The sequence below is a fragment of the Lepus europaeus genome, chromosome 5 (assembly GCF_033115175.1).
Source record: "Lepus europaeus isolate LE1 chromosome 5, mLepTim1.pri, whole genome shotgun sequence".
In the NCBI taxonomy this organism is placed as follows: Eukaryota; Metazoa; Chordata; class Mammalia; order Lagomorpha; family Leporidae; genus Lepus; species Lepus europaeus.
The window spans coordinates 93,193,143-93,337,321 of NC_084831.1; the positions used below are offsets into that span (position 1 = coordinate 93,193,143).

A 144,179-nucleotide genomic window follows, 5' to 3' on the forward strand; every position below is an offset into this window, starting at 1 on the left:
TGTGGCAAATTGAAATCTACTCCTGAAGGGACTGTGTACCTGGTAAAAAAATTCATTGACACTCTATTGGATTTCTTTTACACGTGCTTGTTACAGATATTGTCTGACTTCCTAGTTTTTAATAAGAAAGATCTTATTGGAAATACAAACCGTCATTCTTGAAACTTTCCAACTGTGCTTTATTCATCACTGTAGCTATTTTACTATGTCCAAAGCTCCAATTATAATGATTTATGTTCTAAGGTGACAGTTTTTGCAGTTAGCAACTCCTTAAAAATGCTTAAGTATGCTAAAGAAACAAGTCATTTATTTGGCATTGGGTTTTATAACTGTGATGGCGTTTTTCCAAATCATGTCCATTGCTTCACAGAGAGCTGCTCTTGAAGAAGCAGCCTATAGCTCTCAATCAATGAGCACGTAATGATAGTAAATATTCCATTTATGCCAGTGCCATGGAACTCTGCAGAAAGAACTGTCCTCACTTTAGTCATAAGAGAACATAGTGATGTCCTTGAAGAGGTTATTTTAATAATAGTTTCATTATGGACCAAATAACACAACTCGTCTTCTGCAAAATAGGTAAGTAAGGTTACTTACTTCATTCTCAAACTTTCTAAAATAGTTTCGCTATTGTAACCTTCCATATTTTACAGATAATAATAACAATTAACATCCATATAGTGTTTTTCAGCTTACTAGGTGCTTTCAGTGTCTTTTTCCCATTGACATCTGAACGGGCACTGATCATCTTCTCAGATTTGCTGATGAAGGCACTAGAACTCCAGAAAGCCACTCATTTGGCAAGCTCACAAGTGTTTATCCTTGGCACCACTCTTATAGGAATACCATCATCTCCCATAAGAATTCTTTAAAGGATCAAAGAAATAATTTAAGTATAGTTTAGATAAATTAGCATTTGTTCAGAACTCTTCACTTAGGCAGATGTGATCTGAAACTCCAATCATTATCCCAGTGACCAGTGATGAGATTGGATAATTATTCAAGTGTGAATGCCACATCTGGAAAAGGTGAATTCTTAGGCAGAATTCCTCATTTATAGTCAACCATTGCTGCTCCAATCTCAGTGCTTTTATACTACCTATACTATATATTGATACTGTATGAATATATAAAATGTATTTAAGTATAAATATATAGTATAAATATATTAGTTACTATATCTACTACTTATAAATAGTATATTTATTATTTATGATTTATATTATTTATAAATAGTATAAGAAAAATCTATAGCAATCTACAAAGATGTGGCTATGACAAACTAAAACATTGGCTTGGAATCATAGCTAACATAGCCTTTATGTAAAACATTTAACTTAACATTTGTTCACTCTAGGGGTAGATATGTTTGCTTTCAAAGAAGGCTGTGTTAGGTAAGATGATGGTTAGAACATGGGTGTACATTCTGAACTGCAGTACCGGGCACTTGAAAGATGCAGACATGAATAAGATAGGATTCCTGGACTGTTACTAGGACCAAGAGAGAACATATGTAAAATACATATATTACTCTATAAATACTAAATAAACCCTTGTTAAACATGCTCCCTCCCATCACCAAATTTATAATCCCTAGTCAAGCAAAATGTTATATTACTGTTATTAGTAATTCATGTCAATACCATATTATTTATTTGTAACAGTGGTATTTATGACAATAGCTTTTAACTAATATTCAAACTAATATTCTCTCTTATGAGTAAGAAAAAGTCAAATAATAAGGGGGTAACTAATAAAATACAATCTACAAGATATGATTTTATCTTTCCAGCATATTATTCTAGGCCTTGAAGCTAGATCTACAAAAATTGACTTTTTTTATTCAAAAAATTTATATTTTGCTGCAGGCTCTACAAATAACTTCAGTCATTTTTTGAAAAGGTGAATTTACTTATTTGAGATTCAGAATCACAGAGAGGGGGAGAGACACATAAAGAGAGAGAGAGAGAGAGAGAGAGAGAGAGAGAGAGAGATATCTTCCATCTGCTGGTTCACAACAGCCAGGACCGATCCAGGCAAAACCAGGGGCTTCATCTGGGTGTCTCTTGTGGATACCAGGGCCCAAGCACTCAGGCCATTTTCCCAGGTCATTAGCAGGGGGCTGGATTGGAAGTGGAACAGCTGGGACACGAACTAACACTCATAGGATGCTGACATTGCAGGCTGCAGCTTTACCCACTGGGCCACAATGTCAGCTTCTACATTTAATCATTTCACTAATATATTTATAAAGTGTATTTTATAGACCTTAACATATGTTTTATTTCTAGACTATTATTTGGCTGTAAAAGAATTTTTTCAACTGCTGTTGTCCTCTGCTTTGGTAACATTAGTTGGGAGACACTTAGTGGGGATCAGTGTGAAAGCAGTGGGAACATGGGTGGGAGGTGGGAGTGAGCTTTCAGCCTTGGTTAGAAAATGTGCTTGTGTCTGACAGCAGGGGCAAGGATTAGGCTGAATGTAACTGCACTAGGGAGCTGGAGATACGCAAAAGCGAGAATTGTCAAGTAAACTGAGAAAACAGCAGTGGTGTCTCCCCAGTGTGACTATCAGGTCCAGAAAGCAGAAACATTCATCCCACTGGTTATCATGCTTCTGAGACTGTTTTCACTGAATGGCCCTGATCACAACTTCGCCACAGGCCCGGTCCTGTGGCAAGCAGTTGTATAGGCATAGCTCCAGCTCTGAAGTTACACACAATCTGCATCTACACATGAGCTGCTAAAGAGAACCACATCAGTCTGTGTGGGCAGAGTGTGGGCAGGGAGGGAACAGAGAGCAAATGATAAAGACTCCAGCAGATGGAGAGCCACAGCCATTCACAGAACACACGAATGTACTTTTGCTTACAACTCCAGGTACCTTCAAATTACTTTAAAAATAGTACTTATATGAAAGGTGAAGAGACACAGAGATCTTCCATCCACTGGTTCACATCCCCAATACCTACAGCAGCCACGGCTGGGCCAGACCAAAGCCAGGACCCTGGAGCTCCACCTGGGCCTCCCATGTGGGTGGTGGGGATTCAAGTAATTGAGCCAGTATCTGTTGCCTGCCCAGGTGTGCATAAGCAGAAGCTGGAATCAGAGGTGGAGCCAGGACTTGAGTACAGATGCTGCTGTTTGAACTGATGAACCAAATACCTACCCCCTAAAATGCTTTAAAGCTTCAATCACCCCTGTCTTATTTAGTGTTCTTCACTAAAAATGTATCTCCGTTTTAATCGTACTCTATAACCAAAGCAGAGAAGGCTGGGATTCACTCTTCCCACAAGACACTCAGTGTCAGCCTTCTAATAAGCCAGCTGTCACCCATCTACACAGTACACACAAATGCATATACATACAAACACATATACACACACAAACACATCCACATATACAAACACACACACACACACTCACACACTTAGGCTTTAGTAAGGAGAAGTCTCAGGATCTCCTCTCTCCCTTGGCTGCTGTTTCGAGAGTGGCAACCAGACATGCCTCCTCTTCACATCAGCTCTAAGGATTCTCCTCCCACCTTTTCTCACATAGCCACAGCTCATGGATGTCTTCCCAATCTGGAATTCATCCTGAATATGTATCCAACTCAGCCTGAGCTTGACTGATATTCATGTAAGTTCTTACTTTCTGTTACTTGTCCTGAATTTCCTTTGACTTCTTGAAAAACACAAATACACACTCCACAATTTACACTCATCCACCAAGCAAAGTCTCCAAGTTTGAAACACTGGGCTTGTTTTTATGTGATGAATGTATTCTTGGCCCTCTTGATCTAAATGTGACCCATTGGAAATGCTGGCCAATTTTACAGCTCTGTTGAGTCACATTTTCAGGCTCATTACTGGGTCTAAAATGATTTGCAGCACCTCCCACTCCGAAATATAAGCTTTTTAAAAATAAAGCCCTGCTATAAATAGAGCAGCTCTGAAATTACATGTGGCATATAATTAAGTGGTACACATGGAAGCGCTCAGCTGTTTCATAATTCTCCAGGACCTGATGCTGCTGCACTGAAATCAGACAGCACACTGCCCTTGTTCTGGGCACTGCGAACCAGGAGAGGGGTGGCTAGAGAGAGAGTTTTTCAGGATGGGGTGTGAATATGCAACATTTGGGAGCAAAGGTCCCACCCTAAATGAGTTTTGTTTCTCTATCAGAAACAATGAGAGACATCAGCATCTAGAAACTGGACTGCACAGTCGCCTCTCCTGATGCACAGTGGCTGACCTTCCCTCCTGCTGTCAGACAAGGCTTTGCACCTTCTATAAACGTCCAGAACATTTACTGCTCATGGGGAAGTGGAGCTTCTTTCTGAGCAGTAAATCTATTGACCGGCTCATGAGCTTTTCTGTCCTTGGCAAGCTCGAGGTCCTGGGACTATAGAAGAGCAGTAACAGATAGACGGCAAAGATGCCCGAAGTCTCTTACCTGCTATGGAACCTGCAGCTCCCCTTGCCTCTGCAGAGTGCCAGCCACAGTTACATTAGCAGGCTGCTAGTGTGATCTCATTAATATTTAAAGGGAGAAAAAGGACATGAAAGGTAGGGGTGATGAGGGAGGGAGGCCTGAGAAGTATCTCCTTCCCTCCTCTAATGACTCATGACTTCTGAGCCTTAGAACTGACTAGCAAGGCCTACAGCATACTTTCTCTGGGCAAGACAAGAATGCAAAAACGAGGGGGAATCCGTAGGGGGAGAGGAAGAAAGGAAAGAAGAGGAAAAAGCAAAGAGAGTAAGAAGAGGAAAGAAGGAAGCAGAGGAAATGGGCATATGGCAAGAAAAAGAGAACAAAGCAAGGGAGAAAAGAAAGGGGAGGATTTATGATAAAATGAAAACGGGAAAGCAGAACAGACAAAGAAAATTGTACCAACCTGAGCATAATCAAGTGGTCTTGGTGGAAGATGTTTTCCCTTTCCTAACAAGAGGAAACTGCAGATCTGAATGATAGTTTTCCTTTGTAAACAGTGTAGAATGATGCAGTGTCATGGAAGTTCTTTTGTCTGCTTTGGTCAAGAAACAGAGGGTCACATGTATAATGCTTTTTTTTAAGATTTATTTATTTTAAAGATAGAGGTTCAGACAGAGAGAGGGAGAGACAGAGAGAAAGGTCTTCCATCTGCTGGTTCACCTCCCAAATGGCCGCAACGACCGGAGCTTAGCTGATCTGAAGCAAGGAGCCAGGAGGTTCTTCTGGGTCTCCCATGCTGGTGCAGGGGCCCAAGCACTTAGGCCATCTTCTGCTGCTTTCCCAGGCCATAGCAGAGAGTGGATCTTAAGAAGAGCAGCTGAGACTCGAACTGGTGCCTATATATGATGCCAGCAGCTCAGATGGAGGCTTAACCTATTATGCCACAGTGCAGGTCCCAGATGCATATTATTTTATGCATATTGCTTATTATTTTATACTGAAAGGAAATTAGAGATTGTTTAATTCAATTTTTCATTAATACATGATTTCTGTACAATTTTTCAGATAAACAACTCTCCATCATTTTCATGCACATCCATTTCAGATAATGCTCAGATTTAGAAAGTTCTTCCTTTTCTGTGCAGAAAACTGCTTCTTCCTTAAATTTTCCTCCAATGATGGCATCTTTGTACAAAGAGATAAAATAGTGGAAAGGATGGTAGATCATATGACAATTAAAATAATGCATAAAGAAAAACGACTAAATATTTAAAGGGGATGGAAAATTGTGATTCTGAAGAAAGAGGAAAAGGATACAAGAAGATAATCTCCATATGATGCAAAGAAAGAAACAGGGAAGAATTTTTTGTCAATTACTTTTACTTTTTTCCCAGTTTTTAGTTAATTAATTAATTTTGTATATAAAGAGAACAGATTTAGTGTAGTTCATTTTCTTTAGCCATTCATGTGATGATAGGCACCTTGGTTGATTCCAAATTTTGGCTATGGTGAACAGTGATACAATAAACATGGTGATGAAGGTATCTCTTTGATATAATGTGTTCATGTATTTTGGGTATATACTCAGTAGTGCCAGTAGTGGAATAGCCAGATCATATGAAAAATATATTTCTAGTTTGTTTTTAAGATTTATTTATTTATTTGAAAAGTAGAGTTAACAGAGAGAGAGAGAGAGAGAGAGAGAGGAAACAAAGAAAGAGAAAATCTTCTATCTTCCTGTTCACTTGCAAATGGTCCTGGGCCAGTCTGAAGCCAGGAGCCAAGAGCTACTTATGGGTCTCCTGAATGGGTAGAGAGGCACAAGTACTTCAGCTATCTTTCACTGCTTTCCTCGGCACATTAGCAGTGAGCTGGATAAGAAGTGGAGCAGCTGAGACCCAAACTGGCACCCATATATGTTGCCAGCTTTGCAGGCAGGTAGAGGCTTTATCTACTATGCCAGAATTCTAACCCTTATTTCTAGTTTTTTTTTAAGAAGTTTCCATGCTATTTTCCACAGTGGATGCACTGATTTACATTCTCACCACAATCTTTAATGTTCTGCTTTCTCCAAATTCACATCAGCATTTGCTACTCTCTGTCTTTTGGATAATAGCCATTTGGACAGGGGTGAAGTGATATTTCATTGTGGTTTTGATTTATATTTTTCTGATAGCTATTGATATTGAGCATTTTTTCATATACTTGCTGGCCATTTGTATTTTGTCTTTTGACAAAATTTATTCAAATCCTTTGCCATTTCTTAGCTGTGTTCCTTGTTTCGTTGCTCATGTTTTTTGAGTCACTGATGTATTATGGCTATCGGTCTTTTGTTGGATAAGTAGCTTACAAATATTTTTCTCATTCTGTTAGTTGTCGCTTAACTCTATTGATTGTTTTCTTTGATGTGCAGAAACTTCTGAGTTTGATATAATCCCATTTGTCTAATTTCACTTTTGTTGCCTGTGCTTTGGGCATCTTATCCAGGAAGTCATCACCTAAACCAATGGCTTGAAGGGTTTTCCCTACATTTTGTTCTACCATTTTCATAATTTCAGGTCTGAAATTTGGGCCTTCAATCCATCTTGAGTTGATATTTGAGAGGAAAATATCTAATATCATTCTTCTATATAAATACATCCAGTTTTGCCAGAACCATTTATTGAAAAGATTATCCTTGCTCCAGTGTGTGGTCTGGGCACATTTGCAACTTTATTGTACTGAGAAATAATGCTAGCAGCTTGATTTTCTTTTTTTATGTTGTAATTTTGAAAGTGTTGTTTTTCTCTAATTTTCCAAATGTAGTCATAACCTCCACAATCTAGCTTCTGATTTAAGAATGATGAAGTTAAATTTGTGATTCTCCTTATCTACCATGGTCATTACACGGTTGGAAATACAGTAATTGCTTTTTGTTTTTCAAGTGTTGGCGATTTCTGTACTATAAATAAACTGGATGTTCCCTAGTTGCTCATAAACAACTTCCATCTGGGGCCCAAAATTATAATGGTTTTGGCTTGATACATATTTATGTGTTGCCAGCATCTGAAATCTATTAAAAGTAGAGGATGTTATCTACAATTGGCTTGTCCTGAGCGACAAGTTCCTGAATTTACCAAATAATTCAAAATTCCTCATTTATTTCTGTCTAGAGTAGATACAACCTTATAAAACAATATTAATGTTTCATATATTTCCCAGCCATAAAAATACCACAACACATATTATTATTGTGAAAGAAATCTCTTCAAGTATAATTTTGGGTTAAAAGAATTTTGCAGCAATAACTGTGTGAAGGAGATGGTTTCCCACTTGTAGGGCTTTGTCAAAGTTTGTTTCCCATCTGTTTATCATAAATCTTTGAGTTAAGGAAACATTTTGGAGTCAATATTATCGGTGTAAAAAGGAATATACTGAAAATTGCTATTCAGAATAAATGCTTTAAGTTATGAAATAGCTGCAAATTCTACATAAAATACTAATTAGCTTGAATAGACTATGAAGCATAAAAACTACACAGAAAGCTTCATATGAATGTGTCACTTACATATTGCCTTTGAAGTAAAAAAAATCTATCTTGTGGTATTTTGAATTTAAATTTTTTCATCATTGGCTTTTTAAAAAAAAGATTTATTTATTTATTTGAAAGGCAGAGGTACAGACAGGCAGAGGCAGAGAGAGAGAGAGAAGTCCTCCATCTGCTCACTCACTCCCCATCTGGCTGCAACAGCCAGAGCTGTGCCGAACCGAAGCCAGAAGCCAGGAACCAGGAGCCAGGAGCTTCTTCTGGGTCTTCCAGGTGGAAGCAGGGGCCCAAGGACTTGGGCCAATCTCCACTGCATTCCTAGGCAATAGCAGAGAGCTGGATCAGATGTGGGCAGCCAGGACTCAAACCAGCACCCATAGGGGATGCTGGAAGTGCAGGCGGCGGCTTTTCCTGCTATGCCACAGTGCCAACCCAGTCATTGGCTTTTAATTTTATAGGTATTCTAATTGACAAATCAAGAAAAAATGTTTTCTCCAGTGTTAAGAGGACAGGAGTGCAGGTAGGCAATGTGGCACAACAGATTAAGCCACTGCTTTTAACACTTGCATTCCACTTCAGAGTGTCAGTTCAAGTGCCAGCTGCACCACTTCCAATTCAGTTTCCTGCTAATGCATACTTGGGGACAACAGATGATGGCTTCAGTGTGGGTCACTGCTAACCACATGGGTGACCTGGATGGAGTTCTGGGCTCCTGGCTTCAGCCTGGTCCAGCCAAGTCCTAGCTGTTATGGGCATTTGGGAGAGTGTGCTAGTGGATAGAAGATCTCTCCATCTCTCTCTGTACTTTGTCTTTTAAATACATGAAAATAAATAAACATTAAAAGGAATAAAAAGCAGGAAGATGAAAACATTTTAACTACAGTAAAATAAGCATCAATGAAATTTCCTTGTTTCAAGAGGTATAAGTCAGTCACATGAACACTAATAATAAAGGAGTCATCAGATAAAGAACTGTCCATGAGCTCCAATCATTTTTTGAGATAGCTCCTAAGACCTTATTGGGTTAACAAATATCTCTACTGCTGTTCAGTAACAAGATCTAGAGTGAGTAAAACTCATATTCTCCTACCTAGGGACTCAATCTGTTTTGTCACTTCATACATTTATATTTCTTCTGATACCCCCAAATAAGATAATTTATGAAATGCATGCTGATTACTATAGGAATTAGATTAATCAGAATAAACATAGGTATTTTGGATTTGTTTTCTTCTTCTCGTGTGTTTTTTCTTTGAGAAGAGAGTTGAGTTTAAGAACAGACCTTGCTCTCTATTTAATTTTCTGCCTATAAATAACCTCCTTATTTTACAAAATACTTTCTGCAGCCTTACTTTTGTTGTTTTTTTTCTGCTCACCCTGTGTTCTGTCTGGCTTTTCTTATCTTCAAAAGAGACTCTGCTAATGTTATACATTAGGCCAGGAGAGTCAAGGTCCACTTGTTGAGCTTTTGTCATGTATCTTAAACTCAGAAGTACATTCATAATTACTGACTCATTCTTTAAAAGTTTAGAAATAACAAATTATATATCTGTAAAAAATTTCCAGGGTGGATGGACTATTGGGAAAGGGAGGAAGAGATAAAGGATGGCTAAATATTCTTGGTAAAAAGATTAGGCTGGGGGTAGACTTTTGGTTTAGCAGTTAAGATGCTGGTGGGGTATATCTGTATCCTATATTAGAGTGCCTGGGTTCAAGTCTTGGCTCTGCTTATAATCGAGATTCCTGCTAATGTGTACCCGGGGAGGCAGCAAATGATACTTTAAGTAATTAGATTTCTTGTCATCCATATGGGGGACATGGACCCTGTTGCTGATTTCATTGTGAAGCAGCTCTGGCTGTTGGGGTATTAGGGGTGTGAAGCTACAAATGGAAGATCTCTTTCTCACAACTAATAAATATATAAATAAATTTATAAGAGATTAAGTTGATCTATGTTTATAGTAATGTGATTTTTGCAAAGATTTTAAAATGAATAGTTTTATTAAAGTGTGTCATGATGTCTATTTCCTTAAAGTCAAATAAAAACTATTAAAAGGGAAAACAATTACTACTACAACAGAAATCATTTATTTTTCTAATAGCAAATAATCTAACAAAAGGAAAAGAAGTTATCTTTTTTTAATGGCAGTGCTATAGATAGGAAAGAACTTATAAGTTCTAAATCATTTAAGAGAAGGAATTTATTGAATCCTTCTTATATACTACATGCTTCTCTACGAGAAGGTAAAATGACACTGAATAAAACAGAGTTCTTAGAAAAGATCAGAGATTTTCCAGCTATGAAATAAAGATATGAAGCACAACACAGCCAGTGGATGGTAAATTACAAAAGGTGTGCACTGTTTTGGGTACTCCTACACCATCAAGTAAAATATACAATTCTAAAGTCATTAGAAGCAGAATTGGGGGATCCAAAATGGCTGAATAGGGTATGGGCAGATAACCTCAGCTGCTCTTGGATTTGCAAAGAAAAAGACAAGACCCATTTCCAGGGGTCTGACTGATGGAAATTTTCAGCAAAAAAGTGAAAAAACAGCAAAGACTCTGTGGGACAAGGAGGGAGAAGACAGAGACACTGCTGCAGCAAGCCGCATGGCACAGCCAGCCACCTGCTGTGAGACACCATCTTACTATGTCAAGGTAGGAAGGATTTGCTGCATGCCCTGCCACTCACAATTCTAGCTGAGAGGGAATTCCATGCTCACCCACTGACTTTTACTTTAGCCTGATCTAGGTCTGAGAAACTGCTGAGCTTGGAGCGGGGAAGTTGCATTGCTTCCCTTGCATCCCTTACTCCCACAGCTTGCCATTCTGGGCAGCTAAAAGTAGTGCAACAAGCCTCTAGTCATCTCCTACCAGCATCAGAGTCAGAGTCAAGGCAAAGCGTGGGGCAAAGACAGACCCCCTGTATCCTGCAACTGTGGGAGTTTTGGAGCATTAGCCCCAGAGCTATGTTCACACTCTCAATGTGAGCCAGAGTGGGCTTCTGGGGGCTAACACCAGAAACAGCTCTTGAAGATATTTGCTACAACTCAGGGAGATTTGGATAAGGACATCACTCTACCCTGCCACACCAGGAGAGTAACAGTTAGTTCTAAATTCCTCAATGGCACTGGAATCTACCCAGTGGGCTTAGGGAAGAACCTACCTGCATTCCACCTCTTTGGACTCACCCTCCAGAGCAAAATCTCCTGTTACCTTGTAGTCAACCTGTGGGATTACAGTAGGGTTCCATTAACATCTCCAGGTCCTAGGACTAGGACTGTTGGTATCATGATCCACAGCACCAATTGGACTCTCCTGGTAGGATCTGTGAAAAGGTCCATCCACATCATATAGCCCTGGAGCCACAGAAATCGGTTCCACAAGTCCCAGCATCACTCAGGCTTGTCTGTAGGACAAGAGGACAGCCATGCTTGTCTCCCATAACACCAAAAACAAGGTCCTGGCTACCACAATCACCAGGAAGACCAACACTGAGCTAACTCCATGTGGACCAAAAATACACACTCTAGAAAAATCCATATTCATCTTAAAGCTACACTAACTCCCTTTGAATTGTAGCAGACTAGACCACTGTGACACTTATAGACACAATTGATACTGATTAAAACAAAAGAAATCACTTAGAGACTACACACCTGGGTTCACCTACAACTGAAACCAAAGCAACAATCCAAGTTATATCCTTCATTCTAGCTAAACCAAAAACTCTTTTCTAATAAAACCCATTCGATAAATAAGAAGGGACAATTATACCTTATGTGAAGACATTAATATAGGGATACAGGAGACATAAAGAAGCAAGGTAGCATGAGGTTTCCAAAAGAACCCAATAATGCTCCAGAATTAGATCCTGAACTGAAGGAAATCTATGAAATGACAGATACAGAATTCAAAATAATGATCATAAGGAAATTAAAGTGATAAGCGACATGAAAACATTACCAAGGAGATAGTACTCATAAGGAAAACCAAATCAAAATTTTGGAGATGAAATTTTCAATCAGTAAAGTTAAAAAAAAAAAAAAGATTGAGAGCTTTAAAAGTAGACTAGACCAAGTAGAAGAAAGAATTTCTGACATCACGGACAAGAATTTTGAAATTACTCAATCAGGCAAAAATAAAGAGAAAAAAATTAAAAAGGATGAAGAAAACCTACACAAAACAGAGGTACAATTAAATGACCAAATATTCATATTGTTAAAAGTTAAAGAAAAGGAAGAATCCTAAAGACAGTAAGAAAAAAACATTATTTAAATATAAAGGAAAACCAACTAGATTAATATCAGACTTCTTAGTGGAACCCTGCAAGCCAGTAGAGTGGATGCTGTTTTCTTAATAGAAAAAAAAAAAAAACAACTTTCAACCAAGGATATTATATCCAATAAGGTATATTCCAGATAAGCAAAAACAGAATTCACCACCAACATTCCAGTTCTATAAGAATTCTGAAGGATGTCCTGCATTAGAAGTAAACATGTAAACATATTTCACCACCAACTTCACTAAAAGAGCAGATAGAATCAGTATCCAACCAACAAAATTACAAGTTAATTCTTATATATTAATAATAACCTTGAAAGTAAGTGGGTTAAATTCCCCAACTAAAAGACAAGGGTTGGCTAAATGGATAAAAAGGCATGACACCACTATATACTGCCTACAAGAAACTCATTTGACAAGCAAAGATTCACACAGACTGAAAGTAAATGGATGGAAAAAAGATGTATCAGGCAAATGGAAACCAAAAACAAGCAGGAGTAGCTAACATTATATCAGATAAAACAAACTTTAAATCAAAAACTATAAAAAGAGATAAAGAAGGACATTATATTTGATAAAAGTTTCAATTCAGCAAGAAGACATAAAAATCATAAATATATATCCAACCAACACAAGACCACTCAGATATAAAGATCAAATGCTCTTAGACCTAAATAGAAAAATAACCCCCAATACAATATTAGTGGGTAATTTCAATACCCACTTTCATCAATGGACTGATCATTCAGATGGGTAATCAATAAAGATACATCAGAGTTGAAACATGCTATCAAGTAAATGGACCTAACAGACATTTACAGGACATTTCATCAAACAGCTACAAAATACAGAGTCTTATCATCAGCACATGGAACATTTTCTAGAACAGATTATATATTGGGCCACATATCAAGTCTAATAAATCTAAAAAGATTGAAATCATACCATGTACCTTCACAGACCATAAAGGAATAAAACCTGGAATTAACAGCAAGAGGAACAATAAAACATTCCTAAATATGTAAAAATGAAAAAACATGCACTGAATGATTGATTTATAATTGAAGAAAAGAAAAAAAGAAATAAAACTTTCTTGAAATAAGTGAAAATGAAAAGACAACATATCATGACCTGTGGGATAGCAAGAGCAGTATTAAGAGGTAAGTTCATAGCATTAAGTGCTTACGTTATAAAGAGAGATGTCTCAAAGATCTATTGGGACCAGCATTGTGACATAGAGGGCAAAGCCTCTACCTGCCATGCTGGCATCCCATATGGGTGCTAGTTTGAGACCTGGCTGCTCCACTTTCTATCCAGCTCTCTGCTAGGGTCTGAGAAAGCAGTAGGAGATGGCCCAAGTGTTTGGGCCCCTGCACCCGAATGGGAGACCCGTAAGAAGCTCCTGGCTCCTGGCTCCTGGCTCCTGGCTCCGGGCTCTGGATCAGTGCAGCTCTAGCCATTGTGACCAACTGGGGAGTGAACCAGTGGATGGAAGACCTCACTCTCTCTCTGCCTCTCCTTCTATCTCTGTGTAATTTTGACCTTCAAATAAATAAATCTTTTTAAAAAATCTAATGATGCATGTCAAAAACTTAGAAAAAAGAAAAGACAAAACAACAGTCTGTATCATATTGAATGGGGAAAGGCTGAAAGCATTTCTTCCTCAGATCTGAAACAAGACAAGGGTGTCAACTTTTGCCACTCTTATTCAATATAGCACTGGAAGTTTTAGTAAGGGCAATTAGGGAGGAGAAAAAAATAAAAGGCATCAAAATTGGAAGAGATAGTCAAATTATCCATGTTTGCAGATGACATAATGTTGTGCATGGAAAAATATAAACACTACCAAAAAGCAATTAAAGTTGGTAAACCAATTCAATAAAGTTACAGTATACAAACTAGACATACAAAACCAGTGGCTTTTTTATCTGTTAATGATGAACTCACTGAACTTGAGAAAGAAATCCCATTCACAATAGCCACAAAAAATTAAATATTTAGGAATAAATATAACCAAAAAATGAAAGATCTCTGCAAGGAAATCAAATATTGATGAAATAAATCATCAAGGACACAAAAACATGCAAAGATATTCCTTGCTCATGAATTAGAAGAATCAATATCATTAAAATGTCTACACTACCTAAAGCAATTTATAGATTCAATGCAATCTCTATCAAATAAATACAAAGGACATTATTTACAGAATTAGAAAAAAATAATCCTAGAATTCATCTGAAATCACAGAAAACCCCAAATAGCCAAAGTGATCCTGAGCAAGAAAAATCAAACTGAAGGCATCACAATGCCACATGTCAAAGCATACTACATAGCTATAGTAATTAAAATAGCATAATACTGTCAGAAAAACTATATATCAATCAATGGAACAGAATAGAATGCCCAGAAGTTAATCGACATCTATCCAGGAAACTGATTCTTGACAAAAGTGCTCATACCATACAGTGAAGTAAAGATAATCTCTTCAACAAGTGGTGCTGACAAAACTGTGTTTGAGTGTGTGTGTGTGTGTGTGTAGAGAGAGAGAGAGAAAGCGAGAAAGAGAAATTTGATCCATACTTCTCACCATATACAAAAATCAATTCAAGATGATCAGAGACATAAATTTAAGATCTGAGATTTTGAGGTTGCTGGAAGAAAAAAATGTAGGGGAAACACCACAGACATTGGAATAGGCAACAAAAGCAAAACTAAGCAAAGGAGATTATATTATATTATATTATATTATATTATATTATATTATATTATATTATATCAAACTCAGATGCAGAGCAAAGGCAACAATCAATATAGTGAAGAGACATACAACAAAATGGGAAAAAATATTTGCAAATTACCTGTCTGGTATAGAAGCAATATCTAGATTATATAAATAACTTAAAAACAAAAGAAATGAACAACAAAAAAATCAAGCAATCCAGGTAAGAAATGGGTAAAGGACCTCAATAGACAGCTCTCAAAAGAAGAAATACAAGTGGCAAACAAATATATGATAAAAAAGCTCAACATCATTAACCATCATGGAAATGTCAGAATGGCTAAAATCCAAAAGACAGAAAGTAACAAATACTGGCTAGGATGTGGAGAAAGGGGAACACTTATACAACATTGATGGAAATTTAAATTAGTACAGTCACTGAAAACAATACAGAAATTTCTTAAAACGCTAAAAATAGACTTGCAATATGGTCTCATAATCCCACTATTGGGTATGTACCCCAAAGACTTGAACACAATCATAAAAGAGATACCTGTACCACCATATTTATAGCAGCATTGTTCATAATACTCAAAACTTGGAATCAACCAACTGTTTATCATCAGATGAGAAAATGTAATATATATATATATATATATATATATATATACACACACACACACACACACATATATATATATATAGTCACACAAAGGAATATTATTCAGCTGTAAAAATAATGAAATTCTACAATTTTCAGCAAAATTTAAGCAACTAGAGGACATCATGTTGAGTGAAACAAGCCAGTACAAACACTGCATGTTCTCCATTATATGTGGGAGCTAAGAATTAAAAAAAAAAATAAAAACAAAAAATGCTGTGTGCATCAGTATTGCTGCGAATACAGATTTGTGAAATTAGCTTTATGCCTTTGTCAATCTAGTGCTTAAAATGTTATATTACTGTAGTTTTAATGATTTGGGATTACTTTAAAATTTAGTTGAAATTGGTGAAATGGTCATTTTTCCATTCAATTACTGTTTATAACCATTCTCTATATCCCCACTAAACTAGGGCCTTTGGCTTTTTGTATGTTAAATTTCTTATTAGATGAAGTATTAAACCTTTTTCCTATAATGTAAATTTAAAATATTTTATCTCAAAAACTAAAAAAAGAAAGGGAGAAAGGAGGATGGAAGGGGGACAGGGGAGGGAAAAAGAGAGGGAGGGAATATCAGTATGTTCTTAGAATTGTATCTACAAATGCCATTGAGTCTTAAAAACTAATTAAAATTTAAAATAGAAAGTAATTTTAAAAGAAGCAGAACTGGGCGGAAGGATTCATTGAAGAAGGCAAGATGCATCACTGTAATCTCCAGCATTCCCTCGTATTTTTTTATTTATTTATTTTTTTTTTGTAAATTGACAATTCAGAGCTACTTCTCTGTTCCCTAGCAATGAGAGGGCCTGCCTGGTGGACTCAGCAGCTTCCAGTTTCACCTCACCAAAATAGAAATGGCACAGACAATGAAAAAAAGATGCCCTTGAGATTTATTTAGTGGTTATATTTGATATATGTCAACAGGAAGTTGTTTTATTAAGCTTCCAGATTAATTGAGGTCTTTTGCCAATGGGGTGACTTTGCCAAGCCCTATAGCAGTCATACAGGTATGACCTTACAAAAAGTCACAAAACGCCTCATGTGATTTGAGAGAGTTCAGAAAAATGCTGAATCAAAAAGCTTGCCATTGCAAAACGAGATGTTTATATGCTTTGTATTAATGTCAGTTTTTTTCATTCGTTCAGTCATTCATTTCACAAATAATTCAAAAGACTCTACTGTGAGCCGGCCCTGTACTTGAAACTAAGAATTAAAAAAGAAAAAATCTCTGGAGCTGAAGAGTGAAGTGTAAAATTGGCAAGATTTGGTAGAGAGAGATTCAAGATGGCTAAATACAGGGTCGACACACTGATTTTAACTATGGGAAGATACCAGAGAAACAAAGGAAGGTCCACGTTCCCAGGGGACAGGTTGGGAGAAATGTGCAGTGCAAAACCTATAGAAGAGAACAGAGTCTCTGTAGAACAAGGAGCAGTATACAAACACGAGGCAGCTAGCAGTGTGCTCCCAGGACTACCGCAGCTGGCTGGGGAGACACCATCTTCCCAGGTGGTTGCAGTGGACGGCATGCAGTGACTGATTTGGTCAGTTGAAGAACTCTGCAGTCCCCGCTGACATCGAGTCAGGCCTACAAGATTGGGGGACCACAGTCCACTTAGCTCCATGAAGGGAGGCCACATTCCTTCATTCCCCTCCCTCTCACTCCCCGCCAAAGCGCCCAGCTGCTGGTGGACTGCCATTTCTCAAAGCAAGATGGGAAAGACTGCAATGGCCCGTGCACCACTGGGGATTTTGTCTCAGAGAGAACTCCAGAGTCCCAACTGACTCTGATTCTGACCTGGAAAGCTGGCAGCATGCAGGGGGTCCACTTAGCTCCCGGAAGGGAGATCACACGTCTTCCCTCCCATTCTCCAACCAAAGTGCCAGAGTGAGCATACTGGGTGGAGCTCCCTGACCTCAGTCTGGTGACTGGCTTCAGGGGAGAAGGCAGCTTGAAGGGCAGAAAAATGATCCCTGGCACCCAGTGACGGTGGGAATCCTGTGACTGTGTGAGTTCTGCATAGACCGTAAACTGAGAAGGGCATGGGCTGTGGCTGGGTTTCAGGGCACTTGCTCATTCTGACTATGTAAATCTCAAACTCCCTAAGTGCTGGCAGGGATCTGGCAGAGGGCTCAATGCTCACACTACAGAGGGCTTAGGGGCTATGTGTACTTCCTACACCTGAATGGGTCTAGTGTGAAGGCATTTTGTCTTACTGTGGGCAAAGCTGTTAAAAGAGACAATGAAGTAAGGGTACATAATGATTAAGGGGATTAACTCAATAGGAAGCTATGACTAGAGTAAATGCATTTGCATCTAATGCTAGGGCACCCAGCTATTTAGAACAAATGCTAATGACTCTAAAGGGAGACATATGCTTCAAATACAATAACAATGGGGGACTTCAAAACCTCATTTTCATCTTTGGATAGATCAACTAGACAAAAATATCAACAAAACAATAATATAGCGAATCGACACTGTTGACCAAATGGATCAAGTAGATATCTACAGAATATTTTCATCCCACAGCTGCAGAATACACATTGTTTTTTATCAGTGCATGGAACACTCTTCAGGATAGACTATACATTAGGCCATAAAGCAAGTCTCAAAAAATTAAAAATTAATTGAACTCATACCATGTATCTCTTCTAACTACAATGGAATGAAGTTGGAAATTAACAATATAATAAACTCTAGAACATATACAAACACATGGAGACTAACAACATGCTCCTGAGTGAACAATGGGTTTTAGAAGAAATCAAAAGGGCAATCAAAAAATTCCTTGAAACAAATGAAGATGACAACACATCAAAACTTATGAAATACAGCCAAAGGAGTGTTAAGAGGCAAGTTTACAGCAATCAATGCCTTCATCAAGAAATTGGGAATGTATCAAGCAAGAACAAACTAAGCCCAAAATTAGTAGGGGAAAAGGCATAATAAAAATCAGAGAAGAAATAAACAAAGTTCAAATAATAAAAAGCATGCAAAAGATCAGTGAAATAAAGAGCTTGTTTTTTGAAAAATATATGCAAAATTGATAAACCATTGGCCCAATTAACCACAAAAAAAGAAGACACAAGTTAATAAAATCAGAGATGAGAAAGATGTTACAACTGATACCATGGATATAAAAAGAATCATCAGGATTTATTACAACAGCTATCTGCCAATCAGTTGGAAAATCGAAAAGAAACGGATACATACAATTTGACAAAATTGAGACCTGCAGCCATGGAGGACAAAGCTGGCACCTGACAGACTAGATAAGGTGGTCAGGGTTTTTATTTTGTGACTATAACTTGAGTACCCTTGTCAAAAGTTGCTCTATATAGATCCTGGCATTGTGGCATAATGGGTTAAGCCTCCAACTTTAATGCCAGCATCCCATAAGGGCACCAGTTTGAGTCCTGGCTGCTCCACTTCTGATCCAGCTCCCTGCTAATGTGCCTGGGAAAGCAGGAGATGGCCCATGTGCTTGGGCCCCCTGCACTCACAGGGAAGACTTGGATGAAGCTCCTGGATTCTGCCTGGCCCAACCCCAGTCATTGTGCACATTTGGGGCATGAACCAGCAAATAGGAAAAGTCTCCTTCCCTTTCTTTCTCTATCTCTCCCTCTCCCTCTCCTTCTCACTTTTTCTCTCTCTTCAACTCTTTCAAACAAATAAATCTTTCAAGAAACTGCCCAGTATAGACTCCTAGCAGTTGGATGGGCAAAAGATACTTCATGCACAGCCCTCAGTGCACAGAAGACAGGATTTACAGCAGAATCTATTGTTTCTAGCTCTCTATAGCAGCAGTCCATCATCATGTTTTCATTTCCTAGCAAGCTCAGTTTCCTTGTCAGTAGTTATCTCTTCCCCACTGGCTGTAACCTCAGGCTTCTCACCCACAGAGACCACAAAAGTGCTGGAGGTTTCCCTTCAGTTGACCCTTCTAGGTGCCCAGTGACAGGTAATCGATCTAGGCTTCCATGACCAGTAGCTAACACTTGAGAAATGAATCTTGAGCAGGTGACTTAAGGGTCCAAGAGAGGGAATAAATCTCTGAATAGGTCACCTCAGTGATACAGGGTTGTTATCCCATAGTAAGACTTAGACAACTAAGAAAGAAAATGCTTTGAAGTGTTCCATAATGTGGGGCTGACATTATGGCATGGAAGGTTAAGCTCCTGCTTGCGATGCCAGCATCCTGAGTAGGAATACTGGTCTGAGTCCCAGCAGCTCTGCTTCTGATGCAGATCCCTCTAATGCACTGGGGAAGCAGTGAAAGATCTGTCCCAGCCATCTATGTGGGAGACCTAAGTGAAGTTTCTGTCTTCTGGCTTAGCCTGGCCCAAACCTGGCTATTATGTCTATTTGGGGAGTAAAACAACAGATGGAAGAGTCTCTCTCTCTCTCTCTCTCTCTCTCTCTCTCTCTCTCACTCTTCCTCTCTTTGTCATTCTGGCTTTCAAAAAATAGATCATAAATCTGAATAGACCAATAACCAAGACTAAGAATGAATCAAGAATAAAGACTCTCCCAAGAAAGAAAAGCCCAGGGTTGGATATCTTCACTGCTGAATTCTACCAAACCTTTAAAGAACTAATCCAAATCCTTCTTAAACTATTCGAAACAATTGAAAAGAAGGGAATCCCTCCAAACTCCTTCTATGAGGCAGCTCTATATTCATTCCAAACCCAGAAAAAGATACAGAAAAGAAACAGAACTATAGACCAATATCCCTGATGAACATAGACACAAAAATTCTCAACAAAATACTACCTAACTGAATTCAACAACATGTCAAAAGGACTATCCACCCAGACAAAGCTGGATTTATCCCAGGGATGCAGGGATGGTTAACATATGCAATACAATAAATGTGATGCATCATATTAACAAATTGAATATTAAAAACCATATGATTGCCTCAATAGATGTAGGTAAAGCATTTCATGAAATACAACATTCATTCATGATGAAAAATAACCTTTAATATTGGGTATAGAAGGAACAGAGCAGCAGGTGATGACTCATTTGCTGGGTTCCTGCTACCCATGAGAAAGACATGGATTGATTTCCAGTCTCCTGGCTTGAGCCTGGCTGAGCTCTAGCTATCGCATGCATTTTGGAATTTGTGTCTGGAATACATAGGGAATAGATACTAAAATTGAAGCAACAGTTCTAGAACAGTAAATGCATTTCTGCCACTCTGCTCAGCCATATTGCATGGTTTGAAAACAGTAGAAACTTATTTATCACAGTCCTGAAAACTGGAAGTTCCAAACATATGTTGACAGAGCCACTCCTGCAGTGGCTACTGAGGGTCTATTTCCTGGTCTATGGAAAGTGCCTCCTGGCTCCATTGTCACATGGTGGGAGGGGTAAGGGGTCTCTGAGGCTCCTTTACTACTGATTCAATTCATGAGGGGGCCTGTCTTCACAACTGCTTACCTCTTAAAGGCCTCATCTCCTAAAGCCATAGTTTAGGTGTTAGAATTCCAACATACTAATTTTGGGGGAGGGGTACACCAACATTCAGACCATAGCAGAGGTGCTTAGGACATTGAACTTAATGCTTTTCCAATCAAGTCCTGCTCTCAGATGGAAACGTCTCTGACTATCCACTCTTGGATTTTGTTGTCTCATCTCCATTAGCCCTGATCTGAGCAAAGCTCTGAGTCACTAATTCATTTGAAATCTGTAAAGTCCTTCTCTGATTCTGGGTACAACCTAGCCATTGTGGGTCTTGTCCCAGGAAACAACACCTGGTCAGAATTTTGTCCTCAAGTAGCTCATCAGTTATCCAGTGGGTACACGGGTGGAAGGACTTTTGAGTGCATCAAGATATCCCTGAAGGAAATATTGTGAAGTTATATCTCTTCATCTCAGTCATGAAGAGGGAGATGTGGGATGCATCCAACAAAGAAAAAGATTTTTCAAAAACAACTAGAAAAATCATCAAGTTGGTTATAAAGCTAACCTCAAGGCATAATTTATATAAAATATGGTTATAGCTAAATATTTATAGTCATGTGGAAAAGTCCATGTTGTATTACTAAATGGATGGAGCAGGATACAATGTAATATGTAAGCAATTTGGGGGGGTTACATATAATTTGAGTGTGTAAAATTACGTGATGCTGGAATGATTCAATAAAATACTTATGATAATATTTTGAAAGTAGAAATAAATGCATTTCCTTTATTTTCTGCATTTTAATGTTGGTTGTGTTGTTTTGATGATTTTATATTGAAATGATACACAAATACTAATTGTAGATGAATTATTCAATGACTTTAAACATTGCAAGAGTGAATCACATGCTGGAAGAAGGATATATCTCCATTTTGATAAAAGTAATCTGACACCTTTAAAGTAATAATTTATGTAACATCTTTATGATAAAAAAATTTTAGGGAGAGCATTGGGTGTAGCAGTTAAGATACCACTTGGGACACCCACATCCTATATCATAGTGCTTGGATCCAAGTCCTAACTCTGTTTCTGATTCTAGCTTCCTACTAACATGCACCCTAGGAGGCAGCAAGTGATGGTTCAAATACCTTGGTCTCTGTCACTTGGGAGACTTGGTTGAATTCTGAACTCTTTATCTTATGTCTGGCTCAGCCCTGGCTAATCTGTGCACTTGAGGAATGAACCCACAGATGGAAGACTTTCCTCCCTCCATCCTCCACATCTCTCTGCTTTTCAAACAAATAAAAAAATTTAAAAATTTGTGCATGTGGTATTAATTTTTGCTTTCATCAAGAGGGAAGCAAAATGTCTCTAAAATTTTTTAAGCAAAATTAAGTCATAACCTTTCCCGTCCAGTGTCTTTTGCTAATAAATATTGTAATAAATCAAGAAATATGAGTAAGCATTATAATCTGAATTTCTCTTTCCAAAATGTGCCATCAAACACATTTTGCAGACTTCCCCGACTTTTCTTATTTCAGGACACCAGATGGATATGGAAGCACACAGTGTGCTAAGAAACATTTACTCCTCCTACTCAAGATTTGTGCTGACAGATTCTACTCTGTAATTTCTCTTTAACTGTATCATAGACAACACCATTATGGAATTAACTCATTGTCAGCAAGTATATGGTTGGTAAGTTTTATTACAATGGAAGGTAAACTACTGGCACTAAATCTGGATTCTCAGGATCCTAGTTTGGAGCAATTTAGACCTTTATTGTATTTTCTAGCACTAAGAACCCAATGGTATTGTCATTACTTTGCAAAAATTCAGTTTAACATGAAAATAGGGGCAGGCTAGTAGAATTTTTGCTGCAGATACACCTGTTGAGTCTTCTCAGTGCCTGCTATTGAAACAAATGCTCATACTGCACCAAAAATTTCATCTCAAACTGTATTTTTTCCCAAAACATTCTTGTTAAAATTTTATTCTGCTTATATGGTAACTTTTCTTACAGTTAAATACAAAATCATAAATGAAGAAGTTAAAAAATGGTTTTTATTTATCTGTTTGCAAAGACTTCATTTATTGCTCTTTGAAATCAAGTTTCTTTTAAAAAAATTAAATATTTATTTATTTATTTGAAAGTCAGAGTTAGAGAGAGAGAGGGGGACTCAGAGACAAATCTTCCATCTGCTGGTTTACTCCCCACATGACTGCAATGATTAAGGTTGGGCCAAGCCAGAGCAAGAGGTCAAGAATTTATTCCAAGTATCCTACATTGGTGGCAGGGGCACAAACACTTGGGCATCTTCCACTGATTTTCCTAGGACATTAGTAGGGAACTGGATTGAAAGTGGAGCAGCTGGGACTCAAACCAGTGCCCACAGGGATGCTAGTATTCTAGGTAGATGCTTAACCCACTATGCCACAATACAAGCACCAGACCCAGGCTCCTAAAAATTCTATCATTTATCCCTTTTTCCCTGGGAAATTATAACTCTTACCCCAGAATTAACTTATCCATTATGGCTGATGCAAAATACTTTTAGAATCTTCCCCTTCAATATTTAAAACTACAACAACACCAGTCATACACAAAATCAGGTAACAATTTATGAAGCAGATTTTTTTTTTATTTGACAGATAGAGTTAGACAGTGAGAGAGAGAGACAGAGAGAAAGGTCTTCCTTCCTTCCATTGATTCACTCCCCAAATGGCAGCTATGGCTGGCTTGCACTGATCCAAAGCCAGGAGCCAGGTGCTTCCTCCTGGTCTCCCATGCAGGTGCAGGGCTCAAGCACTTGGGCCATCCTCTACTGCCTTCCTGGGTCAAAGCAGAGAGCTGGACTGGAAGAGGAGCAACCGGGACTAGAACTCGCGCCCATATGGGATGCCAGCGCCACAGGCGGAGGATTAACCAAGTGAGCCATGGTGCCGGCCCCTGAAGCAGAATCTTTATGTACCTATTGTATACACTGCCTGAATGACTGCTTTTTTTTATAAAGTCTACTGTAGATGCTTTTGCACACTTGAAATTATCATCTTCATGTTTTTCACACATTTTGTAAACCGTGAAGACTTTATGTGTAGTATCAGCTTATCTATGAGACAACAGGAGAGTAGCTTTCTGATAAGCCAATCTCTGCAAAGCCCTAATTTTTAAAAAAGATTTATTTATTTTATTTGAAAGAGTTAAAGAGAGAGAAAGAGAGAGAGAGAGAGATCATTCATCTGCTGATCACTCCCCAGATGGCCACAATTAGCGGGGCTGAGCTAATTCAGAGCCAGGAACCAGTAGCTTCATCTGTGTTTCCCTCATGGGTGTAGGGGCCCAAGTACTTGAGTCATCTTTCACTGCTTTGTCAAGTGCATTAGTAGGGAGCTAGATCAGAAATGAAGCAGTCTGGTCTAGAATCAGTGCCCATATGTAATTCTGGCATTGCATGAAGAAGCTTTACCTGCCATGCCACAATACCAGCCCTACAAAGCAAACCCTAGGGTTTCTCTTTAGCAAACAGAAGTTTTGTAGCAGCATTTGGTTGTGTGCATTTTCAGTTTCTCTAGCCAAGGGATCGAGATGAAACAAAAATAATCTAGTTTTTGTGCAACATACATCTGGCAGCATGTAGAGCATACAATAATATCATTATTGTTTCTAAATATTTGCAAATAGAGATGGTATTGCAGAACAACCATTGGAGAACGAAAATTGTCTTTCAGTAGCTACACAAAATTCTGCATTGCACATACTGGCATTAACAACTCATTGTGAAGTCTCTGAGTAGAAATAAATAGAATCAATTAATTGGCAAGCAGCTTCCTGGGTAGAGTCTTGAAAAATTTGTGAAATCTGTGGTGGACAATCTTTCTACAACTTAAACCTGAGGTCTTCAGAAACTAGTAAGCTCAAGTTAGAATTTAACTATTATCTATTAACTATGTAAAACTTTTTTTAACATACAGAATACCTATCTTATTAGTCACAAATCTCTTCCATCCTTGCCACTCTCAAACTTTTCATCAGTGATAAGTAATATTATAAACTGATCTGTGATGAAAATTTTCCTTTGTTCCTTTTGATATTCTATGAAGTGTTTGGTGGTTAGCTTTTTTATTATTGTAGTCAAAAGGTACAATTTTAATAAAAAGAATGTTAGATAAGCAAGTAGTAGGGAAGCAATCCAGTGGAGGACAATGGGAAAGACATTTTGAAAGAGGAGCATAATTCAGAAGATCTGTCTCGAATTACATTTAAAACTTTACTATGCCACAATATATAGACTTGTACACTCACAACATTGCTATGTAATCCTTTGATTTTGCTATATATCAAGGTTGTGTATGTCTTTGTCTTTGAATTATGACTTTTGGAGCAAGAATGGACTCTTGGAGATAAGGTGATCCAACCCTTCTACTTTGCATATGCAAAAACAGACAGCTATAAAGGGTGATATTTGACCTATTGTCCCATAACCAATTAACAACAAAGGCTTGTCTAGACATAACAAAGCTTGACGCCTAGCCAGTGAGCTATTTGGTAAATTCCACCCTGTCTGCAGCATAAATATGCCTGGATCACCAAGGTACCATTTTGTAAACTATTACTTCAAGCCATTAAGGCTTTTTATTCCTAAGCATCTTGAGGCAATTTCAGGAGTGGTGTCCTAACAGGCTTTGTGAGTTAGTGGAGCTTCCCAAAAATGCCCCTTTTGGTCCTTAAGGGAAGTTCTCTGGCAAAAATTATCTGGTTCATTATGTTTAAAGTAACACAGAATGTCATACATTTTGAAAACAAGAGTAGTATCCTACGATTGAATGCTTCTGAAAGAAATCCAAAAATACAAACAGATGGTGTGTATATCTGAGATGCAGAAAGAGTAATATTCTGTTTTCTTTGAGGAGTTATTAAAAAGCTATACAGCACCATTTTCTTTTCTTTTCTTCACTAAGGCCATATCTGATGATAGGAATACTGCAGAAATTGTTTCTAGAATTGAAAAGTCATTGAATGGTATTTTGTGATATAATTATGGAGAAAAATAAGAATAAGTAACAACAGATTTATGTAGATAACACTTCATTGGCACCCAAGGAAATGGACTTTTGTCAACTAAGGAGATCACCTGTGTCCCCTAAGATTGTCCTCTTGGCTTCATCTCAAAAGTAAAGAGATGATTGCTACCAGATGTCATGATTATTTATTTTTAGTATTGTTTTGAGACAGGATAGAAACAGCACTTAACTCATATAATGAAGCCGCTGCTAAGTATTTGCTCAACTGTAACCACAGTCTAGCCCGCCCAACATCTAGCCAATCAGGAAGGAGAAGCTTCTACACCAAAAACTACAAAATACTCCCACAGGGAACAGTTTGGCACAGCTGTGTTGACCCTTAAGACACTTGCATCCCATGTCTGAATGCCTGTGTGACTCCTGGCTACTTACCTACCTTTCTTCTCATGTGCATCCTGAGGGAAAGCGGATGATGGCTCAGATGATTGCTTCCCTGTCACCTGCATGGGAGATCTGGACCTAGCCCCAGCTTATGAGAACATTTTGCAGTGAACTAGTGTTTAAAAGATTCTCTTTCCTTCTCTCTCTCTCTTTCTCTCGCTCTCTCTCTCTCTCTCTCTCTCCCCCTCCTTCCCCTTTGCCTGTGAAATAAAATTATAATACATACAAATTATTTTAAAAATTACATTATATTTAATTAAAGGACCACATTCAGTGCCCTTGTGGACTTTTCCAGCCCAAACTTTCCTGGAATAGCCCAGTGCAATGGTACAAGATGTTCCTGGGGGCTGTGATAGAGAGCAACACTGCCGTTTCAAGCTCCTCATGTAGCAATACCTGTCTGGACACCAAGCCAAATGCAAATCATAGTGCCATGTGCCAGGGCGTAGAGGGGAGGAGCTAGAGACTGAGATGGCATGGTCATGCCTCCTCAATTTGGTAAAATTGTTTATTCAGTTACAATTGATGAGCCAGAATGTGGAACCTCTTTCTACCTTGCTTTCTCCCTTGTGCTAATGCATGCACTGCCAATAAACCTTGCCCTGGTTCAACTTTAACCACTTGCCAGTTGGAACCTCTTTCTACCTTGCTTTCTCCCTTGTGCTAATGCATGCACTGCCAATAAACCTTGCCCTGGTTCAACTTTAACCACTTGCCAGTTTCTGTTATGAGTGTGTCAAGACTGTTGAGTCAATAGCAATTCTAAAAGGCCAGCATTTTGGCATAGAGGGTAAAGTCACTCCCTGTGGTGCTGGCATACCATTTGGTTGCCAGTTCAAGTCCTGGCTGCTCCAGTGCTGATTCAACTTCCTACTAATGTTCTTGGGAATGTAGTGGAAATGGCCCAAATGCTTGGGCCCCTGCACCCACTTGGGAAACCCAGAAGATGTGACTGGTTCCTAGTTTTGGCCTGGTTCAGTCCCAACTGTTGGTGCCATTTGCTGAGTGAACCAGCAGATGGAAGATCAATCTCTCTCTCCCTCTCTCTCTGTAATACTGTCTTTCAAATAAATAAAATAAATCTAAAAAGATTCAAAAAATAAATTTAACATATCTTATGGTGATATATTTACTAAAATATTATTTAGTACAAGAAAACAGAATTCATACAAAGTGAGAAATGTTTTGGCAAAGAATGAGGTTAGTACTCCAAACAATGCTACAAATGCCATTCATCTTCTATAGAACAGTAGAAATTTAACCTTTTCTCTCACATGTTCTTGATTTGTGGGAAAATTCCAAAGACAGGTATATAGGCTGTTTTTTTTTTTCATCTTTAAGTAGAGAATAATAATAGCACCTAACTTATTGTATGGGGAAAAGAGTGAAGGAGATGATGCTTTTAGGATACCTAATAGAGCTATGGATGCCAAATAAGGAGCTCGATTAATATCTTTGAATTAATAGCTCATTTATGGCATTAATCAATCAATAATTATTTTAAAGTGACTCTTCCAGATTGTGAGTCTCTCCTGCCAATTTCACTATTTGACACTAGTCAATTAGTCTATAAATATACATAGGAAGAAAGAAATCTGAATCAGCAGTAAAGGTCCTCCCAATAAAAAAGGCCTAGGACTGATGGCTTCACTGCTGAATTCTACCAATTCTTTTAAGAGGAATTAATTCCAATTCTTCTCAAGCCATTCAAAACAATTGAAATGGAGGTAATCCTCCCAAACTCCTTCTATAAAACCAGCATCACTTAATTCCAAAAACAGAAAAAGATACTGCAAAGAAACAAAATCATAGACCAATATTCCTGATGAACATAGATACAAAAATTCTCAACAAAATAGTAGCTAACCAAATCCAATAGCACATCAGCAATATCTTTCATCGAGATCAAGTGAGATTTATCCTTGTTTTGCAGGTATGGTTCAACAAATGCAAGTCAACAAATGTGATACATCATATTAGCAAATTAAAGAATAAAAACCAAATGATTATCACAATAAATGCAAAAGAAATGTTTGAGAAAATACAACATTCTTTTATAATAACCTTTAGAATACTGGTATAGAATAACTGTTCCTCAAGACAACCAATGTAATTTATGACAAACCCTCAGCTGGTATCACATTGAAAGGGGGATAAGTTGGAAGCATTTCCACTAAGATATGGAAACAGACAGACAAGGATGTCCAGGTTCACCATTGCTATTCAATAGAGGTCCAGAGGTTTTAGATGGAGATGTTAGGCAAGAGAAAGAAATCAAGAGCATACAAATGGGAAGGATGAAGTCAAATTATCCCTTATCTAATGGAAATGATCCTATATATAGGAAAATCAAAGACTCCACTAAGATACTAGTAGAACTCAGAGTCTGGTAAAGTTGTAGGATATAAAATCAACACACAAAAATCAATAGGCTGTGTATATGCAGACAATGCCATGGCTAAGAACTTGTAAAATCAGTACCATTTAAAATAGCTACAAAACATTTATATACCCTGGACTAAACTTAATCAATAATGTAAAAGAGTGCAATACTGCAAATTAAAAAAGATTAAAGAAAGAAACAGAAGAAAACACAATTAGAAGAATTAAAATCATCAAAACATCCATACTACCCAAATCAGTTTACAGATTTAATGTGATCCCAATAAAATTACCAATGATATTATTCTCATAGGAAAAAAACAATGCGAAAAATCATATAGAAACAGGGGACACCCTAAATAGCTAAAGCAATCTTAAACTAAAAAAATGAATCCAGAGGCATAAGAATACCAGATTTGAAGACATACTACAGGAGAGTTATAATCAAAAAAGTCTGGTACAGGCACTAAGATAGACATATAGACCAATGGAACACAATAGAAAGGCCATAAATTAATCCATGCAGTTACAACCAACTAATCCTTGACAAATAAACTAAAATAAGTCCCTGGAGCAAGGACACTATCTTCAACAAACGATGCTGGGAAAATTGATTCTATGCATGCAGAAGTATGAAACAAGCCCTCTACCTTAAATATTTTACAAAAAACAACTCAAAATGGATCAATAATCTAAATCCATACCCTGATTCCCTCAAATCACTAGAGGAAAATATCAGGGAAACTCTGCAAGACTTTAGCATAGGCAAAGACTTCTGGATAAGACCTTAGAAGCACAGTCCATAAAAGCAAAAGAAAATGTGATTATATCAAGCTAAGAAACCTCTGCATAGATAAAGAAACATTCAACAAAGTTAAAGCAATCAATAGAATGAGAGAAAATATTTGTAAAATATAGACTGGTCACTGATTGACATACATTATATAGATATTCTAAATATTGTCTGTCTGTATAGAGAGAGCTCAAGAAACTCAAGAGCAACAAAACCAGTTAAGAAATAGGCAAAGCTCTTGAATAGGCACTTGTCAGAGGATAAAATTCAAAAGGTCAAAATACACAGAAAAATGCTCAGGATGAATAGCCATCAGGGAATGCAAATAAAAACCACGATGAGGTTTCACCTCACACAAGTTAGAGTGGCTATCATCCAAAAATTAAAAAAAAAAATAAGTGATGGTAAGGATTTGGTAAAAAAAAAGGTTCCCTAATACAATATTCGTTGGAATGTAAACTAGTACAATCATAAAAAAAATGTGGAGATTCCTTAGAAATCTGAGAATACATCACCATATGACACAGCCATACCACTCCTTGGATTTTACCCAAATGAAATGAAATCAGCATATGAAATAGTTATCTCTACTCCTATGTTTACCACTATTCAATTCACAATATCTAAGATGGCTGGATAAAGAAAACACGATATATATACACTTTGCAATATTATTGAGCCACAAAACAGAATGAAATTTTGTCTTTTGCAGCAAAATGAATGCATCTGGAAACCATCATGTTTAGTGAAATAACCCAATCCTCAAAAGACAAGTGTCATAGTTTCTCTGATATGTGGAAGTTAACATAGAACACACAAAAGAAGTATAGGAATGAAATGGATGTCTTGTGGTATGGTTGTTGTTTTTAGCCCTTGTTTATTCTCTTGTGGACCTGTGGTCTTCCTACTTTTAATCATTGAATATTATGGTTACTGGTGAATTAAGCTTGTGCTTATAGTGTGGACTGATAGTATGTCTTAGCAAAAATTAAAGAAAAGATAGGAATTAAGGAGGGGTTTCTGGAAGGAAAGAAGATGGGACAGAAGTATCATTATCTTCTTAGAACTGTACCTATGGGATACATGAAATCTGCTCTCTATATTATAAAAATTACAAAGGAGAAAAACAGGACTAAGGTAGCAATTAAGACAACTAACTGTGTTAAACCTAAATAACCTTTGTTGTTTAAAGGTCATGCTCTTATATCTGTTTTTTGACTAAATATGTTGGATTTCCATAGGACAATCTTTTTTTTCATTTATTAAACTTTTATTTAATGAATATAAATTTCCAAAGTACAGCTTATGGGTTACAATGGCTTCCCCCCTCCCACAACTTCCCTCCCGCCCGCAACCCTCCCCTTTCCCGCTCCCTCTCCCCTTCCATTCACATCAAGATTCATTTTCAATTCTCTTTATATACAGAAGATCAGTTTAGTATATATTAGGTAAAGATTTCAACAGTTTGCCCCATATAGCAACACAAAGTGAAAAAACTACCGTTGGAGTACTTGTTATAGCATTAAATAACAGTGTACAGCACATTAAAGACAGAGATCCTACATAATTTTTTTTTTAAATTAATTAATTTTCTATGCCATTTCCAATTTAACACCAGGTTTTTTTTTTTTCATTTCCAATTACCTTTATATACAGAAGATCGATTCAGTATATAATTAGTAAAGATCTCATCAGTTTGTACCCACATTAATGTGCTGTACACTGTTATTTAATGCTATAACATAGGACAATCTTATTACTGCCTCTCCTTCAGAGGAATAACTGGTTTATAGTAAATACCTACCATATAAATCAGCAGAAATATATTCCAATAAAATAATAAAATATAAGCACTTACACATCAGTTACAACTAATATAGTTTTGCAGTGTCTGTTTTCCATCATATTTTCCTGCACCTACACCACTGGTTCTTATCTCCTGTTCATTTATATTTCAAGTTCACATTTGTTATGTGAGGAATAAGCCCTGTATTGATGAGCAAATGGAATATATTCTACTATTCTCTGAATACTGATTCAATAACTGATATGTCTAGAAACACCCAACATAACTTAATATTAATTCTAACCACAACATCCTACTGTCTTCCATAAACAAATTTTTCTGTCCCCATGTGTACTATTAATGTGCTCCTATTCCAGAATAAATGTATTTGAAAGTCTTTTCTGATTAATATTGATTCAAATTCAACTCCTACTCAATTCATTAATTCTTTGTAAGATTTTAGCTTCCAATGGACTTTTCTTTATTTAAATTCCTGTGAAATGTATATTTATATTGTAGACTTGTGTATAATTCATTTGTTTATTGACTTCTGTTTGTTGATTGATCTCTATTAGACTGTCAGAAAATCATTGATTCAAATCAGCTAAACATTGAAGCTCAACTATAACTTTAACTTGACATGGAGCACAGACAAACTTTCCAACTTCTGAGTTTCGTTTTCTTTATATTTAAACTAAAAATATTATCATTATTCTTAGAAGTCTATCATTCAATACTTCATGAACATCTTTTGAATCACAAGCCAAGCTGTTAAATGTGTACATGAATAAGGAGTTTTCTATTTTTATTATATATAGTCTCTCTGTATGGAGTACTGATTTAGGACATCATAGATCTAGTTAGTGAAATAAATGGTTATGGTAGCAATTATCATGATAATAATCAGTGTCTCAGATACCTACTCTGCTTGACAAGAAAGAGGTCAAACTTAGAGATTTAAAAATGAAATAAACAATGATTAGAAACTACTTTCAAAATGGCAGTGGAAGACAATCAGCAGATCTTCTCCTCAATTAAACAAAAATAACTAGGCAAAAATTCTATTTTAAAAGTGATTAAGGGGCTGGCACCGTGGCTCATTTAGTTAATCCTCCACCTGTGGTGCCAGCATCCCATATGGGTGCCGGATTATAGTCCTGGTTGCTCCTCTTCCAGTCTAGCTCTCTACTGTGGCCTGGGAGGGCAGTGGAGAAAGGCCCAAATGCTTGGGCCCTGCACCCGCATGGGAGACCAGGAGGAAGTACCTGGCTGCTGGCTTTGGATCGGTGCAGTGCCAGCCATAGCTGCCATTTGGGGAGTGAAGCAATGGAAGGAAACCTTTCTCTCTGTCTCTCTCTCTCTCTCTCTCTCTCACTGTCTATAACTCTACCTGTCAAATAAATTTTTTAAAAAATTAGTGGAGAAGCCGGGATTTGAACAGGCTCCAATGTGGGATGCTGGTGGCACAGGTGGCAGCTTTATATATTAAAAAAAAGTCCTTAAAATATCTAAAAACTGTCTTTACACATCCACTATATGGAAAAGTAGCCAAAAATGTACTGAACTTCTGTAAAACAGCTTGTGTCGGTTGCATCTGTGCCTCAGCAGGTACCCTCCCTCTCTTCTCAGCAAGCTGGAGGCTCCAGGCTCCAGTTCAGGTGGGGAAGCAGAGAATGAAGGCTCTCTTCACACAGTCCTTCTAAGGAATACTGATTTTCCTCAGAAGAAGCAGGTCATCAGCATTTCTCATCCACCATCCCAGCTCTATGTTGCAGAATAAAGTTGGTAGAATGAGGACATGCATTTGTTTACTCTCGTTGACAAGATTTCTTTTTTTTTTTTTTTTTGACAGGCAGAGTGGACAGTGAGAGAGAGAGAGAGATAGGTCTTCCTTTTCCATTGGTTCACCCCTTAATGGCCTCCACAGCCTGATCTGAAGCCGGGAGCCAGGTGCTTCTCCTGGTCTCCCAGAGGGGTACAGGGCCCAAGGACCTGGGCCAACCATCACTGCACTCCCAGGCCACAGCAGAGAGCTGGACTGGAAGAGGGGCAACCAGGACAGAATCCGGCACCCTGACCAGTAAGAGTCACTTTTTTCTACCAGAACCCCAGTTGTAGGGACACTAGCCCAGGGGAAAGGGATGTGGAAATGCAGACAGCTATGCAGGCAGTCATGGAAGACTTGAACTAAATTGGCTAGGACAGTCAAATTTCCCAAGCATCATGAACTAGCTTTGCAAAGTACTAATTAATCAAACTCATGCTCTCTTAGAAATTCATCCTAAAGAAATAATCATAGTTATGGATTTTTTTATGAGAAAAACTAAAATGTCCAACAAAATGTAAAATATGTGCATTGTGCATGAAGATGCCAATAATTATCACCATATGGTGGATTATTACAGATTTACCAAATTTTAGCATTGAACATTTATGAAACTAACATGTATTTATGAATAAAGAATATAAGATTCCAAAAGTTGTAATTGTTAAATATTTTTTGCATTTTCTTCATCACATAACTGTTGCCAAAGCTAAGTTCAAAGACTGCCTTCAATGGTTCTGACAAACAGCTTGAAAAGCTCTTGACTTAGGTTTAGGAAAACAATGGGCTGTCTGTGTCTGGCCAGAGATATGGTTATGGTTTCAATTGCATCCTCTTTTAAAGAATGACTATTTAAATCAGATGAAAGGACGTTCACAAGCATGCCCTACATAAGTGGACAAAACTGTTTTGAAGCTGTTTTGGCAATGGAAGATAAATTATATTCTACCAAGTGTTTCAGGCAGACTCAGAATATGTGAGAAAAGAGGCACACAGAAAAGGTTATGGAAGTTTAACAAAATTTCTAACTTTTTAATTTATTGCCTTGTTTGTCTAACAATAATTATGTAAGACTGAGAAACCAAAGATGAGTAATATTCTCTGTGTGTGTCCTTATGTAACCTACTCAAATGAGAGGTACCAATATGCACACAATTGTACAACCATGAAATAAGTGATATGGAAAGAGATGTGAGAAAATGATAAACTGCAAATGTACAATGGAGTGTGTATTGCTTTTTCTTTTTTAATTGGAGTCTTTAGGTAATAATGCAATGGCTAGAAAGCAGAATCACTGCACAATCTGGTCAGGACATAGAAAACACTGTGAACCGTGTCCCTCTAGTTACACAGCAGGACATCTCTGGAAAAGGGAAATACCATGTCTTTCAGAATATTACAAGACCTATAACCTGTGGTTTTAAATCCATCACTTCTAGACCTACCAGTTATTAATGCTGTTGAGTGCAAAGGCTTAAGTTTGTGGTTTATGAAATGAAGACATCATTATCCTAAATTACAAAAAACCTGAAGTTTTAGTGCATTGGAGCTACTATGAAAATGCCAATGCCATAAACCAGGTGACTTATTAATAACAGAAATTTGTTTCTCACACTTTTGGAGACCGGGGAGTCCAGGACCAGGACACCAGTAGCTTTGATGTCTGGAGGGAGCCCATTTCCTGTTCATAGATATTACCTTTATTACAGGGGCTTCTATGATGGGAGAAGCAAACAGACTCCTCTGTCTGCTTTATAGGGGCCCCAGTTCTACTCACTGGGGCTCTGGCCTCATGACCTAAAGCCCCACTTACTAATATGATGATTTAAGGCATAACACTTCAAAATATGAATTTGTGCTTGTGTGTGTGTTGTGGGGGTAGGGAAGAACACTCAGACCCTGGTACTAAGTAAATCGATTTTCTCCTGAACAGTCTGTATGCAATGCTCTAATTCAGTGTGTGTGTGTGTGTGTGTACAGTTTGCTTTTTCTTCCTGAAAACCTAAGAATGTGAGAAAGACACCAAGCAAGTACTTCAGGGACACTCATGCCAGGCAGAAAATCAGCAGACACAAAGCACTCAGGCTTCCTCTTAAGAGAAAAACTAACACAGATTTCTGGATTCCTGGACTTCTGATATAGATTGCTGGATTTCTTCCCATAGCTGTCTTCTCAAACATAATTTATCAAGTAACCTATAGATAAAATAATGACCTTTTCTTACCCTGTTGTACATAACACCCTTGCTCATTCTTTGTTTATTTTTTGAATGTCAAAGTTACACACAGAGAGAGAGGAAGAGAGAAAGACGTTCCAACCACTGATTCATTCCCCAGATAACCACGAGGGCCAGGGCCGGGCCAGGCTGAAGCCAGGAGGGAGGAGCTTCATCTGAATCTCTTATATGGGGACATGGTCCCAAGCACGTGGACAATCTTCTGCCGCTTTCCCAGGTGCATTACCAGGGAGCTGGATTTGAAGTGGAGCAGCCAGGATTCCAACCGGTGCACATCCGGGATGCTGGCACTGCAGGCAGAAGCTTTACCCTTTATGGCAGCAGCTCTATCCTTTAGTTTTAAACCCATAACCTTCACTACCTAGACTTATCTTCATTTTTATATTTGTTTGTTTCCCTCCATAGAATCTTAACTTCTTGAATGATAGGGACTGAGTCTTTGTTTATGCTGTATGCCCCATACCTAAGCTATTTTCACATACATTGGATATTCAATTAATGTTTGCTAAATAGATGAATTAGTGGAGCAATTGTGTAATTATGCCACATTAACCATTTTCATTGTATACAAAACTTCCCTTTTATGCAGGTCTGTTACCCTGAGGTAAGTCCTTCTCAATTGCTGCTATCTGATTTTCCCCCACAGTATTTAACAGAATCTAGGAAAAGCTTCAGTCCTCAATATGTACTCTTACCTAGCTTTCCACACATCTTTTACTTCTGCTCACAGTGCTGGCCTACCTCAGAGACACTGTGACTTCAGTTTCAGGGCGCTTCAATAAAGTAAACATTGCAATAAAGTGTACCACATGAACTTGTTGATTTCTGATGCATATAAAAGTTATATGCACAATATAATGTAGTCTAGTAAGTGTGGAATAACATTATATCTAAAAAACTAATATTTATATCTTAATTGAAAACTACATTATTGGGACCAGCACTATGGCATAGCGAGTTAAGCCTCTGTCTGTGAAGCCAGCAACACCTGTGGGTGAGGTTTGTATCTTGGCTGCTCCTCTTTTGATCCAGCTCCCTGCTAATGACCTGGGAAAAGCAGTGGAAGATGACTCAAATGCTTGGGCACTCATCACCCAAGTGGGAGATCTAGATGAACCTCCTGGTTCCTGGCTTTGGCCTTGCTCAGCTCTGGCCGTTTTCAACCACTTGGGAAGTAAACCAGTTCATGAAAGATTTCTCTCTGTCTCTCTCCCTCTCACTGTAACTCTGACTTCAAATACATAAATCTTTAAAAAAACGTATGCCATGGAAAGCATTTCTGACCATCATTTGAACCTTCAAAGAGTTGTAATCTTTTTTGCTGATGGAGCTGATGTTGATGGCTGTTGACCGATCAGAGTGGTGATTACTGAAGCCTGGGTTGGCTCTGCTAATTTCTCCAAATACGTCAACAATAGGTTTATGGCATCAATTGACTCTTTCACAAAAGATTTCTCTGTAGCGTACAATGTCACTCTACGCACAGAGGAATTTCTTTCAGAACTGAAGCTGCGTCTCTGAAAGCCTGCCACTGCCTTATCTAATCAGTTTAGGTAATATTCTATGTCTCTTATTGTCATTTCAATAGTGTTTATATCGTTTTCATTAGGAGTAAATTTCTTCTCTAGAGACCACTTATTTAGCTCATTCATAAGAAGCAACTTCTAATCTGTTAAAGTTTTATCACATGGTTGTAGCATTTCAATCATATCTTTAGGTTCAACTTCTAATTGTAGTTCTTTTGATATTTCCAGCATATATACAGTTACTTCCCCCACGGAGGTCTTGAATTATTTAAAGTCATTCATTGGGGTTATAATGAACTTCCTCCAAACAAGTCTGATATTCTTATTTCAAACTCCTAGCAAAAATCATGAACATTCTTAATGAGATGCATAATGGTGAAGCCTCTGTAGGAGATTTGCAATCATATCTCCCTGATTCATCAGAGGAATCATTGTCTATAACAACTAAAGCCTCATGCAATATGTTTCTTAGAAGACTTGAATGTTGAAAGTCTTTCTCTATCCATGAGCTACAGAATATATGTCATGTTAGCAGAAATGACAACATTAGTCTTTGTACATTTCCATCAGAACTCTTGAGTGAGCCGTGGCATTGTTAGTAGCATTAATATTTTGAAAGGAATCTTTTCCTCTGAGTAGTAGCTCTCAGCAGTGGGTTTAAAACATTTTAAAATACTTTACATTAACATGCCTTACTTTTCTATTTATAAAACACATGCAGAGTATATTTGGTATAGTTCTTAAGGATCTTAGGTTCTTTGAATGATAAATGAGCATTGGCGTCAGTTCAAAATTGCAAATGACATTAGTGGCTAACAAAAGGGTCAGACTGTCTTTTGAAGCTTAGAAGCCAGGCATTGATTTCTTCTCTCTAGTCGTGAAAGTCCTAGACAGAATCTTCTTCCAATAGAAGGTTCTTCTTGTCTGCATTGGAAACCTATTTGTTTAGTGCAGTCACTTTCATCCATTATCTTAGTTCAACCTGTGGATAACGTTGCTGCATCTTCTACATCAGCACCTTGCTGCATTGCTTTGAACTTTTGTGTTACGGAGACGGCTTCTTCCCCTACACCTCACGGACCAACATCTGCTACCTTTTCTTCTGCAGCTTCCTTCCTTGTTCTATGCCTCCTGAAAATGAAGTGAGTGGGAGCCTTGCTCTGCTTTAGGTTTGAGGCTAAGGGAATGTTGTGGTTGCTTTACTCTTCTATGTGGACTATTAAAACTCTCTACATATCAGCAATATATCTGTTCTGCTTTCTTATCATTCATGTTGTCAGGGAAGTAGCAGGATTGTTTAGAGAGAGACAGAAAGAGAGAGAGAGCCCGCTCTCCTCCTCTGGTTTACTACCCAAATACCTGAAACAGCATGGACAGGGCCAGGTCTAACTGGACAGCTGGAGACTGAATCTAGGTGTCTCACAGGGGTGGTAGGAATTCATTTACTTGAGCCACTACTCCTGCCTTTCAGAGTCCAAGTTGATCAAAAGCTAGAGACAAGAGCTAGAATTGGACATTGAAGCAGACAATCTGATATGCGATTCAGGTATCCAAACACTAAGCTAAATACCAGGGAAACAGTTCCCAGGAAACTGTTATAATTTCTTCAAAGAATTTTTCTTTTTCATTCACAATTTTACTATTTAGTACAAGACACTTAGCTTTCGGCAGATCATTTCTAGCATTTGACTTTACATGAGACACATGTGACCCTTTACTTAAACACTTAGAGGCCATTGTTGGGTTATTATTTTACCTAACTTTGATGTCATTTTCTCTAAGGAGAGAAAGGATAATGAAGGATTATCCAATCAGGCAGAGAACACCATCTTTATAATTGCAATTGTGGCATTCTTTAATTACAAAAGTCACATCAAATTTCACTGTTCTCAGCCCACCATGACATAAAATAATGGAAAAATTTGAAATATTGTGAGGATTACCAAAATGTGGCACATAGACATGAAGTGAGCACGAGCTGTTGGCAAAGCAACACCAGTAGACTTGCTCAATATAGGGTTGCCACAAACCTGTAATTTGTGAAAAAGCAATAGTAACCTTGAAATCTGGTCATTTGCAACAAGAAGGAGGAATCTGGAAAACATCATGCTGACTGAAATAAGCCAGTCCCAAAGGGACAAATATATGTTCTCCCTGATCAGTGACAACTAACCGAGCACCAAAAAGGAAACCTGTTGAAGTGAAAAGGACACTATGAGAAATGGTGACTTGATCAGCCCTTGTCCTGACTGTTGATGCACAACTTAATACTTTATCCCTTTTAGTATTTTTTTTTGTTCTACCTAATACTATTGGTTGAACTCTGTAATTAACAGACAATTATTCTTAGGTGTTTAAATTTAACTGAAAAGTGATCTCTGTTAAATGTAGAGTGGAAATAAGAGAGGGAGGAGATGTACAATTTGCGACATGCTCAAACTGACTTGCCCCAAATGGTAGAGTTAGAAACGTGCCAGGGGATTCCAATTCAATCCCATCAAGGTGGCATGTACCAATGCCATCTCACTAGTCCAAGTGATCAATTTCAGCTCACAGTTGATCATAATGATAGGATTAAGAGTCAAAGGGATCCCATAAACAAGACTAGTGTCTGCTAATACTAACTGATAGAATTAAAAAGGGAGAGAATGATCCAACAAGGGTAGTGGGATACACAGCAGACTCATAGAATGGCAGATGTCCTAATACTTACCTGACAGGGGAGACACCAGGATCAGAATGGCAGATGTCCTAAACAGCACTCTGGCCTCAGAATCAGCCCTTAAGGCATTCGGACCTGGCTGAAGAGCCCATGAGAGTATTTTAGGCATGGAAAGGCAAGACACTCTGGCAAAAAAAAAAAAAAAAAAAAAAAAAGCGCCTAAATGAAAGATGTCTGTGGGTGAGATCCCACTGGAAAGAATGGGGCCATCAAAGAAGAAGGTAACTTTCTCTGAAGGGAGGAGTGAACTTCTACTTTGACTAAGACCTTGTCTAAATAAGATTGGAGTTGGCAAACGCAAAAGGCTTCCATAGCCTTGGCAATTCATGACAAGAGCCTAGGGAGATTACTGACACCATAAACAAGAGTGTCAATTGTTAAGTCAACAATAGGAGTTGACTTACTCCTCATGTAGGATCTCTGTCCTTAATGTGTTGTTCAATGTGAATTAATGCTATAACTAGTAATCAAACAGTATCTTATACTTTATGTTTCTGTGTGGGTGCAAACTGATGAAATCTTTACTAATTATATACAGAATGATCTTCTGTATATAAAGATGATTGAAAATGAATCTTGATGTGAATGGAATGGGAGAGGGAGTGGGAGATGGGAGGGTAGTGGGTGGGAGGGAAGTTATGGGGGGAGAAAAGCCATTGTAATCCATAATTTGTACTTCGGAAATTTATATTCATTAAATAAAAGTTAAAAACAAAACAGAAAAAGCAATAGTCGAAAAGCTAAGTATAGCAAGGAGTGACTTTATTTTGATTTAGGAAGTTAATTTTCCAGAATTTGGTACAACATTATAAAGTCTGTCCATGTTGCTTTTTGAGAGTCATAGTCTCTGAATGAACATAGTACCTTGGGATAGTCCCACAAGTATTTCAAAGAGAAAGAATAATTCATCAGCTTCCTGGTTTATGCAAAACTATTACTTGAGTCAAGAGCTATTTATTTGCAAAGGAATGTAGAATGTTTCTACCATCTTTGAGATGGAAAGTGATCCTTTGCATGCCTCAGTTAAATGGAAATACCACCCTCATCTTAGCACAAGATTGACAGATATGATTTTGTGTTATATATTTTCATTGTATCATCATAAAGATTTTGTTCTCATAGGTATGTTTCTTGGAAAACATACTTATCTGTTTTGTAATTCATTAACCAGGTGATTTTTAAATTCTGACATCAGAAATTGTGTTGGAAAAGCTATAAACATCCATTAGTGAAGTCAAAGGGGAAAAAAATAGCACACCCAGGATTTAGTTTGAATGAGGGAAAACATATAATTTCTTCCAGCTTTCATATGCTGTTTACAGTAAATATATCTAAAATTGATTCAATGAAAGCTTATTTAAGAAATATAAAAAGTTGCTTTACATTTATTTCTTATTTAGCATTCAGAAATTATCTTCATTAATGTTTACCTGAAACTACACATTGTTTACCCAAATATCAGAATTGTGATTCATCTGGGTAAGGCAATGTGCCCAGCTAAAAACTACATTATCCTGTCTGCAGTGCAATTAGGACTTTTCATCTGCTTCTAGATTGCAAAATCATGTTGCAATTATACAACATCAAGGTAAAGAATGCAAGATTTAGGGAATAAATGAAACCTTGGTTTCTGATAGGCTTGGGAAAAATAGCAAACTCTTCATTTGCTTAACGAACTTTTGTATATGTATATTCTATTACTAACAGTCAAAAACACTCTTAGCTTATTCACCTATCCATCCATAAAAAGACCAAAGAGCTAATAGTGAGTAAGGGATTTTTTACTAGGCTAAAAATGAAAAGAAAACAAGAACTCAGAACATAGAAACTACCTTTTGTTGTAGGTCATTTTTTGGTACTGGAAGTCAGAACCCAGATGTTGATATCTAATGGAGACAGAGACAGACTCTCACAGCAGACGTCAAGTAAAACTCGTTCCAAAATAAACTGGGGCCGCAGTAGGCTACATCCTTAGAATATAGACAAACCAAACATAGAACATCTCTTGCAGGGAATTTCAGACCTATTTCAAATTGTCTAGTCAGAAAAATCTCAACTTTCATTTAGCTCAAGGTGATTTTAGGCTGATAATGCTACGAAGTAGAAGCAATTGTAAATTCATTATATCATAATTTACCCTTAAATATACACCTCTAAGCATATTGAAAAGCAACTTTAATTATAATGACCAATATACATATAAACAATCAGTTCTACAAAAATTGATGATGAGAACAAAGAGAAGCAAAAACAACAGACAGATATTTGTGGGATTTCAAATAATGGAATACCAGAGGCACATTATAAACATCAGGGTTTTCAATATTTGAAGAAATTTAAAGACCCTAAAAAAGTTTAGGATGAAGAGGAAAACTGTCATTATTTTCAGGGAGTATGAAAAAAACTACAGATAAATCATGAGAATAATAATAGAGTCTACAAAGTTTCTGAACACAAAATTAATAAAAAGGCATGGCTTATAATTATAGATAACAGTATCAAACCAATAAAAATACCAATGCAGTAATATGAACATTGTCAAAAGCCTCAGATGAATTTTAAAAGAAATATTTTATTAAAAGATTTATTTATTATTTATTTGAAAAGGAGAGTTACAGAGAGAGAAGGAGAGGCAGAAAAAGAGAGATAGAGAGATCTTCCATCCACTGGTTCACTCTCCAAATGACCTCACAGCCTGGACTGAGCCAGTCTGAAGCCAGGGGCCAGGAGCTTCATCCCTGGTAGTTGGGCCATCCTCTGCTTCTTTCTCAGACATTAGCAGGGAGCTGGATTGGAAGTGGAGCAGATAGGACTTGAATTGCTGCCCATATGGGATGCCAGCATTGCAGGCTGTGGCTTAACCTGATGAGTCGCAACACTAGCCCCTAAAAGAAATATTTTTTAAAACTTTGTCAAAAATTTTACTATAAACTCATTGCTGAACACTATTCAAGACGTATTAAATATATTGAAAGCCATTCGATACCCATGGGTTGGAAAACTCAGTATTGTAATTAGCTCAGTTCTCTCCAACTTTATCTATAGATTCAATGCTTTTTCTAATTAATCATTCCCCATGCTTGATTGTATTTTTGATGAAACTGACAAGTTCCTTCTAAAAATTATAAGAAAAAGTAAAGCATTAGAAAAAGAACTATGAGTAAGGCGATTACTCTACCTTATATCAAGATTTATTATAATATGGTAGCAATAAAAATAGCAATACAATGGTGATTGGATAGACAGAATGGAGTTTTCTGAAAGAGATAGATGTACATATAGAAATATGATTTATATAAAAGACATTACTGACAAGAAAGGGAAAACTACTTTGCAGTACATAACGCTACAGTAACAGTGTTGGAAGAATAAATATTGTACTTCATTGCACACACAAATAATTTCAGGAATATTATATGGACCTATATATTGGAGATTTTAGTACATCACTAACAAGCATTTTCTTGGAAATGCTTTCTTGGAAATCTTTGTTGAACAGGATACAAAAAGCTGTTACTGTAAGTCAAAGAGTTAACCAATTGGTCTTCATTAAGATTTACAAACTTACGGGGCAGGAGCCATGGTGCAGCAAGTTAATCCTCTGCCTGCGGCGCCAGCATCCCATATGGGCACCAGTTCTAGTCCCAGCTGCTCCTCTTCCAATCCAGCTCTCCACTGTGGCCTGAGAAAGCAGTAGAAGATGGCACAAATTCTTGGGCCCCTGTACCCACCTGGGAGACCAGGAAGATGCACTTGTCTCCTGGCTTCAGATCAGTGCAGCTCTGGCCATTGCGGCCACCTGGGGAGTGAGCCATCAGATGGAAGACCTTTCTCTCTGTCACTCCCTCTCACTGTCTGTAACTCTATCTCTCAAATGAATAAATAAATAAATAATCTTTAAAAAATGATTTACAAACTTATTATGTCACTTAGAGAAAATAAAAAAAAGAGAGATTGCAAGACAAAATGGGCATCCCCCCCAAAATCAGAAATTTTTAAAAATTCTGCAAATAAAAAAAAAATGATGAGAGCTGGCACTGTGGCATTGTAAGTTAAGCCTCTGCCTGTGGTGCTAGCATCCCATATTGCACAAGTTCGAGACCCAGCTGCTCTACTTCAGATCCAGCTAAAGGCCAGGGAAAGCAGTAGAAGATGGACCAAGTGCTTGGGCCCCTGTACCCACATAGGAGACCTGAAAGAAGCCCCTGGATCCTGACTTTGGAAGTTCACCTCCGCCAATTGCAGCCATTTGGGGAGTGAACCAGCAGATTGAAGACCTCTCTCTCTGTCTCTCCCTCTCTCTGTCTATTATTCTGATTCTCAAATAAATAATAAATCTTGTAAAAAATGATGAAAACTTCCATAAATAAAAATATTTGAGCAGATACAACACAAAACTGTCTATCCCAGTGGCCAACAAACATATGAAAAAGTGATTGTTTTCATGATAATTTTAGGAAATGCTAAGATAAACTGAAAAGAAAAAACCCAAAATTCTGATTATATTGGTTTTGTTTTGTTTTGTTTTTGTTTTTGTTTTTGTTTTTGTTTTGACAGGCAGAGTGGATAGTGAGAGAGAGAGAAAAAGAGAAAGGTCTTCCTTTTTGCCGTTGGTTCACCCTCCAATGGCTGCTGTGGCCAGTACATCTCGCTGATCCGAAGCCAGGAGCCAGGTGCTTCTCCTGGTCTCCCATGTGGGTGCAGGGCCCAAGGACTTGGGCCATCCTCCACTGCCTTCCTGGGCCATAGCAGAGAGCTGGCCTGGAAGAGGGGCAACCGGGATAGAATCCAGTGCCCTGACTGGGACTAGAACCTGGTGTGCCAGCGCCGCAAGGTGGAGGATTAGCCTGTTAAGCCATGGCGCCAGCCATATATTTGTTAAAAGTAGATAGTCTTAGACTAGTGAGCATGAGGACCAAAGGAATTTTCATACACTGCTGGTACTGCCACTTTAGAAAACACTGTCAACACACAGTAAAAATAAAAATGCTGATTGTCCAAGCTAGCTCCTCCAGCCCTAGGTGTATACCCAAGAGAATGTAGTGTACGTGTGCACTGGGGGACATGTTGAGAATATTCTTGGAAACACTAATAATAATCATTTGAAATACGAACTAGCCCCAATATCTCTAACCTTTGTAATTTTTAAATCATTGTGAAATTTTCACATAATAAAATATTGTAGGACAACAGAAAAAGGAACTATATTTAGATATCATACTGGATGAATCTTAAAATCATCATATTGAGTAAAATAAAGACTCAAGAGAAGGCATATATGGAAAATTTTGGTACACTGGAAAACTGCTATTTCTAGACCTGATGGCTACTCAGGAGTTTCTTAATATTATTATAATTCACTAAGTGATATATACGTCTTCTGTACTTTTCCATATAGGAACCTAATATTTCATGAATTTAAGATGGAACAAAAATATAAGTAAAATCTTGAATTTGTTTTTTAGACTCTTTGTTCTTAAATATTTGAGAGGTGGGCTTTTGAAAGAACACAAAGTCACCACTTGCAACACCTGCATTGCTTATCAGAGTGTCTGATCCAATTCCCGCGGCTCCTCTTGCAAGCTTCTTGCTAACGCGCATCCTGGGAGGCAGCAGATGATGGCTTAAATGTTTGAATCCCTGTACCCACATGGGAGTCCCAAAAAAATAAGTTCTGGGATCCTGCTTCAGTTTGACCCAGCTCTTGGTATTTTGAGAATTTAGTGAGTGAACTGGTAGATAGAAGGTCTCTGTCTCTGTTTCTCTCTCTTTCTCTCTCTCTCTCTCTGTAGGTGTGCGCCTTTCCTGTAAGATAAAAATAAATAAGGGTTTGAAGGTGACATGAAAGTTTCTTATGAGTCATGAGATGACTCAGTTTGGGACAATTTCCTATGTTTCAATATATTGCAGTGGGGAGGCGAAGAGATCAATGAAAGCATGGAGGGCTATGGAGGGGCTGAAAAGATTTAAGTGACAATAATTAAAAGTGATAATAATTAATGTGCACATCGCACATCATTGTATCACAGAGGAACATCTTAATTGACATGAATTAGAAAAATAAAATACAATGGGAGTCTTCAAATGTGTTTATCCCTTAGTATATAGAAATTTATTGTCCTATGCCAAAAGAGAAAAGTTTGACAACTACTGCTTTATGTAATGGAGCAGCATTAAAATGTAATCATCAAGTTTTTCAAGTATTTTCAAGAATAGGCAAGTTTTCGTTTTAGGTGAGCACTCTGACAATGGAGTAAGATGATTATACAGCGGCAAAACTTGAGGCAAAGTTGAAAACAGGAAGGATTTTTCAGTACTCCCAGGGAGATATGACTAGGACATTTAATTGTGACATAAAGAGGAAGATGCCTCAAGAAATGCACAGGATTCAGGGATTGATAAGACAGGTAAATGGAGAAAGTGTCTTCAATAGTGGGGTGACATTAACAAAGAAATATAGAAAGAAGCACTTTTTTTTGCAGGTGAGATGAATCACATATATCAGTATAGGGGAGGGAGGGAGCATTCAAATGGTATTTCAATTAGCAGCTAAAAAGAAAAGATTAAATGTCATTGCTTAAATTTAAAGTCTTTTTATAGATTTTCAGTGAGTGGACTTTATCATACAAATATTCCTATAGGATGTGAGGATCAAGTCAGCTTTTTAAGAAGTGTATTGAAAGCAGTAACTTGCGTGTTTAACCATCTCCCACTTCTTTGTTGGTACTGCAACTTGAGAACATGGTGCTTATCAGAAATGACAATGGAACATGTTTTAATAAAACAATTTTATTTCATAAAGAAATGCAATGGACTGGAAAGAACAATATCATTAAAAAAAGTTTCTTTCTTCAGAAATTTCATTCACTGACACCATGTTGTAAAAGGCATTCATTATTAAAAAGCTGTTACCTCACTGAGGTAACATTCCAAGGTCATGTGTAGAGACTGAGTCTTGATTTATACACAAAGGCATCCATTTTTGAGAATAAACTATGGCACATACTACTCACATAAAAATGTATTTATAAGCTAGAAATTACTTTCTCTTGAGTGTATTTCCCAAAAGTTACTTTAAAGAAGTGTTATTAAACTCTTTTAGGGCAGCAAAAATAGCCCTTAGGATCAACAACTAAGTAGTAACTCAGAAATTATTCTTTTGGAAAAGATGTTTTGAAAAAGGAACATCAGGTAATTAGACCTCCATTGCTTCTGATTAAAAGATTCACCAAACAAGAACCAAAATTATTCCCTGAATTGTATGAAAGAGAATTCATATGTGTAAAGCACATCTGGAACTTATTTTTATATCTGTGTCTGTCATCTGGTAGTTATGAAGATTCATTTGAAAGTGTTATTGCTGGCATGAAGATTATTAGCAGCTACGTGTCACTATGTAAGTCATGTTTATTACAGAAACTACTGTAATTTAAAGTTGAGGTTATTCTTTCTCTAAAAATTGACTTCATGTTGCAGATACTAACAATGAATTTTATACATGAAAAAGGGCCACATCTAACTTAAGGCAAATACTTCTGGCTACTGTGTGGGAATTTTAAAATGTTTTAGGTTTAAAACATACTGGACATACCACGAAAGTTTTCAACAGAAAATATTGCCAACCGACTTACTAAACTGGGGGCCATAATTTTTAAATTTCTAATATAAATTTGTAGGGAAAAAAATGGTGTTGTCAGGTTTTACTGTGAGCTACCAACCTTACCCAGCCAGAAACCTTCGTATTTAAGTTGGTGGGAAAGACATTGTTCACTTAGGCAAGAGGGTTCTTATTCAACCTCCTCTATCTCCAAAGTTTCCTCCACAGCTCATACATTGCCTGATCTTCTTCCCTCGCCTCTTGGTGACCAACAGCAGCCTGCATCTCCCGTTTAGAAAGGGTCTTTTTCACTTCACAACTACACCCACTGATATGTGGTATTTCTGAACAACAATTTTATCAACTCTATCACGATCATCAAAAGTCACAAAAGCCAATCCTCTTTCCTTTTTCCACTCTGCCTGTCTTCCATAACTTCCATGGTTTCAGTCTTGTCACTTCTCAAAGTAGTCTCTCAAATAATGCTCCTCTTAATCTTCTTTAATAATACCAGTAAAAGTTTTCTCCACGAGATGGGCACTAGGCTTTACTGAATGCTCGCTAGAAACAGCTCTTTTGGTTGCACAACACGCCCAGCAGCCTTGTGTGGTCGAGCCCACACTGCTGCATCTCCCTCTTCAACACAAGTAAGTCACAAAACCAAAGCCCCCGAAACGTTTTCTTTGAGGGTCTTTTATTACCGCACAATCTGTGTGCCCTATTTCTCAAAATGTTCTCTCAAACTATCATCTGTATTTTCAAAGCTCATACCACCAATAAACAGCTTCCTCACTTGCTCTGTCTCCTTTGGATCATGGCTCTCGTCCCCCTGCCTACGGCAGCCATGGTCCTAGTTGGTCTGGGGACGACCCTCCATGATTTACCTCCATTTTGAGTCCAGACCAAATTTAAAGTCTTGATAACAGTGAGAGCAGTTAGAGTGAGGCCAAGGATCTTGGCAGTGCATTTGTTTTGTTTTGTTGGTGGTAAATCATACCATGTACTTCCTTTCTTCATACTACTTATATGTGACATCTTCAAATTGAAGAATGGGTATCCTGCTGGATATACGAAGACTTATTTTTACAAAGTAGTTTTAAAAAACATCCTTTCCAAGTCTCTAACTGTCATATAAACTCTCCTAAAATTGGGCTGCGTGAGAAAATGCTGTTCTCTTTTCTCATCTGCTCATTGCAAACAATTTTCTCTTATGTTATACCAACTTTTACAGCCACTTTGAATTGTTGTGGTGTCAGGTCTCAAAATTCAATCTAGCATTTAGTATGTTGAAATTTGAACAGCTGGCTTTAATGAATTAGGATTGATTTATCTTCCTCAAGTGGAAGTATACTGATCAAATTCATAATTGTTAATGTAATAATTTTTAACCATGAAAATTTACCAATTTTTTAAGTGTCTATTTATTTGTTCATTTGTCATATATTTTAAAGTATGCGGAAAAGCACTTAAAGCAGATTTTACATGAATGTAGAAATTTTTACTTACTTAATAGGCAACTCCAAATATAATTAATATCTCATTTTTGAGTTAATTTTACTCCAGTATCACATAAATTGTGCTTGATAAACAAAGTGATTATTTTTTTTAAAAAATGACTTATATACTTAATTGAAAGTCAGGGTTTCAGAAAGAGGAGGAGAGACACAGAGAGAGAGAGATCTTCTCTCTGCTGTTTTACTCTTCAAATGGCCACAATTACCAGGGCTGGACCAGGCCAAAAGGTAGGAGCCAGGAGCTTCTTCCAGGTCTTCCAAGTGCATTGCAGGTACCTAAGCACTTGGGCAATCTTCCACTAGTTGCCCAAGCTGTTGGCAGGGAGCTGGATTGGAAGTAGAGCAACTAGGACACAAACTGGTGCCCATATGGGATACTGGCATTTCAGGCAGCAACTTAACCAACTATGCCACGATTCTAGCCCAATAAAGTGATTCTAACTAAGTAAGATAATTTAGTCTCCTTTGTTATGTTTTGGTAATGTCTTTTTGGTATACTTCTAAAAATATTGGGAAGCAAATGATCACAATATATAATTAGCAGATTCATTTTCAATACAGACAGAATACTTGGCATTTCTATTTCTGCATTTTCTTTAGATTTTTATTTATTTATTTGAGAGGTAGAGTTACAGACAGAGAGAGGTAGTGACAGAGAGAAAGGTCTTCCATCTGCTGGGTCACTCCAAATGACTGCAATGGCCAGAGCTGAGCCAATCTGAAGCTAGGACCCAGGAGCTTACCCTGGGTCTCCCAAGTGCATGTAAGGGCCCAAGCAATTAGGTCATTTTCTACTGCTTTCCCAGGCCATAAACAAAGAGCTGTATAGGAAGAGGAGTGGCTGGGACACAAATCCCATTTGGGATGCTAGTGCCGCAGGCAGCACCACAGGCAGAGGTTTAGCCTACTATGCCACAGCACTGGTCCCTTCTACATAAATTTTAAAAGCAGATTACCAAATTGATCAAAGAAATGCTTTGGGAATTTTATTGGGCCTGCCTTGATTATAGGTGAGCTCAAGGGAATTAACAATTTTGTATTATTGAGTGTTCCACTTTGTAAACATGGTTATATTCTCCTATTATTAAGGCTTTTATTATTGTAGAGGTCTTGCAAAATTCCAGGTTAATTCCTAGGAACTATTTAATGCTTTTATAACATTGTAAATTAATATAGCAGTATCATTTTCTTTTGGCTGTTTTTGAATTATTCACAAGGAGACCTCAAATGTTTGTTAAAAAATGAAACTAAAACACCATGAGAATTTTCTGTGAATTTTTTGAAGCTCACTTGTACTATTTTCCTCCATATATTTTCAAATTTTAATAATCTTCTGTAAATAGGATACAATTAATTTTTAAATCCTGTGTATTAATTCTTGCATTGTAACTAAATAACGGCCAATTTAAAGTCATGAAATTATAAATATAATTATGCATTATATACATTATGCATATTACCTATTTTTTAACATAACTTTTTATGCGGAACTATACAGCTTTACAATTATAACCTTCATCGACTTCATAATTACCACTTTAGGAACACAGTGATTCTTTCCACCTTGCCTGCCCTCCCACCCATATTCCCACCCCTCTTCCTCCTCCCTCTTATATATTTTCTTCCATTTTATGTACTTTTTATTTTTCTACTGGTTGTATTCTAACTTCTCTTTTTTTCCTCCTACCACACAATGCAAAGGCCTTAGAGTATTCTAGAACTATTTGACTTTCTCTTGACTCTCCTGTTATCTTTAACATGTTTCCTTTTTTACTTTTAATTTTTACTTCACTTGAAAGTTAGAAAGAGAAAGAGTGAGATATTCCATCTACCCATTTATTCTCCAAGTTGTTGTCTACAACTGGAGCTGGACTGGGCCAACAGCTTGTGCTCAGAACTTAATCTGGGTATCCCACAAGGGTGGCAGGGACCCAAAAGCTACAGGCATTATCTGCTGCCTCCCAGGGTGTTCATTAGCAGGAAGCTGGAATCAGAAGCAGAGCCAGTACTCAGACCAGGCACTCTGCCGGTACCTCATGCAGCATCTTACTGTACAGCCACTCACTCCTGCTATCTTTTCTTTCCCATCTTTACACTTTTCTCAGGATCTAATCTCCTGCTAAATTTATCTTTCAAATTTTTCTTTTTTTATATAAAGATTTATTTATCTATTTGAAAGACAGAGTTGTTACAGATAGGCAGAGGCAGAGAGAGAGAAAGAGAGAGAGGTCTTCCACCCGCTGCTTTACTCCCCAGAAGGCCGCAATTGCCAGAGCTGCACCGATCTGAAGCCAGGAACCAGGAGCTTCTTTGGGGTCTCCCATGTGGGTGCAGGGGCCCACGGACCTGGGCCATCTTCTACTGCTTTCCCAGGCCATAGCAGAGAGCTGGATGGGAAGTAGAGCAGCCAGGATTCGAACAAGCGCCCATATGGGATACTGGCACTGCAGGCAGCAACATTATACACTGCACCACAGCGCTGGCTCCTTTTCAAATTTCCAAACCTGGTTTCCTTTGGAAAAAAAAAGTTAATTTTGGCTTTTATCTCTATGAATATGCATGTTTGTTTTATCCCAGTATCTATCTGATAAATCTAGTATCTAGAATTCCTTTGAATATGTTCCTGTCTCTTGCTTCAGCTGATTTTGGCAGAACCATAATCATCTCATTATGTGTCTTATAAATTTGAATTATTTGCTGGCCAAACTTATCTGAAAAATTATCTTTAGATAAAGTTTGTGACTTAGTGCTTTTATTTTCTTCAGGGAGGAGTTTGGTTGTTTGCTTCCAGTTGCCTGCGGGCACCCATAGGAAAGGGTCCAGAAACAAGGGTTCTTTGAGTTTCCTAGACGATCGATCCCCAGAGTAATATTTACGAACTGCTCCAGAATTCAACCTCTGAGATATCTGCTCCAATAAGAGCATGCTAAACTTGGGGTCTTCCTTGTCAGCTATAGAACTCAGACTGAGCTGCCCATCTCCAAAAGTCAGCCTCAGAGCACACTACCTCTTGTCTGTTTACTGCAGCAATCCCACCAGCAAGCCTAGTGGCCCTAATAAGTCACCTCCTCTCTGTAGGCAAGTGCCCCTGGTGTTAGACCACAGTTCACCTCTTTGTGATGCTACACTCTCCCTAGTCTAAAATCGGTTATTCCTTATTAACTTGTCAGGTGCTCTCATGCTACTAAGATGATTATCACCATGTTTCTAGAGTTGCAATTATGAAATATATGAGGTTTCTGGGAAAATAAATGAACTAAAATAAAATTCCAAAGAGATGATTATCTTCTAAACAAATATTTTTGAATACTTAGTATATTTATTGAAAGACAGGAAGAGAGAGAGAGTGACAGACAGAGACAGGAACTCTCATTGCTAGTTCACTCTCCAAATGCCCACACTGGCTACTGGGTTGGTTGGGCCAGGTTGAAGTTGGTAATTAGAAAGGAAATGCAGTCCAGGTTTGACGTGTGGAAGACCAGGGCCCAGTCTCTTGAGCCAGTGCCTACTGCTTCCTACAAGGCATATTAGCAGAAAGATGGAATAGGAAGTACAGCTGAGACGCAAGCCCAGACACTCGACATGAGGTGTGGGCATTCCAAGCTGCATTTTTAACTGTTATCCCAAACATCCACCCAGAGCGGAGATTTTCTATGTTGTGTGTAGTTTTTTTTTTTTTTCCTTCTGCTCAAAACTGTTGATCTAAATCACTTAAATTGCCATGTAAACATATCTTTTTTATTTATATTATTAATGGATATAGGTAGGCATAAAAGAGCAATGGTATTTTAATGCTGCTAGACCTATTTTTAAAAGTAATTTAAAGAGATTTATGTAATATCAATATATACAATATATCAAATGTATCATTTATAATCATTTAAATGTGTCTTAAAATCTAAGATACTAATATAAAATGTTCAACGAAAAGTATTTTTAAAAGGGGCATATGAGAAAAAGTTTTGAAGACTACCAATCTGTTTTCTAAGTATTTGATTTCATGTGACTTCCGTTGGTGAAGTAGTGTGATCTTGCTGAGACTAGGAGCTGTGCTCCTTTCCCTCTGCAGCTCTCAGTACCCATGCAGCACCTTATATAGAGCAGTCTCTCAATAGATATATAAATATTATCAATCAATAAATAATTTTTGTCATCCCAAATTTAATTACATACACATAGATACACACCAGAATCTAGCTACCTCTTTCTTATATGTGCATGTACATTTACATGTGCATATGTAAATATGCAAGCATATATAAATATTCATGGTATATACTTTTTGAAATCATGTTGTGTGATTATGGTAATGAGTAATGGATCAACAATGGAAAAACTTTTTCCATTAAAATTTTTCCATTAAATTAAATTAAATTTTGTTTTAATCCATATGAAAGTTGGTTTCAATGTTCAAATGACATGAATATCATGGTTCCATCTGTTTTTCCTGAAATGCTAGCTAATGTACTCTGATTTGCATTCTGTTTTAAATATCTTTCAAAGAACTTAGCACAGATTGAACAAATGAAAGATACTTGTGTCATGTGAATTTTGCTATTTTATGACATTTTAAGGTTTAAGATTTTCTATGAATAATATTTGGAAAGACAAATGGATGTCAGAACTGTAAATTAAACATATTGAAAAGTTAAATATTGAAAAGTTATTGTGATATATCTTATGCATATTAGACTATTTCTAATTTTTGTCCACTATGTTTTTAGAAGTAAAATTCAAATTCTTATTGTGTTTTGCTCATTTCTCTCTGTAGGATAGGAATTGTCTTAGAAATCCTTTGTGCTCAATGATTGCACGCCAATAGAGTGGGACAATACAGAGATAAGAATTAGATACTGTGGTCAGGTAGAATGTTGGTCAAGAACTCAGCCATGAGAGAGATTAGAGACCCATTGCATACAAGGAAAATATTGGGATATACTCTGGGTACAGTAAGATTGGCCATGTGAATTCAGAATAAGCTCAGAATCAGGACAGATGGAGTAAGGGAAAGTGAACAAGCTGAGTTTGACCAAAGGATTAACATTCACTAACCCAGGCTCTGAAGGGGTTAAAATCTCTAAGGGCTGATTCATTTCTCAAAATGTTCAGTCCATGTCCAATGCCAGAAGAGAAAAAAAAGGAAAACCTCATTTTTCCTGTGGCACTTTGGCTCCATTAGCTGCCACAACCTGGTTCTCCATGGTCCAATGTACGTTAGCCCAAGGCTGCTGGGATTTTCTGATTGACTTGGAATGCTGCACAGGCTCTTTCAACCCCTGCTATGAATTACCAGTCAAAGACCTCTCATTTCATTATCTTATGCTCATTCACTGTTGCTCAAAGCACAAAACAACGCCAGTCTAACCAGATATAGAGGTCCTTCCAAGATTACTTCTCTCATTGTCTGGAATGAGCGTGCAATTTATCTTCATAAAATTAAAATTTACCTTAACAGAAGCTTTTCCCCAGGGGTGAGGTTATTTGTGTGTGTGTGTGTGTGTGATGCAAGAAGCCCTTTCTAAATTGAAGAAAAGCTCAATTTTTCAAAATGTGAATTAAGCCAACACTTGTTTCTCGATTTTTTACATTTTGGGTGTTCTTGTCTTTATTCGGGCAGCACTTCACAAGTGCTAGCCCATCACATAACTTACATAATTCACCAATCAAAATTTGCCAGCTTCAGCTGATGCCAATGAGCGTGGCACATAGGCAAGTTGTGTTTGCCTGCAAGTCACAAGAAAGCTCCAGAATCACAGTCGAAGAGGAGTTGATGGACAGCCTTGTCATTACCACTGCCTTCAAGGTGTGGGTGGCACCAAAGTATGCAGTGGTGAGTAACTTGTGTGAATGATTAATTTGTAATCTATCGCAATACAGCTCAGAATGATGATGTGTTAGAACTGTAGCTTGAAATCAGTTAGATACTGACTGTTAACACTTCTTACTTTACTCCCACATAGAAGTTCTCCCAACATAAACACTCTAATTCTAATTTCTGTACTTTATTCCTCAACATATTTACTTATTTGTCAATTTTAGAAGCAGGAAGACAGAGAAGGAGATGAAGAGGGAGAGGGAGAGGCAATTGAGATTGATTGTATCCATGGTGCACTCTTCAAATGCCCACAGTGGCCTAGTGATTAAAATTGTGAGTCAGGAACTCAATCCAGGTTTCTCATGTGGGTGGCAGGAGCCCAATCCTTTAATCCATTTCGTTGCCTCCCAGGAGCTGCATTAGCAAGAAATTGCAGTCAAGAGTGGAGCCAGGAATTGAACTCAGGCACGCCAGTGTGGACACAGGCATCTTAACCACTAAACATTCTTTCTTTGCACTTTACAATGTATATAGTATGTAGAGATTTTTGGTTGTAAGTGCCAAGAGCTCAAATCAAAGGGACTTAGGCAAAAATGGCTGGAGGAGGAGGTGATACCCAACTCATGCAGCTGAACCTCAGAGAAAGTCATGATGCAGCTCTCCTGTGGATAATTGAATTCCAAGACTAAAGCCTCTCAGGAATCTCATTTCTCATCACTCCTTCCTCATGTTTACTCTCTTCTGCTACCATATAAGACTTTCTTAGATGACTGAGGAAATATGAACCACGTGTACTTTGGAACTTAGACATGTAAAGTCCTGCCAACAATATAGGGAGGATGCTCTTCACTCTTGACTTAGTGAGAAACTCCAGGGATGCTCTGACAGGCTCCTGTTGATTTTATGGTCATCTATTGACAAATCTCCATGGCTAGAGAATATAAGGTGCCATACAGGACAGGCCTCACTTCAGTTGCGTGTTCACTCCATAACTAGGAAGGTGAAATCAACAGAAAACGCCAATGGACACTTATTACCTAGTTTTTGGAGAGGTCCATGCAGACCAGAGCAGCAGAAGTTTCTGATACCTGGAATCTATCAAAAATTAAAAATCTTATACAAGAATACTTCATTGAATTGCAAATTAATAATAATTCAAGGTAAAGCATGAATCAATCTGAGGATTTTAGAACTTAAGTAACATCTCCATATTTACAGACAGAACGGCGGAAACTCTGTCATTTATGACTCCACATTTGTGTGAAATCTATTTGTACTACTTCTGTACATAAAACTCCAATACAAAAGTAGCCATTTTGCAAATAAAGTGAACAAATCTATACCAATGCAGAAACCAAAAGGATACAGCTGTTTTAAATGTATACGTTTCAAGGATATTGTATATTATTGTGAAACAGAAATAAACTCTCATTCTACATGTCTTATTTTAACATTTTGAAGTGCTTAATTTTAGGAACGACCTTAAATAATTTTAGGAATGACCTTACTTTAGCCTTTTATAAGGGCTTCTGAAAGATATCACCTGACCAAAGGTCAAGAACTACTGTTTTGTGTCATGTTATGCTGTTTTTCATGTCCAGGAAGTTGTTTCCTTTTATTAATTCATTCTAAAATCATTTGGACTCCCCTGATTTTTATTGTTTTAGGTAATGAAACATAATGATTATGATAATGAGACTCAAATTAGGAAAATATATGAGAACTTTTGCTTCAGGGGCACAACAAATAAAACAAATAAAATACACTATTGGGGCCAGTGCTGTGGTGTAGCAGGTAAAGTTGCCTCCTGCAGCATCGGCATCCCATATGGACACCAGCTCAAGTCCCAGCTGTTCCACTTCAGATCCAGCTCTCTGCTATGGCCTGGGAAAGCAGTAGAAGATAACCCAAGTCCTTGAGCCCCTGCACCCATATGGGAGACCTGGAAGAAGCTCCTGGATTCTGGCTTCAGATCAGTCCAGCTCCAGCCATTGTAGCCATTCGGGGAGTGAACCAGCAGATGGAAGATTTCTCTCTCTTTCTCTGCTTCTGACTCTGTGTAATTCTACCTTTCAAATAATTAAATAAATCTTAAAGAAAGAAATTGTGCTTCAGTTTCTCTTTATTTATTTTTATCAAAAGGCAAAGAGAGAGCGATAAACAGAGAAACAAAGATTCCCCATTTGCTGGTTCTCTCCCCAAATGCTCACAACGGCTAGGACTGGCCCTGGGGGGAAGCCAAAAGCTCGGAACTCAGTCCTGGTTGGCAGGGATCCCACCACATCAGCTATATTGCCACTTCCCAAGGTGCACATTCTAGCTATTCTGAAACACATAACAAATCATTATTGACTATAGCTATCTTCCTGTGCTAAAGAACACCATAAATTATTCTCCTTGTCTAACTACATTTGTGCCTGAAAACCAACCTCTTTCTACCCCTCTCATCCTTACCCTTTCCAGCCACTATCAACTTCTAATCTTCTCTCTGTTTCTATAAAATAATATTTTTAGCTTTCACAGATGAGTGAGAACAGGCAGCTCTGTTCTTTCTGTATCTGATTTATTTCACTTAACATAATGTTCTTTAGTTCCAACTTTGTTATTACAAATGACAGAATTTCATCTTTTCTGTGCCTGAATAGTATCCATTGTGTATATATGTTCTATTTCCTTTATCCATTTATCCATCAATGAACACTTTGTTTGATTCCCTATGTGGACTAATATGAGTAGTACTTTAGTGAATACTAATTATAAACATCTTCATGTGCTTGTTTCATTTCCTTCAAAAATATATGCAGACATGGGATAGCTGGGTCATATAATAGATCTGCTTTTAGGGTTTTTTTTTAAGATTTATTTATTTATTTCAAAGCCAGAGTTACACATAGAGAGAAGGAGAGGCAGAGAGAGAGAGAGGTCTTCCATCCACTGGTTCACTCCCCAAATGGTTACAATTGCTGCAGCTGGGCCCATTCGAAACCAGGAGCCAGGAGCTTCTTCTAGGTCTCCCATACGGGTGCAAGGGCCCAAGCACTTGGGCCATCTTCCACTGCTTTCCCTGGCCACAGCAGAGAGCTGGATCCGAAGTGGAATAGCCGGGACTCAAAGCAGAGCTCAAATGGAATGCCGGTCTGAAAGCAGCGGCTTTACCCGCTACGCCATAGCACCGGTCCCTGCTTTTAGTTGTTGAGGAAATTCCATACTGTTCTTCGTAATGGTTGCCCTAATTTAAATTCACACTAACGGGATATGAGACAGAGCTCTCCTTTCTTTGCACTTTTGCTTCCATTTGATATTGCTTGTCTTTTTTATAATATCAATTCTAATTGCTGTGCAATAGCATTTCATTATGATTTTAACTTAAATTTTCCACACAATTAATGATGTTCAGCATTTTTCACATGTTGGCTATTTGCATCTTTTCATTTACAAAATGTCTATTCAGATCATTCCCCTAGTTTTCAATATTAATCTCTTAGCAGATGAACCATTTGCAGTTGTTTTCTTTCTTTTTAATCAGGTTGTTTCTTCATTCAGTTTCCTTTTCTATGAAGACGCTTCTTGTTTTAAAATAATCCGACTTGTCTGTATTTACTTTAGCTGCCTTGCTTTTGGGGTTTTATCTTTTGTCATGCAGTGGTTTCCCTATGTTTTTTTCATTATGTGCTAAATTTAAGTCTTTCATTCATTTTGAGTTGGCTTTGTGTATGATGATTGATACAGATCTTGTTTCATCTTCTACATATAGGTAGCCAGTTTCTCTTGCACCATTTATTGAGGAACTCCATTTCTCTGTTGTATGTTTTCTTATCTGTGTTGGAAACCAGCTCACATTAGTTTCATGAGGTCATTTCTGGATTCTATGTTCTATTGGTCTATATGCTAACTTTTATTCCAGTACTACACTGTTTTCATTACTATAGCATTGTAATGTGTTTTGTAATCAATATTGTGATGCCTGAGGTCTTATTCTTTTTTTCTCAAGATTTCTTTGGCTATTCAAAGTTTCTTGTAGTTCCGTATGAATTTTAAGGTTTATAAATTTTTTGTCAAAATTGCCCTTGCATAGGCAGTGTTATGGCATAACAGGTTAAGCCACTGCTTGTCACAACAGCATTCCATAGGGGCACTAGTTCTACGCATAGCTGCTCCACTTTTAATCCTGGTCCTTGTTTATGGCCTGGGAGAGCAGCAGAGAATGGCCTGGAAAAGCAGTGGAGAATGTCCGAAGTGCTTGGGTCCCTGCCATCTGTAGTGGAGTCCCAGATGAAACTCTTGGCACCTGGCTTTGACCTGGCCCAGCCGTAGCCATTGCAGCCATTTGGGAGAGTGAATCAGATGATGGAAGATTGCTCTTTTTCCCACTCTTTCTCTTATTCTCTGTCTCTGTCTCTGTCTCTCTCTATAGATAGGTAGATAGATAGATAGATAGATAGATGATAGATAGATATAGATAGATAGATAGATAGATATACATATACATATACACATGCAGAGAGAGAGAGAGAGAGAGATAAGTTAGACTTACAGAAGGAAAGGAAGCTAGGGACCTCCTGTGAATCAGATCAGCATCAATCACCATTCTCTGTGCTTCTGCCATGAATCAACACTAATAATTTTCTTTCACTGCCTCAGGATTCAAATTCCTGGGGAATAGAGTTCAATTGTTTGTCTTCATTTGCAACCCAGCTTCAGCTGTGAGAGAAGAACAGTTCATCCTGAAAATTCAAGAAGCTGCCATGTGAAGAAGGAAAGATGGGCATGGACAGATACAAACAACAGATGCTCATCTCACTCATTTAACTTCTTCCATTCTAGCTTGAGACACAGAATCCTGAGATAAAATGCTCTTACCCACAGGCACATCCTCGATGAAGAAGCCAGAGATACAGCACTACTTTCCATCCCCATTTCCTTTTCATTTCAATAGTTTTCCTGCTTCACACATCTGCATGTTCACTTCTCTCAAGTCTCTTCGTTTTAAACAAATACACTGAAATCTTACATTGTTCTCCTTACAATGCTGCGGAATAGGCTGTGCCTGGGAAATGCATGGCTAAATTAAATACACTTTTTTATGACCTTAAGGATAAATGTCACGCAAACAACTTGAGGGTGACTAGTTGACAAGAAGCTCTAAAGTAGTTTGTGTTTGACTGTGGAAACCTCAAATTAATACATAGGACAAATGCTTCTTTCTTATCAAGGCTTCTGACACTTTTAATAATGATGTCAAAAGCATTTTCAGGCACATTTTTTTCCACGTTATTTGTGCTGTGAAGTTCTCTGTCTTGTGAAATGTCAGAGTGCTGCTTTTTCACAGGATGGTGTTTTTCATTTAAATGCACTGGAACAGAATTTCTACTGAAACTTTCTAGTTGCAAGGCACATTAAAGTGTCTTAATATCACCATTATTATGAGGAGTTGCAGCTACCATTCACAAAGCCAGATTAAACATCAAAGTTCTGCCCTTGGCCCAAATGTGGATTTACAAAGCTGAGATGGTTTGGAGTGTATTTTTTAGTTCAAGAAACATACCCTAGTAGCCTCAATGCTATAAACAGCTTGAAGGTCATCTCCCCCAAAAGCCATCTTTAACTACTATATTAGTCACCTCTTAATTACTACAATGAAAAGTCTGATTCAATCTACTTACGAAGGAAATAGAGGCTTATTTAGCTCACAGTTTTGGAGGTTGAAATCCAATATTGGGTGACCCCATGTGTTAGGCACCTGCAATAATTCAGCAAGCCCAGAAGCAGCACCACATATGTGAGTGACTGGACCCAACTCTGGATTTTATTATAATCCTTCAGGGCTGGCTCTGTGGTGCAGCAGGTAAAGGCCCCACCTGCAACACAGGCATCCCATTTGGGAGCCAGTTCATGTCCCTATTGCTCTACTTCTGATCCAGCTTCCTGCTAATTGCCTGAAAAAGCAGCAGAAGATGACCCGAGTGCTTGGGTCCCTTCCACCCACGTGGGAGAAGCAGATGAAGCTCCTGGCTCCTGGCTTTGTCTTGACATTATGCTGGCTGTTGTGGCCATCTGAGGGAGTGAACCAGCAGATGGAGGATCTCCCTCTCTCCTTCTCTCTGTAACTCTGACTTTCAAATAAATAAATAAATCTTAAAACAAAGATAAAAACCTCTTTCATGAAAAGTGCCTTCCAAGGACATTGTTTCTAGTGCTCTAAGGAGTTTCCACTACAGCCCAATCTCCTAAGGTTTCCATCGCATATGTTCTAAAAGCGCTAATCTAAAGATGAAAGTTTCATTCAACACATGAGCATTTGAGTGCCATTCAGTGTTAAAATCATCATAGCGGCCATCAGACTGAAGAAATTTTTTTTTATTGTAGTTACAACTGTGACATAAATGTTTCTTTAGTAGTATATATCATAACATATAATTATATGTTTGTTAAGAGACAAAGTGTGTATAACTTTAAAATCACAGAGTTTTGGCTTGGCCTAGTCCTTGCTTTTGTGGGGCATTTGCAGAGTGAATAGCAGATAGTGTGCTCGCTTGCTCTCTCTCTCTCTTTCTCCGTGCGTGTGTATGTGCAAGTATGCATCTGCCTTTAAAATAAATGAAAATGAATTAACATTTTCTTTACATCTCAGTTTCACTAATGGTATATTTGTTGTAGTGCATACAATAATAGTTAATCTGAGTCTGAGTTTTTTTTTAAATTGTAAGATGTTCTTTTTTTAAAATGGGAAGCGGGATACACAGTAGACTCATAGAATGGCAGATGTCCTAAATAGCACTCTGGCCTCAGAATTAGCCCTTAAGGCATTTGGATCTGGCTGAAGAGCCCATGAGAGTATTGTAGGCATGGAAAGCCAAGATACCATGGAAAAAAAAAAGACCTAAATGAAAGATCTCTGCGTGTGAGATCCCAGTGGAAAGTACGGGGCCATCAAAGAAGGAGTTACTTTTCTCTGAAGGGAGGAGAGAACTTCCACTTTGACTATGACCCTATCAGAATAAGATCAAAGTTGGCAAACTCAAAAGGCTTCCATAGCCTTGTCAACTCATGACGAGAGCCTAGGGAGATTACTGATGCCATAAACAAGAGTGTCAAATTGTTAAATCAACAACAGGAGTTACTGTGTACTTATGTCTCATGTGGGATTTGTCCTTAATGTGTTGTCCAATGTGAAGTGATGCTATAACTAGTACTAAAACAGTATTTTTACACTTTGTGTTTCTGTGTGGGTGCAAACTGATGAAATCCTTACTTAGCATATACTGAATCGATCTTCTGTACATAAAGATAATTGAAAATGAAAAAAAAACCTGGTGTTAAATTGGAAATTGCCTAGAAAATTAATTAATTTTTAAAAAATATCATGTAGGATCTCTGTCTTTAATGTGCTGTACACTGTTATTTAATGCTATAACTAGTACTCCAACAGTATTTTCTCACTTTGTGTTGCTGTGTGGGGGCAAGCTGTTGAAATCTTTACTTAATATATACGAAACCGATCTTCTGTATATAAAGAGAATTGAAAATGAATCTTGATGTGAAGGGAAGGGGAGAGGGAGTGGGAAAGGGGAGGGTTGCGGGTGGGAGGAAGTTATGGGAGGAGGGAAGCCACTGTAATCCATAAGCTGTAGTTTGGAAATTTATATTCATTAAATAAAAGTTTAAAAAATTATATTTTCCAGAATACAAATTTCCTAAGTACAACTTTAGAAATACAGATATTCTTCCCACCATACCTGCCCTCCTACCCACACTCACAACCCTCCTCATTCCTCTCCCCTTCCCAGTGCAATTCTCCATTAAGATACATTTTCAATTAATTTTGTACACAGAAGACCAATGCTATACTAAGTAAAGATTTCAACAATTTGCACACACACACACACTGTTTGAGAACTAGTTTTACACTTAATTCTTATAATACACCTCATTGAGGACAGAGGTCCTGCATGAGGAGTTATTGTACAATGACTCCTGTTGTTAATTTAACAGCTAACACTCTTATGTATGATGTCAGTGACCACCCAAGACTCTTGACATGAACTTCCTAGGATATAGAAGCTTTTGAGTACACAAAGTCCATCAGTATTTGGAAAAGGCCACAAGCAAAGTGGGAGTTCTCTCCTCACTTTAGAGAAAAGTACATCCTTCTTTGATGGCCACTTCTTTCCCCTAGGGTCTCACTCACAGAGATCCTTCATATAGGATATTTTTTTGCCACAGTGTCTTGGCTTTCTATGCCTGATATGTTCTCATCTACTTTTTAGCCAGACCAGGAAGCCTTAAGGGCTGATTCGAGGTCAGTGTGTTGCTTAAAGTGATTGTCATTCTATGAGTCTTCTGAGTGGACTGCTTCCCATGTTGGAACATTTTCTCCTTCTTAATTCTACCTATTATTATTACAAGGCACTTGATCCTAATTATAGGATATATTTAACACCTAATCCTATCTATATGTTCACTTTAACACTTAATATGTTCACTTTAACAATTAAGATGGCATATTTTACCATCAATCTTAATGGGATTTGGAGTCCTATGACAAGTTTTTAAACTGTACTATTAGAAGTAAGTCCATAGGAATGTATGCAGAACTATACAGCTGTACAGTTACAAACTTCCTACTCCCTCTCTTATTCCCACTTTTATTTTTTAACAAGATCTATTTTCAGTTGACTTTATACACATGTGATTAACTCCATGTTAAGTAAAGAATTGTGATTCTAAGGTCATGGATCTTGTGAGAATTAAATGTACAAAGCTTTTTAAAATTTAAAATATTTATTTTTATTTTATTTGAAAGGCAGACACACAAATACATGCTCAAATAGACACACACATACACAGATTTTCTATCTACTTGCTAACTCTCCAAATGTCCACAAAAGCTAGGACTGGGCCATGCCTCACTAGTCACCCAGAATTCAGATTGAGTCTCTCATGTGGGTGGCAGTGACCCAAGTACTTAATCCATCACCTGCTGCCTTCAAGGGTGTGCAGTAGCAGACAGCTGGAATTGTGAACAGAGCCAATATTCAAGCCCAGGCACTCTAACATGGGATGTGGGTATCCCAAGCAGCATTCCAACTGCTGTACCAAACATCCTCCTTCAAAATATTTTTAACAGTGCTTTCTATGACTAATTTATTGTCTGCATCTTCTCTCTCCACCTTCATTAGCTTATTAATTCTTTGATACCAGGAACCACATCTATTATTTTTTCTAGTGGTTGTCAGGTAAGAAAAAAGTTTCTCCTATGTAGTAAGGGATCAATAAAAGGTTTGTAGGTTGAGTGTATAGAGATAAATGGCTGAGAGAGTTTTAAAATTTGCTAAGTGCTTTGATATATATTGTCATAATTGAGCTACAGAACATTGCTGTCAGATAGTGCCAGTATTTTTCTTATTGTACATAGTAGAAGACTAAAGCTTGGAGATATGGAGAGACTTGCTAGAGAGAAGAGCCCAAACACAGCAAATCCTGGGATTGCACTCAAGTTTTCTGACTTCAGACTTCATGCAGTCTTCTGCTTCTCTTTTGTTTCTTTCTTTGTTCCATTTTAATCTATTTTAACGATAATTCACCCTGTTCACTTCAATGCATTGTTTTCAACATCAAAAGCTAACATGTAAGATATTATTATTGTATTTAGTATTTAAATGAACTTATAAAGTAGCCTAATTGTTTTGTGAAGTGATATAAATCAGAAAAGTATCATTTTAAAAGATGGAGAGAAGGAAGAGGAATCTGGCCTGGGAATAAAGGGTTTACAAAGGAACAGGCTTTGAGTTCTGAATCATTTCCTGGTCCCTGATGGCATGGGCAGGTCAAGCTGGGCAGACCAGCAAGGGAGGGAAAGAATTCCTTTATGAGATTTCAACACGGTCTTGAATTGCTGAGATGTGATCAGCATGCATTTCCGTTATGTTATCACATGTTTTCAGTGTGTTACCAATGAAATTAAGGAGCTACAATTTTATTCTTGTGTGTAACCCCCATGTATAGAAATGCTGAGTTTTCATGGTGATAAACTCTAACTTAAGTTAGAAATGTTCTCACTTTTCTTTTTACCTCTATTATAAATGGAAAATTTTCTTGTGGTACCAAGAAAACTGAAAATGGAAGTGCATTTGTTTATACAAAATAACTTTGATAGTATTAAGAAGTATTACTGATTAATTATGCAATAATTAGTAAATAGAATCATCCAATAATTACTGAACATATCAGATATGGATATGTACATTATTTAGCCTGTTTGAACCATCCATCTCTTCAACAAATATTTACTGACCACCAGCTCTTTGCCAGGCACACTTCTCATTACAAGATGATGAAAAGTGGTTGACCTTATGGAGTTTACATTCTAGTGAACAAGACAAACAATGAAACAACTTGACAAAGAAATGCTTGATAAACTATCAAACAATGATAAGTTCTATGAAGAGAAATACAACAATATAAAAGAATACAGAGTAATGGAGGCTTGGGGTCATAAATGTTATTTCAAGGATGTGTCAGAGAACATTTCCCAAGCAGTTAAAATCTGAGCAGGAGTATGAATGAAGGTCTAAGTCAGATTAAGATGGCAGTACAGAGTTTCTGGACCAAAGAACAGTAATTATATGCAAAGTTCCCTAGGCACTCAAAAGCTACCAGACGCACTGGGGCACAAAGCAATGTCAACAAGATCCAAGAATTAGGCTAGACCATTGTGTCGAATTTCTTCCTCTTTTTAAAAACAGATTTATTTATTTACTTATTTATTTGAAAGGTTGAATCACAGAGAGAAGGACACACACGTGCACACACACAGAGAGAGAAAGATGGGGAGGGGGACTTCTACCTTTCCACTCTCCAAATGGCCACAACAAGCAGGGCTCCTGGGCCATCTTCAACTGCTTTCCCAGGAGTATTAGCAGGGAATTAGCTCACTGCAATATGGAATGCCAATATCCCAAGTGACAGCTTGTGCTGTTTCACAATCCCAGCCCTCATCTCGGAGGGCTTCCAGGAAGAGATGGGGATTTGAATTTGCTGAATGGTGGGGAACTCTCAGAAGGTTTAGGCAAAGAAATAACCCAATTGGATTTCTTTCTCAAAAGATAATTCTGGTTGCTGTGTAGAGAATAGCTTGTAGAATACTCTGAAGGCTATTGTGCTGATCTAGGCAAGAGATAGCTGTGGTGTTTGGGACAAGTCATCAGAAGATGACATAGTTCTCTTCTGATGACTTCTATCTTCTTAGGGAAACTACAGTTGAAGTCATTAGCTGAGAATGACATTTGAGATGTGAAAAAGCATGGATGAGAGAGTGGCCAGAATAAGGAAAAAATACTAGGATTGTGGGATGGTGGTGTGGGCTTAAAGCTGTGCTCCTGAGTCTGACGTGAGACAAGACGGGGTGGCTGTGTCTGCCTCCAGCCACTCTTCAGTTGTTCTGGTCAGAAATAGAGTGCTGGTTTTACCTGGTGTTAAGATTTTACCCCATGAGTATGGTGAATTGGGGGTCAACAGAGAGATTACTCTGCTGACCTCTGGAAGGCAGGTGTGGCAGAGGAAAGTGAGGGTGTGAGGTAAGAATGGTGGTGAAACGTGCATTTGTGGGTCCCACAGCCTCCATGCTGGCCAAGACCTACTGGAGCAGCAAGGAAGCAGCCAGCTGGAAAGTGGGTGGGGAATTGGCCATCCTGTGCTTGAAATAGAGACTTTGGGAGTGGCCTGGGGTGTGAGAGCCTGGAAGTGGGTTATCTCCACGAGTACAATATAACCTTGGTGTTTGCTAGATGTTTCTCTCCTCCAGGCCACTGGAGATCTCTGGATTGTCAAAATCATCACCAAGTTGAGACCAGCCCTGTACACGACCCAAAGGGCAAATGACTTTATTGAGAATTTAAAGTCTGAAGACATGCTTCTTTCCGCCGTTAGGGCTGTACTAGTCACGTTATTCTGGGGGTGTCATAGTGAAGTCAGAACATGCTCTGACCTTTGGGCTCAGTGAGGATGCCTGCCCCCTGCGGGTTCCCACATCTGCCACTCTTCAGGCGGGGAACTCTCCCCATTCCCAGACAGCTGACAGGGAGCAATGATCACTGGGAGTCCCCCAGGCAGAGATCCTTAGGAGGGATGCCGTTCCTGGGTGGCAGCCAGCTCTTATGATCTCACACCACGTCCTACTTTTCAGTATGCTAACCCTGTTTTAATTTCTCGCGGAAAGGGTTAGAATTTCTCGCTGTGGGGCAGCGCGCTGGAGCTAATTCCTGCATTTGGCTCTTGGGAGTGACCCAGGAGGCTTCCCAGGAGCGGGAATAGGTGCTTTGGCTCCCGGGCCTTGCTGCTGCAAAAACCAAGGGTGCGTCCCCCTTTCCGATTCTTGACGTAAGCTCCGACAGACAGCCGGGGAGCCTCGCCAGGACGGTGGAGAGCAGGGAGAGGAAGCCATTGCAGCAACAGCTTGGAGGAGGGAGCTGGAGGTCTCTCGCCAGAAAAGCAGGAGGGGACTAGAGCCTGAGCACGGGAAGACGCGGACCTGCCGGCTCCTGGAGCCGCTGGGTTGCTGCAAAGTGGGGCGGGGAGAAGGCGGGGGCGCTGCATGCAGCGCGCTGGCTCCAGCGGCGCCCGCGGGGAATGTGACATCAGCGGCGCCCGGCGCTTGCGGCTAGAGGAGGCGGCTCGCCTGGGCTGTGCTGTGCACACCTCGCCCGGGGGAGGACGCAGACTCAGGCAGGCGGCCGGGATGTCGGCGAAGGAGAGGCCAAAGGGGAAAGTGATCAAGGACAGCGTCACCCTCCTGCCCTGCTTTTATTTTGTGGAGGTAAGTTGGCCCGGCGCCTTTGGCGTAATGCAGATCCTCCGGGAAGCTCGGGTGCGAATTCAGATCCTGGGCTGTGTGGAGAGCTCAGACAGTCCAGGGGGCGCGCCGCTGTCCCCAGATGCCCGACCCTCCCATTTTCCCCCAGGTTTCTCGGAAACTCCCCCGAGTGTGCCTGTAAACACCCGCTAGGCGGGGGTGACCGCCACGAGAGGTGTCGCTGCTGGGCGACCTGCAGGGAAGGGATACCTGTGTGAGTGAGTGTGGGTCTAGTTCCCCCGGCCTCCTGTGGTGCGTGCGTGCACAGAGTCTGTCCCTCAGTGCCCCAGAAGGGCCATGACGCCCACATTTCAGGATTTGTGTCTCCAACCTGTCCACTGTATATCTAGAACTCTGTGAGCTGTTGATAAGATTTCAGTTGCACACAGCTACACCCAGAGTATGTGCGGACCCTAGGTGTTTACAGAGGATTGGGATTATTGATTGCTCTTATCACCTCCGCCCCACCCTTATCTTATTATAATTACTCTGGTGTTCACCGCCTGCTTCTAAAATTGGCTCTGCATCCTTAGGTGTCAATCATTAACCTACTGGTCCTCCTTCATGATAAATATATTATATATATACATATATATACACACACACACAAGTATACACCTTTAAATGCATATGTGTTGTGTATATACTATATTGATGCGGACATATACAGATTTATATATTTTAAATACATGACATCATCTGATTTTACATGATTTGTGTCTGTGCATTTCTTCTGTGCTTAATAGCATTACAGTTAAGCAATTCACATGCATATGTATTCATAATCAATCTCTAACTTACTGAATGCAGTATTTGAGGGAAGGATAATTTATGGGAGGGTTATAAAGATTGACAAGTACAGTGATTCCATACACTGTACTCCATTGCATCAGGAAGACATTTTAAAGCAAGAGGTTTATTAAATTATAGGTAGAGAAGAGATTAGTACATAGGATTCAGGAAATCATATGGCATTAAGGGTCAAGCTATGTTCTGTGTAATGAGAGTCCAGGTTGCATAGAGAATTATCAGGCTGTTGCTGAATTATGAATCTCCTTCCTTGCCTGTCTTTTCAGCCAAATATGGAGGTTTAGCAATTCCAAGTACAGATACTAGATTTGGTATTTGATGACTGTAAAGCTTATCTGGGTGAGCAATAGTCTTTGCCTTGAAATTTGGAGGAAGGGACATGGTCAGACTGTCCTAATAGGTAACAGTATATATGAAAGTTTTTTCAGGCATCATAAATTTCGAAAATGATTTGTTTTAAGAAAGATGTATGTGACTTGCATACATCTCAGAGAAATGATGGGTAACCCTTTCTACACAATCCATGTTTATTTAAAATAATTTCTTGATTCATTTATGGTACTTCCTCTGCTCACAAGGGATTTTGAGACCGTGATGTAGGCAATTTTTGTCAAAAGATAATGAAGAACTTTCTCAAGAAAAATGTGGGCTGGAGATTCCATGATGAATAGAGTGAAGGGATAGATAGATGGGATACCTGCCTTCAAATTCACTCTGTCAGGCCACTTGTCGCGTTGCTAATCCACTGTGGTTTTCGAGTAAGCAACTTCATTCAAGTCTGGCTCCATTACATTTGTTTAGAAGAAATCAGTGAATTGTTGGGTTTGACCCCTAGGAAGGGTAGGAAGGCACACACCTGAGGTCAGCTGGAGGCTGATTATGTGTGGATTGTAGCTGAATGTCTTCAAGGGAAATATTTTCACAAAAGAGGATGTAAAACAAAAAATTAAAGGTGGGCCTTTTAAGAATCCACATGTGCATTTTTGCGGTAACTTTAACAGGTGTACATGTTCCATAATCTAGAATTTTAGAAGTAAAAGCACTTCATAATGCATTTGAGTTGTGTCTCTAAGAGTACAGAGCTCACAAATATTACTTCTTTTCCATGAGTGGAAATAGCCCAGATTTATTATTTTCACTTTGGCTCTCTTTGAAATTCCTTAGGAGGGCAAACTCTAGAACAACTATGTACAGACAGTTCAGAGTTAGGATGAGTATTTGTGATACTGTATCTTGGGAGTAACCAACTTCAAAGGGAGAACTACAAAATTGGATTGCAAATTATCCCCCTGAAACTAAAATGCATGACGAACCAATAAAGAGCTTCCAGAAAATGGGAGAAGGCATTAATACACGAATTATTTAAAGAGGTTGACAGGACGTACTACCAAGCTCCATTGAAATGACTCATTTTGAAGCTGGTGAGAATGAGTTTTACATCTCCTTTGGAGGATGAATCCACATAGCTTGAATTAGCATAATGACATTTTGCTTTATAAAATAGTTTCCTCAGACCTAAGTAATTAGGATGAGAGAGTGAAACATGAATGGATCTTCTTCCATCACATATCAGACAAAATAATATATATCAGGCCATCTCTGTTACATTGGATAACAACTTATGTCGCATAAAGAAGCTAAAAGGACCAGAGCTTGAGAAAAAGTCGCTGGTTCTCCAGTGACACCACAGATGACTTAAATTGTCTATCTTCAAGGCATCCAAGGAGTTTTAAACTATTATTCATGGTAGGTATAAGAAACTAAGAGTCTTTAGCTGGAAACTGAGGAAGGAGAAATGTTCCCACAGGCCAGAGGGAATAGAATCAAGTTAGACTGAATTATGGCAGGAAAATTATGATACATTTTGGGGGAAAACCTGAACCTTGAGACATATTGACGTGGTTCAAATGCCATCAATGCCACAAATTACTTGGATAATTCTAGCCATGCTACTTTTCCCAGTTTCTTCATATCTTAATCACATAAGCTAAATATAAATACATGCATATCCATATATAATAGAAAGTGTTAAGCACATCACTTAAGATATAGAATACATTATGAGGCTAAAACGTCATGCCCAAGAGAAGCTAGGTGCTTTCTTGTAACTGACAAGGACTGGAAATGGATTATTTCAGGCGAGGTTTAGGGATCAAGTCCTGACCAGTTTTAGCTGAGAGTTCCAGAAAAATCCTCCTCCTCCCAAATTTCCAGAATGGCTTGTATTCCTGGTTTCCTGGAATGGACCTGTATTCGCAGACATGAATAGGAAGAGGGGCATGCTATTTAGGTTGTACCATGATAATGGCAAGCATTTCTGAAGCCCTTCATATGTACTATAAGTAAAGCTAAATGCTTTCCATGAACCATCCTGTTCAACCTTCAGAGATTCTTTTTAGGAAAGAGGCCATCATTACCTATTTTGTGCAAAACCAATGGGAAGTCAATCCCCTCAAGCAGAATGGGAGGCAGGCTGGGGTGGTCACTCAGAGCCCCAGCTCTCCAACGTGACAGTAACTGTCTCCCTCAGCTTGCTGATATAGGACACATTGCTTCCTGTGGTTTCTCACTGGTAAAAACAGATATGGGTGATAACACAAGGACATATTGGCAAAGGTGATACAATGTTCCCTGGCAACAAACCAGCTTCCTCAGCCCTCAGCCACTGCAAGTTTCTAAGAACAAGAAGCATGCAGACCGGTATCCTCTCCATGCTGAATTTGGTTAGCAGTGAGTGCCCCTCAGCAAGTGCCTGGAGCCAGCAAATGTGTGAGCACATGGACAGTCCATCCGCAGTGTCAAGTGTCTTTCATTATATCCCTGTGAGCACTAAGCTGTTCAGCCACTAACATCAAGTAAGCTTGTCCCAGTTCACCGTCAAATTTGATGTTGAACAATAACTTAGCAGGTTGAATTCTTTTTCTCACATCTTTGGTTTATGCTTCTATTTGCTGATTTAGAGGTTTGTAATTGACAGTAATAATACATGGTAATTTGAAAAATGTCTGATCTCCAGTAGAACACCTTACCTTTTGAATAAGCTTGATAATTCAGTTCCACACTGTTCAATTCCAGAAAAGAAAAATCATTTTGTGAAAGGAACTCTCCAACAGACATATCCAGGGTCTGATTAGGTTGAAAAGAAAAGCAACTTAAAAGGTTTGCTCCACCAAAGAAAAAGGTTTCTCTTGCCTTTAAGCTCCAAAGTGTTCTCCAAGTCACAGATGTATTACTTACAATGGCAATTGCACCAGCAGCAGACCTAGAATCAGTAAAAAGTTGTTCACATGTTACAGCCCAATGTTATGGGTGCTAAGGCAGGATGTCTTAGTGTCTAATACATTTTCCTTACTCAGAGCCTTGTAATGATCCCACCAATACATGGATTTGTGATTTTGTTCTTATTGCCAATTCTGCTCAAGATCAGTTTATTACATAATACAAACAAATGATACATTATTTTTAAATGAATAAAGGACAAATTCTTAATATAAAATACATTTTAAAGTTTATTTTCAATAAACATTCTGCTTTGTGACATACATTTTTGCTACTACTTTTAATTCTAAACTTACGGAGAGAGAAGAATTATGTTTGACCTATATAGAAGATATTTTTACAGCTTTAGATACTGATAAGAGTTGGAAACCTCTTGCTTTTCATACAAAACTGGTTCACACACACTGGCACATACACACATCTGTGTGTATATAAGAGTAAGACTATCAAATTTCACTCTACAAAGCATAAACTTACAGTCTGAAATATTAAAAACTAAGAAAATTTAAAACTAAAAACTCTAAAGACTAAGAAAAAACTCAAAAGAATTAAAAGTATACTTTCATTTGAATTGTGTACTTAGCAGTTGGTATGTTGCAGGATTTTGTTAATTCAGCCTCATTACTATATTGCATCCCCTATCTAGACTGTATTTGGGAGTAAAAGTCATTGCTACTCTCTTGCCTTCTACCTAGGGGAGTTTAAAAGCCTTTGAACAAGGACCTTCTGGTTAGTTAATCTGAAACCCATGACATGACATTGTGATGCATTGACAAAACCTTAATATGATTTTAGGTTTTTTCCCCATTGTAAAGAGTCCATACATTCTTAATTGCAACAATATTATTTCACAAGATTTTTCTTCTATCTCATGTTCTTTAGGAAAATTATATAACTCATTTTACTTTGCTGAGAAATACAGCTAACATATTCTCTTCTATTTAAGCATTAACCTCAGTAGAACATTACAAAATCACGTTTCTAAATTGCATGTACCAAAATAATAGCTGTAGATTTTCCCTTTTCTAGAATGTACAGAAAGATAATTTGCTCAAAAAAGTGCTCTGAACCCTGCCAAATGAGATGAGCTGGCAAATCTTTCCTCCTCATTTAGAGTCATAATGCACAAAGTCTGATGCAAAAGAAAAAGTAAATACAAAAGATGATAAATTCCTAAGTTTCGGGAATAGAGTTAAATGAGGACATCTCTACAAAGACCAAGATTGAATGTAGAGCCCACTATTAGGGAACACATTCTGTCCTAGGAACCATCGCTATCTTACTGTGTCTCTGTTGCCAAGTCAAAAAAAAGGTTCTGTGACTTTTTTCTAATGTCATTTATTTCTGGCAACTTCAAAAGGATTTTAATAATAATGTTATTATATTAATAATAATCAAATAGTTAATTTCAAGTCTCCTTTATATGTCACATCTAGTGCATTTATTATCTTTATTCCTGGGAACCACCCTACCAAGAGGTATTATTATGCAATTTTTAAAAAAAAAATTCAGCTATCTATAGCTCAAAGAGCTAAATATTCTTTACCAGAGACACACAGGATTTCAACCAGGGATTCAAGATTTAAGTACTTGCCCATTCTGCTCTTGAGTTATGATTACATGCTGCCTCACTTGTTCTTCCATTGACAAAGCTAAACTTAATGAGGAGTGGAATGGAGAGAGCTGTCTTCACCAGGAATTGATCAGATTCATGGTTTCTGGAAATACGTACTTTGAAGAAGTCTGGTTTGGGCTCTGACTCAAGAAGATTTCTTTACATTCAGCTTCTTAATTTGGTTTCATTGGTGCTATTTCTTACTTAAAGGTAATAGATTTAATTCTGATCTGAGAGACTTAAAGATACAGTAACTGTCCACTTACAAAGAAGCTGTCTTTGGTCAAGCACAAATGGCCCCTCAGAGTCTTCTGTGCAGATTAACCAGGAGCTGTGGGTAGGATAAGAGTAAAGACTTGAGTGAAATAAAGTTTATTAAAGTAGAATCTATAGGTCTTTGAAAATGACAGAATATCAAAAAGAGAATGTTAACAAGATAATAGAAACAGAGAGACCATACCAAGAAGAATTAGAAGAAAAAGCATGAGAAAATTGAATGTAGGAGTGAGTGCCTCTGAGTGTAATGGACCCAATCTGTGGGAAACACGTCAAGACCCCTTTAGCAACTTGCGTTGTGTATGCTGGCATGTTAAACAAACAGAATTTGAGACACAATTATTGCACTTAAGGTTTGGAATGTATCATGAATCTTGCAGCCTAGGCAATTTCTTCATGTTGTTTTTTAAGATTCATTTATTGATGTGAAAGTCAGAGAGAGAGGGAGCGACAGAAAGAGGTCTTCCAGATGCTGGTTCACTCCCTAAGCAGCCGCAATGGCCAGGACTGAGCCAGGCTAAAGCCAGGAGCCAGGAGTTTCATCCAGGTCTCTCACTTGAGTGGCAGCGACCCAAGTACTTGGCCCACCTTCCGCTGCTTTTCCCAGGCCATTAGCAGGGAGCTGGATTGGAGGTGGAGCAGCTGGGAATTGAACCAACATCCAATATGGGATGTGGACATCACAGGTGACAGCTTTACTGGCTGTACCACATCACAAGTATCAGCATAGGGAATTTCTTAGGCAATATCTTTTGAAAAAAATGAAGAAAAAATGTCTTAATTCTGGGAATAAATATAATGAAATTATGTGATCCAAGAACATTTTATCTGACTCTTCTATTTCGTGATGAAACATTATGGCTTGAAAGAGTTATCTGGGTTACCTAAAGACACACCATAGTTAATATCAGATCAGGAATAGAATCAAAGTCTCCTGACTCATGTTCTAGTGCTCTTTCCTAATTATTACTATTTCTAGAATTCCTTATATTAGAAAGTTCCCCTCTGGATTATAACAGTTAAAATACAGGTCATTCTAACTCTACATATGAACTGATTGTATTAACGGTTTTGTGTTAACTTACAGATTTCATGACACAACATTGCTTTAATCATATTAAATAATTATCAGTGGACTTTTCCAAAATTGTTAGAATCTTGGTGATAGCTAAATTTTAGAAATCATATTTTTCTTCTTGTAGCCTGATTTCTCGCCTGTAATTTCACAACTACTTCCTTTGACATGAAACCTCTGGCAGACAGGAAAGAGAATACAGTGGATGGAATAAGAATACACTTTACATCATTAGCTAGAAAAATGGCTTTGAAACTATATTTTAATAGGACTTTTATAGGTATTATCTCATTTGATAGTTTAAAATGCAGCTGATAAGTAAATACAAACACTGTTTAACAAATAAAGTAACTGGGACTCAGAGAAGTCCAAGAACTTGTCTAAAACCCAAGTAGAGCTTCTTTTCCATCTTGGTCATTAAAAACCAAAAAGCTTGTAGTAATGTAGTGAAATGTCTACTTATCAGCATCCTGAACATCTCATCTTGTTGTGATTTCTTCGGAAAATCAATTAGCTGAGAAATATGTTTGTGTCAGCTATAGAATGGAGTAATGTCTTCATAGTCAAGTGGATTTTGGAGCACAGATACCAAGGATAGAAACGCTAATTTTGTCATAAATAATGTTGAGTTGTTTTGCTTGTCACTAATTAGATTCTGAACCAATTGCCATTTGGATCCATTGCTGTTTGACTAATTTTAAATCACAAAATAATGTCAGTCAACAATGAAGAGGATAATGACTATCTTAGTGCTATAACAAGTGACTTCAATGTACTCTAAAAATGCCATCAGACTTTTAGGCATAAATTAGAGAAAAGAGGGATAGTGGTAGTTAAAATTATTGTGCTTGTGGAATAGGAATGCTTACATTTATTGTTTGGGAGTTTTAACAATGGAAATATATGTGGATGTATTATATACAATATAATGCTCTCACCAAAAGTCTGCACTGTGGGATTGTTAGAGGTAAATTTTCATTTAAAAATCTTGAAGCAAGATTCAGAATTTGTGACCTTATGCACATGGTGCAAAAGAGAACAATCTTAACATTACTAAGTGTTCTACAAAAGGGGTGCCAAAATGAAATTCCAGAGTGTAACCTGTACTTTTATAACTATTTATTCATTGAAAAAATATTTATTGATTGCTTATTATGAGCCTTTAGGTGAAATTGATGGGAATAATATTGAGCCATTACCAGCATACTTCCTAATTTACAGCAGAATCTCACTAAATTTTTGCTGAATGAATGGAATAAAGCAGGAATAATAATACAAACATAATTTTTTCTGTAGCTATGTTTTATCAGCTGGTGGAGACATTTTTATTTGTAAAGTAAGTGATGATGAATGCCCCATCAAAGACAATGCTGTGCCTCATGGATTAATAATTGTTTTTTTGGTTTTTTTGTTTGTTTTGTTTTGTTTTTGACAGGCAGAGTGGATAGTGAGAGAGAGAGAGACAGAGAGAAAGGTCTTCCTTTTTGCCATTGGTTCATCCTCCAGTGGCCACCGCGCATCGCGCTGATCCAATGGCAGGAGCCAGGTACTTATCCTGGTCTCCCATGCGGGTGCAGGGCCCAAGGGCTTGGGCCATCCTCCACTGCCCTCCCGGGCCATAGCAGAGAGCTGGACTGGAAGAGGGGCAACCGGGATAGAATCCGGCGCCCCAACTAGGACTAGAACCCGGTGTGCCGGCGCCGCAAGGCGGAGGATTAGCCTGTTAAACCACGGCGCCGGCCATAGATTAATAATTGAAGATTAAACCAATCTCTAAGGTCTATATGAGTCCTTGTTTCTTAATTGTATTTATGCTTTCTTTAATCCAGGGAATATTTATAGATTGTTTAAGATTTGAGACTTCTAATAAAGATATCATCGAAAAAAATAACTTGCAGTTTTAATTATCACTGAAAATTTTTTTCAGTTACATAAACTGCATATGGCACCATTTTTGTAGAGTGACTGTGGTAAACAAACTATTAATGCATTTTTAGTCTTATAAATGAATATAGTATTTTTTAAAAAAAGAAACCTAGCCTACTTACTAACCTTTCTTTCTTGGACAAGTATCACACTTCCTTAAAGCTTCTGTTTCCTCGTTTGAAAATGATGAAACTACTGTGGTTGGATTAGAATGTTTATGGCCCTTTAATTATGTACAAGTTACATAATGTAACTAACAACTGCTAAAGTGAAATCAGTGAGTGAATTTTCCTTTCCCCATTCACAGACACTTACCCTCCGACTTGTCTGACGTAAACTTTCTTTTGGCTTCAGATATTAGGACATTCCCTGGATAGGGATTTGTTTTCCTGGTTTCATTTGTTTTGTTGGTATAACACATTCAGGTGTATTTTATAAAATGTACTTATAGAGCTACTTATTATAATATATAAACAAATCCTTATTAGAATGCCTGCTCGGATTTTATTGATACACACACACATTCACAAAATCCAGACCACTTGCTTTAATTACCTTTACTTACCCTAGTTAGTAGAAAAATTCACATTTACAGAGGTCATTCCAAATACTCATGTAACACTCTATCACAAGTGCTTACTCCAGATGTTGGTAGGCCCATGCTCTGTGAACATCTGCCATTCTCCTCTTTCCAAAGTTCTGTAGTACTCTCTAGAAACTTGTCAACATCAGGAACCATCCAGTGCAAAATAAACATCCTTCTATGCTTCAATTTAGCCATCTGTGAAATAAGGAATCTTACGTTTTCCAAAAATCAATGCAAAAGTCAAGTGATACCCCAATATTTGGGAATAAGTGACTTCACATAGTATACTACTGTGAGAGTTTTGGGAAGTTTGTCTTTGAGACGTATACTCTAATTCTTTAGATATACTCTCGGTTGTTTTATACCCTGGGTTATGTTTATATTATAGCAATTCATATGTGAATGAATTAATAAACTATGGGGAGCATTTAACTGTGAAAATTTTGGCATAAGATTTCATGGAAAAATATTAAGAAACATGGACAGCAATCTGTTGTAAACTATAAACCATAAGCAGATGAACTTTTCAAATCCTTCCACTCTAAGGTTTCTATCTTCCAGTTGAATTTATGTGTATGAATAAAAATTATTTGATGATGGTGAATTCTTTGATAGTTAAGTTTCAGACTATGTGATTATTTCACAGATAATATTAGTCTTAGTGACTTTATAGATGATTGGAATAGGAAATAATTAAGAAAGAATTCCTTCAGCTTTAAACTCCAGCTTCTGGAACAATGCAAACAGCAAGGAGCAGATTGTAGAGTCCTAAAGCATTTACGATGCATTAATTGTTGGGTTGGTTAATAATCTGGACAAGTGACATAAATAGGGAGATAGAGCCTTGACTGAACTTCAGCTTTGGCTTTGGCCTTGGTCCCAGTCTTCTGTGGCTAATACTGGAGGCTTAGCTTCTTTACAATTCTTAAAGAAACTGGTAAGCATTCAGTGCCCAGATAAATGCTCCAACATAACCCAGAAGGGCCAAGTGCTTGTTCCTTAGAAGATGCATGTCCTATTGCCCACCTTATAAGTTTTGTCTCTTGACTCCACCTCTACCCCTTCAACTTTCCTAAATATTGCAGTGGTCAGAGCAAAAGAGAAATGGAGAGGGCTCTATAGGAATCTCATGGGAGAAGATCCCCAAAACACAAAGACTGCAGTAAGCTACCCTCAGTTCCCACGCGTGGCTATTTTGTTTCTTCATTTTCCAGGCCTTGTTAAAGAATGACAGAGAAAACAGCAGCCACCTATCTAGGCAGAGGCCATTTAGTCTAACAGAGGGGCAGAGCCTGAGCTTGGAGAGTGAGCCAGAAACTTCCCCTCTGCAACAGCAATAGAAGACTGCTTAGCTCCAAGTACCTGATGGTTCGGTTGCTAAAATCACAGGCTGTTCAAAGCTTGGCATATGACCAGAGCTTAATGAAGCTCTAATGTCAGTGATTCCTTGAAATGGGCAGGGAGTTTGGTTAAAACAATCCATCAGTGATAGCATTGCCTACCCCTCCATTATATTGAGCCACCTGCTACAGACTTGTACATTATACCAGGTTAAAATCCAAGTTACTTTAAGGGCATCGAAATGACGATATTTACTTTGGTCCAACCTATCTGCCTTCCCAGGTTGTCTGTGTTGCTCAAGCAATTCATCAGTCTTTAGATTTTTTTTTTCTGTCTTTAGTAACAATTTTCAGAATTTTTCAACAGATGTGTTTATATCCCATGCTACATTCATTTTGTTTGTATATATTGTTCATCTGATTTTTTGATGTAACTCACAGTGAAACACACAATATCACCCTGCCTAATCTAATTCAGTATAGCTTTAGGGCACTGGAAAATAAAAGACACATTATCAGTGTCCCATAATTGAATTTCAATTTCTCTTTCTTGTGCAACAATCTCTTTTAAAGATAAACACCTTTAGTAAGACCTTTAGTGACACAGGAAAATCTTAATTTTGAAAGAACACTAATAGTGTGCATCCAAGTATTTTGGAAAAAAGGATAGAGAGGGAGAGAGATGCTTACAATACATGGTTAGTCTCTCACTTCAAAAATTAGATTAGAAGTCCCTTCTCTGGATAATTAATAGTTCAAGTAAAATTTATCAAGTACATAGCAGACATTCAGTAGGGGTTTGTTAAATAAATAGACTAATAATTGCATAATAGGATTTTCCTACTGCTAAAGTAAAATGACAGTGATTAACTAATACTCCATTTTAGTAAATGATATATAGGTAATTAATTTCAAAGCACTAATGGTCAATAATTCAGCTGTTCCAATGTATACAAAATTTAAGATTATATATCACTTTATATATCAAAGACAAAGCTTTGCTTCTTTTATGCCATAATATCAAAAATACAGAAATTTTAATTGTCATTCACTTCATATTATTGTAATGATGCATTTCCTTTATTCCTATTATTTAATAGTAAATGTATTGCATTGAAGAGTACTGTGTATTTCCTTTTTAGAGTTATTCTGGTGAATATCTACTTGCCTTCTCTATGTTAAAATATCAACTACTCAAAATGTTATCTAGAGTATATGAAGTCATGGAAAAAATACACACAAAATGTCATTAATTTTAAAGGGTAGAATGTCATTCACAAGGAGTCTTGAAAAAAATTTCACAAACAATCCATACTTTAATAAAATTGTACATAGATTTGAAATTTTTTTGTGCTGGAATAAACTTATTTTAAGCATTTTTCCATGAGTTTTTGAAGTACTCTTGTGTAAAGCAAATTAGTCTCCTTATTTATTTATTTTTGCAGTTTCTCAATGGCTTTGGCAAGGCATAGATCAGTGGTAGAGATTTCTAGGAAAAGCCAGTATTTAAAAAGATTACAAATATGAACTCAGGAGTCAGCTAACATTGTACATGAACCAGGAAATTTCTCTGCACCTCTATTCTGTCATCTGAAAGACAGTGATAGTAATGGTGCCTTCTTCAAAGAGTAATGTGAAGATGAGTTCAAACGTGTAAATTCCTTTACACAGTACCCTACAAACATTAGTAACATTAAATTACTATTAGAACCCATATTTTTAAAAGTCAATTTTATGTTTAAAGCAACAGAAAGTACAATTGGTAGACAGGGTTTAAAAGCAATTATAGTCAGTCATTGAAATATATACAGGTTCCCAGCCTCAAGTCTCCAATTTGGTTTAAAGAACAAAATACTTTCCACAACAATGCACATAATTCACTGTCTAATTATGTAAGAGGAACACATTTTCAGTACTTGAGGTTAAGGCTGATGACTGCAAAGGCTACTACCCTAAGCCTAACGCCAGATCAATACTCAGGTTAAAAAAACAAAAAACAGCTACTTATTACCTTAGACTTTACTATCAGATCATTGAATGATTTCATTGGTCTTTTTAGAGTTGTGTAGAAGTTTTTAGAGTAGTTATAGAAGAATAGGGTTTTCTGTTAGATGTATCATGTATTTTGACCTAGAAGCTTTTCTCTATTGATTACCATTGCCATTTGGAGGATCCTATTTAAGTTTTTTTTTATGTTTTTATGTTCAATAGAATTCTAGAAATTCAAAACAGGAAATATTTTCTTGTGATAGAAACAAATGAGTATCTTTTAACTGCAGATTTTTAAAACTATACATAATGACTATAATTTTTTGCTTTCTTTTTATTTCTCAGAAATTTGTATTAATATAAAGGGAACAGATTTCATGTATTTTATAGGAACAATTCCAAGAAGATAACCATACTTCTCTCCCTCAATCCTCCTTCCTTCCTTCCCTTCTTTCTTCCTTCTTTTTTTTAAGTTTTTGCAAAAACATAATTTACTATGCTTTTAACTGGGGAATTTTTCTTTAAACTACAAGAATTCTCTAAAAATTTGACATCTCTATTCAACTCATCAATATATGTGTTCATTTTTAGTACTTGGAGGACATCCAGTACATCAGGGATAAAGAGAATAGGACAGTTTCTCTCTATTTCTTAAAGATCTTATTGTTGAACAGGGGAGAATAGTAAAGGAACAACTGCCACCTGATGTGAGAATTACTGTGATCAAGACATTCATCTGGATATCACTGTGCAGTCAGAGAAAGACCCGAGGAAGCACTAAAGGCAGGGAAACATTGGAGCCTTAAAGGTGTCCAATTTATGATATTTTACATTAGAAATCATCCACTAGGGAAGACAAAAATGAAGGGAAAGGAAGACCATGTCCAAAATAGAATTAAATGTTCTTAAGATATTAGTAAAAATAAGATAAGGCTTCAAATTACTCCAGCTTCCCAGTAATGGGGACCCTGAGAGAGAGTGGTGATGGATGCTACCTGCGAAGCATTTGATGAGTGAACCAGTGGGTAGGAACCCTCTCATTCTCCCTCCATCTTCCTCTCTCAAATAAAAAAGAAGTTGAATTTGGAGAAACTGCACAGGAAAGAACCTTTACAACTTTGGAATACTGTGTCAATAACAGCATCATTTAAAACTTCTTGCTGTCCCATGACTCTTAGTGCCACTTACACCCCTTGCACACACAAGCATCTCTATTTTTCCATCCTGTAGGCTGGCATTTTCAGTAAAGCTTGGGGCTATTCTTTCCTGAAAAGTAATAGACCAGTGCCAGATGGCGACATGTGGCAGAGAAGCAGCAGGGTGTGTGCTTCTAGGAATTTAATGGACCAGGTTTCAATTACTGGCCTTGTCACTTAGAAGTCCCACATGCTACTCAACTTCTCCAAGGCAGCAGTTTTATCTTAAACTCCACAGAAGGTTGTGAGATTTATAATAGACACTCGGAAATGTCTAAATACAAACCCAATAAATGTTCTCTTCAGGTGTAAATAGTTGGTCAATAAATTCTACTTTCAGTAACTGAAAGTGGAATAAATTCTATTGTGGACACGGTCTCCCTCTCCAGTGATTTTTCTAATTTATATTCCCACCAACTATGTATGTGTTCCCTTTTTTCCACATCCTTGCCAGCGTTTACTGCTCTCTGTATTTTGGATTTGGATTTTGGCCCTTCTGATAGGTGTGAGGTGAAATCTCACTGTGGTTTTGAGTAGCACTTCCCTGATTACTAGCCATGTAGAGCTTTTTTTTTTTTCATGTATTGATTTTTTGTATTTCTTCTTTTGGGAATTGTCTACTGATGTCCTTTGCACATTTTTAAACTGGATTGGTTGGTTTTTGTTCAAGTTTTTGAGTTTCTGAAGTATTCTGGGAATTAGGTGTCTGTGTTCTATTTGTCTTGTCCAAGAAATAATCCCTTAAATCAATGTCTTGGATTGTTTGCCCCATATTTTCTTCCTACAACTTCATGGCCTCAGGTCTTAAATTTAGCCTTTTATCCATCTTGGGTTGATTTTTATATATGGTAAGAAGTATGGATCTAATTTCATTCCTCTACATATATGCATCCTATTTTAGCAGCACATTTGATAATCTCCAATATATTCTCTGAGCACTTATGTCAAAAATCATTTGGATTAATTTCTGGGTTTTCTATTCTATTCCATTGAGCTATGTGTTTGTTTTTATGCCACTACAATGCTGTTTTATTTACTATAGCTTTGTATTACATTTTAGAGTCAGGTATTGTGATGCCTCCAGCTTGATACTTTTTGCTTGGGATTACTGTGGCTTGTCTGGGTCATTTGTGGTTCCCCCTGTATTTTATGATTTTTTTTCTAGTTCTGTAAAGAATGCCACTGATGTTTTGATAGAGATTACATTGAATCTGTAGATCACTTTAGGTAGTATAGACATTTTAATGATATTGATTCTTCTGATCTATGAGGAAGGGATATCTTTCCATTATGTTGTGTGTCCTCGTTGGTTTATTTCATCAATGTTCGATAATTTTCATTGTAGAGATTTTGCAGTTCTTTGGTTAACTTTATTCCTAAATATTTGATTTTTGTGGCTATTTTGAATGAGAATTCTCTTTCAGTGAGCTCATTATTAGTGTATAAAGAATCTTATTTTGTAACCTGAAACTTCACAAAATCAGTTTATCATTTCTAACAGCTTGTTGGTTGAGTCTTTAGGTTTTTCCATGCAAAGCATTATGTATTCTGCAAACATGAGTCATTTGACTTCCTCTTTTCCAATTTTGATGAGGATAGCCTAATTCAGACTTGGTTATCTCCTCCAACACCCTGTTCCCACTTGGGGATTGCAGTCATTGCACAGTAGCTATCAGTGTAGAGGGAGAAATCAGTTTGAGACTCATGGGTGAAGCAGTTTAGGGCATGATTCCTGGACTTCGGCTCCTGAATCTGGCTGTTACTACTTACCTGTTTTGTGATTGTTACACAATTTATGTAACCTATCATTACCAAAATGTTTTCATCTGTAAGCGGGGATACTAATAGATTCTATAAGGTAAGTATGGAGAGTAACAACATATTAAGTTAAGCTCAATATTGGGCACTTAAGTTTTCAAGATATACTATATAAATTTTCTAGGTTCTTATTTCATTTAATAGCAGCTTGCAGATTTCTTTCAATTAATCAGAGAACATTTACTGGTCATTTAAAACATTTAAAGCATTATGTGAATTGCAAAGATTTCACAGCTGGTTTTATCCAAGAAAACTTCCACCAAAGACAGACAGAGATCCTTCTATAAATAAGTGTGAAATAGGAGACACAGGGTTTTCAGTTCTGAATGGACAGCATTGGAAAGGTTTCAGGGACAACAACCTATGTGATCTCAACCTGAAAGGATAAGGACAATTCTTTATAGGTAACACATGTGAAAATATAACCAATGTAAAGTGGAGACAAGAACCCATTTTGGAGATCTAAGTATAAACGGAACATGGGCTACATTTATGGATTGGGAGAGTTGACAGTAGCTATAAAGTAAATTAAACAAGAAAGACAGAATGAGAACATATTATGATAATCCCCTAACATCATTGTAAAAAATTTATACTCTATTTTGTTATTAGCAGGGCCAATTAAATGCACTATCAGATGTGAATTCTAAGAAAATTCGCCTGGAAACACTGTGGAGAATGAAATCAATTGTGAAAATAATAGAAACTGAAAAACTAGCTTTACAAAGGACAGTGGCAGTATGACATAAATGAGAAATATTTCTTCAGGCATGGTAGCACACGTAGAATTTTAGAATTTGATGGCAGTAGTCCTCATTTCACTAATAATGGGTGAGACCAAGAAAAATTAAGTGATTTGCCTAAATCCTAGAGAGTAGCAGAGTAGAGGAAAAGTGGATTCTCTTGATTCTCAGGCCGCATTGGTTTCTCTCAATCACACTGTCTGTTTTAATTTGTGCACATAGATATCATATAAGCTGCATCCTTTTATGCATGAAAACTAGCTTTGATTTCTAGACTTTGAATAACATTACAGATTCAATTTGCTTCATTCTTTCTCTTAAGGACACTACAAATGTTACTGTATTTTTATAATCCATATTTTAAGGTTTATTGTACTAATCTGCATATGTTACAATCTCTTGTGCAAGTGTTGCTTGCAAAAATTGGGACTGTGGCTGATTAAATTATCCTGCACCAATGACTTGTAGCTTTAAACATCCAAATTTGGATTCTGTTTTCAGCTCTAGACTGACATTTTAATATCCTCTTGACAGTTACACTTTAATAACTATACGACATCTTGACTTTAATGCTTCTAAAACAAAACCTTGCATTCTTCCTATCCAGGCTTCTCCCAGCTTTTCCCTTCCCAGCAAATGAAAAAACTGCTCAAAGCCCTGTCCTTGAAATAAATCTTTATTGTTTTCTCTTCTTCGGTGATTAACCCATTATGAATCCTATCATTTCTATCTCCAAAACCATATCCAGAATGTGTCAACTTCTCTTCACCTTAGTTCCCTGTTAAAAGTCATCTCTTATCTTGTCTGATTTCCTTCAGTAGACACTTCATGCATCTGCTAGAATGTAAGATCCATGAGCAGAAAAGGTTTTCTCTGGTTTACTGCTGATTGCTAACTCATAGAAAAGTACTTAACAACTACTAGACATTCAATAAATATTTGGTGAGTTTTAGAGAGTCTTGAAAATTTTCAGCCTGCTTCTGCTGCTAACCTGCAATAATCCAACCCACTATAATTGCTCCAATCATCCAATTTTTCTACAATATATTTCTTAATATCATATTGTACCTCTGCTTAAATCCTGCAAAATTTTCCAATCCTAACTTCTACCAAGGATTTCAATTCTCTGCGATGTTTGGTCCCAAGTCTACCTCTTTAACTGTATCATTTTTTTTAACTTTTATAGCAAATATAAATTTCCAAAGTACAGCTTATGGATTACAATGACTTTTTCCCCCCCATAATTTCCCTCCCACCCGCAACCCTCCCATCTCCCGCTCCCTCTCCCATTCCATTCACATCAACATTCACTTTCAATTATCTTTATATACAGAAGATCAATTTAGCATATATTAAGTAAAGATTTCAACAGTTTGTACCCACACAGAACATAAAGTGTAAAATACTGTTTGAGTACTAGTTATAGCATTAATTCACATTGAACAACACATTAAGGACAGAGATCCTACATGAGGAGTAAGTGCACAGTGACTGCTGTTGTTGATTTAACAATTGATACTCTTTTGTTTATGGTGTCAGTAATCTCCCTAGGTTCTTGTCATGAGTTGCCAAGGCTATGGAAGCCTTTTCAGTTTGCCAATTTTGATCTTATTTAGACAAGGTCTTAGTCAAAGTGGAGGTTCACTCCTCCCTTCAGAGAAAGGTACCTCCCTTTCTACTGGGATCTCACTAGCAGAGATTTTTCATTTAGGTATTTTTGTTTGTTTTGTTTTTTTTTTTTTTTTTGCCAGAGTGTCTTGGCTTTCCATGTCTAAAATACTCTCATGGGCTCTTCAGCCAGATCCGAAAGCCTTAAGGGCTGATTCTGAGGCCAGAGTGCTGAAAAGTGGTCTCTGTTAAATATAAGAGTGGGAATAAGAGAGGGAGGAGATGTACAATTTGGGACATGCTCAAGCTGATTTGCCCCAAATGGTAGAGTTAGAAAGGTGCCAGGGGATTCCAATACAATCCCATCAAGGTGGCATGTACCAATGCCATCTCACTAGTCCAAGTGATCAATTTCAGTTCACAATTGATCATACTGATAGGTCTAAGAGTCAAAGGGATCACACAAACAAGACAAGTGTCTGCTAATACTAACTGATAGAATAAAAAAGGGAGAGAATGATCCAACATGGGAAGCAGGATACAGAGCAGACTCAGAATGGCAGATGTTCTGAACAGTACTCTGACTGTATCATTTTTTTTCTCCCATTTGATCATACTTTTTATCTGGTTTCTATATGACTAGTTCTTTCTGTTCACTAGTATTCCACAACATAATAGGGTGACTACACTTCTTATTAATGAATCATACACTATATAAAGAAGTCAAGAGAGGAGTTGATAGGCTCCAAATATGAAGGAAGGGATACAGCTTTCCTGATTTATTCAATTTACAATGTATGCATCTATTGAACTATTGCACTGTGATTGATAGAGGTGTGTAAGTATTACAAGATCATAAAAATGCTTAAATAATGGCGTTCAGATCTGGCTGAAGAGCCCATGAGAGTATTGTAGGCATGGAAAGCCAAGACACCACGGAAAAGAAAAAGAAGAAGAAGACCTAAATGAAAGATCTCTGCGAGTGAGATCCCAGTGGAAAGAACGGGGCCATCAAAGATGGAGGTACCTTTCTCCGAAGGGAGGAGAGAACTTCCAATTTGACTATGACCCTATCAGAATAAGATCAAAGTCAGCAAACTCTAAAGGCTTCCATAGCCCTGGCAGCTCATGACTAGAGCCTAGGGAGATTACTGACGCCATGAACAGGAGTGTCAAATTGTTAAGTCAGCATCAGGAGTCACTGTATACTTATACCCCATGTGGGATCTGTCCTTAATGTGTTGTCTAATGTGAAGTGATGCTATAACTAGTACTGAAACAGTATTTTTATACTTTGTGTTTCTGTGTGGGTACAAACTGATGAGGTCTTTACTAATTATATACTGAATTGATCTTCTGTATATAAAGAGAATTGGAAATGAAAAAAAACAACCTGGTGTTAAATTGGAAATGGCATAGAAAATTAATTAATTTAAAAAAATATTATGTAGGATCTCTGTCTTTAATGCACTGTACACTGTTATTTAATGCTATAACTAGTACTCCAACGGTAGTTTTTTCACTTTGTGTTGCTATATGGGGCAAACTGTTGAAATCTTTACCTAATATATACTAAACTGATCATCTGTATATAAAGAGAATTGAAAATGAATCTTGATGTGAATGGAAGGGGAGAGGGAGCGGGAAAGGGGAGGGTTGCGGGCAGGAGGGAAGTTATGTGAGGGGGAAAGCCATTGTAACCCATAAGCTGTATTTTGGAAATTTATATTCATTAAATAAAAGTTTAATAAATGAAAAAAAATAATGCTTTTATTTTGGTTCAGAAAAGTTCTTTAATCCACGCATAACTCTTTCTTTTTTATTTTTTATTTTTATATTTTTTAAAATTTTTTGACAGGCAGAGTGGACAGTGAGAGAGAGAGAGACAGAGAAAGGTCTTCCTTTTCCGTTGGTTCACCCCCACAATGTCCTCGGTGGCCAGCGCGCTGCGGCCGGCGCACCACATTGATCCGAAGCCAGGAGCCAGGTGCTTCTCCTGGTCTCCCATGCGGGTGCAGGGCCCAAGCACTTGGGCCATCCTCCACTGCCTTTCTGGGCCACAGCAGAGAGCTGGCCTGGAAGAGGAGCAACCGGGACAGAATCCGGCACCCTGACAGGGACTAGAACCTGGTGTGCCAGCGCCGTAGGCAGAGGATTAGCCTATTGAGCAATGGTGCCAGCCACAAAATTCTTTCTAATCACACACTTTCACAAACTTTTTGATGACCCCTCATATGCACGGATTTCAAGTGTTTATTCTCCAAACCAAGATAATTTTTTTCTCTTAATTACATTTTCCACAAAATTTTTGAAGATTCTTATATCTTATCATTGTTAAATGAACAATAGTAAAAAGGAAAAAAATCAACATGGAGCTTTTAGAAGTGATATGGCCAAAGACAAGAACAACCAGATTATCTTTGAGGTAAATTCTGAAGGCATAGACTTTGAAAATAAAAGAGAAATAGCCTTGTTACTGCCCCCAGCAACAACTACAAAAGCTCAAAAGAAAGTAAAGAGAGAAGTAAAGCTTTTTTCTGTTATTACCATGCTAAAATGGATACATACTGTAGTGTTCTCTTTTTTAAATTGGCATCAGAAAAATCAATAGTATCTAGCAAATGTGAACTTTTGATATGTTTCTTTTTACTCCTGTCCTCTAAAATAGTTATAATTTTCTTTTTTAAAAATTGATTTATTATTTTCACTCACTAGTTCCTTAGCAGATATTAATTATATAACAATCAAACCTTTCTTTTTGACAACCCATTTCCTAATCTTCAGGTAATTGATTTCCTTCCCCTGTATTGATGCTTTCTTGTTTACATAATAACTAGAGAAAACAATTTCCAATGCCTGTCTTTAAAGACTTTTTAAATCTCATGTTCAAAATTTTATTTTAAATCCAATCCAAATAAGTCTGTATAGTTTTATTATGTGTATATAGATTCTATACATGTGCCAAAATTTGTTAAGTTTCTTACACTCCAAAGGGATTTATGTTATTAAGTAATTCAAAAGATGAAAGGCATCTTTGAAAGCAATTATGTTAAAAATAGATATCATCGTTTAATTTATGACACTAGAGTAGTTAAATCCAACATAAGAACACAATATATAAAGTTACTTATTTTCTGAATATTTTTTTTCAAAAATTTCTTTTAATCATCAGAATTGATTTTTAAAGACAATATATGCTTTTTTAAAAAAAGATAAAAACAAACATCAAAAAGGAAATTTTTTCTATTTTTCTTTTTTTAACTTTTATTTAATAAATATAAATTTCCAAAGTACAACTTTTGGATTATAGTGGTTTTCCTCCCCCAACCTCCCTCCCACCTGCAAACATCCCATCTCCTGCTCCCTCTAGCATCCCAGTCACATCAAAATGCATTTTCAATTATCTTTATATACAGAAGATCAATTTAGTATATACTAAGTAAAGATTTCAACAGTTTGCACCCACACAGAAACACAAAGTATAAAGTACTGTTTGAGGACTAGTTATACCGTTAATTCACAATGTACAACACATTAAGGACAGAGATCCTACATGGGGAGTAAGTGCACAGTGACTGCTGTTGTTGATTTAACAATTGACACTCTTATTTATGGCGTCAGTAATCACCCTAGGCTCTTGTCATGAGCTGCCAAGGTGATGGAAGCCTCTTGAGTTCTCCAACTCCAATCTTATTTAGATAAGGTCATAGTCAAAGTGGAAGTTCTCTCCTCCCTTCAGAGAAGGGTACCTCCTTCTTTGATGGCCCATTCTTTCTGCTGGGATCTCACTCAAGAGATCTTTCATTTAGGTCATTTTTTTTTTTTCCAGAGTGTCTTGCCTTTCCATTCCTGAGAAACTCCTCATGGGCTTTTTAGCCAGATCCAAATGCCTTAAGGGCTGATTCTGAGGCCAGAGTGCTGTTTAGGACATCTGCCATTCTGATTCTGCTCTGTATCCTGCTTCCCATGTTGGATCGTTCTCTGATTTTTAATTTTATCAGTTACTATTAGCAGACATTAGTCTTGTTTATGTGATCCCTTTGACACTTAATCCTATCATTATGGTCAATTATGAACTGAAACTGTTCACTTTGACTAGTGAGATGACAGTGGTACATGCCACTGTGATGGGATTGAATTGGAATCCCCTGGCACATTTCTAGCTCTACCATTAGGGGTAAGTCCCATTGAGCATGTGCCGAACTGTACATCTCCTCCCTCTCTTATTCCCACTCGTATATTTAACAGGGATCACTTTTCAGTTAAATTTAAACACCTAAGAATAATTGTGTGTTAATTAAAGAATTCAACCAATGGTATCAAGTGGAACAAAAAAATAATAAAAGGAATAAAAATAGTAAGTTGTTCCTCGACAGTCAGGACAAAGGCTGATCAAGTCATTGCTTCTCATAGTGTCCATTTCATGTCTACAGGTTTCCTTTTAGGTGCTCAGTTAGTTGTCACTGATCAGGGAGAGCATATGATATTTGTCCCTTTGGGACTGGCTTATTTCACTCAGCATGATGTTTTCCAGATTCCTCCATTTTGTTGCAAATGATGGGATTTCATTTTTTTTACTGCTGTATAGTATTCTATAGAGTACATATCCCATAATTTCTTTATCCAGTCTTCTTTTGATGGGCATTTAGGTTGATTCCAGGTCTTAGCTATTATGAATTAGGCTGCAATATACACTGAGGTGCAGACAGCTCTTTTATTTGCCAATTTAATTTCCTTTGGGTAAATTCCAAGGAGTGGGATGGCTGGGTCATATGGTAGGGCTATATTAAGGTTTCTGAAAAATCTCCAAACTGACTTCCATAGTGGCTTTACCAGTTTGCATTCCCACCAACAATGGGACTCAAATATGCTTCTATAAAATATAGCAGACATTAATACATGGATGGATAAGTGATATAACTGAGAAAGTATTATCAGTTTCAATAAGGCTAATGTCTGAAAGGACTAACAGGTACAACATTAGTGACAGGAATTATTATCTTTCAGTTGCTGTTTACACACACACCACAAGTCGTCTTTAAAATGTTGATGGGCAATGTATATCATGAAACAAATATGTGTAGATATCAAAATTATTTTGTACTTAAATATATTTTTGATAGACCCCTTATACAATATGTATATGTATTCGTTAGTCACTATGTTATATATTTTTAAATTATTTTAAAAGATTTATTTCTTTTCATCTAATTGAATGTTAGAACAACAGAGAGAGAGACAGAGAGATATCTTACATCTGCTACTTCATGTCCCAGATGCCCACAACAGTGTTGGGCCAAGTCAAAGCCAGGAACCAGGAACTCCGTTCAGGCCTCCGACTTGTATAACAGAAATGCAAGTAGTTGGCCATCATTCCTACCTCCCAAGCATATTGGCAAGAAGCTGAGTTGGGAGTGAAGGAGCTGGGACTCAAACCAAGCATTCTGGTAGAGGGTGCAGTGGTCTCATACAGTGACAACCAGCTGCACCAAAATGCCTGCCCCTATGATGTATAGTATGAATGGAAAAATAGGAATAAGTAAAATTTTAGTCTGGGAAGTAAATAAAATCCTAAGTATTTACTATAGTAGATAACTACAACAAAGAGCAATGTGTAAAACTGTCCTCAATAGAATACTAGCAAATTAAGAGTGAGGAAATTACTCTTAGAAGAGATTATCATGTAAGGATTAATGAGAAAGTTGATGGGTATATTATTTTTGATAATTAAAAGGCTAACAATAACACTAACACTTATAATCTGCTTTTTGTTCCAGATGTTGAGGTTTTCTTGCAGTAACCTCATTTAATACTTTCAACTTTCCAGTGATGACAGATAATTTCAATATATCTCTTTCACACATAGGAAAACTGAGACTAAGAGAAACATTTCCAAGGTCACAGTAGCAGCATCAGCAGCAGCAGCAGCAGCAGTAGTAGTAGTAGTAGTAGTGGTAGTAGTAGTAGCAACAAGTGAAAAAGCATCTTTGAGGTGTCAAGAAAGTCATATGACCTCACCAGTTTCATATTTTACAATATACTGATTATTTGGATGTCCTGTATATAAGAAACCATTGATCTTTTACGTCCCTCCTTCTCAGTTACCTATATTGGCATCATCGGTGGTTAGCCTGTACTTCCTTGAACTCACGGATGTCTTCAAACCTGTACATTCTGGATTTAGCTGCTATGATCGGAGTCTCAGCATGCCATACATTGAGCCAACCCAGGAGGCAATTCCATTCCTCATGTTGCTTAGCTTGGCTTTTGCTGGACCTGCAATTACGGTAAGAATTCCCCTCTACATGGCACTGTCAATCCCACAAAACAAAACATAACATGTTTATGTAATAAATGGGTGAAAAACAAACCAAATATTGGACCATGAAAACCATGTCTTAAAGAGACTTTAGGAACATTATTTGGAAATAGAAACAAATTATTTCCATTAAAAGTTAAAGCTTATTCGATTTCAAAAATGACAGATTCCTAATGTCAACTTTCATAAATCACTATGAAAAATGTTGCAACTGCACAATTCTTTCAGAATGGTTAACATGTCATTTGTGATAAACTCCCTACTTAAAATTTTTTTCTTGTGCTCATTTGGTATCTGAAGTCTAGAAAATTAGTGGGAAAATAATTCTATAGCCAATGGACTTCTCAAAACTACATTGTTATAACATTTGCAGTCTCATTTTTTATATCAGCACTTCTTATTGATTATGAGCACTAAGTAGCAGTAATTATAAAAAACTCAAAAGTAGCATTGCTGGCATGCAGCCACATACACAGGTACACAATAATATGCTTTAGATGCAAAATGGGCATTTTCACTTTAAAATATGCATACAAAGAAATGCCAAAATCTACTAGAACTGCATTAAAAACCTAGTTGTTTTCCCCATGTTAATCACATTGTTGAATAGCACAATTTTAGATATATCCATTTCTAAATAAGATTACACAAGCGGTTCCACAATGTCTTATGCCACCAGAATATTCTCTAAAGGATCAGACCATGTTTCTTTTCTTTTCCTTTTTTTTTTTTTTTTTTTGCCAGGCAGAATTAGACAGTGAGAGAGAGAGACAGAGAGAGAGAGTTATAGACAGTGAGAGAGAGAAAGAGAGAAAGGTCTTCCTTCCGTTGGTTCACTCCCCTAATGGTCGCTATGGCCGGCGCTGCACCAATCTGAAGCCAGGAGTCGGGTACTTCTTCCCAGTCTCCCAAGCGGGTGCAGGGACCCAAGTACTTGGGCCATCCTCTGCTGCCCTCCCGGGCCACAGCAGGAAGCTGGACTGGAAGAGAAGCAACTGGCACCCCAACCAGGACTAGAACCCGGGGTGCTGGCGCCTCAGGTGGAGGATTAGCCAAGTGAGCCACAGCGCCGGCCAAAATCATGTTTCAAAAGTAATACTATTTGACAGCGCCGCGGCTCAATAGTCCCGGTCGGGGTGCCAGATTCTGTCCCGGTTGCCCCTCTTCCAGGCCAGTTCTCTGCTGTGGCCTGGGAGTGCAGTGGAGGATGGCCAAGGTCCTTGGGCCCTGCACCCCATGGGAGACCAGGAGAAGCACCTGGCTCCTGGCTTTGGATCAGTGCAGTGTGCCAGCCGCAGCCATTGGAGGGTGAACCAACAGAAAAGGAAGACTTTTCTCTCTGTCTGTCTGTCTGTCTCTCTCTCTCTCTGTCTCTCACTGTCCACTCTGCCTGTCAAAAAAAAAAAAAAAAAAAACTAAAAAAAAAAAGTAATAGCATTCATTTCTACCAGTAGGAACACTTGCTTTGCTTTTAGTATCTTTGTGAATGTCAGAGGATGTGGCTCTAAATGGAAAGCTTTATTTAAATGGATTTTTTGCAAGATACTTTAATAAATTGACCTATTTATATTTAATACTTCAACAGTTTTAGCATTTTTAAATTTCATTTTTAAAAAAATTATTTCATAGAGAAAGAAAGAGAGAGACATAAACAAAGAACTCCCATCCTCTGCTTCACTCTCCAAATGCCTGCCTGCAAGGACTGGACCTGGGCAGGGGCCAAACTCATAGCAATTTTACATTGCTATGAACTTTTATAATGTTTTCCCAGTATTGACTATCAACACACTATTTATACCATGAATAAATCTCATAAAATATTATTAGAAAATAAAATTGAAACTTAACTTTCCACAAACTTTACCATATTTAGAATATGTCAAGTGACTGTAAATTAATGAATTATTTGAATTACATTATTCAATTAATTAAAACAACAAATGATATATTTGGAAATAGCTGTGATTCTGAGACTAATAAAACATTTAAAAAGAAGATTATTGTTCAGAATAACAGCATCTTTCTGTCATTTTCTAAAACAAAAACGTTTGAGCAAAGCAGAAATAATATAAAGGGTCTTCAAAGAGTTCATGAAAAAAGCATATTGTGAAAAATAATTTGGATTTTAAAATACTTTTGCTCTATAATAATTGTACTGTTTAATTCTGCTTCTCCAGGAACTTTTTGCAGTATTCTTGTATATGCTCTAAATCTTTCCCATTAGGTTCCAGCATTGTGGTATAGCAGGTAAAGCCATTGCCTGCAACCCCGGCAATCCATGTGGACACTGGTTCATGTCCCAGCTGCTCCGCTTCTGATCCAGCTCCCTGATAATGATACAGAAAAAGCAGCAGAAGATGATACAAGTGTTTGGGCCCTTGTTACCCACATGGGAGACCTGGATGAAACTCCTGCTTCCCAGTTTCCTGGTTGCCCTCTGAGGAATAAACTAGTGGGTGGAAGATCTTTCTGTCTCTCTGTCTCTCCCTCTCTCTCTCTATTTCAACTCTGACTTTCAAATAAGTAAATAAATCTCTTTTTTATGAAAGGCAGAATTACAGAGCGAGAGAGAGAAAGAGAGAAGAAGGAGGAGGAAGAGAGGAGAGAGATCGTTCATCTGCTGGTTCACTCCCCAAATGTCTGCAACTACAAGGCCTTGGCTGGTCCAAAGCCAGGAGCCAGGATCTTCTTTTGGGTCTCCTATGTGGGTGCAGGGGCCCAGTCACTTTGACTATCTTCTGCTGCTTTCTCAGGTGCATTAGCAGGGAGCTGGATTGGAAGTGGAGCAGCCAGGTCTCGAACTGGTGTCCATATGGGATGCCAGTGGTGCAGGCAGAGCCTTAGCCTGCTATGCCACAACACCAGACCCATAAATAAATCTTAAAAAAAATCTATCACACTAGAAAGCATTTTTCTTAGTTGTCATAAAGTGCCAAAATTTATCATAAGTGATGCATTTTAAATAAAACACTTCATAAATATTCATGATTTTTCTGAAAAAGACTGAGTTGACATACAATCATTTAAATAATTTGCTTTTTGTATATCCAGAACTCTTTCTTCCCTAGAGTATCTTATCAAGCTCTTACAAAAGCAATTCTAATTGTGACACTCCCTGTCAGCACCATTTATCTCATGTTGTTCCTTTGCTGACATTGTTACATATCCTGGGGACAATGACCTTAGCTTCATCTCTGAGTTCTTCTTGCTTCTATTGACTCCCTGTCTTTCCAAAATAAATTCTAATTTGCAGTTTGGGGACGCTTTCTGGGAGAATCACAATTGAAGCTCTCTTCCTTGAGCCCTAAGAAAGGAAAGACAGAAATCCAATAAGGCTCCCTTCCACCAAACTTGCCTGCGGAGCTCATGCCAACTCCTTCCACAATGGCCCCACTCAATTCAGCATTATTTGTAGAGTCTCTATACCTTCTGCATGCCTCCTACTGGGAAGTGAACTAAATTAAGAAACCATGTATACCCTGGACCCCTAATTTCTCCCATACCTCTTATAGCTGCAGGACACTTCAGTGTCAGCAACATGTTGCCTTCTTAGGTTTGGGACAAACACCTTGATAATGAGACAAATCTTGATTTTGCTGATACCAAATGTTGGTTTTCCTACCTTTCTCCAAACACACACTATATCTCTAGACTTCATTCTAATTTTATTTTTCTCTGTGATTCTAAGGCCTTCTCCCAAAGCAGATTTTTTCAACATTGATTCTGTAGGGTCTGTGGTCATCCTACTCAAGGATCATAACTCCAGCTCTAATCTTACTATGTAAATTACTGCTCTAACTCCTTTTACCACTTTCCCAAAGTGAAAATATCAGATTCTAGTCTCTGACTTTCATGCATGCCATTTTGTTGTTGTTGGTTTTATGGTGGCATAAACTATTCCCAAAGTGCGGTGCTAAAGACGCTAGAGAAGTAGAAGGAATCCTTTGTTTGGAAGTGGTTTTAGGGCAGATTGCCTGAGGGGACGGGTTTCACCTGTTCATTCTCATGGAGGGAAAAGCCCATAGCAGCAACGGTCTATAAAAGGACCTTCACATGAACAAATGGAAGATCCGCTGATACTTAGGCCAGCACTTAAATACAAAACATTTTGCACTTCCTTTTCATATGTTTTTAATGCTTTGAGAGATGTTTTTAAAAGAAATTTTCTTCAGTATATTGTCTGTGAAACTGTAAAAATGCATTTCATGTCTATGAAATATGTATTCTTGTTTCTCTAAAATTGTCCTTACATTGGAAATTTCTTTCTTAATATCTAATTTTCCTTTATTTTAGAATATATAAAATAGGCATTTTGTTTAGGTCTTCTGAGATTATTCCTCAGAGAAACAACACAGAATATGTGGATTTGTCATAAATATTCATGAAGTCTACAGAAATAGAAAAAATATGTAATTTTTTCCTTCCCTGGAAATAAAATTGTTATTATATATTGTTAAAAGATGACTGCATCTAATTTTATAGGAGATTTCTATTGGAATTTAATTGTCATTCCCAGAAGTTAGTCTTAGCTTTAGGAGACTGTACAACCAATATGTAGAATATTAAACCTGTTAGAACTTCCAAAAGACATTCACTGGATGTTTAAACATTGAAAACACTATGAGAAATATTACAATATTTCTGTTGTTCTGCTTTGTATTACAAGGGAGAGATTTTGGATTCTGAGTTCTCCATATGGTGACTGTTCCAAGACCAGTGGCCATGTGATAACAAGCAACATATTTTCCCTTGACTTATCCCCAGAAACAGAGTCACCAAAGAAATTGTTCCCAAAATCTGCCAATAATATTTGTTACAACAAAAAAAATTGTATTGGTTCTTCTCAGGCTTGGGTATAACAAAAAGCAGTATTGTAAAAAACACTTTTCAGAAACTATTTTCTGTTTACAAATGACAAAAGCAACAAATAATTTTGTTGTAAAAACTTAAATCTTGGCTCCTTAATGTGTGTACCATTCAGAAGGCAGAGATAAACAGAAGATCTGGAAACACATCAAGAGGCATTCTCCCTCACTCTGAGGAGAATTTGGTCTTTAAACCCAATTGAATAATTTTGAAAATCCATGCAATGACATACAGACCAATATTAAATTAATAGAAGTATAAGGAGAAAATTAACATGGCCCTTAGTGAAAGGAACAGTTGGGTGATGTCAACATACTGAGAAGAAACCTCTATCCATATTACATAATCAAGCCAAATAGTGTTGACATGCTCTCAACATATGAGTTTTAAGCATATTAAACAAATCAAATGAAACTCCATAAATGTGAATGTCATTTGAGATAATGACTATTAAGCTGTATGATAAGACACATTTCTCTAATAGAACTGTACAAATAAATTATTACATAATTTATTATTGTTCATGGACAAAAAGTGAATTCATATACAAATAAATTAAAAGAGAAAAATAGAAGTGTTATTAAAGAAGTAAAAATGAAATCAGTCTCTTTTAGTTGTACAACGATGTACTTTGTAGTAAGTGGTTAATTTTTTTGAAAATTTGAAATAGCTATTATATTGTGCAGCGTGAGTGACATGTTCTGTCACATCTATCTATACAGGGCATAGGACCGATTGCATTTCCATGTCTAACTTGAAGTGCTAATGTAAGATGATATTTTGCAAGAAGTATAAATGGTTAACTCCATGTTCACTGATTTGAAATAAATTTCTTTGATTGTTTCTTTACTAATGTATTTTGAAGGACTTTCTCCTGCATAAGTTATCCACATGTATAGCTATTGGCAGAGTTCCACTAAGAGAACCAGTTCTTTACTTTTTATATAAATTAAGATTCTCTATTGTTGTACATACACTACATTACCTAAGAACTAAATAACAATTTGGACATTCTAAGAAGAATGCCAAAGGCTTACTGTTATTAAGCAAAACACTACAATTTTAACCATTTCATAAAATAGATGTCACATTAGTAGTGAGAACTTAGAGGCTATTTCAGTCCTCATTATGGTTATAATATTTATGGTGACATGGCCACTGGTATTTGAGGAACTGTTAGATATCATGTAACCTTACTTTTCTCAGTTTCAAACATTTTTGTGAATCATGATCTAATTTCACAACAATGTTTTAGGTTCAATAATCTGAAATGCTTGAGAAGTTTTTACATAAATAAATCATAAATTCAAATCATGCTTCTGTTATACAGAATAATGGCCACCTTACAAATAATAACTCCAAGACCCAGGGTATTTAGCAAACATGAATTCCACATGTTCACAAACATTAATCTCACAATGCTAGGCATTGTGCTAGTCAGAGAATTTATGTAAATAGTAGAATATTTTCTCACATGTGAAGGATAAATCGTGTCATTAATGTGGGAGGAAAAAAGGTAAATGGTAAATAAGAAATACTTCTTCTTTCAAGATAGTCCTAGCCTAGTGAGACTCCATCAAATGAACAATGAAAGTTCACTTCAATGAAGCTGCAATAAAGGTGTGAATGGGAGATTTTTAAAAGAGCCACATGAAGAGGACACAATTCAGTTTAGAGTGCACTAAAAGAATTCAAGGAAAAACTCCTGGAGCAAATGATGCCTGAACAATGTTAACTTCACTTATCCCATTTGTCCAAAAATCCCACAGCAAAGTTTATTGTTCCATAACTGAGACAGCCCTGATAATCACAGTATCGTTCTGTGCCCATTGTGAATACACTGTCTCAATACCTTGTCTCTAAGAAATGCCACCTTGCTTGCCCAAACTGTCTTGTGATCTGCATTCTCAAAAAAGATAACCACTAGCTAGACACAGCATATCCTTTTAAATATAATTTAATGAAAAAATTCATATAATGTAGAGAAATAAAATTTAAAATCCAGTTCCTCATTTGCAGTAGCTACATTTTGAGGACTCACTTTGTAGGTAGTAGAAACCATAAGACAGTGCAAAACATGTCTCCATTCTCATAGAAATTTTAATTGTATAGATACACTCTAGATAGCAAATTTACACCTTCATGCATGCTTTCTATGGAACGATCCTCATGCTCAGTACCAACGTGTTTTATGGACCTAATCTTCTAGAAAGTGTTCCTGATCCTAACTTTGGGGCTTTTTTTTTTTTACACCCTGCCAGTCATCTTAGTTTCACAGGTTTAGGAATGAAATGCCAAGACTGTAAGAGCCAGGGCAGAAGCAATCACTGTGTGCCTAATCAGTCAGAGGTCACTGGATGTTGTTGGGCAGAGCACCAAAGGTCTGAGTGCTGCAGTCATATTGAAACACCAGGATGCTCTCACAGCTTTGATAGGTAGGCAGGAGTACAGAAGATCCAACAAAATCTGTTTAGAGTGTCCTGGTTGCTTACTTCTCACAGCTTATTCAGATACTCATGATAAATTACCTTCACCTCTAAATCTTTTAAGAAAAATATATCTTTGCTGAATTAGCAATGTGTTGAGATGATATGTGACTCCCTTTCTCCCTTTTACCCATTGGTATAACAGGTACACCCACTCTTTTGCCTGAATGCCCTTTGCTTTGCAGATCATGGTAGGGGAAGGAATTCTCTACTGTTGCCTGTCCAAAAGAAGAAACGGGGTTGGACTGGAGCCTAACATTAACGCTGGAGGCTGCAACTTCAACTCTTTCCTTAGAAGAGCCGTCAGATTCGTTGGTGGGTGTGGGAAACCACAAAGAAAGGAATTGTCTTTTTAAATAGAAATGTTTTATTTAATTACAGATGTTAAGTGTTTGAAGCTATAATTTAGAAGTACAATTTTGGTACATGATGAGTTTTACATAACCCAAGAAACATTAAAAATACCAAAATTCGGGCTTTGTATCTGGAATGTGTTATTTAGTTATGGTCCTTGTTCTGAAAGTTAGCAAGCCATGTATTTCAGTATTTTTTTTGTCTTAGCTTTGATTAAAGCATAACTTTAAAAGATTTTACCACATCTATGTTCAATTTTTAAAATGGAGAATGAAGGTCAGCAGGCCAATATGAAAGGACAGTGCTTTAGAAATTACTTTAGCTACAACAATGATTCCACTTAAAATGTCCTGGAGTGTCTTTACCCAGAAGTTACTATACATGCAAATGTCACCAGCCAGCGCTGTGTAGTGGCTATTTCTCCAAGGCTATAGCCCCTCACACTCTCCCCAATTTGTATGACGTCTGTGGAAAATCTATAAGCTTGTCTGAAAAGCATTTGGATTACATCAGTTTCACAGCCTTCTTCTGTTTGGCTAGCATAGGAATATCATAATGCTGTTTGAATCACCAGTTATTTTACTTATTTACTTGTTTTCAGTTAAATAGTCACCCACTATACAGTGCAGCAATCTGAACACCTGATATTCATTTCAAATAAGTCAGAATAGAGTTATTTCTTATCTATGACATATCAGCCCAAAAGAATAAGTATCTTCCTTTAATACATAGTAAATAATTAAATACAAAATTCCCATAAAAGGAAAAACCTGATCAAAATCATGCCCCAAAATCTGCTCCAGTAATTATTTTTTAGCACCACATCAAGCAAGCATGAAAATAGACCCCCATATTAAGATCACAAACCGAAGCAAGGAAATGAAAATATAGGATATGTAGCTGATCTCATAGAAAATATTCGCTAATATAACACAATGTTGTGGACATAAGGGGCATACACCCTCTCTGAAATGCCACCAAACTGTAGAAATGATTGCTCCAGCCTAGGGAACAATGTTTCAGAGTCAGCTGCCAACAATTCCCACTGTCTGTAGGCCTGGAGATTCTCGTTTTCCAAATGAAAAATCAGGTGGGTTTCTCCTCTCATTTGAACTCTTTACCAAGGCCTTCCATGCTCTAGGAATGAGAATGTAGAAATAAAATTTCTATGTCCTGGATCCCAGATGTGCTGGGGAAGGGAATGGCCGAGTGGCGATTAGCTGACGATAAGCAGAGAACGAGACTGCAAAGCAGGGTAATGTGTATCCCCCTACACTTGGTCTGGAGGAATCAAGTGAAGAATTACCCAGCTGCCTTTCACAATGATTTCTATGAGGAACTCATGAATCATACTCCAGATTATCAAGTGAGAACGAATCCAGGGTGTCAAAACAGCATGAAAGGTATGGACATTGTCTAGATTACGGGTATGTGAGCAGAGAGCTGCATTTCCAAGGACAAACCAAGCAAGCAGCTGCAAAAAAACACGGAGTTTCTGTGCACTGGTGTACCCCAGAGCTTGTGATTTTATGGTCTAACACTTGTTCCAGGAAAAAATAAAAATAATTTGGATGAAGAGGAAAGATAGAGCTTCACAATTTCATGGAAAGTACATACTAAGAAAAAAAATTATGCATTAGTTTCAAAAGTTTTAGCTCCATTTTTTCCCATGAGCTTCTTGAAATCTTATGTAAGAACATGATCTCTTAGTTGCAAACATTCAGGCAGGATCCCATTGCCATGTAAGCAAAATATAATTATTGATTCCATAACAGGGCTTACCTGCCCTCTTCTTTTGATTAGCACCCACAGCTAGTAAGTGTGGCTAGAGTTAGACACCAGGCCAAAGGAAGAAAGAGTTCTAACAGTTCAGACATGTTAAGCATTTTTCAATTAATTGAAATTTTCTTCCATTTCCCACTAACTCTTCTCCAGTCATGCAATTGGCCACCTTAAGGTATCTGACCAAAGGTGACCAATGATTAACCATGTTAAGAACTGGCCCTTCTTCTTTCTCTTTTTTAAGATTTATTTATTTATTTATTTGAAAGGCAGAGTTACAGAGCAGTAGAGGAAGAGAGAGAGAGAGATCTTCCATTTGCTGGTCACTTCCCAATTGGCTGCAATGGCTGAAGCTGCATCGATCCAAAGCCAGGAGCCAGGAGCTTCTTCTGGGTCTCCCACGTGGGTGCAGGGGCCCAAGGACTTGGCCCATCTTCTACTGCTTTCCCAGGCCATAGCAGAGAGCTGGATTGGAAGTGGAGCAGCTGAGACTCAAACCAGCACCCATATGGGATGCTGGCACTGCAGGCAGCAGCTTTACCCACTAGGCCATAGTGCTGGCCACTGGCCCTTTTTAACCAAACAAATATGCCTCACATTCCCACTTTGCAGATATAGCCCTTTCTTTGGTCTTAAATATATATTTGGAAATTCAGAGATATTTTTATATTGTCTTCCTGAAATTAACTCTTTAAGAAATTAATCGCAACAAATTTTAGGGTTGCTCTGTTAATGTGTGATGAATGTTTTTATGCTGATGCTACAGCATTAACCACCAACTTGGTAACAGTTTCTTTCATTTTGCTTATAGGTGTTCATGTATTTGGACTATGCTCTACAGCTCTCATTACAGATATAATACAACTGTCCACAGGATATCAGGCACCATACTTTCTGACTGTGTGCAAACCAAACTATACCTCTCTCAATGTGTCTTGCAAAGAGAATTCCTACATTGTGGAAGATATTTGTTCTGGATCTGACCTTACAGTGATCAACAGTGGCAGGTTAGAAACTGAAATCTAGAAACATGTCCAATGTCTTCCCTATTAAGTAATGGCTACAGTATCATCCTATGCATTCCTTTTTTCAGTCATAATGATTTAGGTTTTATTTCATTTTATTTCAATTCAGTGATTTCTTTTTTTCCAACTTTTATTTAACAAAATAAATTTCCAAAGTACAACTTTTGGATTACAGCGGCTTTTCCCCCCCATAACCTCCCTCCCACCCACAACCATCCCACCTCCGACTCCCTCTCCCATCCCATTCTTCATCAAGATTCATTTTCAATCATCTTTATATACAGAAGATCAACTTATTATATACTAAGTAAAGATTTCAACAGTTTGCACTCACACAGACACACAAAGCATAGAGTACTCTTTGAGTAGTAGTTTTACCGTTAATTCACATAGTACAACACATTAAGGACAGAGATCCTACATGGGGAGTAAGTGCACAATGACTCCTGTTGTTAATTTAACAATTGACACTCTTATATATGTCGTCAGTAATCACCCAAGGATCTTGTCATGAGCTGCTAAGGTGATGGAAGCCTCTAGATTTCACAAACTCCAATCTTATTTAGACAAGGTCATAGTCAAAGTGGAAGTTCTCTCCTCCCTTGAGAAGGTACCTCCCTCTTTTTTCTTAATTTTTTTTTTGACAGGCAGAGTGGACAGTGAGAGAGAGAGACAGAGAGCAAGGTCTTCCTTTTCTGTTGGTTCACTCCCGAATGGCTGCTGCGGCCGGCGCACCGCACTGATCCAAAGCCAGGAGCCAGGTACTTCTCCTGGTCTCCCATGCGGGTGCAAGGCCCAAGCACCTGAGCCATCCTCCACTGCACTCCGGGCCATAGCAGAGAGCTGGCCTGGAGGAGGGGCAACCAGGACAGAATCCGGCGCCCCTACAGGGACTAGAACCCAGTGTGCTGGTGCCGCAGGCGGAGGATTAGTCTATTGAGCTGCAGTGCCGGCCGGTACCTCCTTCTTTGATGGCCCGTTCTTTCCACGGGAATTTCACCCACAGAGATCTTTCATTTAGGTCATTACCAGAGTATTTTGGCTTTCCATGCCTGCAAAACTCTCATGGACTTTTTAGCCAGATCCAAATGCCCAAAGGGCTGATTCTGAGGCCAGAGTGCTGTTTAGGACATCTGCCATTCTATGAGTCTGCTGTGTATCTCACTTCCCATGTTGGATCATTCTCCTTTTTAATTCCATTAGCCATTATCAGCAGACACTAGTCTTGTTTATGATCCATTTGACACTTAATCCTATCATTATGATCAATTATGAACTGAAACACATCACTTTGACTAGTGAGATGGCATTGATGCATGCCACTGTGATAGGATTGAATTGGAATCCCCTGGCACATTTCTAGCTCTACCATTAGGGGTAAGGCCCATTGAGCATGTGCCGAACTGTACATCTCCTCCCTCTCTTATTCCCACTCTTATATTTAACAGGGATCACTTTTCAGTTAATTCTAAATGCCTGAGAATAATTGTGTGTTAATTAAAGAAATCAACCAATGGTATCAAGTGGAACAAAAAAATAATAAAAGGAATAAAAATAGTAAGTTGTTCCTCGACAGTCAGGACAAAGGCTGATCAAGTCATTGTTTCTCATACTGTCCATTACACTTCTACAGTTTTCCTTTTAGGTGCTCAGTAAGTTGTCACTGATCAGGGAGAGCATATGATATTTGTCCCTTTGGGACTTGCTTATTTCACTCAGCATGATGTTTTCCAGATTCCTCTATTTTGTTGCAAATGACAAGATTTCACTGTTTTTAACTGCTATATAGTATTGTATAGAGTGCATATCTCATAATTTCTGTATGCAGTCTTCTGTTGATGGGCATTTAGGTTGATTCCATGTCTTAGCTATTGTGAATTGAGCTGCAATAAACATTGAGGTGCAGAAAGCTCTTTTATTTGCCAATTTAATTTCCTTTGGTTAAATTCCAAGGAGTGGGATGGCTGGGTCATATGGTAGGGCTATATTCAGGTTTCTGAAAAATCTCCAAACTGAATTCCATAGTGGCTTTACCAGTTTGCAATCCTACCAACAGTGAGTTAGTGTTCATTTTCCCCCACATCCTTGCCAGCATCTGTTGTTAGTTGATTTCTCTAGGTAAGCCATTCTAACTGGGGTAAGGTGAAATCTCATTGTGGTTTTGATTTGCATTTCCCTAATTGCTAGTGATCCTGAACATTTTTCATGTGTCTGTTGGCCATTTGGATTTCCTCTTTTGAAAAATGTCTATTGAGGTCCTTGGCCCTTCTCTTAAGTGGGTTGCTTGTTTTGTTGTTGTGGAGTTTATTGATCTCCTTGTAGATTCTGATTATTAATCCTTTATCGGTTGCATAGTTTGCAAATGTTTTTTCTCATTCTGTCAGTAGCTTCTTCACTTTCCTGACTATTTCTTTTGGAGTACAGAAATTTCTTAATTTGATGCAATCCAATTATTAATTTTGGCTTTGACTGCCTGTGCCTCTGGGGTCTTTTCCAAGTAGTCTTTGCCTCTGCCTATATTTTGCAGGATTTCTCCGATGTTCTCTAATAATTTGATGGTGTCGGGTTGTAGATTTAGGTCTTTAATCCATGTTGAGTGGATTTTTGTGTAAGGTGTAAGGTAGGGGTCTTACTTCATGCTTCTGCATGTGGAAATCCAGTTTTCCCAGCACCATTTGTTGAATAGACTGGCCTTGCTCCAGGAATTGGTTTTAGATCCTTGATCAAATATAAGTTGGCTGTAGATGTTTGGGTTGATTTCTGGTGTTACTATTCTGTTTCATTGGTCTATACATCTGTTTCTATATCAGTGCCATGCTGTTTTGATTATAACTGCCCTGTAGTATGTCCAGAAATCTGGTATTGTGATGTCTCCGGCTTTGTTTTTGTTTTACAAGATTGCTTTAGCTATTCAAGGTCTTCTGTGTCTCCATATGAATTTCAGCATCACTTTTTCCAGATCTGAGAAGAATGTCTTTGGTATTTTGATTGGTATTGCATTGAATGTATAAATTGCTTTTGGGAGAATAGACATTTTGATGATCTGCACATTAATGTTTATTGCAGCTCAATTCACAATAGCTAAGACCTGGAGCCAACCCAAATGCCCATCAACAGTAGACTGGATAAAGAAATTATGGGACATGTACTCTATAGAATACTATACAGCAGTCAAAAACAATGAAACCCGGTCATTTGCAACAAGATGGAGGAATCTGGAAAACATCATGCTGAGTGAATTAAGCCAGTCCCAAAGAGACAAATATCACTACAGTTTTTGTGTTAAAGTTTATTTTGTCTGATAATCAGATGGCTACACCAGCTCCTTTTTGGTTTCTGTTGGCATGGTATATCTTTTTCCAACCTTTAACTTTCAGTCTGCATGCACCTTTGTTGGAAAGATGTGTTTCTTGTCAGCAGCAGATAGATGGGTTTTGTTTTTAATCCATTCAGCCAGTCTGTGTGTTTTAACTGGAGAGCTGAGGCCATTAACATTCAATGTGACTATTGATAAGTAGTGACTTTGCCCTGCCATTTTTCCAAAGATATTTGTAATATATGCTTTGAACTTCCTGTGATCATTTACTGAGGGATTTTCTTCCTTTACCTTCTTTCGTATTGGTGGCCATGTTTCTGTGTTTCTGTGTGTAACACAGCTTTAAGCATCTTTTGCAGGGCTGGATGAGTGGTAGAAAATTCTTTCAATTTCTGTTTGCTATGAAAAGTCTTTATTTCACCTTCATTCACAAATGAGAGCTTTGCAGGATATAATATTCTGGGTTGGCAGCTTTTTTCTCTTAGTACTTGGGCTATATCTGCCATTCCCTCTTAGCCTGTAGGGTTTCTGATAAGTCTGCTGTGAGTCTAATTGGAGACCCTCTGAGAGTAATCTGACATTTATCTCTTGCATATTTTAGAATCTTTTTTTTATGTGTCATGGTGAGGATCTCTTCTGCTCATGCTTATTGGGGGTTCTGTGTGCTTTCTGTACTTTGATATCTCTTGCTTTCTCCAAACCCGGGAAGTTTTCTGCTAGTATCTCACTAAAAAGGCCTTGTAATCCTTTCTCTCTCTCCAAGCCTTCAGGAACTCCTAGAACACGAATGTTGGGTTCTTTAATAGTATCCTGTCGATTTCCAACAATATTTTTTAGATTTCTAATTTCCTCTTCTTTTCTTTGGTTTTTCTGTATACTTTCCTGTGCTCTGTCTTCTAAGTCCAATATTCTCTCTTTTATCTCATTGATTCTTTTTTTAAGGCTCTTACTGTGTTTTTATTTGTTCTATTGAATTCTTCATTTCATTTTGATTTCTCTTCAATACCTCAATTTCATGTTCTACTAAATTCCTCATTTCAGTTTGATTCCTCCTTAAGATTTCGTTTTCACGAGAGAAATTTTTTGTCATGTCTGCATGGATTTCAGTAGTTCATGCATTTGTTTTTGATTTTTTTAATATTCTTATCATAAATTTTTTGAATTGCATTTCTTCTATCTCATCATCTTCATAATCTTTTATTGGAGTGTCATGTTCTTTTGGGAGCATCATGATGTCTTCCTTTTTCTTGTTTCCTCAATTCAGTGATTTCATAAGTGACTATATCTTAGAAACCATTGATAGCTCATTCCAATCATCTCTGTCTCCAAATTTTAGCTTTGCCTTCTTATTATTAGTCCTCACATCAGCAGACTTCACTCATATTTATGTTCGTTTTACATATTTGTTTATTAGAAAAGCAGAAAGACTGAAAGAGAGACAGACAGACTGAGTTATGGTAAATCTTCCATTTTCTGGTTCACTCCCCAAATGCCTGCAGTATTTGGAGTGTGCCATGCTGAAGTCAGTAGTCAGGAACCCAATTCAGGTTCCCCACATGGGTAGCAGGAATGCTCATACTTGAGTCATTATCTGCTGCCTCCACTGTGCCTTAGCAAGAAGCTAGATTATAGGCAGCAGCAGGGATAGCTGTTACCAGGCACTCTGATATAGGATGCAGGTATCCTCAAAGTGACTTCACCCACTACATCCCGGCACTTGCCCCCATCCACTGATGTTTTGTGATCTATGCTATACTGCATTCATTATGGTTTGAGGTTACTACTATGGGGTTACTTTGGAATATGTGTATTCAGTCATGGCTTACAGTCAATATGTGTCTTGTACTGGCTTCAATGGAAGGTTAACACCTATCATACCTCTATCCTTACTCCAGCTTTTGTCAAAAGAATGTGAATTTTCCTTTTGGCAGAATTTGAGAAAGGATAATATCTTGAGTTGCATACTATTATTATTTTTAATAATGAACCCAGAACATCTATATAGCTTCTATCTTTTACTTTAGAAAATAAGAGATAAAGAAACTATCACTGAGTTACAATTTTCAATTAATGAAGTAAAAGTAAATATCTGTGGCCAAAATAATACATGAAAAAATCAAAAGAAATAAGTTACTAAGGATAAAAACCAACAAATGATAATTCTAAGAATTGGATTTGTCATTCAGGGAGTTTGCAAAATCTATTAGCAAGTCAAAAATAAGTTACTTGATTCACTTGAAGAAATAATAACTGATATCATACACAATCAGCTTCCCATGGATCATTGGGTCATTCAACTATTTGGGTCCCATATTCAAGACCTATGTTCTATACTCCTTCTTAGTACTCTATTATTTCTTACTCCTATTACATTAACCTGTCTCCACTGAAAGCTGAAACTCTTTGGCATGACACCAAATAGTTAGAAGGGAACTAATGTGAGTGAATTTTATTTTTTTCCAATTTTTAGTCAACTGAAAGAAATATCTTTCTTATAATCTATCATTTTTGTTTCTCTACCCTTATCTCATGTTCCAGCCCTCTAAATCTGCTTTTTATTTTATTTTCTTAAGATTTATTTATTTATTTGGGAGGTAGAGTTACAGAGTGGGAAACACAAAAAGAGAGATCTTCTATCTGCTGGTTCACTTTCCAAATGGCCGCAACAGCTGGAGCTGGGCAATGGGAACCCAGGAGCCAGGAGCTTCTTCTGGATCCCACATGAGTTCAGGGACCCAAGCACTTGGGCCATCTCCTACTGCTTTCCTGGACAATAAGCAGAGAGCTAGATCAGAAGAGGAGCAGCTGGCACCCATATGGGATGCTGGCGTCACAGGTGAAGGCTTAGCCTACTGCACCACAGCTCTGGCCCTCTAAACCTGATCTTTATTTTTAAAGATTTATTTATTTATTTATTTGAAGCCAGAGTTACACAACAGAGAAGGAGAGGCAGAGAGAGAGAGAGACAGAGAGAGAGAGAGAGAGAGAGAGAGAGAGAGAGAGGTCTTCTATCTACTGGTTCACTCCCCAAATGGCCTCAACAGCTGGTGTTGTGCCAATCTGAAGCCAGGAGCCAAGAGCTTCCTCTGGGTCTCCCATGTGGATGCAGGGGCCCAAGGAACTGGGCCATCTTCCACTGCTTTCCCAGGCCCTAGTAGAGAGCTGGATTGGAAGTGGAGTAGCCAGGACTCGAACGTTGCCATATGGGATGCCAGCACTGCAGACAGCTTTACCTGCTATGCCATAGTGCCAGCTCCTAAACCAGCAGTTAACTTGCAGCACCACAATACCAGCCCCAAACCCCCAGGTTTTATTAGCTTTCACTTTAAGGGGACATAATGCTAGTAGCAAGGAAGAACTATAATGTTTTCCAGTTCTTACTTCAATAATCATTCCAATGGTGTAACCAAATAGTCCCTTGCGAATTTTGCACTTATTTATACTGCACAAGTACACCACTACTATTCTTTAACAGGAATGGTGATTAGCAGTGTTATTCTATCACTCAAATCATTACCCAGAAAACTAAACAGAAATTAAAGTTATTGCTCATTGTCTTGTGGCTTTTAAGGTGAACACTTTAATCATCCACTATTCTTGAGATGATTACTAGCAAAGTATCTGAACTAAAAGGCATAATTTGACTGTCTTTCTTTCGCAGAAAATCATTCCCTTCTCAACATGCGACCCTCGCTGCCTTTGCAGCTGTGTATGTTTCGGTAAGTAACTGGTTCTTTGCCAGGAAGCTGTGTCCAGTAGAAAATTAGAGGAATAGGTGTTGTCTACAGGTAACTAATTAGAATATATCACTGTGCAATAGCAGAAAGTAAATTTTAGCAATGCAGCCTTTCAATACAATGCCAACAAAAGCAGAAATCAAACACTTTTATAAAATATAATGCAGTAAAAGAATATTTCTGCAATGCATGATACTTTTACTTAGCATGGTATCCTTTTAATGTAATATATTTCCGCGAGAATATTGTGGAATACGTCTATGTTACAAATATTTAAACTGAAAGACTTCTAAGTACACACAGACACACACACACACTTCTCTCAGTATCTGTGCAACAATGGCGAGTACAAAGTCATAAATTTGATAAGTGTTTTACAATGAATAGTCACTGTCTCTGGTTAGTGCAATAGTCAATGAAGTCTTTTTGTGAGAAAAATGGGCTGAAGTTATGTTTCAGGTAACATGGAGGTTAAACAGAATAATTCAACTGCTTCAATGTTTCTCAAGCAGTTATGTGATTAAATGAGACACCTTTCATGGCAAGTACAAACACAGACATAGCAGAGGGAACAAAGTAAAATGGATGTGAATCATATCAAGCTTCTAAGTTTAACTTTTTGTTGGATTATAATTTACTAATAAAATGACCATTCTAACATACTTAAGCCACCTCTTTCATTTTTAAGATGTACTTCAATTCCACATTAACGGATTCCTCTAAGCTTCTGAAACCCCTCTTGGTCTTCACATTTATCATCTGTGGAATCATCTGCGGGCTAACACGGATAACTCAGTATAAGAACCATCCAGTGGATGTTTATTGTGGCTTTTTAATAGGAGGAGGAATTGCACTATACTTGGTAAATAGTTCATTATTATCATTTGATAAATCACAAATGGAAAGCATGCATAGACTGTTTTGCACTAAAGTAATTTACCTGCAATATGTTTTCTGTTCATGAGAAAATCTCTGGCATCATCTTTATTTCAGACAAAATTCATATGAAACTTCAATAAAATAATTTATTGAACTCTTATTATGTACTGGAAATATTATTTGAGAAAAATTATTACATTTATTCTTTATAATAATTTGGGGTAGAGAGAGAAAAGTATTACTACTTTATAATTTTACAGGTGAGGAAAGAGAATCTTAGTGAAGGTAGGTTAGTAAAAGTGAAGGTCTAACTTTCCCAACAACACAAATGTAATAATAATATGAATGTAATTATGATCCAATTAATATTGAATTTTTAACAGTATTCTATTTTAATACCTGATCTCCTTCCAAGGGAAACATACTCTGTATAAGGAACCTGAGGATGTCTATTTCATTCTTTCATGCATGCATTCACTTGTCCATTTTACTTTCATTCAGTATCTACTCTTTGCCAAGTACTATGGCAAACATTAAAAGATACATCTTATTTCACTTACAATGTAAAGCTTACAATGTAAAGACTTAAAAAAAATAGTTACAATATATTAAATAATATAAAATTTGAACAAAATTCTTTAGCAATAGCAAATTGCATAAGGGGTTTAGAGAACACTTCATGGCAGTGAAGTTTTTTTCTTAAAATGAAAGTCTCTTAAGGTAACAAAAGAGGGAGGACATTCCAAAGGAAACCAGCCAAGCAAAGTGATAGACATGTGAAACAGAATGTGCAAGTAGAAGGTGAGGGAACAGGAGACATGAAAGATAATGTAGGCCGGCGCCGCGGCTCACTAGGCTAATCCTCCGCCTTGCGGCGCCGGCACACCGGGTTCTAGTCCCGGTCGGGGCACCGATCCTGTCCCGGTTGCCCCTCTTCCAGGCCAGCTCTCTGCTGTGGCCAGGGAGTGCAGTGGAGGATGGCCCAAGTGCTTGGGCCCTGCACCCCATGGGAGACCAGGAGAAGCACCTGGCTCCTGCCATCAGATCAGCGCGGTGCGCCGGCCGCAGCGCGCTACCGCGGCGGCCATTGGAGGGTGAACCAACGGCAAAAAGGAAGACCTTTCTCTCTGTCTCTCTCTCTCACTGTCCACTCTGCCTGTCAAAAATTTAAAAAAAAAAAAAAGAAAGAAAGATAATGTAGATAATGTCCACGTTTCTAGCTTGAAAAACCATTAAGATGGTGACTCTATTAGCCAACCAGGTAAATGACAGAGGAAGAATGTTGGTTAACAGAAATGGGCTGAATTGATCAGCAGTTGTCTGGAGCTCAAAAGAGCAATCACTACTGGAGAAATAGATTTTCAATCCATGGATAATATTGGTGGTATTATAATTGTTGTCATTTGGGGTATTTAAAACTTCAAAGTCCTAAGAGTGAAAAGGAACTAGGGAACACCAAAATGCAAATGGCCTATAGAGGAAAAGGCAATAATGAAAGAAACTGAGAGAAGCTGATAGAAATAAAAATTGTAGCTGTATATATTAATCATGTGGCCTTAGTGTATTTGGAAAGGTATACAAGAAAGTAACTACAAAAAATGGTAAAAGTACTGAAGTGTGCAGTAATTTATTCTTTTTATAAATCAGCACACTCTAGGTTGCCATTTAAATTTTATTCTCACATGCTCTTGTTAGTAAAGGAGGAACACATCACAGTTCTGGGCACTGAATACTGAACAATACAGCAGAGCTTATAGTTTAATGGAAACATTTTCTAAATTTAAAAACTTAAGTGCAATTATTAATAAACATTAGGTAGAAACTGCTCATGCTGCTGAATTCTGAAGGTCGGAGCTTAGACAGATATTATTTAAAAGAAGATTTTAACCAGGAATTAAAGTAGCTGAGGGCCAGGAGCTTGACTTTTTTTTCTACTCTTGTTTGCATTCTATGCCCAGAAATTGGAAATTTATCATTTTTAAGCCAACGCTGTTATCTATTATTAAGCATTTTATAAAATGTTAAATTTATGACATTCCTTTATTTTTAATCAAAAAGACAGTAGCTACAATCTACTGAAATCAAATAGATCTCCGTTGCCTGATCTTATCTTAGCTTAAGCATCCCAGAAACTGAAAACTTCAGCAATTATCAGTTCTTCTTTGTGCAAAAAGGGTAACGATTTTCAGTCTGAGCGCCGGCCTTTTCCAAGTTGTTGCTTCCCAAATCTAACACAAACAAGATATTAAAAGAGTATGAAGACAAGGTTTAATCAAATCAGTCTCAAACACTATTTCCCAATTTAAGACGAAGTTTGAATCAAGGAAGAATGTGATCCCTAGTCTGTTGGGTTCTGCCCCTTCTTCTAAGAGCACCCTGTCCAACGCTGAATAAGCAAAACTATGCCCAGTGTGAGTTGAGATGTGATAATATGTGTCTCTGACCACATTTCAGAACCTGATAGCATGTTTTATGGATAACCCATTGTTCTTTATTTTCTGCACCTCTTCTGCTTTTCATCATAATACATGATGGAAAATGAAAGGAAACATAAGTCATTTAAGCCATTTGAGGTGTCACTCAACAAAAAGTCCCTAAATTCAGAAAAAGGATTTGCTTTAAAAAGCAGAAAATCTCCTTATTTCTCCTCCTGTCTGCCTTTTCTTCTGAAAGTATGTGCAGGATAAGACTAGCAAATGTCTTTGTGGAATGGGGAAAGAAGTAGAGTCTTGTGGTCCTGAACCATTAGTTCAATGAGTTATGCTTTAACTTGCTATTTCCCGCAGTAATTGTACTTTTTGGTTTGTGTTATTTTGTTAGTGCATGGTGTATAGGGAGCACAAGCCTCACTTATGTACTACAGTGGGTACTGGAGGGAACCTGTTAGTGACTCTGCCTTGCAGGACATGATATATCGATCCCTCTCTCTTGAACACTAGGGCCTGTATGCTGTGGGGAATTTTCTGCCTAGTGAGGAGAGCATGTTTCAGCACAGAGAAGCGCTCAGGTCTCTGACAGATCTCAATCAAGACCCCAGCCGCGTTTTATCAGCTAAAAACGGTAGCAGCAGTGACGGAATCGCTCACACAGAGGGCATCCTCAACAGAAACCACAGAGATGCTAGCTCCCTGACAAACCTCAAAAGGGCCAACGCTGATGTGGAGATCATCACTCCACGGAGCCCCTTGGGGAAGGAGAACATGGTCACCTTCAGCAACACCCTGCCGAGAGCCAACACTCCCTCAGTGGAAGACCCGGTGAGGAGAAACGCAACCATTCACGCTTCCATGGATTCCGCTCGATCCAAGCAGCTCCTCACCCAGTGGAAGAACAAGAATGAAAGCCGGAAGTTGTCCCTGCAAGTTATGGAGAATGAGCCTGGACAGTCTCCACCCAGATCCATCGAAATGAGGTCAAGCTCGGAGCCAAGGGTGGGGGTGAATGGAGACCATCACGGGCCTGGCAATCAGTACCTCAAGATCCAGTCTGGCACCGTGCCCAGCTGCAACAATAGCATGCCGGGAGGGCCGAGGGTATCCATCCAGTCCCGCCCCGGGTCCTCCCAGTTGGTGCACATCCCCGAGGAGACCCAGGAGAACATAAGCACCTCCCCCAAGAGCAGCTCTGCTAGGGCCAAGTGGTTGAAGGCTGCGGAGAAGACTGTGGCCTGCAACAGGAGCAACAGCCAGCCCCGCATCATGCAAGTCATAGCCATGTCCAAGCAGCAGGGAGTCCTCCAGAGCAGCCCCAAGAACACGGAAGGCAGCACGGTCTCCTGCACTGGCTCCATCCGCTACAAAACCCTGACAGATCACGAACCCAGCGGGATCGTGAGGGTCGAGGCGCACCCGGAGAACAATAGGCCCATCATACAGATTCCATCCACCGAAGGGGAAGGCAGTGGCTCCTGGAAATGGAAGGCCCCCGAGAAGAGCAGCCTTCGCCAAACCTACGAGCTCAACGACCTCAACAGGGACTCCGAGAGCTACGAGTCCCTGAAAGACAGTTTCGGTTCCGGAGATCGGAAGAGAAGCAACATTGACACTAACGAGCATCACCACCATGGCATCACCACCATCCGAGTCACCCCAGTGGAGGGCAGTGAAATCGGCTCGGAGACACTGTCCATTTCTTCTTCACGCGACTCCACCCTGCGGAGAAAGGGCAACATCATCTTAATCCCTGAAAGAAGCAACAGCCCTGAAAACACTAGAAATATCTTCTACAAAGGAACCTCCCCGACACGGGCGTATAAGGATTGAGCGATGATGACCGTTCAGTGCTTTGGGTCACTCCCGGAGGCCGTGTGTGGCTCCTACCTGCGCTCTGTTGCAGACGACTGGGAAGCCTTTCACCACACCGGATCGTCCACCATCAGCCCGGCACTCTGTAACTCTTGAGGTCTACTAGGCTGAACTTGTAGATTTTACCAAGGGGAGGGAAAAGCACAATGCAAGAACCTAACCAGTGTGATCATGTGTTTTCTTAAGACCTGTCATCAAACTCAAAAGGTTTTGCAGAGGACAGTATCCAAAAAAGTGGTTTCCTTCAGTGTATACTGTTTTACTTTCTGAATGTGCCAACTTTGGGGAATTTTCTTTAGTACTAGCTGTAGGAAGCCAGAACACAGGTTTTCCCTGCAGCAGAGGCCATGCAGTATTATATATTCATTTTGCAGAATCTGCACCAAAAGCTCAGTATGGGTGGTGCTGATTACTATAGTACATGTACCATGTAAACTCTCAAACTCTATTTAGCTGTGAAGTAGTGGTGTGCAATTCCTTGTTGAAGAAATACTGCTTTATTAAGAAGATACTGGCTACTTTGTGTTAGAATAGGACACCCCGCAGCTTCCTCCTAGTGGCTCTGTCACAGTCAAGAGAAGAAAGGGTTCATGTGCATTTCTTCAAAATTATGCTTTCTTCAACATCAGAAATCACGTAGGAGTATTTTCAGCGAAAGGAAATAACTAGTACTTTTCTGCATAGTTATTCTGCTGCTTACTTTTTATTTAAATATCAGTACTGCTAATAAAGAATCTGTTTTAGTGAGTATTTTTGCCTAATTTAAAATATCTATTGTTTTAGAGAATCTTTTGAAATTGTTCTGAACATACTTTGCATTTTTATGACTTCTTTTTTTACTGATTTAAAATTGTTTTGGTTATATATATATATATATATGTTCTCCTATTTCAAAAGCAAAAATTACAATTGACATTCCTTGAGCAAAATATGCTGCTGTGAATTTATAAATGAGAAATCTGAGCCAAAACTTGACATTGTGGATTACATTGCCAGAAATGTTGGTTAAGTCTAACTTTAGATGTCTCTAACAAGCCAACTTAGGTTGCCATCATAACAAGTAATCCAAAAATTCTATTTGGTTCCAGATTATTAACTATAAAACAGTAAATTGAAGTCCCAGGGTGTTTTAGCCTTTTTTACAAAATATTTTTGTTAATTGGACATCAACAGGAAGATCAGAAAAAAATGCAAATTGATAAGCAAAAATATCTCTCAGTATAAAATAAGAATGTATTTCTTCCAAAAATCTGAATAGGCACAGTTTTAGTGCTTAACATGCAAACAACATTTTTCGCTACCTATCTTGAATTGAGCCTTGAGCCTAAATCAAAGGAAACCAATGTTTTCAATAATAAGGACATAGAAACAAAACATTTTGAAGTGTTTTCTGACTTACATATTTAAAGTATGAAGAAATACTTGGTTCTTGGCATTTGGTATTAAGCCTTTTTTACTCCATTTCTAAAGACTATTAATATACACTTAATGATTGCCAAGGTGATAACACTAGGAAACAACAGACCTGGTTTATCTAAGTTCCAGTTTTCAATGAGAACAGATGGAGCTGCTTAGAGACAGCTAGTATCACATCATCATTAGTTTCTATACGAAAAGGGCAGAGCTTCTTAAGAGCAATCAACCTCCTAAGGCATTCAGAATTCAGCTGAAACCAGCAGAATTGTAAACTCTGGCAATAAAATACAGACTCAACTGATATCCCTTCTGGCAATTTCCTTCTCAGAGAGAGAAGTGGGAGTGAAATGTTGCCTTCCCCACTTCTGAGCACCGCCACCATCGTGACACTACGGCTGGTTTTAGTACTCCGAAGGAAAAAACAAAAAGCTGCAGCATTTCCGGTGCAGTGTGATATTTACTAATCTTTCCTATTTCTTAACAACAGATTTTAAAATACTTCTCTAGTCATTGAGGTTTTTTTTCTTTACGTAAATATTGATATATTCTTTTTCTACTCAAAGTGCCAAAGGCTACAGTTTTTAATGACTTAACAAATTGTACCACATTGTTAAGGAAATATCATGATAGACACTAGAACTCAGACCTCTGCATGTATATTTGATAATACATCTTTTGTAAAAAAAATTACAAAAAAATTTGTTTACATTCCACTGGTACCTTAATTTAAATAATTCAGACTAACAGGTGGTATCTCTTCTTAGTGTTCTATCTATCTTATTTGCTAATGGGAGCACTTCTTCCTTTGTTAGGCTGTGCTTTATTGACAAAATGAAGTATTGAATAAAGAGAGTTAATTATCTTTTTAAAGTAAATAAAATTATGGAATATATATATAATATATAAAAAGTATTGTGTTTAATAAAATGTTATGCAATGTTTTCCAAACTGATAAAGTTTGTAAAGTGCTATAAATGTATTTTGTTAAGTACAGATTAAAGCTATTGTGTGAGTATATTGTGCTAACATCATAGAAATAAAGATTAGATTTCTTCATCAAATCAATATTTGAGTTTTTACTTTAAAGTATGGATGGAATATAGCCTGGATGATATAAAAAGAATTGAAATAAAAACAAATTATAATTGATAAATTCAATTATTTAGAAGGAATGTTGCACTAAGAAAGTGTTGAATTATGACATGTTTCCTTATTATTTATAATTTGTGTTTTATGTTTATTGAAAGATCTGTTTTACACTTAGATATATATTCTTTTTTTTTTTTTTTTTGACAGGCAGAGTGGATAGTGAGAGAGAGGAGAGAGAGACAGAGAGAAAGGTCTTCCTTTTTGCCGTTGGTTCAGCCTCCAATGGCCACTGCGGCCAGCGCATCTTGCTGATCCAAAGCCAGGAGCCAGGTGCTTTTCCTGGTCTCCCATGCGGGTGCAGGGCCCAAGCACATGGGCCATCCTCCACTGCCTTCCCAGGCCATAGCAGAGAGCTGGCCTGGAAGAGGAGCAACCAGGATAGAATCCGGCGCCCCAACCGGGACTAGAACCCGGTGTGCCGGCACCGCAAGGTGGAGGATTAGCCTGTTAAGCCACGGCACCGGCCAGACATATATTCTTTTTTTAAAATTTTATTTATTTATTTGGAAGACAGAATTACAGAGAGGCAGAAGCAGAGAGAGAGAGAGAGGTCTTCCATCTGCTGGTTCACTTCCCAGATGACTGCAATGGCCAGAGCTGGGCCGATCCGAATCCAGGAGCCAGGAGCTTCCTCTGGGTCTCCTATGCAGGTGCAGTGGCCCAAGGAGTTGAGCCATCTTCTACTGCCTTCCCAGGCCATAGCAGAGAGCTAGGTCAGAAGTGGAGCAGCTGGGACTCGAACTGGCACCCATGTGGGATGCCGGCACTGCAGACGGTGGCTTTACCACTATGCCCCAGAGCAAGCCCGTAAACAAATATTCTTTTCACATATGAAGGCTATAGTATACTTAAAAATGTGAAAGAATCAGGATCAAGTTTTTGGAATCATTTGTTGACTAAGAGTAGTCGATACCTGCACTTCCCCAGACACTATCACCCTGTATGCCACAATTGGCACTGATGTTGCAGATTTTCTTCAAAGATTCCTTCACTATTAATTCCAGAATTTTCTTTGACACTACTGATGCCGATTATGAGTTTTACTGCCAATCACTTTTTGTCAGAAAGTATCAATACAAAGTTTTTAACATCAATATTCATCTGTACATTAGAAAAGCAGTGGTTTTAATATGAATATAATTATATATACTCTGCTCTTTTACTGGTTCATTGAATGAAACTTGAGGTCACAATTGTTCAATAAACACCAAGCTCCTGCACAGTTCATGCACAAGTTCAGGCAACTAAATCATGATGATTGCCTGGACTGTAAGATGCCATTAACTGTAAGAAATATTCTGGCTTTAAAGAAATTAATATATGAAAAAATATGCATTTATAGTAGCTAAAATGCAATATTATGCCTCTTTGTGTCCTGATTTTTTTCAACTCTGAGCTGAGAACATTCAGCCATATAATCACTTTGAAAATATCTAAGGTCAGTTCTAAACTAGCATTATATATTTTATCCAGTGAGAAAAACACTACTGATGGGAAAATAGGAAATAATTTGCTATTTAAAATGACTAATTTGTGGTGTCATATTTGACCACAAAGTTAATAGAAACAAGCTGATTGGGGTTACTAACAACCTCTATAAACTATTTTGCCACATAACAAATCATAATAGGTAATTTGTATGCATGTATACCTGATCATAGTACTTTTCTCATAAGGCATCAAGTGAGTAGATTCTTGGTTACATACATAAGAAGCCATCAGAGGCCATATTGTTTCTGTCTTTTATAGTTCAAGTCTTTACTTGATATCTGGCTCATTTCAAATTACAGGTTGAAATGAAGATGGACATTTATACATGATTCAGAGAATAATTTAATTAAAATAATATAATTGAAAGAAACCAAAAGAACTGAGAGTTTACTCTAAAAGGAAAATGTAGAAACCTCAATAAATATTTTCAAATGAATGAAGATTGAGTGAGTGAATGTATGACTCTTATGACCCTTTAGACACCATATTTCTCAATAGATTTCAAGGATTATTTTTTAAACTTTTATTTAGTAAATATATTTTTCCAAAGTACAGTTTATGGATTACAATGGCTATTTCCCCCCCATAACTTCCCTCCTACCCGCACCCCTCCCATCTCCCGCTCCCTCTCCCATTCCATTCACATCAAGATTCATTTTCAATCATCTTTATATACAGAAGATCGATTCTGTATATAATTAGTAAAGATTTCATCAGTTTGCACCCACACAGAAACACAAAGTGTAAAATACTATTTGAGTACTAGTTATAGCATTAATTCACATTGGACAATACATTAAGGACAGATCCCACATGAGATGTAAGTACACAGTGACTCCTGTTGTTGACTTAACAATTTGACATTCTTGTTTATGGCGTCAGAAATCACCCTAGGCTCTAATCATGAGTTGCCAAGGCTATGGAAGCCTCTTGAGTTTGCTGACTTCAATCTTATTTAGACAAAGTCATAGTCAAAGTGGAAGTTCTCTCCTCCCTTCAGAGAAAGGTACCTCCTTCTTTGATGGCCCATTCTTTCTACTGGGATCTCACTCACAGAGATCTTTCATTTAGGTGTTGTTTTTGTTTTTTTTTGCCAGAGTGTCTTGGCTTTCCATGCCTACAATACTCTATGGGCTCTTCAGCCAAATTCGAATGCTTTAAGGCTGATTCTTGAGGCCAGAGTGCTATTTAGGACATCTGCCATTCTATGAGTCTGCTGTGTATCCCACTTCCCATGTTGGATCGTTCTCTCCCTTTTTTATTCTATCCGTTAGTATTCACAGACACTAGTCTTGTTTGTGTGATCCCTTTGACTCTTAGACCTATCAGTGTGATCAATTGTGAACTGAAATTGATCACTTGGACTAGTGAGATGGCATTGGTACATGCCACCTTGATGGGATTGTATTGGAATCCCCTGGCGCGTTTCTAACTCCACCATTTGGGGCAAGTCCAATTGAGCATGTCCCAAATTGTACATCTCCTCCCTCTCTTCTTCCCACTCTTATATTTAACAGGGATCACTTTTCAGTTAAATTTCAACACCTAAGAATAAATGTGTGTTAATTACAGAGTTCAACCAATGGTATTAACTAGAACAAAAAAAAAATACTAAAAGGGATAAAGTATTGCATTGTAAATCAACAGTCAGGACAAGGGCTGATCAAGTCACTGTCTCATAGTGTCAATATTTTTCAAGGATTAATCTAATCTCTCCTTTTTAAGAATAGTTATAGACCTTTGTTCTGCATGATCAAAGAAAATCATACAGTTTGTACAAGAGTACTTCAGTTTCTTGAAAAATGAAATAAAATGATAAGTATATTTTGGTGCAAGTAATTCTGAAATCCATGCATGCAAGAGTTGTCCAAAATGTTTGTGTAAAATGCATATGAAAAAAGTCAAGCAAGGATTTAAAATTGTTTGCATAAAAATAAACTTACATTTTAGTTACATGAACTTTTTCATATTCCTTTTATTATTAGTTTGATAAATGAGGCATTTAATGTTTACTTCACTCTAAAATGTGAGCTCTTTATAAGTAGCACCTAGCACAATAAACATCCAAAAATATTAGAATAATTGAATGCGTACAAAGTACTCTATTTTTGTGATAGAATTCAAAATTATTAAAATAAATATAGATTGTCTGAGGGGATTTTGAAGAGAAAGAAATGGTTGCCCATTTGTTTGTGCCCTGCAGTTTCACAGTTTTAAAAAAAATCCACTCTAAGACATTAAAATCAAATTTGTATTACTGTATTTTTTGTTTTTCTTTTTGAAGCATCTTTTAGAGTGCTGGCATAGGCTAAGCCAGATTTCTTGGAACAAGCTGTCTTCTCACAAAACAGATGATTTATCAACAGTTGTTTTTTCAAATGTTCCCACCTCCACAGTAATCTCTGTATCAACTTATTCTGTCACTTAATGCAACAACAACAACAACAAAACTCACAAACTGCTCTTCATAGTCAGTCATTCAGGATTCAAAATCAGGTATGTGATTTATTTGAATTTGTCATAACTTCTGATTTCTTGTTCCCACCCAAATTCTGACAAAGACATAATATTTCTTAGAATTACAGAGTATTGAAAGAGTCTCTGGTGTGCCCCATTTTCTTGCTGTACAATGGGGATAATAAATTAAGATTATAATGGGGGTTAAATGAATAAGCACAGGTAAAGTGTTTAAAATACCATGTGACTTTAGTTAGCAGAATGTAAATGTTAGTCATATTCTTGGGCAGAATTATGCGACTTTTTCACCTCTGGTCCTCATCTCTCCCTAGAACTCTAGACTCAAACATACAAGTGCCTGCTAGCCTTATCTCTCCTTCATATATATAATTATCTCAAATTTAATATTTTCAAATAACCTTTTCTGATCTTTATTTCTGAATTTTTCCCTCTTTGTAACAGCAAACTTTCTACCCTTCTACTACAAATAACAAGAAAAATATTAAATTATATGCTTAATCCATTCCTTAACCTCTTCATTTACTCCCAAACCATGTCTTATCAGCAATACCAACAAAACATACGCCAAGTCTGATCCTTTTTCTCTAATACCACTGCTGTCACCCTTTGCTACCCCAGCAACTCTTGAGAGTCTTATCCAGGCCTGGGGCTTCCATTTCTGCTACAGAGTGAAGTTCTTAAAAACACACATTAAATTGGATCTCCTTCAAAACTCCTGCACTGACAAAGGAAAATTCATCTTCTGAAATCATTAAAACCTCAGTATAAGTATCTAGCTCTCTCCTCAGGCAGATAGAAGTTTCCTATTAGTCAATTCCAATAGTCAGTGATATTATCTTTAAGACAGAATGTACAGGGAATTCAATCTGAGCAAATGATCTACAGAGAAAAGACTGCAGCTGACATATTTACTTTACCATATTACCCATGAAATCCAAGAAAGGCTCATGTGTCAATTAATCAGTCAGTTCTATTATTAGTGAGACATCAAAACAATAATTTTAGTTATACAACTCATACTTATCAATCACATCCAATATGTCTATGTCCTAAACATCTGCTAGATTTAAATTTTCCAATGTCCTTTCACAGTGATGAGAAATGGGTTTTCAAAGATCCCCAAGGTAACTTATTTGGGACGACAAGTCAGTATGTGTTTTTAAACCATAATCTTCCAGAGTATAACTCTATTAATGTCCATCAACTAGGTATCTTTAAATATATGCCCAAGTTATAGGAATGCTAAAATTACATTATTCAAGATACATGAAACAAAGCCAAAATTCATACCCTATATACACATAGGTAAAACAAGACTGAATACTTTTCCCCATTATTGCTCTCAGCCTTCTTTGAAGCATCCAGTGTCCGTGGGAAAGGGGATATGTTAGTTAATAAAATTGCCAATTAAAGGTATATCAACTCCTTTTCAACAAGACAGTCTTGGATAAAGGCTTCTGGGAACCAGACAAAGCCAATGTGTCCAGATGGAAGTGGGGTGAGCAGTGACTAGTCCTTCTGCTGAGCCTTGATTTTGTTCTGAGCCTTCTCTTGCTTCCATGAAATGCCTTGTGTGCTGAAGGCACTGCTGCTGAAGTGGGCAGTCAGGAAAAAGTGGGGTCTTATTTTGGGTTCCTGTGATTACCCTGGAGTTGCCATTTTGTTGTATCTCAATCTCATCTTTCATCTTACTCCAGTTAAGTCTATGCTGCTGTGAGAAAACCACATTCATCTCTTTCCACAGATGCCCTGTGGCAGACTCACCAGCCCTCAAATTGGCTCTCCTCTATTTACCTGCAGGGCATAGCAGGGACTTCTGCTACCCACACAACACACTAGTGAGGTGCCTTTTCTGAAATGTTCTGTTTGCAGTCCTCCATCATCAGTTTCCAACCAGGCACTGCACCTCAATTTGATAAGTACGAATAAGACAGTTTTTCTCCATCATAAGACTCACAAACTAATGAGGAGGAAAACGATAAACATAAAAGTTCACTTAGTGTGCATAGTCTCAAAGCACAAATGTGTCACAAACATTGAAATGGTGAGCCTCTCTTGTATACAGCTTAAACTTTGAAGCTTAAAAACAGGAATTTCTGGGGGAGGCGGCAAGATGGCGGAATAGGCAGGAAGCACACTTAGTCCGGGGGGAGAGAAAGTTTAATATAAGTGGAGATACTGCAGTGTCAAGGAAGAGTAGGGGATGAAACAGCAGAGGAAACTCTTCCGGAACTAGTGATTCACAGTGGACCTGCGTGGAGAGCGTGGGAGCCCAAGTTCGGGACACCAGCGGCAGACTCAACGCGCCAGCGCTGGAACGCGAGGTGAGCCGAACGTCCATAGCCCGAGATACCAGCAAGCAAGCGGAAAGAGGAGGCTAGAGGGAACGAGGCTTGAAACTCCGTGGGGAAAAGTTCACCAGGCTAACTAGAAGAGAGAGAAAAAAAAAATAAAAAAAGTGACTGATACGAACACAAGTTTCTCTCTCTCCGCTCACCTCTCACAGGCGAGCAAGACAGAGCAGGCGCCATTTTGGACATACGTCATAAGCAGGGCGACCTCAGGTCTGCACCAGCCCTGAGCCTAGCAGAAAAACCTGACTCTGTGGGGAGGGGTGAAATAACAGGAGATTAGCATCTAACTTGGCAACCCAGTGGGAGACTGCAGGAGAATTGGAGCCCACACTGAGGGCAGCAGAGATTCCCTGTGTGGTCCTTGGGAAAGAGCTTCCGATCTCTGGCTCCTGTGGGTATATCATTTGCCTGCTAACTACCTCCAATTACGTTCAGCTGTGCGGAATTACTTCCCTTTTAAATCAAAAAAAGAAAGAGAGATTTACCACACCTAACCTGGGAGTGTCATCCTTGACACACCCTCAACCCTGAAGAACCAAACACAGCTCTCAGTCCACACTCATCTCAAGCCTCTAAGGCTCCACTGAAAGCAGACAGTCCACTTAATATAGAGCCATAGTGTAACAAGAAAAAACACCACAGTGAAGAAACCAAATATCTCCAACATGCCAAACAACAAACGCAAAAACCAAGCTAACAAGAACAAGGAAGAAACTATGACGCCCCCAAATGAAAAAGACACCCCAATTCAAGATTATGAAGATGATGAGATCGAAGAAATGCAAGAAGCGGATCTCAAAAAATTGATAAGAACATTAAGAAGTTCTCAAAAACAAATTCTTGAACTACAGAAATCCTTCATGGACAAGATAGAAAATCTCTCTCGTGAAAGTGAAATATTAAGGAGGAATCAAAATGAAATGAAACAACTAGTAGAACATGAAACTCTGATAGTGACGAGAAATCATAATGAAATGAAGAATTCAATAGATCAAATGACAAACACATTAGAGAGCCTTAAAAACAGAATGGGCGAAGCAGAAGAGAGAATATCAGACTTAGAAGACAGAGAACAGGAAAGGAAACAGGCAAACCAAAGAAAAGAAGAAGAAATTAGAAATCTAAAAAATATTGTCAGGAATTTACAGGATACTATTAAAAAACCCAACATTCGGGTTCTAGGAGTTCCTGAAGGCATGGAGAGGGAGAAAGGATTAGAAGGCATTTTCAGTGAGATACTAGCAGAAAATTTCCCAGGTTTGGAGAAGGACAGAGGCATCTTAGTACAGGAAGCTTATAGAACCCCTAATAAACATGACCAAAAGAGATCCTCACCACGACATGTTGTAATCAAACTCACCACAGTGAAACATAAAGAAAAGATCCTAAAAGGTGCAAGAGAGAAACGTCGGATCACTCTCAGAGGATCTCCAATTAGACTCACAGCAGACTTCTCATCAGAAACCCTACAAGCTAGAAGGGAATGGCGAGACATAGCCCAGGTACTAAGAGAGAAAAACTGCCAGCCCAGAATACTATATCCTGCAAAGCTCTCATTTGTGAATGAAGGTGAAATTAAGACTTTTCACAGCAAACAGAAACTGAAAGAATTTGTTGCCACTCATCCTGCCCTGCAAAAGATGCTTAAAGATGTGTTACACACAGAAACACAGAAACACGGTCACCAATATGAAAGAAGGTAAAGGAAGGAAACCTCATAGCAAAAGATCACAGGAAGCTCAATTTCTCTTTGACATAGAATTAAACTCTGATGCTCTGTTAAAGCAATGTGTTAAAGTAATCTATTATGTTCTCTTGATGTCTGTTAAATTCTAATTGTTCAAAAACAGCTGAATTTTTATTAAGAGCAATGGGTTATTTAAATATGTGCTTTTTTCAAAAATTTGAATATCTGCTGCTCATAAAACTAAAGCGTTGTTGGTTCTGTGTTTAGCTGTCCTCCTATAGGTTCCTATGGACTTTTTCCAGCCACTTTTATTGTATTCAGTACTTTGGGATGGCTCTGTAAACAGATGAAGCCAATAATGTATTAACAGTACCAACTGAGAGAAAGTATGGTTAACTGAGGTTACTAAAAAGAAAAAGCAATTCAAATCAATTGGCAATCTACAAAAAGAGTTAAAGATTTTAAAAGCTATTATTAAAATTGCTATATTGGTCTATTATGCTATATTATATGTGTGTACATATTGTATGTCCACATGGGGAAATTTTATTAAGAGTTTTATTTTAAATGGCTTATAGATAAGATTGTCCATAAATTTAAGCTGCTAAAATCAATCAAAGATACATTTTAATTTGTGGGACCTGAATCTGTGTATCATATGTTTTATACTTGTTGGTAGAAAGAAACTAAAACATTTTATATGGTTGTGCTTAAGTTTACTGGCTAAACAAACTACACCATGTTAGATATTTAAGAGGTGTTTTCAAATACATGATTCTTAAAATTTATAGAAGGCATTGGACCTTCTGGTAAATGTTTTCTTAAGTTGTTATCTAATGGTTGAAACGGTTTGCTAAGTATTCATGTGATATTGCTATTGTCAGCAAGCGATCTAGGACTTGCTCCCTCATTTCTCTATTCGAAGCCCAACTTGTTCTTTCATTTCTCTATTCTCTTCAAGGTAGGAAACTAATTCTATTCTGAAGGAATCTGTAGGATGCACAATTTAATCTTTAGACCTTATAAAAGAGATGGCTAACATTTTTCTGCAATAGCATAGCCAAAATAAGAACTCAAATAATAATCTCATAGCTAGATTCACTTCGCCATCAGCGAAGTATACAGTAAGTAGAAAAAACCTCCCTTTCAGACCAAAGGGAAAGAAAGTTTTAAAGTGAGAATATAATTTTCCTCATGGGCATTGTCTACCTTAGAAAAACTACTACAGAACATGCCTGTGACTATAGACTTCCAGTTCAGGCCACCGAAGATTAGAGATGGGAAACGGGCACTCCCTTGACTTGCATCCTCTGGTCTGCTTTAACACAAACCAGGAGGAAAAGAAAGCTCGGCATCAGAAGCAATGGGTGGCAGGCCTATTAATGGCTGATCTGTACAGTGATCTGCCCTCAAGGAGACCCAACAGGCCAGTCCACTACAGTGGCTTTCAATGTGGTAAGCCTGGGCTTCAGCAGAAGTCAGCTTGTGAAGAGCCCTGGCAGCTCTGCCAAGAGTTGGATCACTGGTAATGGACCTGCCCTGGAGTCGAAGGATGCCCAGGTCAGAGCCACAGATCTTATTGGCTCTAAGCTGAAAAGCCCTTCACTCAGCCCAACTTCCAAAGTGACCACTGCAGCTGAGGGGATGGTCAAGTAGGGTCAGCAACATTGCAGGCAGAACTGTAAATTTCTTGTTAGAGATGCCCCCTGCCTTGACCTGGCCAGCTCTCCTCCCAGGCCAGCCAAGTAATGAAAGTCAACAGAGTGCCTTCCCCTAGGAGGTTCACACCTCCCTTAGGATATACCCCATGTGAAGAGATAGATAGGTCTGGGCCTCTGAATTTACAAGGCCTAAAGCCCACCAGATTATTATCAAGCCCCTTCTATCAGGTTCTATTTGCCTCTCAATCAGAAAACTTAATTGTAGCTTAGACAGCACCTTTCTTAGCTCCTCTAATAATGACTCTGTCCTTTGTTCTAGGCCCTGTCTAGTGCACTTGGGCCTCATTCCTTTGTAATCATAACCTCTACTCTACCACCAATGGCTCTACTCCCAACATGTGTGTACTGATGGTCCTCTTCCCCACTTAATGCTGTATAATTGTTCAAACCTGGTAAATGCCACTCTTAGGATCATTGGTTACTATCCTCACTCTGTCTTTTATGACCTTGTCTAAATATGATCAGAGTCGGCAAACTTGGAAGGCTTCCATAGCCTTGGCAACTCATGACGACAGCCTAGGATGGTTACTGGCGCCATAAACTAGAGTGTCAATTTGTAGGGTCAACAACAGGAGCCACTGTGCACTTGCTCCTCATGTGGGATCTCTGTCCTTAATGTGCTGTACATTGTGATTTAATGCTATAACTAGTACTCAAACAGTATGTTTCACTTTGTGTTTCTATGTGGGTGCAAACTGTTGAAATCTTTATACTAAATTGATCTTCTGTATATAAAGAGAATTGAAAATGAATCTTGATGCAAATGGAAGGGGAGAGGGAGCGGGAGGGGGGAGGGTTGCGGGTGGGAGGGAAGTTATTGGGGGGGGGAAGCCATTGTAATCCATAAGCTGTACACTGGAAATTTATATTCATTAAATAAAGTTAAAAAAAAAAAACAGGAATTTCTGTCTGAAATGAGGCTATTCATGAGTTGGTAAATTCAGAATCATGACAGTATCATCATAGTTCTTTAAATATGACTATCTCTGAAAACTTTAGTGAATATCTTAGAAAAATAATACATCATAAGCTTCTTATAATGGTTTCCACAGTCAAGTAATTAAGGCAAACCTTCTATTATTGCTGCAAATACAAAGGATTAGAGTAGATATTAAGAAGCAATAAATATTTCCTGTTACACTGTTAGAAAATTGGCTGCTGCAGTGAAAAGCCAAGTTAGTACAGTATGAGAAGGCTTCAGAAAGTTGGTAGGAAATATGCATAACTTTCCCTTCATTTTCCATGACTGTTTTGATGCTGCCTAAAAATGTCTTTGAATTTACAATTAGTCTTCAAAGGTTAACTTTTCAATTCAGTATAGACTCCATCAGAACTCAGGTAAGTGAATGGCAAGTGAACAGCCACAGGAATATCCTTAAATCATCACATAATGTAAAAGAAATGTAGAACAACAGATTTTAAGGATACTGGGTACATAGGTATATATCAGTGATGATATCAGCAGGGATTGAATGACTTTTTGATCCTTAAAGGGTGAACTGAAGAGGTTTTGGATGAAAGAACTATATATAGAGCTGTGAGCACAGTCAAGACAAACAATAAGAGACAGTAAAAGCTCAAGGAGCTAGCAAGAGCCCCATAGCATTACACTACTAAGGCTAAACGAGTGATTTAGAGTATTGCTAAATGGTTATTCTAGACCCCAGAATATTAAGCATGTCTACCTTCAAGTTGAATGTGACTTTCTTCCCTGTGCCTGAATACATGCAATTCTATGCATCCATCTGATAATATCGCTCATTAATTGAATTGTCTGCTCCAAAAACTCATGTGTTGAAGTCCTATCTCCCTGTACTTCAGAATATAACCATGCTTGGAGATAGGGTTTTATATAGATAACCAACTTCAATTGAGGTAGACCCTAACCCTACATAATTAGTGTGCTTATAAGTAGGGAAATATGGAAACAAATTCATAGAGAGAAGAAGCAGAGAGAAGACTATAATCTACAAACCAAGCAGAGGGGCTTGGAACAGTGTGCTCTGCAAGCATCAGAAGAAAACAGCTCAGAAAACACCTTGATTCACTGAATATCTAACCTCTGGAAGTCTTGTTGTTTCAAAGCGCCCAGTGGGTACTTACAGTAGCCCTAGCAAACTAGTACAACAGCTATTATCTGACCTTTCCTAAGGCTCAGCACTGGATTCATCTGCTCCATAAGTAGCCTTGCCTTCAGATCCTGCACAGAGAAGGCCAACATGTGAAACATGGAGAATGGCACCCCTATAAAGAGTAATGAGTACATGGAGGATACCGACTGCAATCCTGAACTGACATCATTAAGATGGCGACTTTTCCTGAACATTCCTCATTTATTGTTTTTTTGTGAGAATTCATTAAGATGATAAAATAATATTATTAATATTTTAAATGTAACCATCAACTGTTATTTTTATCACACTTTTAAGGGTCATGTCCTTCCAGCATTTTTAGGAAAAAATAGGCAGTCAGTATCTCCATTCCACTTTTAGCTTTCCACACCCAAGTTGCTAATATGCTGTCCTGATAGGTACTTCTCTTACTGGGGCAATAATGTAATGCTAACTTCTTGACTTGTCACCACTTTCTGCTAGACATGATAGCTTAAGCAAAACACTGTTCATTTCACATAGGTTTTAATGATGAAGATAATCTTGTCAATTCTGGTCCCCAGTGAGGATGAAGATTTAAATACTTGTGTATCTGCCACCTGTATCATAGACCTAATTGTGTTCCTAGCTACTGGCTTCATAGTGCCTGAGCTCTGGCTGTTGCAGGCTTTTGGGAAGTGAACATCAGATAGAAAGATATAAAATCTCTGTTTCTCTCTCTTTCTCTCTCTCTCTCTCTCTCTCTCAACAAATAAATAATATATTTTTCAAAGCACATTTCCTTTTTCTTCCCATCTCTGTTGAACAAATCTCTAACTTACCTCCTACAGACACAGGCTGGTTTCACCCCCAATCCATTTATCTTTTCTTAAGGTTCTGTCTAGGTGCTAGAGTCATGCCTTGGGAGGCAGGGTTTGAAGAAGAGTCTTGAGGATCCTTGGCTGCCAAAATGTGCCAAGAAATCAAAATACAGATACTTTGAAAAATCCTAATCGGAATGACTTGCAGAGAAGCTCCTTCATTCTTCCACTCTTGAATATTCCCTCATTCCCTCTATCCAGTGTTAGTTACTGTTGTCTCTGATGAGATTTTACTTTAAAAAATTATCCATTTCTTTCCTAAATACAACTTTCTCAACTTCTACCCTTTCCTCTTTTCCCTTGTCTCTCTGTTGAGATTTTTAATCTCTTCATCTCAAATAGAATTTTTTTGTTTTTTGGCTTCCAAAGACAGCTGTTCATTAGCTTTCATTTTATTCATGACACAATTGTCTCTAGTTTCATTTGTGTTGGTCTTTGTTTTATTTTATCTCTTTCCTTCTGGGATTCCTTGTCCCCATCAATAAACCTTTACATAGTATACAGACAATGTCATGGCTGACAGAACTTTTATGATCAGTTCCATTCACAACAGCTCCAAAAAGAACTAAATATTTTGGAATAAATTTAAACAAAGATGTTAGGTATGGAATAGCTCAAGATTCTGGTCTTTCATACCCCCAGAAAGGAGATACAGAAAAGGAGATGGAGATAGACCTCAACAGAGACAGGTTGCTTCATTTGAAGCAAAGAAGTTATTGATAGTCTGTTCTTGCAAAGAGACCATGCTGGTCAGGTTTAGAACTCAGGTTTTTATCCTATCCAGTTAAAAAGGGAATTTGCCGCTATGCTGAGGGTGGGGATAGGAGGCAGCTGGCAGAAAAATTAGGGACTCTTTGAAGTCTCAAGGAACTTTCCTCTTATCTAGTTTCATAGCTGCCCTGTGCAGCTTATCTGCTTTGCCATTTGCATTGTGAGGAGTTGTGAAGGGTATGGTTAGGCACCCAGGATCTCAACAAAAGGGAGGAAATGGGGGGCAGGTGGAAAAGGAGGAGGAGAAAGATGCAACAAGTCCTTTAGTAAGGGGGAAAGAAATAATAAAAATCAGTGAAGAAATAAACAAAGTTAAAATAATGAAAAGCACATAAAGTATCAGTGAAGAGCTTATTCTTTGAAAAAATAAACAAAATTGATAAATCATTGGCACAATTAACCAAAAAAGAGAAGACACAATTTAATAAAATCAGAGATGAAAAAGATGTTAAAACAGATACCACAGATATAAAATGAATCATCAGGAATTATTACAAAGAGCTATCTACAATCAATTGGAAAAGCAAAAAGAAATACATTTCTGGATGCATATTATCCACCAAAATTGAGGTACCCAGTCATAAAAGACAAAGCCAGACTCTAAAAGATTAGATGAGATGTAAGGAGTTTTAATTTTATGCCTTATAACCTGAGTACCCTTTACAAAAGCTGCCATGTATAGGAACTGGTATTGTGGCATGATGGGTTAAGCCATCACATATAGTGCCAGCATCCCATAAGGGCACCAGTTCAAGTCCCAACTGCTCTACCTTGGGTATAGCTCCCTGTTAATGAGCCTAGGAAATCAGAAGAAGATGGTCCAAGTGCTTGGGCCCCTGCCACCCATTTGGGAGACCAGGATGAAGCTTCTGAATGCCTGTTCCTATGGTGGAAATCCAGAGGTGTATGCTGGGTAGGGCCAGGGAGGCCTGGCCAGTATTTGTGGGTGGTGCAAAAGTCCATGGTGACATCCCAATCATGCATAGTGAATCTCCTCTGTAGTCAGTAGGGGAGACATGAAGACCACCCTGGCTGCCATGATTACTGCCTCTGCCCTTCTCTGTGCCAAGGTAAAGCAACTGTCTAGGGAGAACTCACTGTACCTACATACCCCACTCACTCAGGTTCATGAACTACACAAACACAAAAAAGACAGCATGGAGATTTGTCAGAAATCTGCAAATAGATCTACACTATGACCCAATCATTCTACTCTTGGGAATTTATCCCAAGATGACTGGATAAAGAAAAGGTGGTACATGCAAGTGTCTGAGTCTCTACCACCCACAGGAGAGGAGGCCTAGATTGGATTCCCAACTCCTGGCTTATCCCTGCATCAGTGATTGCAGACGTTTGAGAAATGGGCCAGTAGGTGGGAGCTCTCTCTGTGTGTCCCTCTACCTTTCAAATAAATTTAAAAAAAATTTTTTTTAAATATTGAAAGATTCCAAGATGGTGCACTAGGGAACAACAGTAAAAAATAAGTGTAGGTAGTGCACACTCAGGGGAGAATTGGAGAGAAAACCACACTGGAAATCTGGCAAAAAGAAGAGGAACACTGCAGACCTGTGTGGAGGGTGCAGACACTCAGCACAAGCACAAACACAATGCACAGCTGCAGCAGCTGGGACCCAAAGCAGGCAGCAGCTTGGAGACAGAGGTGAGACCTGACTACATCAACCCATGCGATATAACCAGAGTAAGAGCATGACAGGAGTCCAGATTGGAGTCCTAGGGGCTAGCACTTGCTAGTGGTTGACAGCAGGCCCAGTGGAAGCAGAGGGGGCACGTTTATCTCACCCCATCTTTCCCACAATAGCAACCAGTGTCCAGCTGAGAAAGGGTGGGTGCCAATTTGGGTTTGAGCAGGAGCTGCAGAAGACTTTGTGCATGCACACAGCAACTGGCTAAGACAGGATGCCATCTCTGCAGTACCAGTCGCAGTGGCAGGGAGAGCAACATTTGCCAGTGGCTCTTGTGTTCACATGTGATCCAGAGATTTTGTCCAAGGGAACAATCCACAGTCCCCACTGACTTTGAGCCTTGTTGGGAGATAATTGGGCAACCACCAAGGGTGGTGAGGTGCCTGTAGACTTCCATGATCAAGATGCCTAGACATAGCTATCTCAGGGAAACATCTGTCAGTCTGTTGACTAAGCAGGTTGGCAGGGCAGAAAGAAACCTTTGCACCAGCTACTGTGGGAGCCGTGTGAGCTGAGACCATGGGCATTTGGTGGTTACATAAGAAGGTGCAGGGTTTATGTAAATGAGTCTCTGGGCAATCACTAGGTGTGGTTCCACACACTCAGAACTCCTTAGTTGCCTAGAGCAGGTAATTACAGAGGGAACTCTGTTTACAGTGAGGACTGCAGAGATTATTTGTGCAGTTCATATGGTGGTGCAGAACACACTGGGAGCTAACACCTGGGCATCGAGTGCTACCAACCAAACTTGGGTGTTACCGTGGATACTCGTCCCACCCAGGAGAACTGACCAGACCTCCCTGGCCACATCCACCACATATCTCTTAGTATTCATTGAAAGTACAGATATTCCAATAAGCCACAGATGCATACCTCAAAGATAAAAGCCAACAGAAGAAAAAAATCAACTTCACAAATGCCTAAAAACAAATGCAGAAATTCAAGAAAAAAAATAATAAGTAACAAAAAGACACCATGACATCCCCCCACAAAAGGAACACAACAACATGTAGGCATTAGGATGTGAAGATGAGATTGGGGAAATGCCAGAAACGGAATTCAAAAAATTAATCATAGCATTACTCAAAAGCAATAAGAAGAAATCCATGAACCAAAGAAAACTACATAAAATAAATGAAAGTTATTCCCCATGACATTGAGACTTTAAAGAGAATTCAAAATGAAATACTAGAAATGAGGAATTCAATACATCAAAAAAAAAAAAAAATGCAGTGGAAAGCCTTAACAGCAGACTTGGCAAGGCAGAGGAAAGAATATCCAAACTAGAAGACATATCTTTGGAATTTTATAGTCAGACAAAGAAAAAAGAGGAAAATAGAAAACTTAAAAATAGTGTTGGAGATATATGGGATAGTGTCAAACAACCCAACATACAGGTTTTAGGAGTTCATAAGTTCATAAGTTGTTGGGGGAGAAAGCCTATTTAGTGAAAAACTTTCCCAGTTTGGAGAAAGGAAGGAACATCCAACTATCAGTGGGATTGTAAATTGATGCAGCCACTGTGGAAGATGGTATGGAGATACGTAAGAAATTGGAATATAGACCTACCATATGATCCAGCCATTCCACCCTTGGGAACGTACCCAAACCAAAAGAAATAAGCATATGAAAAAGTTATCTATGTCCCCATATCATTGCAGCACAATTCACAGTAGCTAAGATATGGAATCAACCCAGATGTCCATCAGCTGCTGATCTGAGGTGACTAATACAGTACCTGAAATGTAATGTATTGGAGTGAAATAGACATTTTGAGAATTGGCAATTGTTTATAGCCCTTGTCTCTTGCAATGAGGAACAGTATTTTTTTTTCATACTGTTTGTTTAACTCTTTTATTTATTATAGGGTTAACCATACAATCATTAAGTAAACTAATAACAGATTTTTGTAAAAATTAATACTGGAAATATGAGAAGGAGGAGGAGGAAAGGTTGGAGTGTGGGTGGGTGGGAGGGGGAGGGAGTTCCTAGATCTGTATATATGAAATAAATGAAACTTGTATAACTTAAGTAATATTTTAAAAAATAGGTGGTACATTTACACTATGAAATATTACTCAGATATTAATAAGAATTACATTCTGTGTTTTTGCAGCAAAATGGATTCAGTTGGACACTATTATGCCTAGTGAATTAAGCCAGATTCTAAAATACAATTCATATATTGGCTGTGATATGTGGTAGTTAATGAGAATGCACAAATGCAAACAGTGTATCAGGTTGAAAATGATATCCTAAGATTTGATTATTTTTATATCCCTTACTTGTACTCTGGAATAGTGGTCTTTATACCCTTTACTTGTTTAATATTATGGTTAGTGATACATTAAGCTTGTGATCATTCAGTAAACTGAAAATATGTTATTGCTAAAATTAAAGGGAAAAAGGAATCAATGAAAAGAAGGAAGATTGAGGTAGGGAGGGAAGGTGAGAAGAATGGCTATTTTCTTAGAAGTGCATCTATGAAATACATGAAATCTATTCTCTATATATTAATAAAAATAATAATGTATAATGAAGAAAGAAAGCACCATCCTATTAAATATTACCCCCAATGAAAGAAATAAGCTATCATCATAAACTTTTAAGCAATCAATATAAACTTAAATTTCCTGAAAAAACAAGGGACAAATAAAGAGGAACAAAATGACATTAATTTTCTCCATTATAAATACTGAATGCCAGAAGATATTGGGACAACATTCATAAATTCAAAATAGGGAAGGAAAATTATTTTCAGACTAGGAATGTATATACCACCAATAGGAAAAAAAAATCTAAAAACACATTCTTTCAGAAAAATTATTTCTTATACATTCTTTAATTTACCTGTTTGTTGGGCTGGTTTGTGTAGTACATTAAGATGCTACCTGAAATTCATTAATGCACCTGATAGAGTAAAAGAATATGACCCAAATGCTTGGTCCCCTATGTGTGAGACCTGGATGGAGTTGCAGGCTGCTGGCTTTGGCCTGGCCCACTGCTCGCCATTGTGACCATCTAAGGAGTGAACTAGCAGATGGAGTATCTCTCTCTCTCCAACTCTCCTATCTTTAAATATGACTTTCAAAAAATAAATAAATCTTCCAAATATACCCATTTTTAATTCATTCATTTAAAATATTTAATCAGTTATGTTTCTGCTTGTATGTCAGTATTGTCTGCTTTGGTTAAGATAGTTCTACATTTTGAAATCAAATTATGATATGTTCAGTTTTGCTCATTTTGTTCAAGATTACTTTGTTATTGGGATGTTTTGTGATTACTGAAATATTTTAGGATTGTTTTTCCAGTCTATGAGAAATGACATTGGAATATTTAGGGGAATTCTATTGAATCTATTGGTCATTTTGGGTGATATGAACCTTTTAAATGTATTTCTTCTTCCAAGATGTGAACATGAGATGTATTTCCCTTGATTCAAGTTGTTCTTATTTGTTTCACCAAAATTTTATATTTTTTAATAAACATATTTTTTCATCCTTAAGCATATTCCTATTTGATACTGAACTATATCATTCTCTTAATTTTCAGTTAATTACTAATGTAGAAATGATAATTTTGTGTTTTGATTTGTGTTTTGCATCTTTATTGAATCCATTTATCAACTTTAACATTTATTTGTTTATATTTGGGGTTTTTGGAATATTGAAGATTTTATATGCACAGATAGACACATTGAATAATCAATCAGTATAGAAAGCCCTAAAATAAACTCATGTATTTACAGATTATTGCATTTTGATAAAAGTGGCAAGAACACACAAGAGGAAAAGGAGAGTCACTTTGAAATATGATGCCAGAAAAGTAGCATATCCACATACAGAAGAATAAGATTAGATTCTTAGCTCATATCACAATAAAAACAACAACTCAAAATGGATTAAAAACATACACATAAGACTGAACATCGTTAAACAACCAGAAGAAAAGAATAGAAAACAAGCTCTATGACATTGGTCTAGTCAATTCCAATTTCTGGATATGATCCCATAAACACAAGCAACAAAAGCAAAAATAGACAAATGGGATCATATCAACTGAAATGGCTTTTACAGAGCTAAGAAAACATGACAATAAAACTATAACTCAAGAATGGGAGAAAATATTTGAAAACTAGACATCTAATAATAGGCTAAGTTCATGACATATAAAGAACTTAATCACATAGCAAGAACATAAATAACTTGATTGGCATGGAAAGCCAAGACGTTGTGGCAAAAAATGTCCTATAGGAGGATCTCTGGGAGTGAGACCCCAGTAGAAAGAAGTGGCTATCAAAGAAAGATGTATTTTTCTCTAAAGGGAGGAGAGAACTTCCGTTTTGCTTATTGCCTTGTCCAAATATTGACAAAGTTTATGGACTCAAAAGGCTTCCTTCCATTGTCTAGGCAGCCGATTTCAAGCCTTGGGTAGTCATTGACATCATACTTAAGAGTGTTAATTGTCAAATTAACAACAAGAGTCATTGTGCACTAACTCCCCATGCAGGACCTCTGTCCTCAATGAGTTGTATTGACATTTAACTGTAAAACCAGTTCTCAAACAGTGTGTGTGTGTGTGTGTGCAAGTTGTTGAACTTTTTACTTAGTATAGGATTGGTCTTCTTTGTACAAAGCTGATTGAAAATGAATGTTAATGGAGAATGGGACTGGGAAGGAGAGAGAGAGAAGGAGGAGGGGTGGAAGTATGGGTGGGAAGGCTGATATTGTGGGAAGAATAACTATATTCCTAAAGCTGTACTTATAAAACTTGTATTCCTTAAAAAATAAATAAAAAAAATTAAAAGTATGCATATGAATGGCCAACAGATTTATGAAAATATGACTAGCATCACTAATTAGGGAAATGCAAATTAATGAGTTATCATTGCCTATCTATTAGAAATGCTATTATATATAAGACAAAAGATAAGTGTTGGTGAAGATATAGAGAAAAGGACTCTTCAAAAAAAACTTTAACTACCATGAGATTCAACAACCTTACTTCTTGGTTTATATCCAAAGGAAGTGAAATTTGTCTGCTAAAGAGATACCCATGCTCCTCTGCTCATTGCAGTGTTATTCATAATAACCAGATTGTGGAACAAGCTAAGATTTTACCAAGAGATGGATGGATAAATAAATTATATATTATATAGTAATAAATTTATCATACATATAATAAATTATATACACACATACAATCAAATATTGTACACCATTATAAAAGAAATTCTGTGATTTGCAATATGGAGGATATTACGCTACATGAAATAAGCCAGTTTCAGAAGGACAATATTACTGCATGATTGAATTTATATATGAAATCTTAAAAAATCAAACTCATAGGTGAAAGACTATAATGGTAATTAGAAAAGGCTGAGGAGTGTGAAATGGGGTAAAGGGAAAAGTTGAGGGCAAACATTAAAAATTTTCAGTTAGGAGAAATCAGTTTCAGTGATCTACTGCTCAGTATGGTGATCACAGCTAATCATTTCTTTTACTATCTCAAAATTGCTAAAATATTATTTTAAAAGTTCTCCTTAACAAAAAGATAAGTGGGTGAGGTGATAAATAAGAGTGCTTTATAACATTGAAAAATGGAATTAAAAATAAATTTATTTTGCTTCTAAATTTTTGAAATCCATGAATAGTTTTTTTCATAATACATGTTCACTTTTTGAATTGCCTTCACAGCTTATTTCTTTAGCTTTATAATTTAAATTGGGTTGTTTTCCTTTTTAACTTGAGTGGCAGAGAGACAGACTGACAAAGAGGAAGTCTCTCATTTACTGGTTTACTCCCTAAATGCTCACAGTGGCCCCAAGCCAGGTCAGGCCAAAGCCAAGAACTGGGTACTTGATCCAAGTCTCCCACATAAGCAATGGAAACCCAGTTACTCTAGCCTCCACTACTGCCTCCTAATGTCCTCATCACTAAGAAATGATTCAGGAGCCAGAACTGGGTATTGAACCTGGGCTCTCCAATTAGGGATGAGTCAACCTCCAGGCAAAGTGCCCATTTCCCTAACTTTATGTGCTCATTCCACAATGCATACATGTATCAAAACATCAAATGTATCCCATAAGTGTACACAATTATTATTAATCAATTACAAGTTAAATCAAATATTTAATAAATGTCTTATATATATGAAGTACTTTCAATGTGCTTGACATATAAAATAGGGAAAATGTTTTTTGCTTCATGATACTTAGGAAGTATCAGAGGACATGGTTCTAAAGCAGAGGAAATAAACAAGTAAAAGACACAGAATTCAGAAACACAAGAAATACTGAAGGTAAATTGTTAGTTTTGGAACCAGGCCCAGAAATAGGCTAGGCCAGACTGAAACAGCATGCTGGAGGGCAGTGGGAGAGATGTCATTGGATACAGAATTTAATTGAGTATATCTGAAGTGTTTGAGCATCTGGAAGAACTATTGCTAGAAATTTGGCAGATCGCAGAGCATTTGGGGGAAAATTACTAATTGTAACTTAAAAAAACAAACAAACAAACAAACAAAAAAACCTAAGCACACCTAAAAGGCATCTATTAAACCTATAGGTAAAAAAAAAAAAAAAAAAAAAAGGAAGAAAGAAAAAGGTGGTAGTGTTCGTTCTTGCCTTCACGGTGAATAGATCCTGCATAATAATAGTACATAATGTAAGCACACTTTCCCTTGACTTATCTTACCTTTGTGCAACAGAAAGTTCACTGGGACTCATGAGATAACTCTTAGGGAAGTAGCATGGGAGAAGAGTCTGAGTGAAGTAAGTTTATGAACACTTAGAAACAAAAGAGGAGACAGCAAATAGAAGCAGTGCTTTCAAGCAGTTCAAGCAAATACTTGTCTTAGCAACACAATTGTTGAGATTTCAGCTTTTATGCAAGTGGGAATTAATGATTTGACAACAATGCTGAGGATACAAATTTATGTGGAAATTTCTTTGCATATTATTTAAAAATTGATCCAGTTGAGGACTCTCACTATATAGACCTCTGTTACCACAAAACGTTGAGTACCACTAGTTTATGAGTCAGCTCTTCCTGCCCAGGGCAAGCATTGTGGCCAGACTTTGCCATTCTGCTGACTGAATACTAAGTAGCATCTATGACAGACAATGCAGGGCTTCATTAGTCACTTTTCTGCTCAGAAAATCAAAATGATGAAGTACTGTAGATGACAAGCTCTATCTCACCTCAAATTGATGGTGAAAATATAGAATAATGTAAAATCTTGAGGATTTATTCATTTTTCAGATTACTCATTACATCAGCATTTTTAAAGCTTTTTAAAAAAATATTCATGAAAGTTAGTTCTTGTGACAGGACTAACTTCTACTCTAGAGGCTTTTAGTGAAAACTCTCAATAAGCAGGGAATCTGTACTCCCTGAACTAATGAGAAACACACACATATATATATATTTAAATATATGTATACACACATACATATATATATATATTTATATATACTTATAAATTAAGAGTACTTACTTGTTGAATCAGAGGGATGTGGAGAGGCATTCTAATGAGATAAACTCAAGGGATAGCATGAGAGATGTTCCTACAATTCATACTTTTTAGAATCTCTTCTACTTTCCTCAAGAAAACACCTATTTCTGAAGTCTTGGCCTGTCTTCTTATACCGTTTGGTGTTGTTGTTCCCTCTTCATCTAGGCCACTAGAGGAATTAAAGCTTTCATCCAACATTCAAACAGCTAGGCAAGGGCCTTACTTCCATAATTTCTATTACTGGGACAATGAATGCTGCAATTATTCAATCAAGCCTGATTCCCGATTCTCACATCACATCACATCCTCCTATAGCCTATTTCCTCTATTAATTGTCCAGTGTCTGGTTTCTAGTACCAGATAAGGAGATCTTTGTGGCCTTAATCTTGTCAACTCTATCCTTCAACCTTATTCTCTAGAGACTAAAGATTTGGTTGCTTTCCATAATTCCTATGCTAGCTTCATTCAATCTCTCTCTTCTAAATAAGGTTCATTATCACTTGTAGCATACTAGATGACAGATCTCTATCATCTCTTATGTCCTAATCTGCCAGAAGGAAAATTATTTTTGAAGTTATTTTTAATGTGTTTACTTTTTATAATCATTTGAAGTTGAGATCTGACCCACAGTTATAAATTTCAGTCCAACTAGACAGAATCCCAAATCCATCATCTTGCAATCCTTGTAATTTATTCAAAAAGGTAAGGGCTTAGTTTAACTCTTGGTTCCCTACTACCCACACTGAAGACCTGGATGAAGTTCTGGGATCCTGGGTTCAGCCTGGCCCAATCCTGGAAGTTGTTGACATTTGGGGAATAAATCAGTGGATGGAAGATATATTTCCCTAAACCTCTTCAAATAAGATTTTAAAATGAATTTTAAGAGAGAGAAGTGACTAAGAGATAACAGTTACCATATCTGCATTTCAGTTCCATCACTTTCTACTTTTATGTGAAGTCTCCCAATTTTCTTATATCTAAAATAAGATCCAATATACCATGTGATTAATACCATTATCAGGAATAAATAACCAGGAAGAAGAAAGAATCCATCCTAAAAGAAGACGGCAAAAAATAGCAAGATTCCAAAGAGAAGACTGAGCAGACAAATTTGTTTGCCACAACTCCATGTATCCCAGGAGTAGACCATAAAACAGGGAATCAGAGGACAGTTTATTACTCACAGCACAGTGAAAAGTAGGAGTATCAACTGGTAGCACCTATTCCCTAGTCCCCAAGTGCTGTGGCATGAAACAGGGCCCACATTGTGGTTACAGTGAGGAACTCAGAACGAAGGCCTCAACACACTTTATAGCCAGTAACATGTAATTTGCCATCTGATGGAGAACAAACAGTACCAGGATATTGATGCTCTAGAAACTGTGAACTATTGGATACCCTATTTGACAATGATGAATTCTGGATTAGAGAATGGCTAAGCCTTGCAGTTAACAATTTGTCCAGACTATGGTAGCCTCAGCAGATTTGTCTCAACAGCAAGTTTAATAAGCCTTAGCTATCATTATTTAAACAATACCTTGTCATATTCATGATACTTTCACCATACCCATGTAATAAATGACAGAAATAGGGTGTGATCTTTTAAGAAATTAATCTTTCTAATTGTATTTAAACTTAATTGTGTTTGTCAAATTCATGACCTACAGTTTGTGGAAAAATCTGTAAAAATGTTTGCAGCTATATTTTAAAATCAGTTCATAATTCTGGTTGAGAGGCAAATTGGTGGAGTGAATAAAGGCTTAGGATCCACTCAATATATCTGGATCAACGCTTAGATCTGCCAGTTTCCTTGAATGTAATATTGAGAATTACCTCTTTGATCTCTCTGAATTTCTATTTCTGCCTCTGTAAAGTCAAATCAAAACAAAAAACAAATCAGTCTTAAAAAATTGCCTTCAAATATTTTGAAGTTCAGATAGACAGTACATGTACAATCTACTTATTTTAAAATTATAAAAGATTAATGAAGAGCATGAACATAAATTATGAATAAACAGAGTTTGTTAAAACTCATTTTAAACTTTGTATAAATAGTTGAAAGTACAAACCAATAAGCTGGGATATATTCAAGCAAAGTGCTCCAGTAAATTGCTGGAGTGTAAGGATGAATTAGTAGGACATTTTCAATGTGCAAATATTTCTTTGTTAAGCTTTTTGTTTACATGAAGACAACAGATTTCATGTATTTCATATATATAATTTCATACCCATAATGACATTTTCTACTCTCATACACTCCCTTCCCTCCTCCTTCCTTCCATTTTTTTCCTTTTAATTTTTATGATAATATACTTTCATTTTACTTTATGGTCCAGGATCAATTCTTCACTAAATAAAGGATTTAACATGTAGAAAGTAGAAAGAACACTGTTCCTCAGAAATTATATACAGAGGCTATAACCAATAATCAAATCCCATGAAGTCTGGCCGGCGCCGTGGCTTAACAGGCTAATCCTCCGCCCTGCGGTGCCAGCACACCGGGTTCTAGTCCCAGTTGGGGTGCCGGATTCTATCCCAATTGCCCCTCTTCCAGGCCAGCTCTCTGCTATAGCCCAAGAAGGCAGTGGAGGATGACCCAAGTCCTTAGGCCCTGCACCCACATGGGAGACCGGGAGAAGCGCCTGGCTTCTGCCTTCAGATCAGCGCAATGCGCCGGCCACAGCGGCCATTGGAGGGTGAACCAACGGCAAAAAGGAAGACCTTTCTCTCTGTCTCTCTCTCTCTCACTATTCACTCTGCCTGTCAAAAAACAAACAAACAAACAAAAAATCTCATGAAGTCAATTTCAGTAATCTCCATCACAGTTTTTGTAGTCTATATATTGGCTATGAATTCTATAAATTAAAGCATATAATATTTGTCTTTTGGAATCTGGCTTACTTCACTAACATAATGATCCCCAGTTTCATCCATTTGATTGCCAAAGACAGAATTTCATTTGTTAAGGCTAAGTAGTATTCCATCATGTATATGTACCACATTCTCTTTATCCAGTCATCAGTTGATAGACATCTGTGTTGGTTCCATATCTTAGCTATTGTGAAATGAACTGCTATAAACATTGGAGTAGAGATGATGTTTTCATATGTTGATTTCATTTCCCTTGAGAAAATTATAAGGAGTGGATTGCCTGGGTTATATGGTAGATCAATTTTCAGATTTTTAAGGAATCTCCATATTGCCTTCCATAATATTTATACTATTTTACATTTACTCTAACAGTGGATTAGTGTATCTTTCTTTTCTACCTCCTCACCAGCATTTGTTATTTTTTTTATTTTTGGATTATAGTCACTCTAACTGAGGCACAGTAATACTTTATTGTAGTTTGATATGCATCTCCCTGATGGCTAATGATCCTCAGCAGTTTTTCATTTATCTGTTGGCAGTGTGTACATTTCTCTTTGAAAAAATGCCTATTAATGTCCTTTGCCCAGTTTTCAACTAAATTGTTTTGTTGTTGAGTTTCTTGAGCTCATTGTATATTTTAGGTATTGATACTTCATCAGATGAGTAGTTCGCAAATATTTTCTCCCATTTTGTCAGATGCCTCTTTACTATGTTGAGTGTTTCCTCTGCAATGAAGAGGCTTTTTCTCTCATTGTAATCCCATTTGTCTATTTTTGGCTTTTACTGCCTGTGCTTCTGGGGTCTTTTCCAAGAGTCTTTTCCTATGCCAGTGTCATAGAGTTTCCCCTAGTTTTCCTTTAGTAATTTGATGGTTTCAGTTCTTAGGTTAAGATCCCTGATTCGTCGTGAGATAATTTTTTGGATAGGGTGTAAGGTGGGGTCTTCTTTCATATTTTTGCATGCAGAGATCCAATTTTCTCAACACCATGTGTTGAAGACACTGTCCTTTCTCCAGTGAGTGCTTTTAGCTTGTTTATCAAAGATTAGCTGGTTGTAGCTGTGTGGATTGATTTCTGGAGATTCTATTCTGTTCCATTGGTTGACATGCTTAGTTTTGTGCCAGCAGCAGGTTGTTTTCATTAAACTGCCTGTGATATGTCTTGAAATCTGG

General features: G+C 37.7%; 1 protein-coding gene across 1 annotated transcript; it reads left to right on the top strand.

The window, feature by feature from the left end:
* The first annotated feature begins 67,381 nt into the window (after window positions 1–67,381).
* Window positions 67,382–115,501, top strand: PLPPR4 (phospholipid phosphatase related 4). Its single transcript, XM_062193446.1, has 7 exons — window positions 67,382–67,513; window positions 91,912–92,097; window positions 99,667–99,796; window positions 102,429–102,624; window positions 109,620–109,677; window positions 110,384–110,557; window positions 113,514–115,501. Exons 1-7 carry the CDS (start codon window positions 67,436–67,438, stop codon window positions 114,834–114,836), a joined length of 2,145 nt encoding a protein of 714 aa, XP_062049430.1. The 5' UTR covers window positions 67,382–67,435; the 3' UTR covers window positions 114,837–115,501.
* The last annotated feature ends 28,678 nt before the right edge of the window (window positions 115,502–144,179 follow it).

Coding starts and splice junctions, on each gene's coding strand:
- PLPPR4 (XM_062193446.1), top strand. CDS start 67,436: ATGTCGGCGAAGGAGAGGCCAAAGGGGAAAGTGATCAAGGACAGCGTC. Junction 99,797..102,428: donor AAGAGCCGTCAGATTCGTTG/GTGGGTGTGGGA, acceptor TTTTGCTTATAG/GTGTTCATGTATTTGGACTA. Junction 102,625..109,619: donor ACAGTGATCAACAGTGGCAG/GTTAGAAACTGA, acceptor TTTCTTTCGCAG/AAAATCATTCCCTTCTCAAC.